A 127,545-nucleotide genomic window follows, 5' to 3' on the forward strand; every position below is an offset into this window, starting at 1 on the left:
AGGCGGTATACGTCGGTAAAGAATACTGGAGTTTTTCTCAAGGTTAGCGTCTATGTTATTTTTCTCTGAGCCACCTGGCGCACGCGGCTGCCTGCTGTGCGAGTCATTGTCTGTCTCTTTGTTGGCGCGCGTCGTTATTGGGATTAGGAGACCTAACTTCTACAAATTCGCCTTGCCGAGAGGGCCCTGCTCTGTTTGAATCCCGCCAGTTCTGATGCAATTGACGTCTGTCGTTATGATCATATCGTCTGTCGTCATTTCGGTAGAATCCGTAGTTTCTTCCTCGTCGGTCACGTGGTGGAGAATTTCTCCCTGAATCGTAACTCCGCGCTGAACTGTTGCGTCTGAAGTTATTCTGTCTCCCCTGGTAATAATTGTTTTGGTTCCCATATTGTCTGTTTCTGTGGTTATCTCTGTCATATTCATTACTACGGAAATGCGATCTTTCTCTGTAACTATTATTACTCTGCCAGTGGTTGTCATATGGGTGGTGTCTGTTTTGGTCACGATTTGCGTTGTAAGAATAGCCTTGTCGTGTACAGTTATTGTTTCTGTCGTCACGGAATTGTGACAGATGTGACCTGTACTTGTTGTGTTCCTGTTTTCGCGTTCCGCGATTGTCAGTGTCACTTTCCAGTTCTTGTAACAGTCCCTGAAAAGCTTCAATGTCGTCTTTGCAACGTCCTGCTAAAATAATATGCCGTAAATGTTCAGGCAATTTGAGTAAGCAAATGCGGATGAGTTCTGAGGGGCTGTATGGGTTTGAAAGATACTGATTCTTATGCAACATGTCTTCAAAATATTTGGCAAGACTGGAAAATTCAGATTGTTCAAAGTGTTTCATCATCATGATGCTATGTTTTACGCGGTCTTGTGTGGCTTGAGACCAATATGCTGAGAGGAAGGCATGGTAAAATTCTCCTTCACTGTGGCAATCGTGAATTACCGATCGCATTCTTACAGCTGGTTCATTCTCCAAGTAGCCACACATAAATTCTAATCTGTGCTCCAATGACCAGTTGGGAGGAAAACAATGAGAGAATTGATGGAGCCATGCTTATGGATGAATGTCGTTGCCAGAATTCTTAAATGTTTTGAATTTACGTGTAGTAATGAACAGCTTATAGTCAAAATCATCATGTCGTCGAGTCGCATATCGGTCATTGTTAGGTCGTGTCGGCCGTTCCATCTCAAAATTCGGTGCACATTGCCAATTTCTTTCATAACTTCCGAAATGCCCTGTGTTATTATTTTGTGGCTGTTCCGTATTTCTGTGTCCCTCTTCCCGTATTGGGGCGCGAGTATCCTCTGAAATACGTAATTCTTGTATTAGCTGTGTCAGCTGATCTTGTACTTCCCGGATTTCTCTTTGGTGTTGCGTATTAATCTGATTCTGATTTTGTTTGAATTTCCTAGTTTGTTCGCACTCTTCAGTGTCAGTGAAGGCTACAGGTCTTGTGTCATTCAGATCATCATCTACCTTTGTAGATAAGTTAGTGACCTGATCCGAAAGTTCGGCTACTTTCTCCGATAGTGAACACATTTCCTCAGTGTGTTTTTCTGAACCAAGTTTCAGAATGTCCATTTGTGTTGAAATCGAATCTACTGTGTCCTTTAAGTTTTCCTGAGTTATTGCAAGTTGCGTAACCGAATCGGTAGATGCAACTGAGTCAATTTTAGCTTGCAAGGTGTTGTGATTTTCATGAAAAATAGTTTGCAGTTCTTTTATGGCTGCTTCATGATTCTGTAATGCATTTTCATGCCGCGAAAAAATAGGTTGGAAATGCTCACAAATTTGTGATTTTACGTCATTACAGACTTTTTGACATTTCGATTCAATGTTATGTAACTCACTAGTTAAATCTTCACGTGTTTGTTCAAGTGTGGTGTCTAACTTTTGAAGATTTTGTTCCATTGTGTCTAACTTTTTGAGATTTTGTTCCACTGTGTCTAACTGTTGCTGTGTTTGTCTCTGGTGTTGTTCCATTGTGTCTAACTTTTCAAGCTTTTGCTGTGTTTGTCTCTGATTTTGTTCAAGTGTTGTGTCTAACTTTTGTAGCTTTTGTCCCATTTGTTGCATTAACTGTAATAACAATGCACTGGTGTCTGAAACATGTTCCTCAGTGCTTTTCGGCAGTGAATTTGCACCGGCAACATTGACATTTTGACATGCAGAAAATGTGTCTTGACTTATTTGAGAAAACGGCGAGAACCCAAAACCTGAGTCTACAGTATTCGCAAAATTGTGTCCTGTCATTCCCGATTCCTGAGGCAAGCTGTTGCCGACCGATCGATCGATAATGCGTCCCTCTTCACTAATTGTTTCACTGTCCACGCCATTGTTTGCCGCCTGCTCCATTTCCCTATGAACAGTTACCAAATTACTACTTTGAACATCAGTTACTTCATTACTCGGTGGCGCTAACACACTGCTTTCATTTTCACTGTCATTTCTCAGTTTACTTTGGAGCCTAGTATTACGTTTTTCACACGCCATAATTGTCACAGTATTTCACACGACAACACAGAAAAACACAATTTGAAGATCAAAAATAAGAGAACACATTAACATAGCACTGAAAATAATATTTAGTTAATTGCAAGCGCAGCTGCGAAAAACTTGCTGCAAATCTACATGCATGCCACAACTGTTTTACTGTACAACAATGAAAAACTACAACTACAAAGGAAATTCTCTCTATAATTACGCGCTAGCAATAAACAAAATCTACAGTAATTACACAAACTACAAGAAAAAATCAGAAGATTCCAGTGAGGTATCCTAGGCTAAGGGTCGACATATGAAACGTCCCCTTTGAACAATTACACATAACTGTGCTTAACCTGACACACAATACTTTGTTAGCGCAACGCAATCTGACTTTCAAAATTCCCTACAAAAGAATGGCCCTGACTAACATTAAACTATACCTTTCACAAATCACTTACCTCACAAAAATCTTCGCTACTCAAGCTACTGCAATACAGCGAGCGCCACTACTGCCAGCTAAATAAAAGATTCAAACTACTAAAGGCACTAACTACTGATAGGGATAGTTAGCAAATGAAAGATATTAATAGAGAACAAACAATGTATTTACCTTAATATCATCACAAGTCATAATATATATATCAGTTCATGACAAATTACAAAACTCCGCCATCTCTCTCCCCACATCCACCACTGCTGGCGGCTCACCTCCAACTGCGCAACGCTACGCACTGTTCACATCCAGCTGCCGCTGCCCAACACTACAATGGCGAGTATTACAACAATGCAAAGCAGCCACAGACTGCACACAGCACAGCCAGTGATTTTCATATTGAGGTGGCGTTACCAATAAAAAAAACCTAAACAGCCTACTTACATAGAGAAAACATAAACAGCCTACTTACATAGAGAAAACATAAACAGCCTACTTACAAATGTAACAACTGGGACCCGCACTCACGCAGAGTTTCCAGTGTTGTACGGGCTTTGAGCGCCGGTGGGTTGTCCTGATGCAAAAGAACTCGGCCCGTCACTTTTCCGCCCTTTTTTTTTTACCTATTCTCTCAAACTGCCAAGGAGGGAGCAATAGTATGATGCATTGATAGTTACGCCCTTTTTCAAGTAATATACCATAATTATCCCTTCTGCATCCCAGAAGACCGATGCGATCACCTTACCGGCAGATTGTTGCACCCGGGGTAGGGGATGAAGGATGTATCCATTGTTGTGATTGTTGTTTTGTCTCAGGATCAAAGTGGTGAACCCCGTTTCGTCCATTGTCACATACCTAGCAAGGCAGCCGTGTTCATCCGCTTCATATTGGCGGGCGCTTTCTTCACTACACTGCACGCGCTCCCGTCTCTGATCTGCATTCCAGTCTTTGGGGACCCACGGACATGGAACTCCCTGCACTCCCAAACTATCCACAACACTGTCATGAGCACGCCAGTGGGAGATACCAAATGCGGTTTAAACGTGCTGCAATTGTTGTTCGACGATCCTGCAAAATCGTATCGTGAACTGTAGTCGCTGTTTCATCAGTGGCAACGGTGGTCAACCTTCTGCTCCTTGGCGCATCTTCCACACCCGTTCTTCCACGTTTGAAGTCGGACACCCAGTTTTTCACTGTTTCATAAGACAGAGCACTGTCCTTAAATGTATTCCGCATGTCCTCTGCAATTTGCTTGGGCGTCATTCCCTTCAAATGAAGATATTAAGTCATAGCACGGTTCTTGATTCTCTCGAAATTCGCCATTTTGCTTACACTACGGTATACAACGCATCCCAGAGGCGAAAATAAGGAAGTAGGAGACGCGAAGTTTGACTTGCATACCCACAAAGTAGGTGGTGATTCAAATGGCTCTGAGCACTATGGGACTTAACATCTCAGGTCATCAGTCCCCTAGAACTACTTAAACCTAACTAACCTAAGGACATCACGCAGATCAATGTCCGAGGCAGGATTCGAACTTGCGACTGTAGCAGTCCCGCGGTTTCGGACTGAAGCGCCTAGAACCGCACGGCCACCGCGGCCGGCGTAGGTGGTGGTGTTTGTGCGAGACATTACGGTATCTATCTCGGGCTAGAATGTTTTCGATCGTCCTCGTAAGTCCCAAAATGCTCTTCAGATACATATATTCTCAAAACAACTGTCACCTGAAACCATCACATAATTTTTAGTCAGGTATATAACAATAATTTCAATCGACACCCAATCTGGGGTTTCAGACAACTACATCCAATGTGATACGTCATTCATATTTATTAAAAGAAATAGCCCCCCTCTCTAAATAATCAAATGCTATGGTATAGGAGCCCATTGTGTCTTGTCCGCAGCTCGTGGTCGTGCAGTAGCGTTCTCGCTTCCCACGCCCGGGTTCCCGGGTTCGATTCCCGGCGGGGTCAGGGATTTTCCCTACCTCGTGATGACTGGGTGTTGTGTGATGTCCTTAGGTTAGTTAGGTTTAAGTAGTTCTAAGTTGTAGGGGACTGATGACGATAGAAGTTAAGTCCCATAGTGCTCAGAGCCATTTGAACCCCTTGTGTCTTCGTCAAATTCCTTTCATTCAGACATCTTTCAGTGTCGATTAATATGCTTCTCATTATAGTTATCGAGACTATTGTCCATTTTTTTTCAAACAGAGCCAAATTTGATTGCAGGAACAGGAAGTAAATTTCGCTGATCAGGCTGCGGAAAATCTGAAATTATTTTAGGTTGCCTGTCCTCGGCGTCAAAAAATGTTTCAATGGAATCCAAAGCTTAAGAATTCTTCCAGCTGCGGATATTAACGGCATCCATCTTGTTTCTGAATGACAGAGTCTGATGATTGACATCGACGTATAAGTCTTTCAGCTTCCCTGTCCTTACCGTGTATATTGAGAAATAATTAAATATTTTCATGACGATTGTTTCAGTGTCGACAGTTAAGACTCCAGCAGCGCTGGATGTAGTGCTGTGCAGGATACGGGCGGGTCATCCAGTTTCTTCAACATTTTTCCCAGTTCTTCTTTAATTAGGCGAAACACATTCCGCTGGCAGCGCCGATGGAGCCCTATGAATTTGCGATTGGCATTGTCTCCACAAAAAGAGATCAGCTTATCTAAGAGAAGTCACAGTTGTCTTAAAGTGTCTGGACAAAGCTTTGCAATTGTCTCCGATGTTTCATTATTCAGCGCGTCACACTTCAACAGTTGCACTAAAATTAGGACTGACACAGTATTGAATAAACCATTTACAGAAGAGCCCTCGTGTAGGGCCTGCACAGGCTGTAAACGGTATAATGACAGCTGGTCCTCGTGTAACGCCCGCCAGGGTCAAGCGGTCATCATTCAGTGTTGCAGCTACACGACTTGTACTGATGCTAGGGTCGTCGTCAACTGCGTGAAGAACAGCCGCCTCGCGTTGCGGTGTCCTCGTCCTCCTAGGCCTCCCAGTGCCCTGAGTATCAGGCTTAAATGCCCCATGATCCCTAAGATGAGGATCAGTGTGGCTTCAAACGTTTATCCGTCGGGGCACCTTTGTCCTGGAAGTCTGTCCTGGTATATACCTTGGGAACGAGCGCCATTGCTGTCAGATAACCCATACATCAAACGGGTATCTGCCATCTCTTACTCTGTGTACACTGTCATTGCACTAGCCAAGTCTGGTTAACTCAACGTAGTAACCCATCTGCTTACAATGGTCGTACTGATCCCTCGAACAGTTGATGTTACCTGTAAGCAAGCAATGACGTACGTCGCATGGCAACATGGGACACGCCGGTTCTAGGCGCTACAGTCTGGAACCGCGCGACCGCTACGGTCGCAGGTTCGAATCCTGCCTCAGGCATGGATGTGTGTGATGTCCTTAGGTTAGTTAGGTTTAAGTAGTTCTAGGGAACTGATGACCTTAGATGTTAAGTCCAATAGTGCTCAGAGCCATTTGAACCATTTGTAAAACACTGCTAAATAGATTACAGAAGCAAACGGCCCACCTGATTGGCGAATTCCAGGGTGGGTTTAGTAAGCACAGGTCGGCAATGAACAGATATGGAACCTTAAGATGACACTGTAACAGAAACAGAACATAACCATCACCTTCGTCGAATTCAAGAAGGCGTATGACTCAATACACAGAGAATCCCTCTTTAAAATCCTGAAAGAATACAGAGTAGATAGGAAGACACTAACCATAATTTGGCAAACACTAATAAACCCGACATCTAAAGTGAAGTTCTGTGGAGAGCTCTCAGAATAATTCGAAATCAGGAGTCAGGCAGGGCGAGGGCCTCTCGCCATTGCTGTTCAGCGTAGTACTGACCAAAATAGTGAAGGAATGGGAAAAGACACAGAAAGGAGTCCTGTTGGGAAAAGTAAGAGTCGAGTGCCTAGCATTCGCAGACCATTTAGCCATCGTAACAGTACGACGAACAGTAACAATAAGAGCCATATAGGAACTACATGACATCGCAGCCAAGACCGTACTACAGATATCATACGAGAAAACACAGTTCCTGAGCACCCAAAAACACACATCACTACACAGAAAATATGGGACAATACACAGAACACAACATTTCAAGTACCTGGGAGAAACAATACAGATTACAGGAAGAAATAAAGTATCTAATGAAGGTAGAAGAGCGAAACTAGAGAAATCCTAGAAACTGACTTGGAATCACTACAAAAAGAAAGGTATCTCAAGTAAGGCCAAGCTACGACACTATGAGATGGTGGTGCTACCAGAAGCATAAGATGTAACCGAGACGACAGCGGTACAAGGACAGACATGAATCAAACAGATAGAGAAGATGGAATAAAAGATACTCAGGAAAATATTCAGTGCGATGCAAGAAGATGGAGTATGGATAAAGAGGCCAGCTGATGATCTATACGAACAGACCATATCAAGAAACGAATACTATAGTTTTATGGACACCTCACCAGAATGGCACCACATAGGATAACGAGGCAGATCTTGGACCGGGTTAGCACAAGGGAAAACAACAAATGGAAGAATGGAATAAGAAATGACTTACAAGAGACACCAGACAACAAACAAATGCAATGGACTGATCAGAGGCGACAAGAACACGGCCAGCGGATGGAGGAACACTGGGCGAACATGGAAAAAGAGAAGCTGAAGAGAACACAGGACCTAAAGTGGAACGAAAACAGCAAGCAGAAACACAGCTCACGAATGCGGGATGTTTGGTCAGAATGTAAAGAGAAAACAATAGGGAAATGGACATGAAGATTAGTCTAAATGCCCTCTTCAAGGGCATAACACAAATAATAACAATATATATATATATATATATATATATATATATATATATATATATATATATATCATGTGGCAGATAACGTGAGCAGTTGAATGAGGCTTTACTCGGATGATGCTGTGGTACACAGAGAAATCCCGACGTTGGAAAATTCTAATGCAGTGCAGTCTGAGAGTGGATGCTTGGTGCAGGGAGCGGCATGCTGTGGAGGAGCTCGCCCAGACTTACTCTCCTTTCTACGGGATCGCTCAGTGGTCCGGACTTCTTGGCAGATTCTGAGATGGACTTGTAGAAAGCATTCACCAATGCTGATGAATCAGTGATTCTGAATCGCTCATCTGGGTTTATCATGCCCACGTTTGACTCCGTAACAGTGCTCAGTCGCCGAAGATAAATGGTGTTATCTCACAGTGTCAAGTAACACGACACTTTGAGTATCAATTTTCATACTGAAACATAGTACAGATGAAACACAATTCGTGACACTTATTTAAGCAAAAGCAAACAAATTTACCCAAATATTTTATGTGTAGCCATTGATGTGAATTAACTGGAGACTTTCACTTTTAGTATTATTAGGAAACTTTCATGAAGCAGGAACCTAACAAAGGCAGTGATGTAGGTAAATGATGTATGGTTAACATACATTATTTAACTTCTACTGATTCGTACACTGGTACTGTTCCAACAAGTCATCACTTTGCCTGGAGGCGTTGCAGAGACGGACTGGTTTGGCGACGGCACTGGAGAATGTTACAGAACCCTGGCTGTTCTCGCCATTGCTCCATAAATTCTCTTTGTGGCGACTTGAAGCATTTTAGAGCATTCCATAAGATGAGACATTGCAGCATATGTACATGATTTCAATCCGATACTGACTTGACATAAGTAGCAAGTAATTTAACTTCTCTGCCCACTGCAGGTTGTATGCAGATACTCCAGTGCTCGGACGCAGACGAGTCGCTGTCCTGCTGTTGACGTGTTCTCTCCATGCACCGTTCCCACCCCCCCCCCCCCCTTTCCTTTGCTTTTCACACGTTTTCACCACCCATGCGGTGGGGCACTTGCCTCCACATTCCCTACCTACTACAATCGTAAGATCCCCTATGCTTGAACCACTGAGGTAATATAAACTATTTGCGATGTTTGAGATATAAAAGGAAGTAATTCCCGTACCAGCATTCAGTAAAAAGTTAAGGTTGACCCATAAGCCACGGTATTTTCTCAAAGTGGAAACTGGTGCAGTAGGAGTGGTGAAGGAGTGGTGAGGTGCTGGGATAACATGAATTCAGATATCCTTTAAAACAAATTTATTAACAACAATTCTTACTCGACAGTTATTAAAAATGTCTGTCTTTGAGTCCAAGGCAATTACAGCACCACTTAAAAGTTTCAACTCAAGCTCGACAACTATTTCTGATAAAAACTTTAAAATGTCCAAGTCTATTTCTAAATGCATGTAGTAACCTTTAAACAAATTTACAATAACAAACTGACAGCAATTCAAACCTAAAACCACTGTTCAGATAACTCCAATTTAACCAAAGCACTTGAAATAGACAACAAATTATAGCGGGACCTCCTGATAACAAATTGTATACACGACTCCACAGTTTGTTCATTTATTGTACAGAAGTACCACACAATTTCAAACAAGTTTAGGTGCAAACTTCTTCACACGACTGCCCAATTAAGATGCATCAATTATTCACTTACAAAGGTAATTAACTCAAGAACAAATCTGCATCATTAGAATTCATTCGCTGCTACATCAGTGGGTTTACAGAGCCGTAAACTTGCCATCTTATTTTATTTTACAAGCCAGCCTTGCGCACACTTCCAGCCGATATATTACACACGACGTTAAATTGGCGTGATAAGAATTGAAAGATAAATCGGTTACCACCGGTGCCACACATGCATACGAATAGAGCCACTTCAGGGCAAACTCGATGACAACCTTGCAACACGAACAGTTAAAACAAACAAAAGACAAGTCACTAAATAGTCGAACTAATGGCGCCCCACACGAGCAGACTCAACCACAGTTCTGCAAGACGAACAACTGAAGCACACAGGTGGGCAACTACTCAAACACGACGTCACTCAGTTTCACGTGGAGCCTTCCAGCACTCGTGTGTCAGAGCAACCAGGCTGCAGCGACAGTACAGTGGCGGCTGTGTGGACTTCACGCCGCTGCTTCAAACGCAGATCTCCTTTGAGCAACGCCAATATTGGGCATGCACAAGGGAAGTTCCTTTCCAAATTACAGTTTCCCCGACAACGGCTCTCAGCTACAACCAGGCCGCGCTATCACGCGGCCAAGCCATTTTCCAACACTTACTCGGACCCCTCCCGGCACAGCTCGCTGCACGGCTCGTGCCGCTGCTACCTCGAGACTCCTCCGCTGTTGCAGCCACGCCACCTCGCCGACCACATTGCCACCACAAAGATCTCTGGCGAAGATATTATACACAACCAGTGATTCCACCAGAGAGGCACAAAGTCGAAAAATACCAAATTTTACGGCCTCGCTGACTGCATTCGCACTGCAAACCTCTCTGGCAAAGAGATTCAACAGAATCAACGATTCCTCCAGAGAGGTACAAATTCGAAAAATACCAGAGTTTGCGGCCTCGTGGACTGCATTCACAGCACAAAGCCCTCCTGTGGAGAGATTCTACACGACCCGTGATTCCACCAGAGAGGCACAAAGTCAAAAAATACCAAACTTAGCAGAAGGTTTGGAGGCATGGCACAAAAATTTTGCATGGAATTATTCGAAAGAGGATTATGTGTTGTGCAAAACTGTGTTCAGTTGTTTTATGCTGGTACAATTTTTGTTCTTTTGAGGTCATCTAAATGGGTAACAAACAAGATAAACAAATAAGAGGATTCTCGACACCATGTGCTCCTTATGTTTAATGGAGGTACCAAGTCCATGCAAGCAACTTTTATGAAGAGAGAGAGAGAGAGAGAGAGAGAGAGAGAGAGAGAGAGAGAGAGAGAGAGAGAGAGTGTGTGTGTGTGTGTGTGTGTGTGTGTGTGTGTGTGTGCGTCGTGAGGAAGCGATACGTCTTAAGTCAGCTCATAATTGGTTTAAGAATTTCAGAGAAGGCAATTTCGATCTCAAAGACACGAATCGCAGTGGACATCCCAATCTTTCCAATGAGAAGCAGTTGAACTCATTCACGAAGATGCACGTCAAACGACGACAGAACTGGCAGAGATAATGGCGTGCTCTTATAGTAGCGCAAAGCGGCACCTTCACTTGACGAGAAACATTCAGAAGTTGGGTTCCGTATGCTTTGACTGACAACGACAAAAATCGACTGTTTGTAAGACAGTCGCAGTCACTTCGGGAAAATGCCGGGAGCGGTCAATTTTTCTTCCTAATCTTCCCTAATCTGAGCTTGCGCTCCGTCTGTAATGATCTCGTTGTCGACGGGACGCCCACCTGTAATCTCCCCCTCCTCAACGACAGTTTTCATGCCCCTCATTCGTCAACTCGTGGACACAAGGAGCGATACAACTACCTAATTGTTACTGGCGACGAAAGATGGTGCCTTGACATCAGTATGACAGAGCACAAAGAATGGTTCAGCCCTGGCAAAGGGGCGAAACCGTAAGCAAACAAGGTCCTCACCTATGTAAAATGATTTTATGCATGTGGTGACGGTGGGAAGGCACGACCCACTACAAATCTCTTGATCTGAACCAAACAGTGAATGCGGAACTTTATGTCCAAGGAACGGAACTACTATCCAGCGAAAACGATTTCATCGGTGACTTGGGGTTCATCTTCCATACGACAACGCTCGCCCTCAAATCACCGACATGACCAGGGATGCATTTCGGACGCTCGGCTGGGAAGCGCAGCTACATATTCCATATTCTCCTGACTTGACGCCTTCGTATTCCGTATATTCCGATCCCTCTCGAATACAATGCGAGGTGTTTCGTTGAATAATGTCGTTGAAGTAAAGTTTTGGCTGGACCATTCCTTCAACTGGAGCCCCAATGATTTCTGCCATCAAAGGACTGAACGGCTTGTTGAAAGTATGACAACAAAGGAGAATATATATCTGATTGATGTGTAGTTATCATATTGTTATTGTAGTTATGATATTGTTTATATTTATGGAACCCATTACTTAAAAAAAACCGCCAGTACTTATGGGGCAAGAAAATTAATACACAAATTTGCAAGAATATAAAATTCATAATATAGTAACGTAAAAGCGCAACAACAACAATAATTAATGCAGAGTAATGAAATTTCGGGAATAGATTTCTCTAGGGAACATATTTAAGTGATTAACATTCCAGGATCACAGGTTAGTATAAGTAAAAGATAAGCCATTCGAAATGTGAAATGCTGGTACCTTAATAATCGGTGTAGCTGCCGAAATGTTGAATGCCAGCATGCAGATGTGCATGCATTGTGTTGTGCAGGTGCCGGATGTCAATTCGTGGAATGGAGTTCCGTGCCTATTACATTTGGTCAGTCAGTGTAAAAAAGGTTAATGGTGGTTGTGGATGACGCTGGAGTCGTGGTCCCATGGTGTCACATATGTGCTCGACTGGAGACGCATCTGATGGTCGAGAAGGCCAAGGCAACTCGTCAGCACACTGTAGAACATGTTGGGGCATGACAGCGGTATGTGGGCGAGCGTTATTCTGCTGGAAAACACCACATGGGACGCTGTCCGTCCACGGCAGCACAACAGAACAGATCACCAGACTCAAGTACAAATTTGCAGCCAGGGAGCGTGGGATGGCCACGAGAGTGCTCCAGCTGTCACACCGAGTCTCGCCCCGGACCGTAACTCCAGGTGTAGCTCCAGTGTGTCCAGCACGCAGACAGGTTGGTTGCAGGTCCTCAACTGGCCTCCCTCTAGTCACACACGCAGCTGTCGTCTCAAAACAAGACAGACCTCCACCCTTCACTCCAATGAGCTCTCGCTTCACACCGGTGAAGTCGCAAACGGCGGTGGTTTCTTGTTCAGTGGGATGCACGCCAGAGGGTGTCTGGCTCGGAGCTGTCCTCGAAGCCGCCGCTTTGTAACAGTTGCTTGTGTCACAGTGGTGCCAACTGCTGCTCAGACTGCTGCTGCAGATGCAGTACGGTGCGCCTCAGCCACACGCTGACCACGTCGGCCTCCCCTCTCAGCAGTGACACGTGGCCATCTGGAGTCCTGCCTCCTTGCAGCCGTACATTCTCGTGAGCACCGCTGCCAGCAGTCATGTACAGAGCCTAAAGTGCTGCCGAGTCTTCGTGCCATATTGCCGAAGGAACATCCAGGTTCTCATAGTCCTGTTACAGGTTCACATGGCTCTGAGCACTATGGGACTTAACTGCTAATGTCATCAGTCCCCTAGAACTTAGAACTACTTAAACCTAACTAACCTAAGGGCATCACACACACCCACGCCCGAGGCAGGATTCGAACCTGCGACCGTAGCGGTCGCGCGGTTCCACACTGTAGCGCCTAGAACCGCCCGGCCACCCCGGCCGGCCCTATTACAGTACCTCGTTCAAATTCAGTGATCTGTCGATAATGCCTCGGCGATGTCTTAAAGACATTCTTCACTGACATCAACTCACCGCTTCCAGTTCCAAAGGTAATTATTACTCATGAACGTTATAGCGCGTATTTATAAAGTCTACATTATTTACATCCTCATAGTGGCGCCACTAGCGGGGCCAAATTTCAACAGACGTCGTCTTTAGGATGTAGAAACATGCCTACCACCTTCGGTGTATCATGCACAACTCCTTCTTGTTGCTGCAATTTTTTTTTCTGTCAGTGTACATTGATATTTACGTGAATAGTATAAAATGTTACTCTGGTCACAGCTGTGTTCTGACGTATTGGTGATACAGGGGGAGGTGTATATCGTTTTGTCGCTATGGTTGGCACCACAGCTCGCGTTACTGAGTGATTAATTTATAATCTTGTCCGATGGTTATGTCTTTCATCTGGGTCTTGCCGCAGGTTGCCGTAATGCGTGAAACAGGGGAAACGTAGAGATGTCAGCTGCAAGGCTGTCTTTGGGCTATCTTCCTGCGCTTTACAGCATGTCACGGAATCTAAATTCTTAGGTAAATAAAATTCATTTTAGGCGACCACATCAATTCAGCAGGCTAGACATTGTCTACAGCAGCGAAGCCAGAGAATTATTATATAGCCGCTGTCCTATGAAATTATCGTCGCGAAAATCCCTTCTGTCGTCACTCCATAAAACACTACAGATGAGTGCTGGGTGTGCGTAGTAGAGATGGGCAAACTCGTTAATCCCTGGCAACTAGTTCACTGGTGAGCGCTCTTGTTTGGGAACCGTTCATTTTTACTCGTTCACTGTTCATTTGTGCATGGTCTATGGTTCTTATGAAAAGCGGAAAATTAGTAGCATAAGTGACTGAAGGATGGATGGCGCCAGGAGGGGAGGGGGGGGGGGCGAGCACTGGCCTTCCCCTTGGGGTACAGACTTGTGGAAGCAGCATCTCTCCTTTAGCAAACTGTTGGGTTATGTGCCTGATCGCAGTGAAATAAAGTAAGGAGGAGCACGAAAAACCGGCTGCGAATATAGACTGCTCGTTAATTATGCACGATTTGTTGACCGCCACGAACAGAACAGATAAACATAAAATAATGAGGCAGTAAAGAAAAACGAAATAAGCTAATGCAAACAACAACTTCGAAGCAATAGATGACGGTTGGTGAACGACAATGAGCAGTCTAGTACTCGGGACCGATGTTTCGTGCACCACGCTGTACCACTGAAATAATATTGTAGAAGTTATGATATTCTCTTTACCAAATGTGAGACCAGACACTCGATTATGGAGCTCGGGCTTCATTCGGTTTATAAGTCGATCTGCCTCCCATATCAATGAAAATGCTGTTTTATCTTGGATCAAAAGGGACGGAAAGTGGCCACTCGCGTGTACCGGTATTCTGCTGTATATCGCAAGAATGAAGTAAGCTGGTATGCTCTTTTGTCACCTGAATAGATGTATGTGTAACATACTACTTAATTTTTATGTAATTTACGTAATTATGAAATACATTTTAATTACTGTTCGTGCATGCTGAATAGAATACGAAAATAACCAGGCGTCCAGATTTCAATGAAGCTTTGAAACAGATCTAGAATGGGCGTGCACAGCGAACTATGTGAACAACTCGACACTGAACTAAGTAGGAGCAGTCGGTAGTGTAAATGCGACGAGCGGCCACGCGAAGAAGGACGAGTCCTGCCGAGCAGCCGAGCGAGAACGAGACCGAACGACACTGGCCGACGTGCCGTTGGGGGAACGAGATCGACCGTGTCCCGTTCCCGGAGACTATAAGTAGGAAGCCGCTACCGAAGTGAACTACGAAAGACCGTTCCTTACAATTCCTTCCTCGCTCCTTCCGTTCATGTTGGTGAACCGTTCCTTTCTGCCTGTTAGTTCGTCAACGGCCCAGCTCCAGTGCATAGTGTGGAGCGAAAGGATCAGCTGTGCTCCCCTTTACGGATAGACAGTGGGGGTGTAATCGCCACCTCCATCAGCATTCGATACAGCTACTTGTCCACATTGCGACATTCAGCATCCTTGGACATTGAGATACGTGTATTCGTGAGACTGCCAACGAAAATTTCCCACACGTGTTTTTACGAATGGACAACTCGATTTACATATTTCTCTTATTTTTGCGATTCTAAACATGGTTTAACCCCCCTAGTACCAATGCGATGAATATGACCCTTTAATATATATATATATATATATATATATAGGGTGAGTCACCAAACGTTACCGCTGGACGTATTTCGTAAACCACATCAAATACTGACGAATCGAGTCCACGGACCGAACGTGAGGAGAGGGGCTAGTGTAATTGGTCAATACAAACCACAAAAAAATGCACGGAAGTATGTTTTTTAACACAAACCTACGTTTTTTTTAAATGGAACCCCGTTAGTTTTGTTAGCAGTTCTGAACATATAAACAAATGCGTAATCAGTGCCGTTTGTTGCATTGTAAAATGGTAATTACATCCGGTGATATTGTAACCTAAAGTTGACGGTTGAGTACCACTCCTCCGCTGTTCGATTGTGTGAATCGGAGAGCACCGAATTACGTAGGGATCCAAAGGGAACGGTGGTGGACCTTAGGTACAGAAGAGACTGGAACAACACATTACGCCCACATGCTAACACCTTTTTATTGGTCTTTTTCACTGACGCACATGTACATTACCATGAGGGGTGAGGTACACGTACACACGTGGTTTCCGTTGTCAATTACGGAGTGGAATAGAGTGTGTCCCGACATGTCAGGCCAATAGATGTTCAATGTGGTGGCCATCATTTGCTGCACACAATTGCAATCTCTGGCGTAATGAATGTCGTCCACGCCGCAGTACATCTGGTGTAATGTCGCTGCAGGCTGCCACAATACGTTGTTTCATATCCTCTGAAGTTGTAGGCACATCACGGTACACATTCTCCTTTAACGTACCCCACAGAAATAAGTCCAGAGGTGTAAGATCAGGAGAACGGGCTGGCCAATTTATGCGTCCTCCACGTCCTATGAAACGCCCGTCGTTATATATATATATATATATATATATATATATATATATATATATATATATATATATACTTTTCCTTCCAAAATGTATGACTTTTTCCCTCGGACTCAATTTTATCCAGTGATGTTTCGTTCTCTTCATATTTACAACACATTATAATTTATTCATGCTTTTGCGTTGGGTACCGCTGGTGACAGTATTACCCCAAACTGAATTCTCTGTTTATGTGTTCAACGTAACACTTATGAAAATGGAATGATCTTACAAAGATGGCGGCCACTGAGTGATGCGCGTTTCTTTGGCTCGCGAGTTTTTCCGCTCATTGAAGGTGTTACAGAGAAGTGCGGCAGTCCACTACGTGTGCATCCGACTAAACAAGTGTTACTTGCCGTGGTGTGTTGTTCTCCGTTGATTACCACAAGTGATAAGTGATAAATGAGTGAAAAACGGGAAGAGCACGAGTAAGCGGCAGCAGGCGAGGCTACAGGGGCGCAGGCAGCGCGGGCGCCCGGTCTCCGGCGGCAGGGGAGGCCCCGCTTCACGACATCTGGGAGCTCGTCCGGTCCCAGGTGAGTGCGGCGCTGCACAGTAAAGACACGCTGGACGTAATAGTGCAATCCATCACGGACTCTGTGACGGCCGCGGTCATGGACAAACTGCAAGAGTCTGTCGGGCGAAACAGCACCGAAATCCAGTTTCTTAAAAAGTCCCTGGCCGCACAAGAGAAAAAAGCCGCCGACCTAGAAGCTAAACTGTCTGCGGCCACCGATGAAATTGAGCAGTATCAGCGAAGGAACAGCTTGCGCTTGTTCGGGGTAGCTGAAAACGATCGTGAAAACACCGACGACCTGTCCATTAGCCTCGTGCGTGAGAAACTTGGCGTGCAGATCGACGTGGCCGATATTGACAGAAGCCACCGTGTTGGGCACAGGATACCAGGTGCGATGAAACTCAGGCCCATAATAATTAAATTTGTGTCATACCGGAAAAGAGCTGAAGTGTTTGCTCAGAAAAGAAAACTCGCCAAGAGTGGGGTTACCCTGAGGGAAGATCTGACGCGCGAAAGGATAAAAGTTTTGAACACTGCGATCACACAGTTCGGCCTTCAAAACGTATGGACCCAGGATGGCAGGATCGTAGTCAAGACGGAAGGAGGGAGGAAAACGGTGACGAACATGTGCGAACTGAAAGACTGAGCGATATCTCGCGAGACACAAAGTCTCATATTGTACTCTGTCTAATATAAGTTAATTTTTATTCTTTCTTTTCATTTTTTTACGTAAATATTGCTTCGTTATTTCTATATGTACCATAAGTACTCTATTTAAAATCAGTCAATTGTTTCACATAAATATTGCTTCTTTAGTTGCCTATCATAAGTGCTCATTTATATTCATATTGTCAGTCAAACGGGAATTAACATTCTCCATTAACAGGAATCTCCTTAAAACCGCCTTTCTATATCTGTTATTTTCATCCTCGTCACTACCACTACTACTACTATTATCTTTTTCGTAACAACTACTGCCACTTTCCATCTTTCTTCTCGCTCCCTTCTCCGATACCTCCAGATTGTCTTTCACCTTTAGCCCACAGACGCTTGAGTCGGTCACGACCTTGGACACACCTGTAAATATGTCTTCCCCCGCGAAATCCAGCATATGTCCCTCTTCCGGCCAGCAGGTAGACGGAGCGCGCTCGGTCCTACAGGCGGCCACAATGGGACGGACCGGTTCCGGTGGCGGTCTCTTTGCGGCCCACGCGAACGCTTAGTCGCTAACGGCTCACTTCGACGAGTTCTGTGACCTGTTCTGCCAATCGCTGTTCCATATTATCCTCGTCTCTGAAACTTGGTCGAAACCAAACATTTCTTCCGACGCTATCCGAATCACTGGTTATTCTCTCCTAAGGGCAGATCGTGAAACACGACGCGGGGGTGGTGTGGGTGCCTATGTTCGCTCTGATCTGACACCTACTATCCTATGCACATCGAATGCAAAGGGCGAAGGAGAAGCAGAGTTCTTGTTTTTCGAAATAAATACATCAAATCAGAAACTGCTAATTGGAGTAATCTATAAACCTCCAAACGTCGGTGCTATGTCCTCCTTTCAGTCTGCCCTGTCCTCGCTCGTGACACTGTATGAACACATAATCATTATGGGCGACACAAACATCGACTTACAGTTAAAATCTCCCTCTGCAGAAAAACTAAGGAGACTGTTCCACTCCAATGATATGAGTTTAACACCGCTGGACCCAACTCATCACACGCCACACAGCCATACACTCATAGATATAATAGCAACAAAGCGACCAGATAGATTAATTCGCGCCAATCAGACATCCGCTTCGGGACTCTCTGCTCATGACGTGATATTCTTAAATTACTCAGTGCATACTACCAAAGAAAAATCTCACCTGATAATCTACAGAAACCTAAAAAATGTTAACCATGACGCTCTTCAAAAGGATTGCTCGGACATCCCTTGGCATGATATGAGCAATGAACCGACTTTAGACGAAAAAATTCGGGAATTATGTCACAAAATTATTGCACTGTATGATAAACATGCTCCTCAACGCACTGTCAAGGTAAAGAGAGCTCCCGCTCCGTGGCTCACCACTGCATTACGCCAGTTAATGAAGAAACGTGATGCTGCACATAGGGCCTTCAAGCGTAAGCCACTCCCGAGGCGTATGAAGCTTATAGGAAACTCCGAAATAGAACCAAGCAAAGCGTGAGCAATGCCAAAATCAGACATGCCGGCTCTGTCGTATGCGGCATATCAAAACCTGCTGCACTGTGGAAGAAGCTGCGCAGTTTCGGTATAGGGAAGCGAAGATCTGACGCTGTTTATCAAGCGTCTGCAGAAGAATTAAACGATTTCTTGTCAACAGCTGTAATCTGCCACGCAGCGACAAATTACCAGCCCCCAAGATGTCAATCTCTCGAGAGACAAGTTTTTCCTAAAACATGTCACTACCGGCACAGTACACAAGGCAATTATGAGAATCTCTTCCGAGGCAGTAGGAAATGATGGAGTGAGCATTGGCATGATTAAGAACGTCGTAAACACTATCACTCCAGTTATCACAGACATCTTCAACCTGTCTCTTGTCAGTAGTACATATCCAACTGAGTGGAAGCAAGTTTAATTCAACCTATACCCAAGACTGACAACCCAAAGTCGCCAGGTGACTACAGGCCGATCAGCATACTACCTGCAATGTCTAAAGCCCTAGAATACATCGTCCATGAACAGCTGACGGATTACCTCAAAACTCATAACATCCACGACAAATATCAGTCAGGCTTTCGAAAGCACCATAGTACAGCAACTGCATTAATCAAAGTAACTGATGACATTAAACATGCTATGGACAGACGTGAAGCTACCATCCTAACACTGCTTGACTTTAGCAAGGCTTTTGATACAGTTGATTTTGATATATTACTAATTAAAATGAAGCAGCTGAATATCTCAAACAGCGCAATACACTGGTTCGACAGCTACCTCAAAAACAGAAGTCAACAAGTCATTTGTGGGTCGGAAAAGTCATCATGGAAAAACGTGCGCTCTGGAGTTCCCCAAGGCTCCGTCCTTGGTCCATTATTCTTCTCACTGTACATTAATGATATTTCTTCAGTGATTCACTCCTGCAACTACCCTCTATATGCCGACGACATCCTACTGTACGTAAGTGCAAGCCCCAAGAACATTGCTGACGCAGTAGCGAGTATGAACGCAGATCTTTGCTCTGTTTCTCAATGGGCACAGAACCTAGGTCTGAAACTAAACCCCAAGAAATCCCAGGTCATACTTATATCTCATCCAAAGTTATAAGTCGGTACTTTCGCGAAACAGTCCCTCAAATACTCCTGAATGGTACCCAACTACCATACCAAAAAACAGTAAAAGACCTTGGAATAATCTTGGATGAACACCTAAACTGGATGGAACAAACAGTCACACCTTGCCGGAAATCGCTCTCCTCCCTACATGCAATTCAAAAATTTAGAAAAATATTTCCAACCCAAGCTTAACAAAATTAGTCTAAACACTAGTCTTGCCTAATGTTTACTACTGTGATGTAGTTCAACACGGCACAAATAGTGAAAATTCGAGATGCCTCGAGCTAGTGATGAATGCTTGCGTTAGATACGTATGCAATACACGGTTGTATGATCATATCAGTCCTTCGTACTCCCAGCTAGGTTGGATACACTCACATAAGATACGTGATCTCCACATGACGTGCTTACTTCATCGATTTCTTAGCCACTGGTGCCCCCAATACCTATCTTCTCACATTAAACACCTATCATCAATCCACAACCGCAATACCATATCGGATACGTCTACCATCTTGGCTGTACCTTTACATAACACAAAATCTTTCTCCGTGTCATTCTCCATCTCAGCCATACGACTATGGAACGCGCTCCCCTGTGATCTGCGTCTTATCCAGAACCACTCAACATTCAAGAGGGAGGAACTTACATATTACATATTAGGGACGGTATAGCCACCATCGTTGTGCCCCTCTCATCTTTTTCTTTCTCCTCTCCATCATAGCTTCGAATTTTACCATTCTATTTCTCTTCCTCTAACCTATCTACCTCTTCTATATCTCTTTCACCCCATTCTATCGTCTTATGTCTCTGCTCGATGAGAATAACTCACAAGCTGCAAGAATATAACGAGAAAATTCCCAACTAGTAATAGGACTGACATTCATAAAAGAAAAATATGTTTACTTTCATATACATAGTCATTATTATTATTACTATTATTATTATTATTCTTGATTGTTATAATTATTGTTTGATTGTTATAATTATCATTGTACTACTTTTATAATCTCTATTTTTTTCTTTAACATTAATACTGTATAACATGTTATATGTCCTTAATGTTCTGTAGAAACTGAAATTTGTTGAATCTGAGTATGCCTGGTCAGGTGTAAGAGAGGGCCTGAAGGCCCTAATCTTGCCAGGTAAAATAAATGCATAAATAAATAAATAAATAATGTTATGTTGAACAGCTGTTATACGAAACTCGAGCAGCCCAATGTGGCCGAGCGGTTCTAGGCGCTTCGCTTCAGTCTGGAATCGCGCGATTCGAATCCTGCCTCGGGCATGGGTGTGTAAGATGTCCTTAGGTTTTTTTTTTTTAAGTTAATCCGTCTACTGACTGGTTTGATGCGGCCCGCCACGAATTCCTTTCCTGTGCTAACCTCTTCATCTCAGAGTAGCACGTGCAACCTATGTCCTCAATTATTTGCTTGACGTATTCCAATCTCTGTCTTCCTCTACAGTTTTTGCCCTCTACAGCTCCCTCTAGTACCATGGAAGTCATTCCCTCATGTCTTAGCAGATGTCCTATCATCCTGTCCCTTCTCCTTATCAGTGTTTTCCACATATTCCTTTCCTCTCCGATTCTGCGTAGGACCTCCTCATTCCTTACCTCATCAGTCCACCTAATTTTCAACATTCGTCTATAGCACCACATCTCAAATGCTTCGATTCTCTTCTGTTCCGGTTTTCCCACAGTCCATGTTTCACTACCATACAATGCTGTACTGCAGACGTACATACTCAGAAATTTCTTCCTCAAATTAAGGCCGGATTTTTGATATTAGTAGACTTCTCTTGGCCAGAAATGCCTTTTTTGCCATAGCGAATCTGCTTTTGATGTCCTCCTTGCTCTGTCCATCATTGGTTATTTTACTGCCTAGGTAGCAGAATTCCTTAACTTCATTGACTTCGTGACCATCAATACTGATGTTAAGTTTCTCGCTGTTCTCATTTCTACTACTTCTCATTACCTTCGTCTTTCTCCGATTTACTCTCAAACCATACTGTGTACTCATTAGACTGTTCATTCCGTTCAGCAGATCATTTAATTCTTCTTCACTTTCACTCAGGATAGCAATGTCATCAGCGAATCGTATCATTGATATCCTTTCACCTTGTATTTTAATTCCACTCCTGAACCTTTCTTTTATTTCCATCATTGCTTCCTCGATGTACAGATTGAAGAGTAGGGGCGAAAGGCTACAGCCTTGTCTTACACCCTTCTTAATACGATCACTTCGTTCTTGATCGTCCACTCTTATTATTCCCTCTTCGTTGTTGTACATATTGTATACGACCCGTCTCTCCCTATAGCTTACCCCTACTTTTTTCAGAATCTCGAACAGCTTGCACCATTTTATATTGTCGAACGCTTTTTCCAGGTCGACAAATCCTATGAAAGTGTCTTGATTTTTCTTTAGCCTTGCTTCCATTATTAGCCATAACGTCAGAATTGCCTCTCTCGTCCCCTTTACCTTTCCTAAAGCCAAACTGATGGTCACCTAGCGCATTCTCAATTTTCTTTTCCATTCTTCTGTATATTATTCTTGTAAGCAGCTTCGATGCATGAGCTGTTAAGCTGATTGTGCGATAATTCTAGCACTTGTCAGCTCTTGCCGTATTCGGAAATGTGTGGATGATGCTTTTCCGAAAGTCAGATGGTATGTCGCCAGACTCATATATTCTACACACCAACGTGAATAGTCGTTTTGTTGCCACTTCCCACAATGATTTTAGAAATTCTGATGGAATGTTATCTATACCTTCTGCCTTATTTGACTGTAAGTCCTCCAAAGCTCTTTTAAATTCCGATTCTAATACTGGATCCCCTATCTCTTCTAAATCGACTCCTGTTTCTCCTTCTATCACATCAGACAAATCTTCACCCTCATAGAGGCTTTCAATGTATTCTTTCCACCTATCTGCTCTCTCCTCTGCATTTAACAGTGGAAGTCCCGTTGCACTCTCAATGGTACCACCGTTGCTTTTAAAGTCACCAAAGGTTGTTTTGACTTTCCTGTATGCTGAGTCCGTCCTTCCGACAATCATATCTTTTTCGATGTCTTCACATTTTTCCTGCAGCCATTTCGTCTTAGCTTCCCTGCACTTCCTATTTATTTCATTCCTCAGCGACTTGTATTTCTGTATTCCTGATTTTCCCGGAACATTTTTGTACTTCCTCCTTTCATCAACCAACTGAAGTATTTCTTCTGTTACCCATGGTTTCTTCGCAACTACCTCCTTTGTACCTATGTTTTACTTCCCAGCTTCTGTGATGGCCCTTTTTAGAGATGTCCATTTCTCTTCAACTGTACTGCCTACTGCGCTATTCCTTATTGCTGTATCTATAGCGTTAGAGAACTTCAAACGTATCTCGTCATTCCTTAGTACTTCCGTATCCCACTTCTTTGCGTATCGATTCTTCCTGACTAATGTCTTGAACTTCAGCCTACTCTTCACCACTACTATATTGTGATATGAGTCTATACCTGCTCCTGGGTACGCCTTACAGTCCAGTATCTGATTTCGAAATCTCTGTCTGACCATGATGTAATCTAATTGAAATCTTCCCGTATCTCCCGGCCTTTTCCAAGTATACCTCCTCCTCTTGTGATTCTTGAACAGGGTATTCGCTATTACTAGCTGAAACTTGTTACAGAACTCAATTAGTCTTTCTCCTCTTTCATTCCTTGTCCCAAGCCCATATTCTCCTGTAACCTTTTCTTCTACTCCTTCACCTACAACTGCATTCCAGTCGCCCATGACTATTAGATTTTCGTCCCCCTTTACATACTGCATTACCCTTACAATCTCCTCATACACTTTCTCTATCTGTTCATCTTCAGCTTGCGACGTCGGCATGTATACCTGAACTATCGTTGTCGGTGTTGGTCTGCTGTCGATTCTGATTAGAACAACCCGGTCAATGAACTGTTCACAGTAACACACCCTCTGCCCTACCTTCCTATTCATAACGAATCCTACACCTGTTATACCATGTTCTGCTGCTGTTGATATTACCCGATACTCATCTGACCAGAAATCCTTATCTTCCTTCCTCTTCACTTCACTGACCCTTACTATATCTAGATTGAGCCTTTGCATTTCCCTTTTCAGATTTTCTAGTTTCCCTACCTCGTTCAAGCTTCTGACATTCCACGCCCCGACTCGTAGAACGTTATCCTATCGTTGATTATTCAATCTTTTTCTCATGGTAACCTCCCCCTTGGCAGTCCTCTCCCGGAGATCCGAATGGGGGACTATTCCGGAATCTTTTGCCAATGGAGAAATCATCATGACACTTCTTCAATTACAGGCCACATGTTCTGTGGATACACGTTACGTGTCTTTAATGCAGTGGTTTCCATTGCCTTCCTCAGGTTACTTACGTTTAAATAGTTCTAAGTTCTATGGGACTGATGACCTCAGATGTTAAGCCCCATAGTGCTCAGAGCCATTTGAACCATTTGAACGAAACTCTTGCAGCAATGAAAACATTATTTCGCATTCGTTTGTGTACGCATTGTTAGGGTTTATTCCATCAAATACCCTTCCTAGTAGCGCTGGGGTCAAAATGATACCATAAGAATATTGGAAAATCATTTGTCCCAATCTTACAAAGCTACTTTTTTCACAAAATAAGTGACGTTCTCTCTCCAAGTCAATTACATTTTGTGATGTTTTGTTGAATATAACATTCTCAATACATTAAAATTTATTCATGGCGTTTTGCGCCGAGTACCACTGGGATCAATGTGAATCAAATAAAATTTCTTCTATTTTCTTGAACTTAATGTTTATGAAAATAGAACCATTGCCGCTATCCTGGAGAAGTATAATGTATGGGTTTATATTAGTTCATTAAAATACTGTCAATATATCAGGTAAAAAAGTTAAATGATAGAATGGCATTATTGGCCAGGATGTCCCATGCGGGTTGCTGCCGATGATGAGGATGAAATGATGTTGAGAGAAACACAACACAACAGCCAGCCCCCATGCGGAGAAAATCTCCGACCCAGCCGGGAATCGAACCCGGGCCCAGTGCGTGGGAGGCAAGCACGTTACTACCCAGCTACCCAGCAAATTACTTGATGTCTGTATGACTGCAGTGGGACTGAGTGAGACAAAAATATCCTCTTAGTACTAGCGTTAAGAGAAAATATGCTAACGGAAAACAATTCGCAACACTAAACAATAATTAATGAAGTGTAATGAAATTTCGAAAAGATATTTATCTAGGTAACATAGTTAAGTGATTAACATAGTGAGATCACAGATTAATGTAGAAGCGAGATAAGCTACTGTAAATGTGAGAGACTGGTACATTAATAACTGGTGCAACCGTCAAAATGTTGACGGCAAGTATGCAGACGTGCATGCGTTGTATTGTACAGGTGGCAGATGTCTGTTTGTGGGATGGAGTTCCATATCTGTTGCACTTGGTTGGTCAACTGAGGGACGGGTAATGCTGTTTGTAGATGACGCTAGAGTTGTCGTCCGATAATGTCCCTCCTGTGCTCGATCAGAGACACATCTGGTGATCAGGAGGCCAAAGTAACATGTCGACACTCTGTAGACCGAGTTAGGTTACAACAGTGGTATGTAGGTGGGTGTTATCATGTTGGAAAATGTAATGATCTTCATGAATGGCAGCACAACAGATCGAATCACCAGACTTGACTTACAATTTTGCAGTCAGGGTGCGTGGGATAACCACGGGAGTGCTCCTGCTGTTGTACAAAATCGGACTCCAGGCCACAGTTGCAGGTGTAGGTCCAGCCTGTCTAGCACACAGACAGGTTTGTTGCTGGCCCTCAACTGGGCTCCAACTACCCAACGCATGGCTATTACTCGCACCGAGGCAGAACCAGCTTCCATCAGAAATTGCGACAGATCTCGACCCTGGCCTTGACTGAGCTCTCGCTTGACACCACTGAAGTCGCAAATGGCGGCGGTTTGGGGTCGCTGTAATGAACACCTCGGGGCGTCTGGATCGGAGCTGTCCTGGAAGTAACCGCTTTGTACCAGTTCGCTGTGACGCTGTGGTGGCGGCTGCTGCTGCAGATGCAGCGCGACGCACCAGACCCGTACGCCCATCACAGTGGTGTCCCCTCTGGGTAGATCCACGTGGCAGCCCGTATCCCGGTCTTCCTGTGCTGTAGGGTCTCGTGACCACCGCAGACAGCAGCCGTGCACAGTGGCCACATCCCTGCAAAGTCTTTCTGCAGTATCATACGAGGGACATCCAGCTTCTGGTAGCCCTGTTAAACGACTCGTTCAAACTCAGTGAGATGCTGATAATGGTCTCTTTGTCTCCTTATAGTTACTGATTTGACTCGAGCGCTCTGCTAGCTTTCTGTAACATCCGAGAGTAAGCGATCACGTCGTAAATGAGGTTTTCCTTTGTTTAGTCATTGTTTCGCAGTGTTCCAGAAAGTGCGCTGCTCTGTCAGAACCAGCCCGACCGCTTGCATTACTAATTTCTGGCAGTGCGATCCCATTTTTATTATGGTGTAGGCCTAACATTGAGTTACTTTGCCAGCTATTTGTCATGTCCTAAAACCGAATTATTATTTTCAATAGTTTACAATAAAAATTGTGAGAGCAAATCTTTTGTGTAGTGCAATTTACAGAATTTTATATGATGATGATAGTGAAGTAGGCGATTTTGATGGGGACCCAGACTTCGGAATAAACATCATGACAGTAATAGTGAAATGAGTGGTGTGAAGAGGAATATGTTCAGGTATCTGCCAAAACCGATGCACCTATTGTTGTTGACCCGTCGGACCTGACTAGGGTACCTCACCTATGCGCTGTTATAAAGTAAGGAACGGAGCAACTAAATGGAGAAAAACTTGTTTCCCACAAAGCTTTCGAAGTCACAACATAGTCACGATGAGTTTGTCTAGAAGTATTCGAGCTGCGATGGATGTACATACACCGTTAAAATCGTGGCAGTTATTGTTTAACACCCATTGACTGATTAAGTTCTTAAATCAACCAATATCTATATTCGTTCAATTGGAAACAAACATGCAAGTCAACCAAATATTACTAGGCCTACATGTTTAAATCAACTAAAGGCGTATTTTGGGCTACTTTACTTAGCTGGCATATTCCATGGCGGTAATAAGAATACTGAAAACTTTTGGAGTACATACGGGACCGAAATAGAAATCTTTCGAGCAAGTCTGTCATTGAAAAGGTTCAGATTTTTGACTCGTTGTATCAGGTGTGACAACATCCAGACGAGGGAAGAAAGAAAAGCGCGATATAATCTTGCTGCCATAAGATCCACTCTAGTTAAGTTTGTCTCCCACTGAATATTTTGCTCTGTCAGAAAACGTTACTTTGGACGAAACGCTCGTTCCATACATAGGTAGGATCATTTTCAGGATGTATATACCAAACAAAGCTGCCAAGTGTGGGATCAAGGTTTTCGTTGTGGGTTGTTTTAAAACGTACTATGCAAGACATGCAGGTGCGCAACCACAAGGACAGCAAAAAGTGAGTAATAAGGCAGACGATGTTGTTTTGCTGCTTGTAGACTCGATAAAAGCGCTTGGAAGATATCTGACAATAGATAATTGCTTTATTCCTTACTCAGTCTTCAAAAAAGTGCTACAAGAAGTTCTACGTCAAATAAAAAAGCCTGAAATTCCAGTTGAGTTTTTGCCCAAAGAGTTTAAAAAAGTCAAGCATGTTTCGATGTGAGAAAGACGTCACACTATATTTATAAGTACCAAAACGAAACACGTCAGTATTGCTTATTTCGTCAATGCATGTGATGACAGTGACAGCGACGAAAAGAAAAAAATCTAAGCATAGTAACGACTACAACAAAACAAAGGGCGGTGTAGATGTCGTTGATGCTATGTGTGGTGAATATACTGTTGCTAGGGGGACAAGACGGTGACCTCTCTGTTTGTTTTTTTCAGTTGTTGAACACTGCAACGCTCAACGGCTACAAACAAAAGCGTTGCAGTTAGAAGAGAACACCTCAGAACATTAGGAAAACCTCTCATAATAGCATAATTGACAGTGCGTGCAACCCAGCCACGAGAAATTTGCATGCTTGCGTCCAACCACTCCGGCACACAGGAATAGTCCAAGATCAAAATGGTTCAAATGGCTCTGAGCACTATGCGACTTAACTTCTGAGGTCATCAGTCGCGTAGAACTTAGAACTAATTAAACCTAACTAACCTAAGGACATCACACACAGCCATGCCCGAGGCAGGATTCGAACCTGCGACCGTAACGGTCGCTCCGTTCCAGACTGCAGCGCCTAGAACCGCACGGCCACTCCGGTCGGCTCCAAGATCCACAACGAGGGAAAAGAGAAAGATGCTTCAAATGCAAGGACGGCAGTATTAAATACTTTTGCAAGGTGTTTTTATGCATGACGCATACTGAAGTGGTTTGCGGCGACTGTTTTGAAAACTGATGATTGTAGAGAACGATATCTCACAAACTATTCATTATATTTACAATTTCTGTTTATACAATATGACAATTGTTGAACAATATGAAAAAAATAAGTGTCGGAATATCGATGACGTCGATGACCTTCTGAATGGCTGTTTTCAGCTCAGCAGTGATTTTGGGGATATTGCTGTACGCCTTGTCTTTAATATAGCCCCACAAAAAGGAGTCTCATGTGTTCATATGCGGAGAATATGGAGGCCAATCTAGACCCATGCCAGTGGCCCCTGGGTACCCCAGAGCCAGAATGCGGTCCCCAAAGTGCTCCTCCAGGACATCAAACACTCTCCAGCTTCGATGGGGTCGAGCTACAACTTGCACAAACCACATCTTGTCGAGATCAGGGTCACTTTGGATAACAGGGATGAAATCGTCTTCCAAAACCTTCACGCGCCGCTCGCTAGTCACTGTGCCATCAAGGAATATCGTATCGACTATTCTGTAACTGGACACTGCACACCACACAATAACCCGTTGAGGGCGTAATGTCTCTTGCAGCGGTCTCTCCGAGATATTTTCAGAAATTTTATAAATTATATAACTCAGTACATATCTCGAAATATCTCTTCTTATCGTACCGATTCCTAAACTTTAATATACGATGATTATCAATGCAAAGTAGTTTCAAGCCCTATTATTCCTTGGAGCGTCCATTTACTCCATGGAATAGCTTCTCTGCTATCTAAGTTTTCTCTTATGAAAAGAGTGAAGGGGTGCTTGCCGATTAGCCGTGAAAGAACGAAGATGTATATGTAGGTATTGTTGAGCTAGTCGCCATTGTAACCTCCCCGTGAAAATATGAAAGTGAAAAGAATTGAATTGAATTGCAAATAGTGCCAAATGTTAACTTCCCACAGTAATAAAACTCAATGATGATAAAAATGTGCAAAAATGTTAAGTCCCCACAACATTAACGTTAAGGTGAACATGATAAATTTTATAAGGGCAGCTGCGCTGACCTTAGGCCCTGTGCAATAATTAATCTGTTAAATTGATTCTGGGAGGAAAAGCATAGGAAATATTGTTTCAATTGGAATGATTCTTTTCTTAAAAACGATTGCTTTGAAAACAAAATTATTATTGGGGCATTTCTTGAACAAATTAATTACAATTAACATACATTACATTATCAAATGTGCGCAATGCTGCTTCATTACCTTATTTAACAATATACATCTTCCCGAACCTTGACCAGAGACCCATGTCGACGCCCGCCGACTCCTCACACACAACTCCGACCGAGTCCAACTCGCAACTGAACAGCTCCTGCCGACTCGCTACACGCAACTGAACTCTCGCGCAGTCAAGCGCAGACTAGCAACGATAAACAACTCTCTGGTCAGAGATTCTGTCATGCCTCTCCATCGCTGGCAATGAATACAAACGTGTTTCACCATCTTGATGAGATTCTGTATAAGAAGGAATTTAATACATGAACTAAACTAAAGTAAGTGTGTTCACGTATTATTTAACTGATTGTTATTGACAGTGTCTGCTTACTACGCTGTGTTGCACGGGATCAGTGGGGAACTTCTGATTTACACTGGACGAACCTGCCGTTTTGTACGCTCAAGATATCCAGTTTATTACTTCCAATAAATAGGCTAACACGGTCTTACCAGCAGATCTCCGGTCTGCCCCATGTGATCACCGAAAGTTAATAATTATTACAAATGTTTTTATGAGATCGACTGACAATTTTCATCGCACCGAGACTTCGAAATTGCTTCACTGCCTTATGGAATTTAAGTTAAGCTCAATTTAATCAGGATAGAGCAATATTGAACTGTGTGAATGTGATAAGCCTGCTTTGTGAATGAAAATTCCCTTAATATACGCATGTTTTTTACTATCCTCGTCAGTGAAGCTAAATCAGGCCGGTGTGAGAGGTTTTCAAATTTTAGATGCCACAAAAATATTGAAAGGGTGAAGAGACTTCTCGATGGCGAAATGCGGCTTCTCAGCCCCCCAGATGCGACAGTTTCGCCTGCTGACGAAGCCATCCAAATGAGAGTAGGCTTCATAACCAAACGAAACCATTCAGCATGCCCCGCGGCCATCGGTGCAGTTTGACTGTCCTGACGCAAAACCGTTCAGAAGTTATGACGATTTCATTTCACGTCGTTCAATAATTGTGACCCTGTATAATGAAAATTCAACATTTTTACCCCTTAGTTCTACAACTTATTCTCATTTATATTCGTACTTCAAACAAATTTTATTACTTATATTTCCACTTTACTTACATTTAGTACTGCCAAGGAGTATGTTTTTCAGGATTTTTACAATTATTGTATGATTAAAAAGTTAAAGTAATATCACTATAGCATTTAGTACTACCTGAACAAAATAAAAATTCGTCATTTGATGTAAATATATTCTTTGTCAGTTGCTATAAGCGTTTCATTTATTGCGTCGTACAGATCCAGCCTGACCGTTCTTGAAGTTATTTTTCGCCCGACCGTTCTAGGGTTAAAGGCAGTCTTGAGTAACGTCAACTCACTACATGGCTGCCGTTCACGACCGTTGCAGCGTGTATTTGAACCAAATCCGACCTGCATCCTCAGACTAGCGCCATCTCATGCGACTGGCGCGAAATTCGGATAGACGTTATCTTCTAGATGTAGAAACACGCCTACTGTGTTTCGTTGGTGTCGCACAACTCCTTGTTAGTGGTGTGATTTATTTCCATCAGTGTACGAACAGCGAACGACGAAGATAAGCGTGAAGAGGTAGGTTACTTGCCGACTGGTGGAAGAGTAGGACTGGAGAACCTTCAGCAGAGGGTGCTACTTCCGAGACGGAAGACGTAACTCGCTTCAGATGTAGTGCGGGTAGAGGCAATATGTAGCAGCAGTGACGTAATTGGCTGTTTCTGACACGACTGTGATGATTTCACTGAGCTTTTGGACAGGCACGAAGGAGCCACCGCATACGCGGTGAGGCGGCCGACACAGCTCGTGTGCTCTGGAGCGCTGCAGGCACATTGTTGGCTACTGGTTTAGCGAAGCAATGAAAGCCACGCGTGTGTAGATAACGCTACCGGCTTATTGTGCACCGCGCAAGGACGCCTACCGGACTGAATTAACACGCGAACGCGATGTACGTCGCGTCAGGATGTGTTTTCGTTTCCAGGAATGCGTCCTACAGAATGTGAATGTGTTATGTGGCATGTAATGTAGATTACTTGCTCCTGATTAGCCTAAACGACAAAAGCACGTACGTAGGTAGGGCTACCGGCCTATTTAGCCCTACGGAAGGTCGTCGGTGGCGCTAAATTGAGGCGCGAACGCGACTCTTGTGAGGTCGAGGCGTGGGGTCAGCGACCTCTCTCTATCGCCCTCGGAATGACCGCTTCCCACCCGAGTGGTTCCTCATCTGGCATCACGAGGCTGAATGCGTCCCATTCCAGTTCTCCTACCGAGGAGAAAAATATAGAACTGAACGCGAGGCCTCCGCATAGCAGTTAGAGAAGCCGACCACCTGGCTACGAAGGCAGTCTTACTTCCGACATTGGCACCTGAGGACTGCAAAGAATTGCAAGCACTTCAATGCGCCATTTGTGTACCTGTGCGTAATAGCGCTGTCTGCTTGGAACACACCTTCAGTTAAAGCTGTCCCCACATGGAACACGTTTCCCATCTCGAAGTTTCCCCCTTCGGCTTACTGGTGTGAAATTACTTTAGGTGTTCCACAGGGTTCGATCATGGGTCCCTTTCTGTTCTTGATATATGTAAATGACCTTCCCTCTTATCTGAAAAAAGAAGTTAAACTGACACTTTCAATCGCTTCAGTTGTATTTTGGTCCTTTATTACTATACCTCTACCGGTGTCGCGTCGTTAAAGCCACATCTGCAGGTGACATGATTAAAACATTAGAGCGGAAAACCTCGGAATCTTTTTCTTCACAACACTCATTATTCCCTCTAGTACCATGGAACTCATTCCCTCATGTCTTAGCAGATGTCCTATCTACCTGTCCCTTCTCCTTATCAGTGTTTTCCACATATTTCCTTCCTCTCCGATTCTGGGCAGAACCTCCTCATTCCTTACTTTGTCAGCACACCAAATTTTCAAAATTCGGCTACAGCGCCACATCTCAAATGCTTCGATTCTCTTCTGTTCCGGTTTTCCCACAGTTCATGTTTCACGACCATACAATGCTGTACTCCAGACGTACATCCTCAGAAATTTCTTCCTCAAATGAAGGCCGGTATTTGATATTAGTAGACTTCTCTTGGCCAGATATGCCTTTTTTGCCATAGCTAGGCTGCTTTTGATGTCCTCCTTGCTCCGTCCGTCATTGGTTAGTTTACTGTCTTGGTAGCAGAAGTCCTTAACTTCATCCACTTCGTGACCATCAATCACGATGTTAAGTTTCTCGCTGTTCTCATTTCTACTACTTCTCATTGCCTTCGTCTTCCTTCGATTTACTCTCAGTCCATACTCTGTATTCATTAGACTGTTCATTCCGTTCAGCAGATCATTTAATTCTTCTTCACATTCACTCAACGAATCGTATCATTGATATCCCTTCAGCTTGAATTTTAATTCCACTCCTGAAGCTTTCTTTTATTTCCATAATTGCTTCCACTATGTACAGATTGAACAGTGTACTACATCCTTGTCTTACGCCCTCCTTAATTCGAGCACTACGTTCTTGGTCGTCCATTCTTATAATTCCTTCTTGGCTGTTGTACACATTGTGTATGACCCGTCTCTCTCAATAGCCTGCCCCTACTTTTTTCAGAATTTCCAACACCTTACGCCATTTTACATTGTCAAACGCTTTTCCCAGGTCGACAAATCCTATGAAAGTGTCTTGATTTTTCTTTAGCCTGCTTCCATTATTAACCACAGCGTCAGAATTGCTTCTCCCGTGCCTTTAACTTTCCTAAAGCCAAACTGATCGTCATCTAGCGCATCCTCAATTTTCTTTTCCATTCTTCTGTTTATTATTCTTGGATGCATGCGCTCTTAAGCTGATTGTGCGATAATTCTCGCAGTTATCAGCTCTCGCCGTCTTCGGAATTGTGTAGATGATGCTTTTCCGAAAGTCAGATGGTATGTTGCCAGACTCATACATTCTACACACCAGCGTCAATAGTCGTTTTGTGGCCACTTCCCCAATGATTTTACAAATTCTGATGGAATGTTATCTTTCCCTTTTGCCTCATTTGATCTTAAGTCCTCCAAAGCTCTTTTAAATTCTGATTATACACTGGATCCCCTATCTCTTCTAAATGGACTCCTGTTTCTTCTTCTATCACATCAGACAAATCTTCCTCCTCGTAGAGGCTTTCAATGTCTTCTTTCCACCTATTCACTCTCTCGTCTGCATTTAACGGTGAAATTCCCGTTCCACTCCTAATGTTATCGCCCTTGCCTTTAATGTCACCGAAGGTTGTTTTGACTTTCCTGTATGCTGAGTCTGTCCCTCTGACAATCATTTCTATTTCGATGTCTTCACATTTTTCCTGCAGCCATTCCGTCTTAGCTTCCCAGCACTTCCTATTCATTTCATTCCTCAGCGACTTGTATTTCTATATTCCTGAGTTTCTCGGAACATTTTTGTACTTCCTCGTTTCATCGATCAGTTGAAGTATTTCTTCTGTTACCAATGGTTTCTTCGCAGTCACCTTCTTTGTACCTATGTTTTCCTTCCCAGCTTCTGTGATGGCCCTTTTAGAGATGTCCATTGCTCTTCAACTGTGCTGCCTACTGAGCTGTTCGCATATTGTGATCTGAGTCTATGTCTGCTCCTGAGTACGCCTTACAATCCAGTATCTGATTTCGGAATCTCTGTCTGACAATGAACTAATCTACCTGAAATCTTCCCGTATCAGCAGGCCTTTTCCAAGTATACTTCTTCCTCTTGCGATTCGTGAACAGAGTATTCGCCATTCCTTGCCCCAAGCCCATATTTCCTGTAACCTTTCCTTCTATTCCGTCCCCTACAACTGCATTCCAGTCCACCATGACTATTAGATTTTCATCCTCATTTACATACTGTGTTATTCTTTCAATATCTTCATACACTTTCTCTATCTCTTCATCTTCAGCCTGCGACGTCGGCATGTACACCTGGACTATCGTTGTCGGTGTTTGTTTGCAGTCGATTCCGATAAGAACAACACTGTCACTGAACTGTTCACAGTAACAGTCTCCCTGCTCTGCCTTCCTATTCATGACGAATTCTACTCCCGTTATACCATTTTCTGCTGCTGTTGATATTATCCTATATTCATCTGACCAGAAATCCTAGTCTTCTTTTCACTTCACTGACGCCTACTACAGCTAGATTGAGCCTTTGCATTTCCCTTTTCAGATGTTATAGTTTCCCTACAACGTTCAAGCTTCTGACATTCCACGCCCCGACTCGTAGAACGTTACCCTTTCGTTGATTATTCAATATTTTTCTCACGGTAACCTCCCTATTCGCAGTCTGCTGGAAATGCGACTGGGGGAATATTCCGGATTCTTTTGCTGAAGGAGAGATCATCACGACACTTTTTCAATTACAGGTCACATGTCCTGTGGATACATGTTCCGTTTCTTTAATGCAGTGTTTTCCATTGCCTTCTGCATCCTTATGCCGTTGATCTTTGTTGACTCTTCCGCCTTTAGGGACAGTTTCCCACTCCTAGGACGACAGAGAGCCCTGAACCTTTGTCTCCTCCTCCGCCCTCTTTGACAAGGCCGTTGGCGGAATGATGGTGGTGACCTATACCGGAAGTCTTCGGCCGCTAATGCTGATTATTAGTCCAAGTTTAAGCAGCGGCTGGATTCGAACCCGGGACCGAAGGAGTTTTAAACATCAATCAACGACGCTAACCCTAGACCACAGCTCCTGTATCTCTTTCTTATACGCAGTGGTTAAAATTTTCATTTGTGTTTTGGGAATAACCATGAAGACATTTCGTCAAAGAAAGTATCAATACCAATAGTCATTTGTTTCACGTATAGCAGTCTATGGCACGGATATAAACATTCGAAGTTTACAGAGCGAAATACACTTACGTATGAAGGACGAATGCTGGCGCTGCATCTTGGTACACTTAAGACCAAATAATGTGCCTTATAATGTCTCAAATATCTATGTTTCATACATCAAACTATTTAGGAAGATATTCGCTACAAAAGAAGCATACCTTTGAAAAATCGAATTTTATTTAAATTTTTGACGTCCTACCTCCCTTAAAGCGCCTATGCCTGGGTTTCAAACAGAAATTCCATTTTGTCCAGTACTGAGGTGCTATGGCAATTCAGTTGGAGATCCCCTACAATGCTGCTGGTAGATGAGAGCCGCTGAGAACCAAACTGGTCTAAGCCATAAAAATTTAGTCTCTGAGCTATAACACTCAGTTTACTCACAATGCATGGAAATTTGTTGTGGGGAAAAGCGCAACGATAACTCCCAACGGAGCGACTTGATAGCTCTAAATACACTATGTGATCAAAAGTATCCGGACACCGCCAAAAACATACGTCTTTCATATAAGGTGCATTGTGCTGCCACCTACTGCCACGTACTCCATATCAGCGACCTCAGTAGTCATTAGACATCGCGAGAGAGCAGGATCGAGTGCTCCGCGGAACTCACAGGCTTTGAACGTCGTCAGGTGATCGGGTGTCACTTGTGTCATACGTCTGTACGAGAGATTTCCACAGTCCTAAACATCCGTAGGTCCACTGTTTCCGATATGATAGTGAAGTGGGAACGTGAAGGGACGCGTACAGCACAAAAGCGTACAGGCCGACCTCGTCTGTTGACTGACAGAGACCGCCGACAGTTGAAGAGGGTCGTAATGTGTAATAGGCAGACATCTATCCAGACAATCACACAGGAATCCCAGACTGCATCAGGATCCACGGCAAGTACTGTGACAGTTAGGCGGGAGGTGAGGAAACTTGAATTTCATGGTCGACCAGCTGCTCATAAGCCACACATCACGCCGGTAAATGCCAAATGACTCCTCGCTTGGTCTAAGGAGCGTAAACATCGTACGATTGAACACTGGAGAAACGCTGTTTAGAGTGACGAATCACGGTACACAATGTGGCGGTCCGATGGCCGGGTGTTGGTATGGCGAATGCCCAGTGAACATCATCTGCCGGCGTGTGTAGTGCCAACAGTAACATTCGGAGGCATTGGTTTTATGGTGAGGTAGTGTTTTTAATGGAGGGGCTTGCAGCCTTTGTTGTTTTGCGTGGCACTATCACAGCACAGGCCTACACTCTTAATTCCCACTGTTGAAGGGCAATTCGGGGATGGCGATTCGATCTTTCAACACGATCGAGCACCTGTTCCTTATGTACGGCCTGTGGGGGAGTGGTTACATGGCAATAACATCTCTGTAATGGACTGGCCTGTACAGAGTCCTGACCTGAATCCGACAGAACACCTTTGGGAAGTTGTGGAGCGCCGACTTCGTCCAGGCCTCACCGACTGACATCGATAGCTCTCCTCAGCGCGGCACTCCATGAAGAATGGACTGCCATTCCCCAAGAAACCTTCCGGCACGTGATTGAACGATTGCCTGCCAGAGTGGAAGCTGCCATCAAGGCTAAGGGTGGGCCAACACCATATTGAATTCCAGCATTACTGATGGAGGGCGCCACGAACTTATAAGTCGTTTTCAGCCAGGTGTCCGGATACTTTTGATCACATATTGTACATTCTCCCTTCACGCCGAATGAAGTGCGTTCGCGGGAATAGTGGTATAAGTCAAGTGGCAAGGCCCCATGGTCCTCTTGTTCTGTGTTGTTTTGCGTGTTTATTTCCGCCCTAAAGTAAGGCAGAAATTGTCTGTATAAGGTAAGTTTGCACTCCGTGTCGAAGGAGAGATGTGACGACACTTCTCCCGTACACCGCGTCGGTGCACCAAGCTTTCGTCAACCAACTGACAAGTGCAAGTTCGGCTCAGGAATCTGCACCTGAACACGGTGAGCCTTTGGCAGAGGAAGGTGATGCGGATGGTGAAACTGAGTAAACAGACATGCTGCACTGTGAAGTCTCCTCAAGTATCTGCATGAGAAGAATTACATTTTTAGAAATTTCGACATTTCGAATCAACAATTTGTTTATAACCCATAGATCAACGCACTAATGAACTATTAGACACTCTTTGTAGGTAGCATTCTAATAATTAACAACAATAATGGCCGGCCGAAGTGGCCGTGCGGTTAAAGGCGCTGCAGTCTGGAACCGCAAGACCGCTACGGTCGCAGGTTCGACTCCTGCCTTGGGCATGGATGTTTGTGATGTCCTTAGGTTAGTTAAGTTTAACTAGTTCTAAGTTCTAGGGGACTAATGACCTCAGCAGTTGAGTCCCATAGTGCTCAGAGCCATTTTGAACAACAATAATGCAATTATTTTAAATCAATTTGTGAGAGAAAAGTGCATAATATGAGCAACAAGTGCAGACTCGCATTAACTGTATCACTATGTATTTACGTTTAAGAAATAAATTGAAATTATGGAGATTAAAAGACAGCGTATTGCTTGTCAGGTATTCAACTTCACCAAAACTTTGAAAGAAGGGTGCTAAAATTCTTGTGTTATACCACTTTACCTTGCACTATGAGTGAATTTCTGGCAGGGAAAGTGGTTCTCCAACTCTTAGTGACTACAAAATTTAAGGACAATAAATAAGTAAAACGTCCGTTGCGAACGTAATTATAACACTTCATTTATATATATATCATCAGATGAATTACTATAAAGAGTGAATTTACATTAAACGAAACGCAAAACCTTTCATTTCTCAGAAGTGCGAAAATTGAGTTGTACAACTTTGACTTCCAGCAGCTCGTATACACTGAAGTGCCGAAAGAACCGGTATAGGCATGCGCATTCAAGCATACAAGAGTGCAGCGCTTCGGTCGGCAACGCCTATATAAACGGCAAGTGCCTGGCACAGATGTTAAATCGGTTACTGCTGCTACAATGGTAGGTTATCAAGATTTGGATCAAATGGCTCTGAGCACTATGGGACTTAACTTCTGAGGCCATCAGTCCCCTAGAACTTAGAACTACCTAAACCGAACTAAGCTAAGGACATCACACACAACCATGCCCGAGGCAGGATTCGAACCTGCGACCGTAGCGGTAGCGCGGTTCCAGATTGTAGCGCCTAGAGCCGCTCGGCCACACCGGCCGGCCTATCAATATTTCAGTGAGTCTGAAGGTGGTGTTATAGTCGGCTCACGAGCGATTTGACACAGCACTTCCGAGGTAGCGATGAAGTGGGGATTTTCCCATACGACCATTTCACGAATATTAGGAATCGGGTAAAACATCAAATCTCCGACATCGCTGCTGCCGGAAAAAGATCGTGCAAGAACGAGACCAACGACAACTGAAGAGAATCGTTCAACGTGACAGAAGTGCAGCCCTACCACAATCAGCTGCAGATTTCAGTGCTGGGTCATCAACAAGCGTCAGCGCGGGAATCATTCAACGAAACATCATCGATATGGGCTTTCGCAGCCGAAGACTAACTCGTGTACCCTTGATGACTGCACGACACAAAGCTTTACGCCTCAGCACCGACATTGGACCGTTGATGACTTGAAACATGTTGCTGGTCGGACGAGTCTTGTTTCAAATTGTATTGAGCAGATGAACTTGACTGGGTATGGAGACAACCTCATGAATCCATGGACCCAGCGGACTGTACGAGCTGGGGGTAGCTCTCTAATGGTGTGGGTAGTGTGCAGTTTGAGTGATACGGGACCCCTCGAAACGTCTAGATACGACTCTGACAGGTGACACGTACGTAAGCATCTTGTCTGATCACGTGTATCCATTCATGTTCATTGTGCATTCCGACGGACTTGGGCAATTCCAACAGGATAATGCGACACCCTACATCTCCAGAATTGCGACACAGTGTCTCCAGGAGCACTCTTCTGAATTTAAACACTTCTGCTGGCCACCAGACTCCCCAGACGTGAACATTATTGAGCATATCTGGGATGCCTTGCAACGTGCTGTTCAGAAGAGATCTCCATCCCCTCGTACTCTTACGGATTTATGGACAGCCGTGCAGGTTTCATGGAGTCAATTCCCAACACTACTTGAGACATCAGTCGAGTCCCTGCCTCGTCATGTTGCAGCACTTCTGCGTGCTCGCGGGGGCCTTACAAGATATTTGGCAGGTGTACCAGTCTCTTTGGCGCTTCAGTGTATTACTCGCTGCTTCACAGAAGTATGTGAGAGAAACGCCGAACTAAACGTAGATGCTATGATGGTGACGCGTCTTTCTCGGCGCTGTGAGATCCGAATCTAAAATCGGAATAGTAATCTGTACGTGCAAGTTGTTGTTGGAGGTGTTTCGTACTCGGTACTGGATCGGCCACTGGAGATCGCATGATTGCCTTTCGCCGCTGGCGCTAACCTCCCACTGCGGGCTTCGTCGAGAGCGCCCTGCACTTGACCGCAGACTCTCGGTATTCTGAGAAGAAGGGTCCGAGCGAGGCGCAGCGTTTACCGAGCAACCTGCCGGCGGTCTCGGCATAACCAAACAAACCCGAGACGATTCGCAAACTTCTTCTTCGAACCGTTTCTACTTGTTCCGCTAGCCGACTCGGCAAGCGCCGCAGAGGAAAGAGCAGTGTACAGTAACGGATCCAACGAGTGTTCTGTATGAGCAACCTGCTCCGTGGGAGAATGGCACTACCTTAAGTTTCTTTCGGCAAATGTCGGCTCGAAATTTTTATTCCAACAGTCGGATTTACGTAAGATGGAGCTTAACAGCATCGCCTGTGATCAGCGGCAGCGTAGGCACCCCGGACAGTTTATAGTTTCACTGTATACAGTACAAGTATTATCCTTTCATACTTCGTACAGGGTTTAAAATTACAAAGAATTGCCGCAGACCGCGGTTTCTGGGAGGTTTCCCCTGCCGAAAGGCAAATGGTGCTGCTGGAGCTTTCCTGCCGACGCTGTCCCCGCTGGGGTCCCCCCTCGGCGCCATCACCTCAGCTCGCCTGGTGTTCGGCTGAGAGGTCCCTCAACTACGAGTCATTTATTGATTTGTTTATTTACCGCAATCCCCTTTCGTAATAACAACGACGGACCGTTACATACAAACCTAAATTTATGTGGATTTCCGTGATGATTAATTTATTTTACTTTCTTTCTTCTATCTATTCTGAGTACTGAAATAAGTTTACAATGTCTCTCACAGGTTTTTTTTGTTATCTTTAGTTCTCTCCGCAATTGACACTAACGTTTGAGTGACTACCTATATGAAACTCTACACTTAGTTTACCTATTGCATCCTTTTAGAGTGTGCGGCGCTTAAATCCGGACAAATGTCTATTTGGATTTCCCGCCGTATCGCAGTTCCGCCGGAGATCAGGATTGGCATTCGTGAAAACCGTGACTGTCTAATAAACGGTCAGGACCTCAAAATGGCAGAGATGTTACGCACAAGCACAGGGTACGCCCTGGGAACTTCATTTAAAAAAATTACAAATCAGAAAGTAATAGAGACGTCAATTTAATTCTTTTTCTTTACAAAGAGTAACATCTAAAGTTTTGTTCCAATAAGTTTTGAAAATGGTTTCTTGATGGTGGGCTCCGTTCTGCCCAATGCATGTGGAGAGTAAAACTCGGATGTTCCGGTCCACTTTTTCCAACATGTCTCTCTCGATGTTGGTGATAGCAACACGAATAATGTCCCGCAGCTCATCCAGCATTTGAGGACGATTGGATTTGAGACAGCCCCATAAGAAAGAGTCGCAATGGCGATAAATCTGGCGAACGTGCTGGCCACTGGAGATCGCCCCCGAAAGAGGTGAGGAGAAGGCGGAAGTGTTCCCTCAACACGGTCATCGACGTTCGCGCCGTGTCAGCTGTGGCGCCACCTTGTTGGAACCAGACATCACCCACATCCGTTTCTTCAAGTTCTGTAAGAATAAAGTGTTCGAATATCTGAACACATAGCTCATATGTGACCTTCATTGCCTTATCGTTCTCTTCGAAAAACCGTGGGCCAGTAATGCCAACTTTAGATAGTGCACACGAAACAGTCACACGTTCTGTACGCAGGGGCCGCTCGTGAAGTTCTCGGGGCTCGTGCCACTCCAATACCGCATATTTTGTTTATTCACGCAGCCGGACAAATTGAAATGTGCCTCGTGGCTGGAGAACACTAAGGCGTCATGAGGCAGCTCGTCGATCGAGACTTCACACTCATCACGTGGATGAAGTGTGTGCACCACTGACAGTTTATACGGATGAAATTTTCAACTCTTCGTGAAGAATTCGTCTGTGCGTTCAGAAATTGCGAGGGCGGCAGCGTCTCTGCGTGCAGATCGCTTGGTGGAATTCAAAATCGATATCCTCGCCCTCTCGATGTTTTCAGGCGTTCTGGTGGTTCTTGAGGTCCTGGTTTCTTTATCTGCACACTTCCAGTATCCGTGAAGGTGTCTACCAACATAACAACTGATTTACCATCACGCGCTTGCAGGCGCGATGCGGAACTGTTTCCTGAATGCACGCTGAGTCCTGATGACCGAACGTCCATTCGACAAGTAGGCCGCAACGGCCTGCATGATCGCCGCTGCGTTGCCCACTGCGTGGTCGCTACTAAACTAACCTTTAAAAAACCCAAAGTCCCGCACTTCTGACTGCACTGAAACCCACGCAACAGTGAGTGACAGGCGCTGCGTGCTGCGCGTTTCAAATAAGGGAGTTCCCGCGCCGCAACCGCGTCCTGTACAACCAAACAGCCGCCATTATGCAAACTCTTCGCACTCGGCGTTCGCCCTCCGAAATAGTTCGATTCTTCGGCTACGCGAGACCAACTGCCGTGGCCAAGAATGATGCTTCGGAGAAGTCTGGGGGGAGGTTCCGCTAAACCGGCGAGGAAACCCCTTCCGAGCAAACGCGTGTCACAAATAGCGGCAGTCATCGAAAAGGCTGAAGCGCCGATTTCGGAGGAAAGTGGCTGTCGCTGGGGAAACTGGCGTCACTACTGAATGTAAACGAGCGAACAGAGCGTCGGACGGCAGAGGAGAACGTCATACGAGCCATTTAGTCCAGAAACGGCTCTCGGATACTGTTGACGTGTTCCGATCAAAGGAGTTCTGGCCCCTGAGTAGTTCGAATTGCAACCCCCTCGGCTAACACGTCTGGAGCGTATTCGAAAGAGTGGCCAGTAAGACGAGGCACCCGAATGTCGCACCTTTTCGCAACGCTATCCAAGCAGCATTCGCTCATATGTCGCTGTTTCAAGATTGCGTGCGATCGCTTCAGGATAAGATTGGAGGCTGTCACTGTGGATGAAGGGCTAACGTCGAGCAACGTTACTCTTGAAACATACCACTACTTATACGTAAAGGACCTTCATTTTCATTTGTAATTTGTTTTGATCAATTTGCTTTTTTTAAAAAAAAGTTTGATTTGTTCGGATCTAAGCGCCTAACCTCCTCACTCTCAGTCGGGTCTTCCTTGATTCTGACAGAATTAGAGCAACAGGTTTTCGCTTTTCAACTTACATTCACTAATTTGACTGCTATCAGTACTGTTACCACAGAAAACAACAGTTACAATGAGCACAAGTATCACAAATATCAAAATTCCCTGTTACATCTACCACTGCAGCCACATTTCTTCTTCTTACTCCTCGTTTCACACAGTGGACCTGTCGGCCTGTTCTGTCCTCTTTTGCATCTTTTAACTGGCCTTCCTACGTCCGCCTTTCCTCTGGCTTTGCACTGTAAGGCCATATTTTCATCCCTTGTTTCTCTCAGTCGTTCAGTTATTCGTCCCAGTTTTGAGCGTACTTTTATGCTTTGCTTTTTATTGTAAAATATTTGGGCAACGGCCTCTCCACTGTGGATACACCGGTTGCCGTGAGATCACCGAAGGTAAGCGCTGTTGGACGTGGCCGGTACTTGGATGGGTGACCTTCCATCCGCCATGCGCTGTTGCCATTTTTCGGGGCGTACTCAGCCTCGTGACGCCAATTGAGGAGCTACTCGACCGAATAGTAGCTGCTTCGGTCAAGAATACCATCGTAACGACTGGGTGAGCGGTCTGCTGACCCCATGCCCATCCTATCCGCATCCTCCGCTGAGGATGACACGGCAGTCGGATGGTCCCGGTAGGCCACTCGTGGCCTGAAGACGGAGCGCTTTTTATTATAAAATATTTAGGAACCATGGCCAACTTAATGCATTCTTTGACTGCTCGTAAGAAATTCACTTCGGCCACTTGAACGTGGTTAGAATCTTTTCTCTGCAGAGCCCAGGATCCGCTGCCATACCGTGGAAGAGATGCACCTGTCCCATTATAGAATTTCATTTTCGAGCTTCCACGCGTGGTTTCCAATTTTCTGCTTACAGTGCCACTTACAACCTGATACCTCTGAAGTTTGCTGCATACATCCTTATCTTTGTTGCAGGTATAGATCCCTAGAAAACTAAACTGCTGCACTTCCTAAGATTTTCTTGGTATTTACCATTCAATGGGATTTTTGTTATATGTATATATATTGCTATCTTAAAATTATAATTCATTAAAACTAAGTTTAAAAGATAGATTGCTTCTTGTACGCATTTTATTAAGGTTAGAAGCTCCTCTTGAAAGTGAGCAGCGGCAATAACATAATACCTCTCATTAAGAATGGAGTCAGAAATTTCTGCTCAGAACACATTTCGCCAATTTTTCTGTAAGTGCAGGTGGAGTGAATTAGTGAACGAAAATTGAAAAACAGTGCACTGAGTAGCTGCCGATCGAGACACCAACCAGACACGCAACAGGACGAAAATATGTAAGTACAGAAACGCACATTACCTTTACCCACGAAATACGCATTAAATATCCTTCGTGCCTAGATTGCAGATGATATGCTGTCCAAAAATGATGGAAAAGATCACGAAAACCGGTGTATAACAACGCAGTTGATTTACCGATGTAATTTTAAGGTGAGCGCGTCAACAAAACAAAGCAAATTGCACATACCGCAATTCTTAGGTCTACAACAGTTAAATTATTATAAATTTCACATTGTACTTTACAGAAATAAAACATTTGACCCACAGAAGATGACACATAGGTGTCGAAACATGTCTGGTTAAATACGAAAATAAACTAATTGTGTTTGCATAAGGCTGATTTTGAAATCAACCCAATTTGCTTCTCGCAGTTTGTCTTCAGACTTTAACATTAGTGCCCTGCCGACAGCACGTGCACTGATAACGCAAAAAATTATGACCACCGACCACCGTGACGTGGCATCCAGCCAGGTGGCGTTGTGGGCACCTGAGGCGGTAACAAAAGTTCGTAAGCGGAGCAGATTCGGACGGGGGATCACCCCAGCAAAGATGCGGACTTCGAATGGGGAAATCCATTAACATAACAGATTACGAGTACCTTGAAAATGGCGAAGCTGGTCGAATGTTCACGTGCTACTGCCGTGAGCACGTACAGAGAGAAGCGGAACGACAGTCAAACTGCTACTAGGCGCTAAGTGGTTGAACGTCCACGACTCTTCACAGAATGTGGGGTTCGGAGGCGTGTCTGCTGTGTGAAGTGGGACAAGTGATGATCAGTGGCACCTCTGCCGAAACAACACAATGCTGGTGTTTCGGAGCACACCGTTCATCGTCCACTGTGGAACATGGAGGTCTGCAGCAGACCACCCCTACGTGTGCGCGTGTCAGCGACATCGTCATTTACAACTGCAGTGGGCACCAGACCATCGCTATTCGACCGTCGATCGATGGAAAAGTGTCGGCTCTTGGGGTGAGTCACATTTCTGCTACACTAGGTCGACGGCCGTCTCCACAAACGCCGCCAGGGAGGTGAACGGCGCCTCGAGACGTGCAGCGCTCCACAGACGCAGGCTGGTGGCAGCAGTGTTATGCAGTGGCAGGCGTTGTCCTGCGCTCGCATGGGACCTGTGGTAGCAATGGAAGACACGCTGGCAGCTGCTAACCACCTGCATCCCTCCAAGCTCGATGTCTCCCCTGACGGCGATGTCATCTTTCAGCAGTACAACTGTCAATGCCTCGGAGTCAGACCCGTCCTACAGTGGTTTGATGAGCATTTCAGTGAACTCACGTTGACGTCTCGGCTACCAGATTCTCCTGACGTAAAAGCTGTGGAACCCATGTGGATAGCTGTCGGGCACATTCACCGCGTACTCAATTCAGCGACCCCATATTTACGCGAATTACGCGGCCTGTGCGTAGATATCTAATGCCGTACCTCCGAAAACTTCCCGACAAACTATCGGGTTCCTGATACGCAGAATCAGTGACGTATCTCGTTCCAAAGACGGACAAACAAGCTGTTAAGCAGGCAGTCATAATGTTTTAGCTCATCAGTGTACAGTACGACAACATTAAATCCTGTTTATTTGGATACCTTTCGGTGCTCTTTCTTTTCATTTTCGAATGGCATCGTCTGTATAAACATTAAAAAGAGTAGGAAACGAAATGAATTCTTGTCTTGAACCTTGTTTTATTAAAATATTTTACCCTCTTTAATTCGCGGCGTCAAGAACAATGTAAGTTCCACTATGCAGACACTTGATGCAGTTTATTAAATGATTTGGGTATCTACGTTCTGCAATAATATTCCACTTACTCTACATATCAATCTGTCAAATGATTTTTCAAAATCTATGAAATCTGGGTAAGTTCGTAAATTAAATGACCTTCTTTGTATTATATCTTGCACTGTAAATAAATTATTGCTACATTACCTTACACTTATGAAGGCTCTATAAACAACAGATCTCTCATATTCTTTAAGCAGTTATTTAATACAGCTAAATATATTTTGTAGGCAGTGTTTAACAATAAGAAACTTTCGTAATTTGAAGTTTTCCTGAGATCCCCCTTTTCTTTTTTAACACTGGAGACATTTTTTGCTGTATAACTATGTTCTGGAATTCTAGCTTTCAGTTAGCGGGTATTGATCGGATGTATAAATAAAACAAAATCAGTAATCAAACACGTATGATCTGTTCTATATTTATCCCATCAAGTCCTGGACATTTTTTGCATTTTTGTCTTCTTCTTCTTCTTCTTCTTCTTGTGGATTATCTACGGCTGGCGCCGCATCTTCGCCCTTCTGTCTTGAGTTTCCTCAACGTTCATATTCCGTGTTTCCATTGCCTCCTCCACATCATTTTGCCATTTGCGTTGTGAGCGACCTCTTTCCTTCCACTGGGATTATTTCCACCGCGGTATGCTATTCGGTACAACTACCAAGTTCCACTAAGTTCATCCTATCCTCACGGCCAAACAACATAAGCTGTTTCTGTTCGACGTCGTCACAGATATCCCCATCCATTTTCACCATTTGTCGGATAGCGTCATTTCTTATTCTATACATCCTAGTACAGCTTGAGCTTCGCCTTAAGCAATCCACCTCAAGGCTGCTACATTCTGCACTGCAGGTTTATACATTCTCTTCTGATCTTTTTCTTTCTCAGAACAGAGTTAATTGCTCTTCTTACAGTTCCTTCTTTATTAAACCTACTTGTGATTTCATCATTACTTGCGCTCTGTTCATTAAATAATACCACATTTTGCCTTTTCCATACCGCCAATCACTTTTTCATCTACCTACAAATTATTTACTTTTCCGTTCCAACGGGCAACTACTCACACTTCTTCATGTTCACCTTCAGGCACTGAGCGAGGTGGTGCAGTGTTTAGCACCCTGGACTCGCATTCGGGAGGATGACGGTTCAATCCCGTGTCCAGCCATCCCGATTTAGGTTATCCTAGATCTCCCTAAATCACTTTAGGTAAATGCTGGGATGGTTCCTGTGAAAGGGCACGGCCGACTTCCTTCTCCATCCTTCCCTAATCTGATGGGACCGATGACTTTGCTGTATGGTCCCCTCCACTGAATCAACCAACTAACCGTAATCTTCAGGCCAGCCTTATTGTATTCCTCTTCAAGCTTGCATATCATATACCTCATACCCTATTCTGCTAGTACAATCCTACTCTATTTCTTTTACTTTTCCAACAATTTTCTTTTTCAGTAAAATATTCTGTATCTTCTAGGGTTATTAAATCAGTGTTAACATAATCAGTGATATTTTCATACTGATTACTTGCCCATGGATTATACTACAGATTCTTGTAATTTTCTATCCGTTATTCCTGACATATTACATTTATTTGTTCTACATCGTATCTGTTTTAGTCTCATAACATTGTTAAAGCAAAGTGCTATCTGTCATAAACATCACATTCTGTCTCTGCTAAAAATGTAACAACGATGATGGGCCTTTCTTGTTAGTGATTCTGCTTTCTTCTCATCGGTCTGTATCTTTCGCTTGCTTGATCACTGCAGCAGACACTCATATAGTCTTTGTTTCTCTTAAACGATTTCTTTAATTTTTTATTCCTAATTACAATTCTTTTCTCCTTTCGCCATTTAGTTTGCTTACTTACTGCTTCAACTGCTGTCTTATTTATGCAGTATTTGATGTTCCCGATTCCATCATTTTGTGTAGGTGAATTTACTAAATAATAATGCAATCTTTGGCGGTAGAGATCTGAAGCTGTAATGTAAAATTGATTGATTTTTCTTTATCTGTAGGGGATGAGCCCACAAGTCTGCTTCAGTATATCAGAAATCCTGTTTTGGCCATAGCAAAAAATGGTCTCTGAAAATATTACACTGCGTGAATATTTTAATGTGTTACACTAAGGAAAGAAACAACTCACTTACTAAAATATATAACTCATTTAGCTCATGTGTTGGGCCAAGAGTTTTATGAATAGTTTTCTTTTGGAAGAACGTTTTAGTTACTATGAAGTTAGTGTATGTAAAAAAACTTCTTCTCTCACTACCATTTGAATTTACAGGATATCCTCCGTATCTCCCCACCACACCTTTAATCCTGTTATTACCCACTCAGACATTCCAACCCTTACATACATAAATCAAGTATGGTTCGTTTATTTCCGCACACACAAGCAGGAGCTTTTCATAACAATATCTGAGCCCTATACTCATCTCTTCTCAGAACAATAATCTCCAGTCACAGGTAGGAGACCTCGCTCTGTTTTCGACCTTAGAAGAGTTAATCACTCATTATAAAAAGTGCAGGGTGTAATTCTCTCCTTTCACTCTGAATCTGTTACCATGGCTATGCCCATCTGCCCATGAATTTGTTTCTCAACGCCTCTGTATAAAAACGTATATTGATGTAAATCTGTTGTTTCTCTTAATTTACTTGTTATAAACTGCAGATTGAAACTAAAGAAATTGAAAAAGGTAGGAAATTAAGGAGATGAGACTTTGATAAGTGAAAGAACTAGAAGTTATTCAGAATTTTAGTGAGAGCAATAGGCATCGATTGACTGAAACAAGGGAAAGGAGTACAGTAGACGACGATTGGGTAGCTCTGAGAGATGAAATAGTGAAGGCTGCAGAGGATCATATAGATAAACAGAAAATGGTTAGAAGAAATCCTTAGATATTACGGGATATAATGAATTTAATTGACGAAATGAGAAAATATAACAATGCAGCAAATGAGGCATGTGAAAAGGAGTACAAACATCTAAAAAATGAGACTGACTGTAAGTGCAAAATGGCTAACCATGGATGGCTAAAGGACAAATGTAAGTATATAGACCAATATATAACTAGGGGTTAGATAGAGACCGCCTACAGGAAAACTGTAGAGATATTTGGAGAAAAGAAGAGGGGCGGTATTGATATCAAAAGCTCAGATGGAAAACCAGTAACAAGCAAAGAAGAGAAAGCTGAAATTTGGAAGGAGTATAGAGGGTCTTTGCAGGGAAATTAGCTTGAAAGTTGTAAATGAAGGTCAGATAGAGGATACGATACCGCGATAAGAATTTGACAATGATCCGTACGGAATTTCCTCAGAGCTACTGATACTTCTGGGAAAGCCAGCCATGAAAAAAACCAAACTCTTCCATCTGATGTGCAAGATGCATGAGATAGGCGAAATACCCCCCGACATGAAGAAGACCACAAACAACATTAATGGCTGCAAATTTTCAAGTCAGTGATCGGTTCAGCTGGACTAAAAGGCCCAGTCTACTCTATGTAAACACAGACCGCACGATTGTGGAGCCGCCGCCAGCTAGCACAGTGTCTTTTTGACAAGTTGGTCTATGACTTTATGGGATCTGCGCCACACTCAGGACTTACCATCAGCTCTTGCCAATAGAAATCCGTACTCATGTGGCCAGGATATGGTTTTCCAGTCGTCTAGACTTCAGCCGGTCTGGTCAGGAGCCCAGGAGAGGCGCTGCAGGCGACGTCGTGCTGTTATCAAAAGCAGTCTGGCCGGCCGTCTGCTGCCACAGCCCATCAACACCAAATTTCGCCTCGCCGTCCTAACAGATGCGTTCGCCGTACGTGACACACTGATTTCTGTGGTTATTTCATGCACTGCTGCTTGTCTGTCAGCACTGACTACACAAACGCGGATGCTCTCGGTCGTTAAGTGAAGGCTTCGGCCACTGCATCCTCCGTGCTGAGAGGTAGTGCCCGAAATTTGGTATTCTCGGGACACTTTTGACGCTGTGGGTGTTGGGATATTGAATTCCCTAATGATTTAGCTACGTGGATTGTCACATGCGTCTAGCTGCAACTACCATCTGTGGTCAGGGTCCGTTAATTTCCCGCGTGCGGTTTTAATCACGTCGGAATCCTTTTCACACGAATGAGTACAAATGACAGCTACGGCAGCTGTACCTTGTGTATGCGGTCCTATCGACATCTGTTTATGTGCATGCCGCTATACCATCACTTCTGTCACCTCTTAATCAGTAGATTATGACAAAATTTTAAATTTCTATATACGGCGAATAATTGTGCGAAATATTGAAAATGAAATTTTTGTTGCCACTGGAGTCCGCTATGTAGAGAACCTGGAAGTGGTACAGTGTTCTGGGATAGCGGTATAATAATGTATGCAATTGTAATCGTAATCAGAAAAATAAAAATTTTTCCTAAAGTAAATGTCTGATACCACAGTACCAGTTTTACAGGCTTGTGTGTCGATAGTAATGCTTATGGAGTCAAAGCATTCATCTGACCGGACAAGGAAGAGTAGTAGACAATTCAAACTTCCCAAATTAGAAAAAAAAGAGAGAAGGTCGTTGGGAAATGAAATGAGGAATTCCATTTCACTAGCAAACCACACTAACGTGGCAGCGGCGAATTATACTCCAACAGCTGACACAAGCTGCAAAACAGGAAGCGCAGAAGGACAGGGTCGCACAGATACGATGGACGAGGAGTGGGGGAGAGATGGTATCGGCGGTGGACAAGCGCGCAGTTCACAGGGACCGCTTTGTGGCATCTGGCGGCGCAATTACAAAAGAGCAGGACAGCCGAGGGCGACAGACAGTGCAGGGTCGCAGCACTGCGACCGGGACAGCGCAGAACGGAGGTGGAGGCGGAGGCAGAGGCGGGCGTAGAGAGGTAGAGAGACGCGCCGGCTCCAAGCATGGGGCCCGGAGCGCTGCTGATGTTGGCGGCGGCGGCGGCGGTGGCGGGCATCACCAGCGCCAACATCGCCCTCGCCGTGAGTACCCGCCCTGCTTCTTCTCTGCGTCAGCCGCTCAAACGACGGCATTTTCCCCCGTGGAATTTCACACGACCTCCCCCTCTTACGGCTCATCACTGCGGTTCTACGTGACTACCACTACTGGAGCTTTTCCAAACTGTGATCAGTCCCACATGCAGGGCCGGCCGAAGTGGCCGTGCGGTTAAAGGCGCTGCAGTGTGGAACCGCAAGACCGCTACGGTCGCAGGTTCGAATCCTGCCTCGGGCATGGATGTTTGTGATGTCCTCAGGTTAGTTAGGTTTAACTAGTTCTAAGTTCTAGGGGACTAATGACCTCAGCAGTTGAGTCCCATAGTGCTCAGAGCCATTTGAACCATTTGAACCACATGCAGGTGGGAGAAGGTTATGGAAGCACCCTCCCCCTCCATCCCCCCCCCCCCCTCCGAAAAAGTTTGGGCTTATACTGAGTACAATGGAAAGCCGAAGAAACTGAGACACCTGCCTAACATCGTGCACGGCTCCTACCAGCACGCAGAAGTGTTGCAACACGACGTGGCATGGACTCTATTAGCGTCTGAAGTAGTGCTGGAGGGAATTGAAACCACGAATCCTGCAGGGCTGCCCATAAATCCGTAACAGTACGAGGGGGTGGAGATCTCTTCCGAACAGCACATTGCAAGATATCCCAGATAAGCTCGATAATGATCATGTCTAGGGAGGAGTTTGGTGGCCAGCAGAAGTGTTTAAATTCAAAAGAGTGTTCCTGGAGATACTCTGTAGCAATTCTGGACGTATGGGGTGTCGCATTGTCCTGCTGGAATTGCTCAAGTCGGTCGGAATGCACAATGGACGTGAATGGATGCAGGTGATCAGATAGGATACTTACCTACTTGTCACGTGTCAGGGGTCCAATATCACTCCAATTGCACACAGCCCACACAATTACAGAGCCTCCACCAGCTTGAACAGTCCCCTGCTGACATGCAGGGCCCACAGGTTCTTGAGGTTGTCTCCATACCTGTGCACGTCCATCCACTCGATACAATTTGAAACGAGACACTTCCAACCTCTCAGCATGTTTCCACTCATCAACAGTCCAGTCTCGGTGATGATGGCCCCAGGCAAGGCGTAAAGCTTTGTGCCGTGCAGCCATCGAGGGTACGCTATGTTTCGTTCAATGGTTCGCACGCTGACGTTGACGGCCCAGCACTGAAATCTGCAGCATTTTGCGGAAGGGTTATACTTCTGTCACGTTGAACGATTCTCTTCAGTCATCTTTGGTCCCATTCCTACAGCATCTTTTCCTGGCCACAACAATGGCGGAGTTTAGATGTTTTACTGCAATTCCGATATTCACTGTACACTCGTGAAATGGTCATACGGGAAAATCCCTACTTCATCGTTATCTCTGAGGCGCTGTGTCCCATCGCTCGTGCGCCGACTACAACGTCACGTTCAAACTCACTTAAATCTTCATAGCCTGCCACTGTAGCAGCAGTAACCCATCTAACAACCGCGCCAGACACTTGTTTTCGAAGCGACCGCAGCGCCGTATTCTGCCTGTTTACAGATCTCTGTATTCGAATACGGATGCCTACACCAGTTTCTTTGGTGCTCCAGTGTACTTTCTTAATATTATTCAATCTCGATTATGACTGAAAGTGAAAAGACTTTCAGGGGTACAGAAGTTGATGAATAACAGCAGAGGCAGATTCACCAACCTATATGAGGCTAAAACTCTTGTGAAGCAGATGGTGGACAGTTTCATCACTAAATCTGTATTCACGCAAGGTTTTCCGTGTAGTTGGAAATAAATAAATCATCTGAGGATACGTTTCAGATAACTATCTTCCTGTCTCGAGTCTCAGTGCCATACTTAGACATATAAGGCTGCATCTGGGCCATTTCCGAGCAGGAAATAATAGACTCAAGGTCTTTCGATCCTTTGTTCGAAAACTTGTATAAATTAAATAGATGCCTTTCGTGTAGAAAACAAAATAGTGACTGAATTCAGCAGGAACTGTCAGGTGGAGTGGAGTATACCTATACAAGCGAGCATGATCTCAAAGCCCCTGTCCAATCATGTCAAAGTAAGCATCTCCAACCACATAAAAAGTTAAGACATTCTCTCGGAGTCACTTATCTAGCTATTATTCATCGGCCAACTTCTAAGACAACTTTCGATTCAATTTGTTTATTATAGTGTGGGTGTGTTATCAGTGAAGAAGGAAGTGCGGTAAACCAGCGCTTCACTATCTTGTATCCTTACTTCAACTGTACTGCAGATACAAAGAAGGTCACCATAGCATCTCCAATCACTGGAATTAATGCGAGTGATGCGAATCATTTAGTTCGTAATTTCAATTTTTAAAAACAGAAATGTCATTAAGCATCTCATCCACGCCATAATAATTTCTAAGCAAGACAAATTTATTTAACGAGTTGTAAAGATGGCTCTCTTCCATAGCCGGCAAAAAAGTCGTTGTCAAGTAAATATATCTGAAATTCTAAGTCACAGCGATCGGCGTTTGATCACTCGTTATTCCTAAGCACAACATTGGACAGAATTCGTGTCTATCAATTCGATATAAAAACAAATAAACAAGACTACCCCCCCCCCCCCATGAGCTTATTTCGTGTTTCTGCTGTCTAGATAGGCTACATCAAATAATTAAATGAGAGTCTTACTAGGGAAAGGTAATACCTAAATAAGGGATAAGGCTAGATAAACTAATAGTAAACGTCGAAGGTGCCGACTCATGTAAGTGGTAACGCGCACTAACCAGCCAGTCCCGGAAAAATTGTATAAAAAGGCACAGCGAAGAGAGTACTAAACACTGCTGTAAATTAAATAAATATTCATCTAGTTTGTGCTATTAACACGTTCACAGATCATTTAATGCGAATGAAAACAGAGAGTCGATTCTTGTCGACCTGACCGATCTATTGAAAGATTTAATCAAGACTGTATTTATATTATAACGTAAAAAGTCACCGTAGGTAAAATTAGCTTTCCAATTTGGGTACCTCCCCGGAAAAATGGTTTTGCGTGGAGACCTCCCTGTGGCCTGCAAAAATGGCGCTTAGCACTATGGGACTTAACATCTGAGTTTATCAGTCCCCTAGACTTAGAACTACGTAAACCTAACCAACCTAAGGACATCACACACATCGATGTCCGAGTCAGGATTTGAACCTCTGACCGTAGCAGCCGCGTGGTTCTGTGTTTTGCACTTCAAAAAATGATTGAGGTATCATACAGCTCATGGAATCGCTTGTTCACGCGTGTAGGGTGGTCAAAAACAGGTAACCCATAATTGCTGGAATCGGAAGTGTGACCTTTACCCGACACGGCATTAAATAGGAGAAGAAGGGGTGAGATCGATTGAGAACTATACTATGGACGCGAGTCGTTGTCGGTCTGAGGGTGTCCCACATCGTGTCTGGCTCCTTAGGGAAGCACCTCTTCTTGTAATAAAGATTTTCATCAGCATTTCGTAACTCCCGAATGTTCCACTGCCATAATGCACGCAACATTTCCAAATCCGAAAGGGAGTCGTTTCGTCAGTGCCTCTCATCGAAACAGCAACGGAATTCCGTAGTAAAGCTAGAATGAATTATCCGTAAAGACGGCAAATGGTATTCAAGTGTAGTCGAACTGGACGGAGTATAATGGGTCGTATGTTTCCGTTCGTTCCTCAGATAGGTTCGTTTACTAAAAATTAAGGAGACCGAGCCATATTAGTTGAAGCTGAACATTTGTCTTTCCTTCAGTTGCTCGAACCTATGTCAAAGAGTCACACAGTAAACAATTACTAAAAAAACTAAACTCCGTCAGAACAGGCCGTGGAATGCCCAACGATGCCGACCGGCCGCCGTGTCATCCTCAGTCCACAGGCGTCACTGGATGCGGATATGGAGGGGCATGTGGTCAGCACACCGCTCTCCCGGCCGTTCGTCAGTTTACGAGACCAGAGCCGCTACTTCTCAATCAAGCAGCTCCCCAGTTTGCCGCACAAGGGCTGAATGCACTGCGCTTGCCAATAACGTTCGGCAGACCGGATGGTCACCCATCCTAGTGCTATTCCAGCTCGACAGCGCTTAACTTCGATGATTTGACGGGAACAGGTGTTACCACTGCGGCAATGCGGTTGGCTACAAAATTTCTAGGGCGTAATGAAAAGTATTTCTTCCGAATTTTGTGTTCTGTTCTGAATATCGGTTGTGGTATTACACGTCACGCATTTTACTCGGTCGACTTCGCCTATTCGCCGGCGTAAGTTGCAATCCTCTCTCTGGTGCGAGAGGGCTCCAGACTGCAGCGTACAAGATGGCGGTGTGTAACATAACTATTTCAGTGCGTGAGGAACAGCATTGTCCAGATTGTTCTTCACGTGAATCGCAAATAACTGTGGCCTGGTGACATGGGGTATTGCCATCCATAAAAGTCCCCTTATTGTCAGAGAATAGGAAGTCAAGGAATGCCTGAAAATGGTCTCCAAGTAGCTGTAATCGAGTTTCGGAGTCGAACAGTTTGTCCACACACGTAGCACCCTCCCCTCCAGCATGACGAAGACAGACCACACACGAGGGAGCAGCGACGTCTGCAACAGCCGGCGCCTAGGGCTCTCTGTCACCCACCACCCTCCACACAGCCCGAAACGGCCCCATCCGGCTCTCATGCGTTTCCCAAAGTTACGCCGATCTGACGAAAGCCGTGGGACTCCCAACAACGCCGACTCGGACCTCTTTTTGCTCGGCGGAATGCAGAAACCCGGCCTGGCGTGGACTCAACAAGTCGTTGCAGGTCCCCTGCAGAAATATTGAGCGACGCTGCCTCTATAGCCGTCCATAAACGCGAAAATGTTCCAGTGCCAGAATCCGTGCACAAACTGTAGACTATGTCTCACAAATGTTTGATGTGGGAGGATCTGGGTGGCCAAATAATTCGCTCGCATTGTCCAGATTGTTCTTCACGTGAATCGCAAATAACTGTGGCCTGATGACATGGGGTATTGCCATCCATAAAAGTCCCCTTATTGTCAGAGAATAGGAAGTCAAGGAATGGCTGAAAATGGTCTCCAAGTAGCAGAACGCAGCCATTCCCAGTTAATGCCATCCCACACCATTATGGAGCCACTATCAGCCCTGTATGTGTTCTAACAGGTACAGATCACGCATATTTACTGCCCAAGACGTCAATATGAGTTCACTGTAATGCCCTTCAAACTACTGTACCACAACTCTGACTCTTGAAACACGGACAGTTGTCCTGCTGAAAGATGCCATCGCCGTAGGAGGAGACTTCAAGCATGAAGCGATGCAGGTGGTCCGCAACAGTGTTCACGTGGTTGACTGCCACCATGACGCCTTCGGTTACCACCACGGAGCCGGCCGGAGTGGCCATGCGGTTCTAGGCGCTGCAGTCTGGAACCGAGCGACCGCTACGGTCGCAGGTTCGAATCCTGCCTCGGACATGGATGTGTGTGATATCCTTAGGTTAGTTAGGTTTAAGTAGTTCTAAGTTCTAGGGGACTGATGACCACAGATGTTAAGTCCCAAAGTGCTCAGAGCCATTTGAACCATTTGACAACTGTTTATCTACCAGGAACTATTGGTACAACAGTTGTAAACAGTAGTGGATGTGTTGGGAAAGTATCAGAGCTCGAGGTGTTAACAGAAAGCACTGATGCTCAAACGGTAATAGGCACTGAAGTCGGAGATAAGTTCAGTCGAAATCATTGAGCAGGACCTAATCCTGTTCCGAAAAGACAGGATAAATATATTTGGCGACAGCGTATTTTTTGCTGTTAAGAGAGCACTGAAGAGCCAAATAATTTGGTTAACTTGCCAAATGTGGTGTAGGGTCCCCGCAAGGACGCAGAAGTGCTGCAACACGACGTGGCACCGACTCGACTGATGTCTGAAGTAGTGGTCGAGGGAACTGAAACCATGGAACCTGCAGGTCTGTCCGTAAATCCTTAAGAGTACGAGCGGGGTGGAGATCTCTTCTAAACATCACGCTGCCAGCCATCCCAGACATGATAAATAATGTTCTTGTCTGGGGAGTTTGGTGGCCAGCGGAAGTGTTTAAACTCGGAAGAGTGTTCCTGGAGACACTCTGTAGCAACTCTGGACGTGTGGGGTGTCGCATTGTCCTGCTTGAATTGCCCAAGTCCGTCGGAAAGCCCAATGGACGCGAATGGATCCAGGTGATCAGACACGATGCTTACGTACGTGTCACCTGTCAGCGTCGTATCTAGACGTATCAGGGGTCCCATATCACTCCAGCTACACACACCCCACACCATTACAGAGCATCCACCAGCTTGAACAGTCCCCTGCTGACATGCAGTATCCATGGATTCATGAAGTTGTCTACATACCCGTACAAGTCAGCAGCTCGATACAATTTGAAACGAGACTCGTCCAACCAGGCAACATGTTTCCTGTCATCAACAGTCCAATGTCGGTGTTAATGGGCCGAGGCTAGTCGTAAAGCTTGGTGTTGTGCAGTAATCAATGGAACACAAGGGGGGACTTCTGCTCCGAAAGCCCATATCGATGATGTTTCGTTCAATGGTTCACACGCAGACACTTTTTGATTGCCCAGCATTGAAATCTGCAGCAATCTGCGAAAGAGCTATACATCTGGCACGTTCAACACTTCTTCAGTAGTGTTCAGTCCCGTTCTAGCAGGATCTTTTACCGGTCGCATCCATGTCGGAGATTTGATATTGTGTGCATTATAATTATCCGTGCTGTTATGCCGTGGTCGGTTGATGAATTCTGTGTCGATTCCCAACGTTTCGTCTCCGACTGCGGGAGACATCTTCAAGGGGGTCCGTAGCTCGATGGAAGGTCCAACACACCCACTGGTTGAGTCAGTAGCGAACCAGTGGGTGTGTTGGACCTTCCATCGAGCTACGGACCCCCTTGAAGATATCTCCCGCAGTCGGAGACGTAACGTTGGGAATCGACACAGAATTCATCAATCGACCACGGAATAACAGCCCGGATAATTATAATGGACATGATATTTCCGGCCGTGAAAGTCTACATTTTAGTATTTGATATTGTACCGAATTCCTGATATTCACGGTACACTCGTGAAGTGGTCGTACGGAGAAATTCCCACTTCGTCGCTACCTCGAGATGCTGTGTCCCATGGCTCGCGCGCCGACTATAACACCACGTTCAGACTCACTTAAACCTTGATAACCTACCGTTGTAGCAGCAGAAACCGACCCAACAACTGCGCCAGACACTTGTCTAACGTAGGAGTTGCCGACCGCAGTGCATATTCTGCTTGTTTACATATCTCTATATTCGAATACACATATCTATACCAGTTTCTTTGACGCTTAAGTGTAGTATACGTATCAATAAACGTTTGATGTAGAATAACTGCGTCTTGCTGATACCTGGATATCTACCAGGAACCATCGCTATAACAGTTGTAAATTGACGTGGATGTGTTGGGAAAGTAGCAGAGATGAAGGCGCTAATAGGAAACACTGATGCTCAAATCGTTATAGGCACTGACAGTTGACTAAAGGCGGAGATAAGTTCATCCGAAATGTTTGAGCAGGACCTAACGGTGTTCAGAAACGATAGGATAAATACCTTTGGTGACGGCGTGTTCGTTACTGTTAGAAGTAGTTTATCTTGTGTAGAAACTGAAATAGATACTTCCTGTGAGTTAGTATGGGTAGAGGTCAATCCTGACAAGCGGAATAAAATAACAGTTGGATCCTTTTACCGACCTCTCAGTTCAGATGATACGATTGCTGAAAGGTTCAAAGAAAACTTGAGTTTAATTTCTAACACGTACCCGGCTCGTACAATTGTAGTTGGTGGTGGCTGCAATTTACCCTCGATATGTCGGCGAAAATACATATTTAAATACGGAGGTGTGCGTAAAACATCATCCGAAATTGTGCTGCACGCATTCTCTGAAAATTATTTCGTGTAATTAGTTCATGTGCCCACTCGAATAGTAAACTGTTGTAAAGACGCACTTGACCTCTTGGCAACAAATAATCCTGAGTTAATGACGAGCAGCAGAACGGATACAGGGATCAGCGAACGCGGGGTGGTCGTAGTGAAACTGAATACTGTAACGCCCGAATCCTCCAAAAATAAAGGAAATATATATTTATTCAAAAAAGCAGATAAAAATTCACTTATGCCTTGCTGAGAGACAATCTCCTCTCCTTCCAAAATAACAACGTAAGTGTAGACCAGATGTGGCTTGCACTCAAAGAAATAATATCGACAGCAATTGAGAGAATTATACCAAATTAATTAACAAACGACTTTATACGCAAAACAGTGCACAACATTGTTGCAAAAACAACGAGAAAAGTGTGTCAAATTTAAACGAACGCAAAATCCACAAGACTGACAATCTATTACAGAAACTCGAAATTTAGCGCGCACTTCAATGCGAGATGCTTACAGTAGTTTCCACAATAAAACTTTGTATCGAAAACTGGCAGAAAACCCAAAGAGATTCTGTTAGTACGTAAAGTATGCAAGCGGAAAAACGCAATAACTGCCTTCTCTGCGCGATAGTAACAGAAATACTGCCAAGGACAGTGCTGCTAAAGTAGAGTTACTACACACTACTTTCCGAAATTCCCTCACCAAAGAAGACGAGGTAAATATGTCAGAATTAGAAACTAAAACAGCTGCCAACATGAGCAACTTAGAAGTACATATCCTCGGAGGTAGTGCAGTGACGTAAATTACTTAATGAAAGCAAGTCCCCCGGTCCAGACTCTACACCAACCACATTCGTTTCAGAGTATGCTGATGCAATAGCTCCATACTGCACAGTCATATACAAGCGCTCACTCGACGAAAGATCCCTACCCAAAGACTGGAAAGTTGCACAGATGACACCAATATTCAAGAAAGAAAATAGGAATAATCCATTAAGTTACAGGCCCGTATCATTAACATCGATATGCAGCAGGATTTTGGAACATATTTGTAGTCGAACATTACGAATTACCTCGAAGAAAACTGTCCATTGACACACTATGAACATGGATTTAGGAAACAACGCTTTTGTGAAACACAACTAGCTGTTTACACACACCAAGTGTTGAGTGCTACTGACAAGGGATTTGGAATTCATTCCGTATTTCTAAGATTTCCATAAGGCTTTTGACACCGTACCTCACAGGCGGCTTGTAGTCATTTTGCGTGCTTATGGAATACCGCCTCAGTTTCGCGAGTGGATTGGTGATTTTGTGCCACAGAGGCCACAGTTCGTGGTAATTGACGGAAAGTCATCAAATAAAACAGAAGCGATGTATGGCGTTCACCAAGGTAGTGTTATAGGCCCTCTGCTGTTCTTTATCTATATAAACGATTTGACAGACAATCTGAGCAGCCCTCGTAGCTTGTTTGCATATGACGCTGCCATCCATAGTCTAGTAAAGTTATCAGATGATCAAAAACAATTGCAAAAAGACTTAGAGAAGATGTCTGTATGGTGCGAAAATTGGCATTTGACTCTAAATAATGAAAAGCGTGAGGTCATCCACGTGAGTGCTAAAAGGAATGCGTTAAACTCGGGTTACACATGTTACATAGTTAGCAAATGAAAGATTTTGATAAAGAACAAACAATGTATTTACCTTAATAGTGTTCAAAAGTCATAATACATATATCAGTTCATGACATCCAGTCTTACAAAACTCCGCCATTTCTCTCCCCACATCCACCACTGCTGGCGGCTCACGTCCAACTGCGTAACTAGTGATGGGGAGCTCGTGAATGAGTCGTTCAAATGAACGCTTCACTCCAGTGAAGTGTGAACTAACCACTCAATTTCAATGAACTGGCTCTTCAAACTCTTCACGGATAACACACTCCACACTTCCTTCAAGTTCACTCACTCTCTTCCCCTCTCCCTCATCCCATTACATCGGCGTTACGTCACTCATTCTCCCTTCACTTCAGTCCCCCCTCTACTGCCTGTCGACGAATCGCGCCGCGTTTGTGGGAAACTATAGGTTTGCGATGGGTTGGGGTGGTGAGGGGCGATGGGAAGGCAGCGTCAACTGCTTCCTGCAGTCCTGACATCATTACCCGTGACTATTTGTGCAGTTCAGCTATACTTCGCGTCTACCGGTAGGCTACCGCTGGCAGCGCTTTCGGGCAATTAATGGGCTCTGAGCACTATGGGACTTAACATCTATGGTCATCAGTCCCCTAGAACTTAGAACTACTTAAACCTAACCTAACCTAAGGACAGCACACAACACCCAGCCATCACGAGGCAGAGAAAATCCCTGACCCCGCCGGGAATCGAACCCGGGAACCCGGGCGTGGGAAGCGAGAACGCTACCGCACGACCACGAGATGCGGGCCCGGGCAATTAATATTACAGATACAAACGAAGAGGCTGGCTGTGTGAGCACGCACAGCCAACATGAAAATAAAAGATTTGTTAATAACACTGAAAGAGGGATTTTACCTGAAATCGTATCAATTACTACAGGTGACAGTTTACGTTTTGAATTTGGAGGGTTATATTAGTCTCAACAAAATAAAATCTACGGGAAAACTTCTGAATAATTACTTAACGCAGATATATAGACTTTGTGACAGTAGTAAACATACTGTATTTTGAATTAAATTTTAAAAGGAACATGAAATTGGACTGCATTTTGTTGGTAGCCCTAGTTTTTCAGTACATGAATACAACAAATAATGTTTAATTTGGCAGATAAAGATTTTTTTGGGCGCTTCATGAGAAAGTGCCGAGCAAGATTAAATGTAATACCTTCTTTATATGTGACAGGCTCCTCTGTTTATCTTTCCTTTGTCCCCTTCGACCATGCTCTATTTAAGTTAACTCAGACGCTGTAAGAGCGTAAAACGTTGCGTGCACGTTACTGCATAGTGCGGCCATCTGTTGGTAAAATTATGAAGTATTACGAAGCTTTATTGTACGAGCGAGGCGAAGCGAGCGTAGCCGCGGCTGAGCGGCGAACTGGGCAACCTCGACAGGCTTCCGTACTTTATGAATGAACTACTTCATTTGAACGCTTCACGGCAAAGAGTGAAATGAATGAAGTAGTTCACGGGAATCAACGAGTTCGACCCATCTCTATGCGCAACGCTACGCGCTGTTAACAGCCAACTGCCCAACACTACAATAGCAAATTCCAACAATGCCACCCAGCCACAGACTGCACACAGCACAGCCAGTGATTTTCATACAGAGCGCTACGTGGCGTTACCAACATAAAAACGTAAACAGCTCACTTACACGTTCTGTCGATGTGGACCACCATCTGCTGGCACGCTTATGTTGACGGCATTCCCGCAGGTGAATCGGTGCTCGAGGCTGTCAGTCGTGGCACATACGTCGCACTTGTCACTTGCGACGAGTTTTATATCCGCCAGTCTTTGGCTGGTTGGTACCGTTCTGTTGACTATTTTGTACCATGTCTCCTTCGCATGTTTAGGCAACACGTTTTCCCAGACGTTTCCCCATATTTGTTTCCAATTGTATTGCGGCAGTTTGTGTTCAATTTTGTTTTTTGCCGGCTTCCCCCTGAGGGCCCAGCATATTCTCTTGGCTGTTCTGTGGCTGGGGTTCGCCACGGTGTCCAGAACGTAACTTTTGTTGGCGTAGTGCAGCCTGGCGTGTCGCATTCTGCCTCGTGTCGACTGGTGCTTCTTCTGATGCGGGCTTGTATCCTGCAATGATGTTGGCTGTGACGCTGTCAGGGTTATTGTCCTGGATGGCGAGCGTTCGTTTTAGTAAACGGGCTGCACATTTGGTCTTTATATCAACTAGACCTAGCCCCGTTCTTTCGTTAGCAGCGAGCACGTTGCTTGCGCCACTTTGAATATATTTCGACGCCACAACAGGTAGTACACTGCGCCCGTTAGTGCTCGCGCAATTTCGGCCGGGATGCTCAAGATTTGCGCCAGGTACCATGCTATTTTGTACCACTGCCTGTCTGGTTTGAGTCGTTGATACCCTATCGGCAGTAGCACTGTTTGTTGGTTTGGGCGCCTGACGCTTTTTGGAATGTGTTCATGATGGTTTCTACTCTGCCAATATCTTCCTGATCTTCAATAAAGATCCCTAGGTCGTCAGCGTAGGCTATACATGCTATTGCTTTGTCTTCTACGGAGAATCCTCTGATGTCATTTGCGAGTTACCGTAGCAGCGGGTGCAGTGCTGTAGCGAATAGAGCCATTGACAATGGACAGTCTTGCCTCACGGATCTGTCCAGTTTTATCTGTTTTGTTTTCCAAATATTGATTATTACTGTCGATCTCCCAGTACTTAGTATCTTCTGGGTGATTATGATGAATTTTTGCCCAAACCCGAGTCTCTTTAGTGTCTCTACGAGGTATTTGTGATCGATCCTGTCGAAGGCCTTGTTGAAGGCCACCGAAATTATGGCACCTGCGCCTCTGGTGGTGGCTGCCTGTGCTCTTATGTCCCTGTAGGTGCATGTGGCGTCAAATATATATTTTCCCTGGTACAGCACATGTTTGCCACGGACTTATGACTTTCCTCATCGCCGATTTCAGGTTGTTTGCGATGCATTTCGCTATTATTTTATAGTGGGCGTTGAGGAGCGCAATCGGGCGAAACTCTTCAATGCGGCGGGCGGCTCTCCTCTTAGGGGTGGGGGTTACGGTCCCTTCGGCCAGCCCAGGTGGAATTTGCGCCCCATCGAGCATCTCGTTCACCATCTCCGTGAACTGCACTCCCGGTACGTCCCAGTACGAGGGGCAGAACTGGAGCGGGATGCCGTCGGCGGCCGGTGCTCTTGCTCTCGCGCTGGTCTCCATCGTCTCTGTGACGTCGTCCTCGTCGACATTCTCTGTCAGCAGCGGCCTGTCCGCGCCTGTCAGCACGCTCCTCGTCTGGTGCAGAATTCCAGCAGTCGCCCCGTCGTCTGTCGCTTCTCGACGGAACACGTCTCGGAAATAGCCTTCGATGTGTTTTGTTAATTCCGTTTCCTTCGTGAGCGTCTGCCCCTGCTTGTCCTGCAGCTCACTTACGCACTTTCCTGCGGCTCTCTCCCTTTCCCTATTTACAGGGTGTCCAGAAAACGACTCCCTGATTTCAAAATTAAATATCTCGAAAACAAAGATCGATAGAGGAATGCAGTAAACGGTATGTTTATTGTGAAAGCTGTAAAAAGTTTATACAGCAGTTTGAAATAATAGTTACAAAAGCTGCTAACAGATGGCGCTGTAATCGCCATACGTAATGCCTAGTATAAATAGTGATCCGAAGCCCAGAGCGATGTTCCACTGTTGAAACGTGAAAGGAGGTTAGCGTACCGAAGGAAGAGATTAAAACCATCTACTCCATTGAACAACGCGTTTATGTGGTGCTAGAGTACCACAGGTTAGAAGAGAGTCCTACGGCAACAAGGCGAAGTTCTCAAGCACGATTTAATGTTCCAAAAGGATCCGATGCGAAAACCATTCGTGCGCTCTTCGCAAAATTTCAACGAACAGGCAGCGTAACTGATGATCTAGTGGGGCATGTTGGCCGCAAGCAAACCGCAGTTACGCCTGAAAATATCGTCACAGTTTCTGGAATTATTCAGCGAAATCCAATGTCATCCGTCCGTAGAATTGCATCTGAGACTGGTTTGAAGCGTCCCAGCACACAGAAAATACTGAGAAAGAGCCTACAAATGTTTCCATCCAAAATTCGAACGCACCAGGCCATAACCATACGAGCTGTGCAACAAAGGGTTGCCTTTGCTAATCAGATGCTCACAATGATTGATAGTGAAGGATTTGGTGTTGGGCTGCATCTGGTTTACAGATGAATGGATACGTGAATAAGCAGAACTGGCGATTTTGGGATTCCGAAAAGCCATATTGGTGTGAAACGAAACCCCTGTATTCTCCTAAAGTTACTGTGTGGGCTGCAGTATGCAGCAGAGGCATTACTGGCCCTTTTTTCATTCGAGAAACGGTCACTGGTGCACGTTACGTTGCAATTTTGGAACAATTTGTCGGCACACAGCAAGCCTTAGAGGATCGACCAGGTACTGAATGGTTTATGCGAGATGGAGCCCGACCACATCGGACTGAACAAGTGTTTCGCTTTCTCGAGGAATACTTCGGGAATAGAGTCATTGCTTTGGAATATCCCAAATTTACTGCTGCAGGCATGGATTGGCCTCCATATTCGCCGAATTTGACTCCCTGTGACTTTTTTTGTGGGGCACAGTGAAAGACATCGTCTACCCGAAGCATCCCGCCACGCTGGACGAGCTTGAATCGGCGATCTCTGTGGCATGTGAATCCATTTCGGTTGAGACACTACGAAATGTGATGGCGAATTTCATTCTTCGTTTGCGTCACCTCTGTAGTGCCAATGGTGAACATTTTGAAAACATTGTGATGTGATTGTTTGCAAAGATTGTTTTCATACGATTATTTCACTAACGTATGCTGATACGAGCTGTACAGCGTACAGCGCCATCTGTTAGCAGGTTTTGTAACTATTATTTCAAACTGCTGTATAAACTTCTTACAGCTTTCACAATAAACATACTGTTTACTGTATTCCTCTATCGATCTTTGTTTTCGAGATATTTAATTCTGAAATCAGGGAGTCCTCTTCTGGACACCCTGTAGGTGGTGCACGGCGAGCGGCTCTTGATCCACCTCGCCATACGTCTTGCTTCTGGTGAGGACGCCTCTCATTTGTTGTTTCTTTATTTGAAGGAGTTTCGCCTCGGTTCTCCTTAGTCGCGGCAGGTACTGCTGGTCGTCTGCCGGTGCGTCGAGTGCGCCTTTCAGGCACCGCAGGTAGAATTCGGCCGTGGTTCGCCTCCAGAAGCACCAACTGTACAGCGCTGGATGTGTGTGTTGACAGAGGTAGTTACTGTACATGTGGTGGGCCGCGAAGCCCGAGTGCGCGAATTTCGCTTCACCCTGTACACTTATGTACTGTTGTTTGTACAATAGTTGTTGTAGCCTATGTCCTGATACTACAGAGTACAATTTTAGTTTCTGTGCTACTGTGTGCCAAGTGTCAGTGAAACGGTACATACAGTTCACGACGGTACAAACACTCTGATCGTAAATCCGTTCCAACGTACTTGTATGCCAGACCGTGAGCATTCTCTGTTATTGCAAAATAAATGTTGATTGACTTAAAATGAATGGATAGATCGGTTACGATGATTGGTATCTGGCGTACAAGAGAGACCTCTGCAGCTGCTTGATATGTGAGGGAAGCATCTTCAGTGACATTACATCGCAGTCTTAATCCACGGACAAATAGCATTACAAAGTTTAGGATGATTCACACTGCATAACCGTATTCTAATCACAAGCCTATAAGGTAGAAATACAAATTTCTGAACATACAAGTTTATGTGAAATCCGACTTCGAGGAAGAAAACAAAACAGCACTTTGTTCGGTAGACATATATTGCTTAAAATTATATTCCCTGAGAAACAATATATGAGGGATAAAAATTTTGTATAATGGTTTAAACATTCTGCTACCGTAACAGAAGCCATCTGTGAGAAAGGAGTCGAAGCCACACTTTTCCTAATACAGAACAGCACTTTCTTTCTCGGACTCGGTTTTAACAGAAAAATATCTGCATTGTTGTTTAAGAAAATCTGTAGCCTACGTTCTTTCATGTTCTAAAGGTGACAGGGGTAAAATACAGGGAGCGAAAGGCTATTTACAATTTGTACAGAAACCAGATGGCAGTTATAAGAGTCGAGGGACATGAAAGGGAAGCAGTGGTTGGGAAGGGACTGATACCGGGTTGTAGCCTCTCCTGATGTAATTCAATCTGTATATTGAGCAAGCAGTAAAGGAAACAAAAGAAAAATTCGGGTATTAAAATCCATGGAGAAGAAATAAAAACTTTGAGGTTCGCCGATGACATTGTAATTCTGTCAGAGACAGCAAAGGACTTGCAAGAGCAGTTGAACGGAATGGACAGTGTCTTGAAAGGAGGATATAATATGAACATCAACAAAAGCAAAACGAGGATAATGGAATGCAGTCGAATTAAGTCGGGTCATGCTGAGGTAATTAGATTAGGAAATGAGACACTTAAAGTAGTAAAGAAGTTTTGCTATTTGGGGAGCAAAATAACTGATGATGGTCGGAGTAGAGAGGATATAAAATGTAGACTGGCAATGGCAAGGAAAGCGTTTCTGAAGAAGAGAAATTTGTTAACATCGAGTATAGATTTAAGTGTCAGGAAGTCATTTCTGAAAGTATTTGTATGGAGTGTAGCCATGTATGGAAGTGAAACATGGACGATAAATAGTTTGGACAAGAAGAGAATAGAAGCTTTCGAAATGTGGTGCTGCAGAAGAATGCTGAAGATTAGATGGGTAGATCACATAACTTATGAGGAAGTATTAGATTGGGGAGAAGAGAAGTTTGTGGCACAACTTGACCAGAAGAAGGAATCGGTTGGTAGGACATGTTTTGAGGCATCAAGGGATCACCAATTTAGTATTGGAGGGCAGCGTGGAGGGTAAAAATCGTAGAGGGAGACCAAGAGATGATTAGACTAAGGAGATTCAGAAGGATGTAGGTTGCAGTAGGTACTGGGAGATGAAAAAGCTTGCACTGGATAGAGTAGCATGGAGAGCTGCATCAAACCAGTCTCAGGACTGAAGATCACAACAACAACAACAACAACATGTTCTTTCAATCGGTTATAAGAGCCTTGTGTAAAAATTTGAGGTAAACTATTAGAGGTTTTTGGGAACAATATTAAATAACGTTTCTGCTTTATATAGGGTGATTTTTACCGCCATGTGAAAACTCCAGGGATTGATCGATGAGAGGATATGGAACAAAAATAGTCTAACGGACTTATGTACCGAAAGGCATGGTTTCCATGCTAGAGGTCACTTATTTTGTTACAGAGAATGCGGTCCAATACGCACTGTACCATGCAGCCACAGTACGCGTGGTTTCCTCCTAGAGGGTGGTACTGTTGCTCGTATGTCATGCCCTAGCGCCCTCTCAAGCCACAGTAATTGGTAACGTTGTGTCCGACTCACTTATCTTGCTGATTCACCGTGTAGTGGACGTGACGGAGCGTCATTCACAATGCTCCTATATTCGAATCGAGAGCTTGCCGACATGGTGTCTACTTATGGAAAAGCAAATAGCAACGGGCTACTGGAAGTAACGTTGTATCAGATCTGTTCCCGCCAACAACCACAGCTCTCAATGAAACTGGCAGAAGTAAAGCTGTGAGGACGGGGCGTGAGTCGTGCTTGGCTAGCTCTGTTGGTAGAGCACTTTCCCGCGAAAGGCAAAGGTCCCGAGTTCGAGTCTCGGTCCGGCACACAGTTTTAATCTGCCAGGAAGTTTCATATCAGAAAGTTGCCCTTGCCCCCCCTCCCCCCCCCCCCCCAGTACAGGGTGCGTGAGACGACCGTGTGGCACATTCTCGATGACAACTGTTGCTACCCTTATCACTTACAGCGTGTGCAGGGCTTACTAGCGACAGCCTTTCCACATCGGGATCAGCTTTGTCACTGGTTTCTCCTACTGGCAACCACGATTCCGGGATTTGTGTCATCCACCCTATCCACAGATGAGGCCACCGTTACGCGGAGTGGCATCATTAACTTTCGGGACAGTCATCTGTGGCATATTATGCAGAACCCGCAGGGTATGGTGACAGCGAATGACCAGCGTCGGTGCTGCCGGAATGTGTGGGCCGGAATAACTGGCGACCGTATTTTGGGATCGATCTTCCTTCCAAGACACATAACAGGCCGGAACTTCTTGTGGCTGACTTTATCCCCCTTGTCGGAAGAAGTGCCGTTGATGATTCGAAGGATTATACGGCTACTACGTGCAGATGCTCCAGCTAACATCGCCGCCAACGCCCGGACATGTCTCAGTCTTGTCCTCCCTTGTCGGTGGGTCACACCGAGGTGGGGTGGTTCCAGTCGCATGGCCTGCTCGTTCACCGGACCTCAACCCGTGCGGTTTCTGGTTAGGGGGTCATCTCAGTAGCATCACGCAGGCAGAGCCCACTCCAGATGTGGAGACGCTGGAGCAGTGTATCCGTGCTGCCTGTGACACTGTCCGGGTGCAGCCTGGCCAGTGCGGACGTGTCACACAGAGCACGCTGCAGCGCGTGCACGGATGAGATGAGACACATGGGAAACGTTTCCAACACATATTGTAACCGTAGCTACATGCGACAGCGCGTATTATACCGCAGCCTCTGCAACAATGTACGAGTGTAGTTCAGTAACTAACGTCCCACATTTTTTTAAAAAAGCCATTAATATACACAGACAAACGTCCTTATGGGTGCTTCACATTTGATGTTTGTTCGGTGCGCCGGGGAAGTTTCGAACCGTTCTGGCAGATCCCAGAGCCGTAGTAGAGCGTCAAAATGGCTTCTGCATACAACCCACGCTACAAGCAGCGTGCTGTTGTTGAATTCTTGTGTGCAGAAACGGAAACCGTGGTGAACATCCATAAACATTTATTTGCAGTGTTTGGCGATGCTGCAGTTCATAGGAGTACAGCTGGGTGATGAGTTACAGCCTCAGGAAATGCAGAAACACAGCTCCACGATCAGCCTCGCTCGGGACGTCCTGTCGCAGCCACTGCTCCAGACGTGCTGAATCGTGCGGATGGCATTATTCGTGCCGACCGACGCATCACAAATCGACAACTGGCTCTACAGTTGTCGGTCAGCATTTGAAGTGCGTCTGCAATGATGGAGACTCTCAGATAGTCAAAGAGGTGCCCACGAAGGGTTCCACGAATGCTCACAGCGGGCCACAAGATTCAAAGAAAGACCATTTCATCTGAATTGTTGGAGCGTTCAGAAACCGACGGAGACACACTTCTGTCATGGATCGTTACAGGGGACGAAAGCTGGATGCACCACTTTTCGCCGGAAACAAAAAGGCAGTCCATGGAGTGACATCATCCCCATTCACCACAAAAGAGAAAAATCAAGACAACCATCATTGCTGGAAGAGTCATGGTGACAGTCTTCTTAGATTTTGATGATGTTATTCTCGTGGATGTGATTCCAAGACGGTTAACCATCAATTCAGAGGCGTACGTGAAGACTTCGAATAAATTCCAGAACCGTTTCGGATGTGTTCGATCGGACAAGAATCCAGTATAAACCTTGCTCCAACACGACAATGCACACCCACACACAAGTGTGAGAACCCAGGAACACATCGCCCCATTGGGTTGGAAATCATTGCGTCATCCGCCCTACAGTCCAGACCTTGCACCCTCGGACTTGCATCTCTTTGGGCCGCCTAAAGACTCTGTATGGGGAACACACTTTGAAGATGACGAGAGTGTCAGTCATGCAGTGGAAACATGGCTACGCCTACAGGACAAGGGCTTTTAATAGCAGGGAATAGATGCTCTTCCACAACGATGGCGTGCAGCCATAGAACGTGATGGAGACTATGTAGAAAAGTTGGACTTGGACAAGACAAGTTCATGTACAGGGTGACTATAATTAAAGTTAAACTTTCAAACCGCTGTAGAAATAACGCCACTGGTCAGAATAAAATCAAATTGCAACGGAATATTAACGGAGAAGGGGGAAAATCTATCGTAGAAGAAAAATAAATAGTTACAGAATGTAGCAATAGATGGCGCTGTAGGAGTCATTGTTTAACAGAGGTTGACTACAACAAAGCCTAAGGAGTGGGTTTGACGTCAAACAAACTGTACTGCTCAATGTGCATGGGTGTATAGGTGTCATACTGTTAATTACGTAAGCCCATCCACCAAGGCAAGGTCATATCACATGGATTGGGAAAAATCAGTTTTTAATTGTCCTGAGGACAATAACCGCATAAACAGCACCAATCATAATGAAATCGCATTATTAATTTCCTTGTGACTGGTGCAAAACGTGTTCAATATGCTGTCCACCGTTTCAGTTGAAATTGAGAAACAGCATGTTCCACAACTCTTCAAAGTGTTTCCGGGGTCACGTTCAGAATGTGTTGGGCAATGCGTGCCTTCAGTGCAGCTAAGTTTGCAGTCGGAATACTGAACGCAACATCTTTCAGACAGCCGCACAGCCAGAAATCACACGGATCAAGATCAGGTGATAGAGACGGCCAGGCTGTAAGGAAATGGCGGCTGATAATTCTAGAATTTCCGAAATGGCGCTTCAGCAGCTGCTTAATTGGATTTTCAGTGTGCAGAGGTGCGCCATCTTGCATAAAAATGATTTCATCCACAGATCCACGCTGTTGGAGAGCTGGAATTTAAAGTCACTGATAGCGCTTACCAGTGACGGTACAGGTAACGGGACCGGAAGCACCTGTCTCTTACAAAAAATATGGCCCTATGAAAAACGATGCCGTAAACCCGCACCACACAGAAACCTTTTCAGCATGAAGTGGTACTGGTTGGTTTGCGTGTGGATTTTCCGTTGCCGTTATTCGACAATTCTGTGTACTGACATATCCTGTCTGATGAAAGTGGGCTTCGTCTGTCCACAAAATCTTCCACGGTCAATCATTGACCACTTCCGTGCGAGCAAGAAATTCTAAAGCAAAGGTCACTCTTGCTGGCAGGTCAACAGGAAGCAACTCGGGCACATGGGAAATTCTGAATGGATACCAAGGAAGAATGTTTCGTAGGATTTTACGCGCCGTGCTCACGCGTACGCCCAACGTTCGGGCAGTTCTCCGTGCACCACACGTTTGCACTCCACCACTCGTCTCCTCCTGCACTGATGTGGCTTCTGCAGAGCGACGCGTGCACAGCCATCGTTCTTGTAATGCAGCTTTACAAGCAGGCCGCGATCCTGCACTGAGACAGTCACGGCGAACGTCGCAGAGGTGGAAAAGCCGTGTACCCGGCGTGTTTATACCAACTTCACTGGGTCGTGCGCATGGCAGGTGTTTTCATTTACGTATTCTGACACATACAGCGCCATCTACTGATCAATCTTCACACAATTTTTTTTTCTTCTGCCGTACGTTTTCCTCCTTCTCCGATAATATTCCGTTGCAAATTGACGTAATTGTGACCAGAGGTGTTATTTCTACAGCGTTTTGAAAGTTTAATTATAATCACTCTGTTAGTGTCACCAAATTCTGACTCTTAACAGCAAATATGTTGTGAGAAAAGAAATGTAGGGCATTACTTATTGAACGAGCCTCGTACGGTTGAATAAATGTCCTCTAGCATAGAAACCATACACTTCCGGGCATAAGTTAATTAGACCTTTTCTGATCTGTATCCTCTCCTCAGTCAATCCCTAGAGCTTGTACATGGTGCAGAAATCATCCTATATATTAGTGTAGATGAAGCACCAACGTATTGTTTTGTCAGCACTTGGTTTCAGGACAGCATTCGTTATGTCGACACGAGTGCTGGAAGACCCCTTGCAATGTATTGTTTGTGCCCGGCAGGGCCCGTACGCTCTGAAGGCCGTGGACTTTGGCGCCTGCGACGACGGGGAATACCCGGGGATGCTGGTGAACGTGTCGCTGATCTTGGACGAGGCTGCCAACGAGACGGCCTACACGGGGGAGTTCACCACCAGCTACGACTACCTGGCGGACGACTGCGAGGTCAGCGCTCGGCGGCAGCGTCGCTCAGCTCTGGAGCACACGCGTGTTGTCCGATGTAAGGGGCGATTAGGCTAAGCTCTGCACCTCACCTGCTTCCGAAGCCGTTCATGTCGTAATATCGTTTCCACTGGGTGAATTGTGAGGAAGCACTCACTAAGCGGCGCTTAGCGTATTTTCATTGCTAATTACTTACAGAGAAGGCAGTGGTAGCACCGCTTCCCCTCACATCACCGAAGTTAACCGCTGTCGAGCTGGGCTAGCACTTGGATGGGTGACCATCCGGTCTACCGAACGCTGTTGGCAAGCGGAGTCCACTCAGCCCTTTCGAGGCCAATTGAGGGGGTACTTGAATGAGAAGTAGCTGTTCGCGTCTCTTAATCTGGAGAACTGCGTGCTGACCACATGGTCCTGCATATCCGCATGCAGTGAGGCCTGTTGGCCGAGGATGACACGGCGACCGGTCGGTACCGTTGGGGCTTTATGACCAGTTCGGGCAGAGTTTAGTTTAATTACAGAGAAACAGATATCGACGTTTTTTTCCTTTTATTTTTAATGCAACTGTAGCAATTTATCCAGGTAGAATCGCAGTTACACGGCGATGTTGCACTATTTTCGGAGTAGTTACAACACCTGTCTGGTTTGATCTTGAAGTGGTTTGCCGTCTTAACGCGGAACTAGTAAATTCTTAGCCAAATAAGAAATACGTCACGTCTGATAAAGAGGAAACGTTTATAGAAAGACGTCTTCAATACACCATGATGTGCATTAGAACTATTTTATTTGCCAAAATCGGTTTTCTGGGTTAATGCTCTTACATAGCAGTGACACATTTCTCATTTAATATGACAGGATCTGAAATATTTCCCATAACATACACTGAAGCGCCAAAGAAACTGATATAGGCTTCCATATTCAAATGCAGAGATATGTAAAAAGGCAGAATAGGCGCTGCGGTCGGCAACGCCTGTATAAGACAACAAGTGTCTGGCGCAGTTACTAGGTCGGTTACTGGTTGGTGCTACGGTCATTGGTCCCTAGGTCGGTTACTGTTGCTTTGGCAGGATATCAAGATTTAAGTGAGTTTGAAGGTCGCGTTATAGTTGGGGCATGAGCGATGGTACACAGCATCTCCGAGGTAGCGATGAAGTGGGGATTTTCCCGGATGACCATTTCACGAGTGTACCGTGTATATCAGGAATCCGGTAAAACATCAAATCTCCGACATTGCTGCCGCCGGAAAAAGATCCCGCAAGAACAGTACCAACGCCGACTGAAGAGAATCGTTCAACGTGACAGAAGTGCAACCCTTCCGTATCTTGCTGCAGATTTTAATGCTGGCCCATCAACAAGTGTCAGCATGCGAACCATTCAACGGAACATCATCGATATGGGCTTCCGGAGCCGAAGACCCACTCGTGTACCCTTGATCACACGACACAAACCTTTACGCCTCGCCTGGCCCGTCAACACCGACAGTGGATCGTTGATGACTGGAAACATGAGGCCTGTACGGACGAGTACCGTTTGGAATTGCATCGAGCGGATGGACGTGTATGGCTATGGAGACAACCTCGTAAATCCATGGACCCTGTATGTCAGCAGGGGACTGTTGAAGCTGGTGGAGGCTGTGTAATGCTCTGGGGCGTGTGCAGTTAAAGTCATGTGGGACTCCTCATACGACTAGATACGACTCTGACAGCTGAAGCGCACGTAAGCATCCTGTCTGACCATCTGCATCCATTCATGTCAATTGTGTATTCCTACGAACATGGGCAATTCCAGCAGGACAATGCGACACCCCACACGTCCAGAATTGCTGCAGAGTGGTCCCAGGAACAACCTTCTGAGTTTAAACACTTGCGTTGGCCACCAAACTCCCTAAATATCTGGACTGCCTTGCAACGTGCTGTTCAGAAGAGATTTCCACCCCCTAGTAATTTTACGGATTTATGCACAGCCCTTAAGGATTCATGCTGTCAGTTTCGTCCAGCGTCTTCCGCCAGCGTGTGGTTCAAATGGCTCTGAGCACTATGGGACTTAACTTCTGAGGTCATCAGTCCCCTAGAACTTAGAACTACTTAAACCTAACTATCGTAAGGACATCACACACATCTATGTCCGAGGTAGGGTTCGAACCTGCTACCGAAGCGGTCGCGCGGTTCCAGACTGAAGCGCCTAGAACCACTCGGCCACAGCGGCCGGTCGTGTGTAGTGCCAACATTAATATTTGGAGGCGGTGGTGTTACGGTGTGGTCGTGTTGATAATGGAGGGGGCTGGCACCCCTTGTTGTTTTCCGTGGCAGTATCACAGCACAGGCCTGCATTGATGTTTTAAGCAGCTTCTTGCTTCCCACTGATGAAGAGAGATTCGGGAATGACGATTGCGTCTTTCAACACGATCGAGCACCTATTTATAAAGCACGGCCTATGGCGGAGTGGTTACATGACAGTAAATTTCTTGTAATAGACTGGCCTACATTGAGTCCTAACCACAATCCTATAGAACACCTTTGGGATGTTTTGGAACGCCGTCTTCGTGCCAGGCCTCATCGACCGACATCGATACCTTGAAATGGTCCTGTAGCCACCTTTCATTAGTCCGGTAGCCCATTTTCTCTAGCATTTCTCTTTCTGTTCCTTGTTTATAACTCTCATAGTGGTGTGACTGAATGACTGTGTTTATGTGTCGTTGCTAGAGGGTGGCGTAGTCTGCTACAGAAAGTCTGCGATAGTCATACAGATTCAGCAGCAGTTGCACAGAATAGCCAACTCTCGTAGTGGTCAAGTAGGCAAAGAGGTTTGCGCTACTTGTGAGAAATCCACCTGCGATAGGTTGGTAGCGGAAATGGCGTCTTTGGGTTTTCCGAGCCACGCGGAGGGTGGAAGAGGCTGGAGAAGAAAAAGCGAGGCAGTCTGCCGCCAGTACGGGAAGCGTCCACAGCTGTGCTCCAGTCGAAGAAGGGTGAGTTAGACTGACCGCGTGGCGCGTTGTTACTTGGCGAAAGGATAGCTGTTAGCTTTTGGTCTCGCTTTTCAACTCTGAAAGATTGCTTTGCCTTGTCGCAGCAAGGAATGCAAAACTAGGGCGGATTTCTCTTTTAGTAAATGGATCCGCCGGAAGAGCGCCACACAAAGGTGTCGATGAGAAGTGAGCACTCGCTTCTGTATGAATGTCTGTTTGCCTTCAGCTGTGCCTGTATGAGCTTTCATTTTCCTAAATATTAATAGCTTCGCCTTCTCTTAAAATTTCCTTGCTTTATGTATCTTTCGTCCGTGGGGGGCCAACCACGTGGTTGAGTTTGTCGGGCTATCGTCATCACTAACTGTCCGATCTCATGTTTGTTTTAAAGAATGTTAACTGTTCATAATTGTGTGATGTGATATTGTTACAACTTGGCCACGATACCTAGAAATTGCGTCTCCACAAACCACGTGGGCACACGGGTGTACTGCGAAACGTGTACCGCTTCACGAATTATTGCGATCAGTTATCAGGCAACAGCAGTTGTATGAATGATTCACACCAATGATTTTAGGTGTAGATTATAACGGAGAATGCTTTTCTTTAATGTTTTAGGAATTAATGTTATCACGAATTGTGTACATGCCTCACATCCATTATTAGGAATAAATGATTTTATCTACAATTTCCTCTTGTGCTCCGAGGTTACATTTTTGCACCTAAGCACAGGTCCAGTGGTTAGTTTATCCCTTTATTTTAAAACAAATGCCTTAGATTAAGTCATATTTTCAGGTGTGTTGCTGGGAGCTGATCTATTGCACAGTGTTCTTGCATGTGCTATTTTATTTTAAATGGTTGATTCTCGTGAACAGTGCACGGGCAATGCTATTAATTACATCGCATCCCCTATGAGCGATATCACGACGTATGCATTTTTATGAGTTTTTGCTCTGTGATCGAATTAATTTATTTTCCTACTCAGTTAAACCTTTGATTACTTGTATGGTTGGACTCGGTGGCGACCCTAATCATAACGTTATAACCCGTAGAAATAGGTTAATTACAACCTCTCCTCAGTTCTGCGTGAAGAATGGGCTGCCATTCCCCAACAAATATTCCAGCATCTGAACGTATGCCTGCGAGAGTGGAAGCTGTCATCAAAAGGGTGGACCAACACCATACTGAATTCCAGCATTGCCGATGGAGGGCGCCACGAACTTGTAAGTCATTTTCTGCCAGGTGCGAAGTGGAAAGACCAAATCATAAGAAGCAGTTCTTATAAACGAGAATGGATACATGCAATAATTAATTGGAAGGAAGAGAATGAAGGATAGTCAGTGTAAGAATAAAAACTCAAGGAACAAAAACTGGAATTAATTTGTGTATGATCCTAACAAAGCAGCAACTGACGAGATGAAGACGAGTTTATTCGACGGCTTGCAAGAAGTGGTTCACGAATTTACAGAGGGATGCAAATTATTAATAATGACGGACTTAAATGGGTGAAGTGGGAAAAGATTAAACGATTAAGCTGTAGAGAACGGTAACGGAATGAGGCTGATTAGCTTGTGTAAGGTTCAGAAGAGTACTCGTATGAATGCCCCACCCCAGCACAAAGGTATACATAAATACACTTGGGTCAATCGGTCACATAACCTAAAATCCATTACAGAATGTGTAAGAGTGCTGAGGCACCGGGTAATTCGGGTGCAAGATGTAAGGTTAAAAACAGGGATAGACTGTGGCCCTGATCATTTTATTGCTTTTCTGATTAAGACCATGATAAAACAGGAGCAGAAGGAGGAGGACTCTGGAAGTGCAGGGCGGGTCAAAAGTCGCAGTACACCCCTCTATGTGGAAAACCCTGCAGGAATGGGGAGACCCGAACATTGCGCTAACCTTTGCTGTATATACACAACATGGGCGCCATCTTGCAATCTGCTATTTTGAATCGAAGTCGGTATTTTTAAGTGGAAAGACGGTTACGTGATATATCAAATATCATCAGCATTTTCCGACAGGCACATTCCTACAAACAAATTCGAAGTAGCAGTTATGGTTCTAAAGTTATAACACATTTTTCTTGGCATTACGAGGGGGACTGTTCTCCATAAAAAAACAGTCACTGAATGTCTTCTGCACGATGTCCCTTTCGGTCAACGCTCATTTCAAGGCGCTGAATCATATCGTCATGCACTCGCAGAAGGATTTCTGCAGAAATGTTGGCACACATTTCTTCAGTGCGTTCTTCGAGATGATAATCAGTTTATTATTTTCGCTGCATATACGAGCTGCTTTAAATGACCCCACAGGTAAAAGGCAAGCAATGGGAGATCAGACTGTGTGGACGATGTGGCCTATTTTACACCATATTTGAATTCTACGTGACGATGCTTTGCTGAGTGTATTTACATGTTTTGATGATGCCATTACGGTTTTAACACATTAGGACACGGTGTAGAACAGGTACGCTTTACCTTATTTTATCTGTACATTCCCAGTTTGTATCAGAGTATATCGTGATAGGAAGCACTGTATTGTTTTGAAAGATAGACTGCCCACTAGTCATTACTGATTGAAATCGGTCACTGTCGAAAGACTTTATATCGTGGTCAAAGAATGGAATAAAAAAACATTAGACAGTACTTGGATCACTGTTTACATTAGTGACTATGCAGCAGCTTGTGAAACTTCCTTCTGTTACCTATATAAACCCGACCCCAATTACAAGGAATTTGATATACACAGGGTGTTGTCAAAGGATGTCGTATATCTTTTGTCGATCTTAAACATCCTTTTATTTTACTGGTGGGTCTGAAGGCAGTTTCCATCAGGATTGTTGGTATTTTTAAAAATATCAGAAGTCTGATATATCAATATTTAAGAAAGTAACAATACGGCTCTCAATACACCGAGAAAAAGTATTGATTTATATACACGACTAAAAATACTGACGTACCGGCTTCACATAGCATATATGCTGCCGCTCTTAGAGCTCTAATTATAAGTATTGATTTATTACTAGATACAAACTATCAGCCTTCCTATCCCCCTTCAACCAAGAATTGGTCACGCCTGGTGATAACCCTTTGCTAACAATGGTAACTGCAAGTCAGTGGAACAATATGAGGCGTCAGATGGATCCTTCGTTCCGTTTCGTCACGCATCGGATTTGTCCGGAACACTTCATGTCGACTTCCATGCTTTTCTTTTTTCATTTCTGCCAACGCCAGCGACGTAGCACTTGTGTCAAAACCACGTGGTGGAGCTGAAAGCTACAGTTTCTGTTGGTAGCGCCAAGCGCCGGTTCCGTCAACATTTCCCCTCACACGTATCTGCCCACCGTAGAGACCAATCTAGTCATTTATATTTTTCCAATGTGCAAATATGTGTGAAATTTTACGGGACTTAAGTGCTAAGGTCATCAGTCCCTAAGCTTACACACTAGTTAACCTAAATTATCCTGAGGACAAACACCCATGCCCGAGGAAGGACTCGAACCTCCGCCGGGACCAGCCGCTCAGTCCACGACTGCTGCGAAATAGACCGCTCGGCTAATCCCGCACGGCTTTTATATTTTTGTTCATCCTTTTCAGCAACTGTTTTAGAATGCCGATGTGAAGAAACAACACACTAGTTGTGTTAAAAATTGTTTTTTAATGCAACTAGTGTGCTGTTTCTTCACATTGGAAATCTTGTTATTCCATTTCCCCCACACTGCAAACATCCCCCCCCCCCCCGGACATACTTCTTCTCGTGTATCACATATGCTTGCTTCACACCGTCAAAGAGAGAGACTGGATGTCAGGATAGCTCAAAAGCAGTGAGAGTCCTTCACACATCGGCACTTGATATCGCCATTTTGATGTCTATATATCGTGGAATAAATATCGCCTATATTTATCGACATTTTTGGAAGAAATATCGTTATTTTATCAACAGACCCAATTTGCAAACTATACTTGCTCAGCACTTTCCCAATGCGATCTGTAATCATACTGATGAACGGAAGGAAATCTTTCCCTTTGGGTGACCGTTGGTCCTCGTCCATCCTGATTCTCTCCCTATTGCGAAGTGTTCGATCAATCTCCATGTTCCAATAACCATCTTTCTTGAATGTCGACCGTAGATTTCAAGCACATCTTTTAAATAAGTCGGTTCACAAGTTTTGTCCACCCTGACCACCAAGGTTTTAATCATACCTCTTTTTGGTTGGGGTGGTGGTCAGAATCTTTGTGCAGGTAATGGTCAGTGTGCGTGGCTTTTTCGTGCACCCTATAGCGCAACGTCCCGTATCCTCACTTGATAAGAGACACACGCGAGCAAGTCAGTTGGCCATTATTCTCCGTCTCCGTACTAAATTGTAGTTTCGGGTTGATACTCTTGAGATGTCTCAGGAAGGCATACAATTCCTCTGCACCGTGCGTTCACACTACGAAAGTATCGTCGAGTCGACGTAACGGTACCACGGTGCTGGTCTTTTACTGGCAGTGTGCAACGCCCGTTGCTCAAAATTCCCTGTAAACAAATCGGCCACAGCCGGACTAAGAGCCACCCCGCCAAGGGAGTCGGAGAGGAAATGTTAGGAGAAAGTTTTATATATCTAGCACGGCGTATTAGGCCAGAAGTTTTAAGTGACGAAAACCATTGAAACTTAATTTGACAGTCCACGGTCGTGAAAAGACATTAAGGTGTGAGACTTGTCCTTCCTGTAAAGCAATTTTACAGCTTCTTGCGATTCCTCCTTTTTTTTGCCCCATTTCTCTAAGAACAGCACCTCTCCTTTTGGACGACGACCTGTAGGCTAATTAATCAAATTTACAAACTGCCTGTGGTCTTCTGTCTCGGGTTCTTTGGCCGACGTTTGTCTGATGATTTTTCCCGACATCGCTGCAGCACGAGAGTCCAGAATCCGCCTACCTTGATGCTTTCATCTTTCTTGCTGAAGCTATTCTCGTGTTTGTGTATTTCCACAGCTTCTGTGAACAAGCGGGTGTGATAGTTCTTCTCTACAGCCAGAACTTCCGTGTTGGCTAACTGTACTACGTGGTCGGTCTCATACAGCGCGAGATCTGCCACGGCCGATTTCTTTCCGAGCCTGCAATGTCGCTTATGTCGTGTGCTCCTGGTGTTGACTGATCGTCCACTCATTCCGACATAAACTTTTCTGCATGTGCACCGTATGCGGTATATTCCCGACATTGCAAGTGGGTCCTTTCTCCTTTGCCGATTTCAGACACTCTGTGATCTTCTTTGTCGGTACGTAAATAGTCTCTACGCCGTGTTTGCGCAATATACGGCCGATACTGTCCCTCACTCTAGGAATGTGTATTAATCGTGCCTCTTTTCTGGCTAGGGTGGTGGTTAGACAGTTTGTGCAGGTAGCGGTCCGTGAGCGTCAATTTTCGATACACCTCGTCTCCCACGTTTCCACCGTCGCTTGTGCCCAGCACGTCTAGATATGGTAGGTTTTTGTCCTTTTCTGCTTCCCTGGTAAATTTTATGCTGGCGTGGAGGCTGTTAAAGTGTCTTAGGAAGCTGTTTGTAACCATGGTTCCGCGCATCAAAGGTATGATCTACGTGTCTGTACCGCACTTTACAGGGCGCCAATCTAGTGCCTGTGCTTCGAAATGTTCCATGAAGAAGCTGGCCACCACTGAACTAAGATGGGTACCCACGGCGACTCGTTGCTGCTGTTCATAGAGGTTGCCATTCCACGTGAAATAGCTCGCGGTGAGACATGCATGAAAGAGCTTGGCGATGTCTTGCGTGAAAATGGGACTGATGTGCTCCAGAGAGTAAACAAAGAAACAACATGGTATCTGACCAGGATGTCGTTCGGTGCATGTTTTAGTTTCTTCAGCTTCTTAATGAAATGTCCTGAGTCGCCGGCCGGTGTGACCGAGCGGTTCTAGGCGCTACGGTCGCAGGTTCGAATCCTGCCTCGGGCATGGATGTGTGTGATGTTCTTAGGTTAGTTAGGTTTAACTAGTTCTAAGTTCTAGAGGACTGATGACCTCAGATGTTAAGTCCCATAGTGCTCAGAGCCATTTTTTTGTCCTGAGTCCTTTATGTATGTGTCAGTCTTCACCACTTGCGGCTGGAGCAGAGATGCCAAGTTTTTCGCCAGTTTATACGTCGGTCACCCAGGACCGCTAACAATAGGTCTCAGTTGAAAGTTAAATGGTTCAAATGGCTCTGAGCACTATGAGACTTAACTTCTTCTAAGGTCATCAGTCCCCTAGAACTTAGAACTACTTAAACCTAACTAACCTAAGGACATCACACACATCCATTCCCGAGGCAGGATTCGAGCCTGCGAGCGTAGCGGTCGCGCGGTTCCTGACTGTAGCGCCTAGAACCACTCGGCAACTCTGGCCGGCAGTGGAAAGTTATCCATACAGACGAGGCAGTAGAACTTCTATGTTTCGCAGCTTCCTCTGTATGTACGCCGGCAGAGAAGATGCCTTGATTAACCAATCCATGTTCCATGTGGTACGCTGCGTCGGATATGCGCTTAGTTTTCGGTACGTCATGGGACCTAAGAGGTCCCGGATCTTCAGCTCATAATCTTCGGTGTTCATTACGACAGTTGCATTTCCCTTATCGGCAGGCAGTAACAATATACTACTGTCGGCCTTAAGCCTCTTCATAGCTTGTACCTCTTCTTTCTTCAGGTTGCATGCTGATTGTTTGATAATCGTTCGATAAAATTGTGAAAGCACAGCACACTAGCACGTAAATTTTTTTTTTTATTCATCCCCTTTCAGAATAATGAACTCGTGCTGCAATATTCTAATAACACTTAGGGTTCTGAAACGGTTCAGTCTGTGATGACGTTTCCAACACTAGCGTCGACATTAAGCATTATTCACGTACGCAGCCTGAGCACTTACTGCGGCGCCTCTGTAATGTAGCACGGCGTCTTTAACGGCTCCGGCCAACTCCAAATGACAGCCCACTACTGCCCCGCGCTGCACTCTCCAAACAAGCAGCGTTGTGGATACCAGAGAGCATGGCGAGTAGAAGAGAAAGTGTGTTGACTCCTCTAGTTGACCGGTTCTGCCGCGAGAGGGCATAGGAAGAAGAAGAGAAAGTGTGTTGATTCCTCTAGTTGATCGGTTCTGCTGCGAGAGAGCATAGGGAGAAGAAGAGAAAGTGTGTTGACTCCTCTAGTTGACCGGTTCCGCCGCGAGAGAGCATAGGAAGAAGAAGAGAAAGTGTGTTGACTCCTCTAGTTGACCGCTTCTGCCACGAGAGGGCACAGGGAGAAGAAGAGAAAGTGTGTTGACTCGTCTAATTGACCGATTCTGCCCCGAGATGTTAGCTGCTCCGCTTGTAACCCATGGCAATTTCAATGCACGAACACGGTTAACGAACCGGATCTTATATAATTGAATGCAAAATATGTTGGTTTAATTAACGTACCTCAGCGGACATCAGTTGCCAGGTGGTTTTGATTAGTTTCCAGGAAGAGTTCGACATTTTTGATTTTTGGAGGCCTTTATGTAACGATTAATCAGTTTAGATTTGTTGATTCGATGCCATCTAATCTCGTGGCTTATTTTACCCTCGACAATATTTTGCCATTGGCTACTGAGTTACTGAGCAATGCAAAGCTAATCTTAAAGTTGCTTCGTAGAAATGGCGTCAGATGCAACTGAATTCAAGTTAATTTGTGGCAAATTCTCAATTTCATGAATTCAGGACAATTATCCTTGCGATCAGTTCCTTGACAAAGTTATGAGTGATGCACTCGTCATTAAGGAGTATATTTCTTTTATCACAAAAATTATTTCTTACGCATTTTATTACATAAATGGTGTGTGAAAATTACCACGTTCTGATTTCGTCAAATGGATTTGGTATAAAACACGTTATTTTTTATGCCATCAGTTCCAAGACACCACCAGACCTTTTTATTCGGATGACTGTCATCAGAAGACAATACACTAATTCTTGTTCCACGTTGCTCGAGAAGTTGTGTTACGGCTTACATACACTGCGAAAAGTTGATTCGAGCTACGGAGCAGAAAGGCGTGATTTGAAAGTTTACCCTTACAATCGTCTGGATTATATTTCCCTAAATTAACGGAATAGTGCATTTTCAGCCAAGTTCAACTGAATGGCAGTTTTTCTTGGAACTTATTTTCGTGAAAAAGCAGCATACCTATGCGTTTATTTTTATCTTGTAATAATTCCCAGTTGCTTCCAACGAATATGTATTAATTACGTTTGCCTATTTGAGACTGTTTAGTAAATTTCTGAGTTATTTCGTAAGGAAGTGGCAACAATCCGTGCTAAAAGCAATATATGTATCCTTTGGACGACTTAGTTTTCAAAAGTAGGACGTCAATAACAAATACATTATCATACTAAAGTGAGCTATTATTTATCACTTACCATGTGTCAGCTATGCTTCTTACTGAGTTTAGAATGATATAAATTGTACAAGGTCTCATTCACTCCTCTTATGCTTTTAAGAAGTGAGCAGCTTTTGCAGTAGAGTTATTTTGGAATTCTCTGTTCCCATATTCTCACGTAATCACACAATTTCCAGTTTCTTACACGTGAGTGTTCTTTTTACTGAAATTATTGTTGCGTCCGGCATTGAATTGTTCTGTATATTTTCCTCGACTGAAGAAACACTGGCGCACATCACAACTTTCTCTCCTTTACAACATTCTGGCCTTTTTGTGAGTGCTTTACTGGCAATTTTCTTTTCAGTAATATCTTAAAAAGATATTACGGTAAACTAGGAAATAACCGGGGAACAACCCCGGCTTTTAGAGACTATATTTTTTGTCACGTAATTTCAACTTGTTTACCGCCGACGATAAACATTTTCGTTCTTGTAAGAAGTTCCCCTGCGAATCATGAGCCGCACACTAATCAGTTTCGACTCATATCTCTGTCATTTGGAGGAACTGTTGTCACTGATTTTAAAAATTCAGCTCCGTTGTTCAAATATCTGAAACATATTTCCTTTATTTTCTCTGTAACTGGGTCTGTACGCTGCAACTAACATGTAGATTTTTTCTTTCTTCTCCTTATTTCAATACGGATAGAGAGAAGTCATAACAGGAGAGTGGATCTCTTCAACGTTTCCGACACAACACCGTTAGCAAGACCACACAGTGAGCACACAGAGTACACGGTCCTATACAGAGACGCACCACGACGGTTCTCATTCCTCAAGCGACAGTGCTGCTCGTAGTCTGCGGGCGCGCCACCTGTCCTGTGCTGCCCGTGTTAACGACCACTTCCCCTTCTACTCGCTATGTAGAGAGGTTTAACCACACGTTGCCACAGCTCACAGATACCATATTCGTTCTAACGAAAAAAGGCGCTGCAATTGTATCCTCACATCCAAGGAATTCTTAAGTTTTCGACGTGGAATGCCTCATGTGCAATGCGAATTTCAAGAAAAAAAAATTCAAATGTAATACCGAACGGCCAGCCGGAGTGGCCGTGCGGTTCTAGGCGCTGCAGTCTGGAACCGAGCGACCGCTACGGTCGCAGGTTCGAATCCAGCCTCGGGCATGAATGTGTGTGATGTCCGTAGGTTAGTTAGGTTTAAGTAGTTCAAAGTTCTAGGCGACTGATGACCTCAGAAGTTAAGTCGCATAGTGCTCAGAGCCTTTTGAACCATAATACCGAAATGTTCAAGTCGTCCTAGCCGGATTACAAATAGCAAGAAATATCAGTCGATTATTAACATGTTGGCGTTCCAAAAACTAATGTCTATATTGTGTACCTAACATAAATGTAACCAGTGGAAATTGATAACGTCAACAAAATCATAGAATAACGAAGGTACTAGCCAAGTACACAACATACAAATACATAGAGAACTTGTCAGTGGAACATTGGCATCAAGCAAAAAGGGAGGAATTTTGTCTGACTTCGAAGCTGTGGAGATAATTTACTTCTAAAGACAGAAGTTAATGAACAAAAGACACTTCCACGTAGACACAGGCAATTACTGTGTAAGCACTCTGTCTGATATGCAGTTAATCAGGATGAAAGCAATGTCGGATCCCTAAAGGCCTTAAAAGTCCTGTTAGGTTGGATGGCGCACGACAGATCAGTCGGTGCAGTGACCCGACATAACAGCAGAGCTGCGAATAATTACCAAGGAAGATATTTTTTCATACAAGTTATGCGACAAACAGAGATTAAACACGTAGAAAACATCTTGTAGTGTTATAAAAATCACAGAAGACCTAGATGAATGTAGAACTAATCAAAGAATATTGTAACACCATTATGATTTACTGTCGTATTATGAAGTTAGGCCTGTGATCTTTGCATAGTGTCTTTGATTAGTAATCCACACGTCACGGGTCCTAGGTTCGAACACAACCACAGTTTAAATTCTAAATAAAAATCATTAGCATTGGTGGGCGAAGACATCCAATATACGAAGCTATCCTCGCCCTGCCAGCGCCTTTATCAACAAGGGGTGGGGTGCTGCCCCAAAGTGGCAGAGGAATCAGTGATGATCAACGGCTTGAGGCTGCAGAGGGGAATGGAAATTACTGCATTAAAAACGCATAAAGTGTATCCACAAGATATGTGACCTGTAACTGAAAAAAGTGCAATGATGATCTCTCCGTTGCCAAATACCGGATTAGTCCCCCATTCCGCCGAGCGGTTCTAGGCGCTACAGTCTGGTACCGCGCGACCGCTACGGTCGCAGGTTCGAATCCTGCCTCGGGGATGGATGTGTGTGATGTCCTTAGGTTCCTTAGTGTTAAATAGTTCTAAGTTCTAGGGGACTGATGACTTCAGAAGTTAAGTCCCATAGTGCTCAGAGCCATTTGAAGTCCCCCATTCAGGACTCCAGGAGGGTATGTCAAGGGATAGATGATTATGAGAAAAATATGGAATAATCAACGAAAGGAAAACGTTCTACGTGTTAGGGCGTCGAATGCCGGAAGTTTGAACATGGTAGAGGGTAGCTAGAAAATCTGAATAGGGAAATGCATCTTGTGCATACAACCTGATGGTATGAACAACATACAAAAGAATGGAAAAGAACATTGACGATCTAGTAGATGACGATCAGTTTTGGTTTGGGAAACGTAGATCACCAGAGAGGCAGTTCTGCTTTTGGGCTTGATAGTGGAAGCAAGACTGAAGTATAATCAAGATAACACTCATAGGATTTGTCAATCTAAAAAACCGATTATGTGAAATGATGCAAGATGTTCGAAGTTTAGAGAAAAGTAACAGGAAGCTACAGGGAAAGACGAGTGACATACAATATGTACATAAACCACGAGGGTACAATAGGATAAGAAAGGAATTAAGATAGGGGTGCAGTCTTTCAGCCCTATTGTTCAAACTATACATCGAAGAAGCAATGAAGGAAATAAAAGGAAGGTTAAAGAGTAAGATTAAAGTTCATGGTGAAATTATACCAATGATAAAATTCGCTGATGGTATTGCTATCTGGATGAAAGTGAGAAAAAACTACAGGATGTGTTGAATAAAATGAACAATCTGACATGATAATCATGCTGTTTGGTTGTGGGGTGCTCAATGGTGCGGTTATCAGCGCCTGTACGAAGTCCCAATCTTTCCACAGTCCAATCTCGCCACTTTGACAGATGATGATGAAATGCTGAGGACAACACAAACATCCATTCCCCAGGCAAAGAAAATCCCACAACCCAGCCAGGAATCGAACCTGGGACTCCTTGATCCAGAGGCAGCAATGCTAGCCAGAAGACCACGAGTTGCAGACTAATGAGTACAGAATATGGACTGAGACTAAACAGGAAAAAGACAAATGTAATGATGAATAGCAGAAATAAGAATAGCGAGAAACTTAAAGTGTATACTAAGTTAAGGAAAATAAGCAAAATAGACCAGTGACAAATGGAGCAAGGAGAATATGAAAAGCAGACTGGCACAGGCGAAGAGGGTATTCCTGGCCAGGAGAAGTATACTGGTGTCAAACACAGGCCTTAATTTCTGGAAAAAATGTCCGAAAACTTAATTTTGGAGCATAAAAGTGTATGACAGTGAACCTTTGACAGTGGGAAAACTGGAACAGAAGATAAACGTTCAAATGTGTGGAAATTCCTATGGGACCAAACTGCTGAGGTCATCAGTCCCTAGCCGTCCGGGGTGGCCGAACGGTTCTACGCGCTACAGTCTGGAACCGCGCGACCGCTCTGGTCGCAGGTTCGAATCCTGCCTCGGGCATGGATGTGTGTGATGTCCTTAGGTTAGTTAGGTTTAAGTAGTTCTAAGTTCTAGGGGACTGATGACCTTAGCAGTTAAGTCCCATTGTGCTCAGAGCCATTTCATCAGTCCCTAGACTTACACACTACTTAAACTACCTTACGCTAGAGACTCCACACACACACACACACGCACACACACACACACACACACACACACACACACAGTCCCGAGAGAGGACTCGAAAAGAAGATAACTGAAACATTTGCGATGTGGTACTAAAGAAGAATCTTAAAAATTAGGTGGACATAAGATAAGGTTTGTGGAGGTTCTCTGCAGAATGGAAGAAGAAAGAGACATCTGGGAAACACTGATTAAAAAAAGGACAGGATGATAAGTAATTTGTTAAGGCTTCAGGGATAAACTCCATGGTACTAGAGCGATCTTTAGAGAGTTAGGTAATTTGTTAAGGCATCAGGGAATAACTCTGTGGTGATATGGAGAGGGTAGAAGCTTTAGAGAAGACAGAGATTGGAATAATCCAGCAAAAAGTTGCGATGAATTTAGAATATGGCTCGACAGTACCTTCAGCAACAATAAATTCCGGCCGCGCGAGATAGCGACGCGGTTTAAGGCGTGTTGTCACGGTCTGTGCGGCTCTCCCGTCGGAGATCTCCCCCGGGCATGGGTGTGTGTGTCGTCCATAGCGTAAGTTAATTTAAGCTAGATTAAGTAGTGTGTAGGCTTAGGAACCGATGACCTCAGCAGTTTGGTCCCGTAAGACCTCACCACAAATTTCCAAAATTGTGAATTCCCTTTTTATATCAATACATGTCCATGACGCTCTATAATTCAATATTTCACTGCGCTGGTATCTTCAGAATATAGTGGGATGGGACACAAGCTTATTAAGGGGTCCAGGAATCGGTGGATGATGTGGTGGATTACTCGTGTCCTCCATCAAAGGGGTGAATGCATCATGGCCGTTGCTGCTCACTCGACGTCTTTGACCAAGATGTCTTAGTGGTTGCGCTGGCTGGCATCAGGTGGCAGGCTTGTAGATCTCCTCCCACACCCGTTACATGGCATGCGCACTGGTGACAAATAGATGGGTGGGATCGAAGTGCACCATCATACCAAATCAAACACAGACATTCTGACAACATTAGTTACGCAGCAACAAAACAATCGCATAAGGCACATGCACAGAGGTTACTGCACTCACATCGCCGAGTGGTTACTACACTACTGGTCATTAAAACTGCTACAGCAAGAAGAAATGCAGATGATAAACGGGTGTTAATTGGACAAATAGATTATACTAGAACTTACATGTGATTACATTTTCACGCAATTTGGGTGCATAGATCATGAGAAATCAGTACCCAGAACAACCACCTCTGGCCGTAATAACGGCCTTGATACGCCTGGGCATTGAATCAAACAGAGCTTGGATGGCTTGTACAGGTACAGCTGCCCATGCAGCTTCAATACGATACCACAGTTCATCAAGAGTAGTGACTGGCGTATTGTGACGAGCCACTTCCTTGGCCACCATTGACCAGATGTTTTCAATTGGTGAGAGATCTGGAGAATGTGCTGGCCAGGGCAGTAGTCGAACATTTTCTGTATCCAGAAAGGCCCGTAGAGGACCTGCAACGTGCGGTCGTGCATTATCCTGCTGAAATGTAGGGTATCGCTGGGATCGAACAAAGGGTAGAGCCACGGGTCGTAACACACCTGAAATGTAACGTCCACTGTTCAAAGTGCCGTCAATGCGAACAAGAGGTGATCGAGACGTGTAACCAATGGCACCCCATACCATCACGCCGGGTGATATTCCAGTATGGCGATGACAAATAGACTCTTCCAATGTGCGTTCACCGCGATGTCGCCAAACACGGGTGCGACCATCATGATGCTGTAAACAGAACCTGGATTCATCCGAAAAAATGACGTTTTGCCATTCGTGCACCCAGGTTCGTCGTCGAGTACACCATCGCAGGCGCTCCTGTCTGTGATGCAGCGTCAAGGGTAACCGCAGCCACGGACTCCGAGCTGATAGTCCGTGCTGTTGCAAACGTCGTCGAACTGTTCGTGCAGATGGTTGTTGTCTTGCAAATGTCCCCATCAGTAGACTCGGGGATCGATACGAGGCTGCACGATCCGTTACAGCCGTGCGGATAAGATGCCTGTCATCTCGACTGCTAGTGATACGAGGCCGTTGGGATCCAGCACGGCGTTCCGTATTACCCTCCTCAATCCACCGATTGCATATTCTGCTAACAGTCATTGGATCTCGACCAACGCGAGCAGCTATGTCGCGATACGATAAATGGTAATCGCGATAGGCTACAATCCGACCTTTATAAAAGTCGGAAACGTAAAGGTACGCATTTATCCTCCTTACACGAGGCATCACAACAACGTTTCACCAGGCAACGCCAGTCAACTGCTGTTTGAGTATCAGAAATCGGTTGGAAACTTTCCTCATGTCAGCACCCGCGCCAACCTTGTGTAAATGCTTTGAAAAGCTAATCATTTGCCTATCACAGCATCTTCTTCCTGTCGGTTAAATTTCGCGTCTGTAGCACGTCATCTTCGTGGTGTAGCAATTTTAATGGCCAGTAGTGTACTTAACAATGCAATCTCTAACCAGTGAAGTGTATGTATTTCCAAGACGATATAAAAGTCCTGTAATATTAAAATCCGAAGTATTTCGTAGAAAACGAAAAATAACATATCAAGGAAAGGAGAAAACGTATTTAAAATTAAAAGAGACATATTAGAAATGTTACATGAGCACCATAATTTACATCCATGTTCAGAAATAAAACAGAATACCTTAAACGACTGGAGATACAACGTTTCATATTCACAGCACATGTACATTAGTACGTTCTGCAGAAGTGAGCTGGTCTGTGTGGCTGAGCGGTTCTAGGCGCTACAGTCTGGAACCGCGCGACCGCTACGGTCGCAGGTTCGAATCCTGCCTCGGGTATAGATGTGTGTTATGTCCTTAGGTTAGTTAGGTCTAAGTAGTTCTAAGTTGTAGGGGACTGATGACCTAAGATGTTAAGTCCCATAGTGCTCAGAGCCATTTCAACCATTTTTTTTGCAGAAGTGGTAAGCATTTGAACAATGTCGGCCCGGGGGTTCGAGGTCAACATCGACATCACGGCGCAACACCACCTACCGGTAACATGCGCCTGTGGCTCTCGTTGTCGCTGCAAACCGAAGATAATGGGCCAGTGTGACTCGAGCAGACGTGCAGGATGGCTGAGAGGCTTATGCGTGCAGTGTACCGTCAAATGAGCGAGTTTGAAAGAGGGTGTATTATTGGCACGAGAGAATGTGATGCGTCCATCGGGGAAATTGCTGCTCTTGTGGGACCAAGCGTGTCGGCAGTGCAACGGGTGTGTGCAGAACTCGACGAGATGGGCCAGGTCACACAATCCAGCCAACTCCCTGAGAAGATAGACGCGTCATCCAAATGGCATTCCAGGACAGATCTGTGTGCTCTTCGGCTGTGCCGCAACAGTGGAACAGTGTAACACGCCGCACACTGCCAGGGGTGACAGTCCGCCGCCGTTTGTTTTGTTACGGCACGGGTTACACTTGCGCGCCGTCCACTTCTCCACCTGCCATTGACGAACGTGTATAAACATGCTAGACAGCAATGGTGTATGGAAAGACGTCACTGGGGACAGTAATAGCATCATATAGTGTTTTCCGCCGAATGCAGGTTCTGTTTGCTTCCATACGATGCCCTCATTTTGGTTCACCATACACAGGGGGAGCGGCGTCACAGTGACTGCATCCGCACGAGGCATACAGCCCCAGTTCGAGGCCTTATGGTGTGGCGTGCTGTTGGTTACAACCACAAACCACATTTGGTGCATGTACAGGGTATAACACCACAACTCTCTGTGTGGTCATACGTTTTCTACGTGTTTTCCCATGTATCATTAGCTGTGCTGCATATTATTCTTGTAAATATGTTGTCAAGTTGCAAATGTTCTTTGTTATTTTAGAAACATAATACGCATGGAATGTTAACATTTTGTAAATAGACACGCTGGCCTAGTCAGGGAAAAGCTACTGTCAAAGAGCGTAATAAGCTGTAAATGCATTATCGCTGGGCGTCTGAGCGCGCCAAAAAGAAGCAGAAGTTGGGAGTTGCGAGGAGACGATTGGTGTCGTCGGCTGTGTGTATTCGCCGGTGTGGCTATGCAAAAGTGCGGAGGCAAAAAATCTGTTTCCCAAGTGCGGAGCAGTGAAAACTGAAATGGTTGTTTTGGCGGATGTTTAATATGGGCAAGCTACGTGTATGGCATTTATTGGGCACAGCACAAATGCAGCAAGAGTAATTCCCATAACATCAAGAGAACTGTGGGCCCTTGTTATTGGCTATGGTGTGGCAAGAAGATCAACCTGTGCCCTATTTTACCGCTGAATGAAGCCGCTCGACAAACCAACGGCATCATAAAGTGAAGTACACCTAGACTTTTTATAACTAGAAGTGTAACAGGCTGACCAGCGTACTTGGAATTTTATTGCTTAAATAACACTGTTTTCGTGCATATTGTCACATAAATAATTTTCATACGTCGTTATCCAAGTATCACAGTACCCATCGTATCCCTTTGTACGAACCGAGATAGTCAGAAAATGAACTGAAAACGAACTGAAAACGAAGTTAACACAATTTATTAGATAATCAAAACTTTTGGACAATTATGTAATAATGAAATCTTTGGCTGTAGTATGACTAATGTCAGAAATAGAATGATGCAAAAGCCATTATTAATTCATTTGCTGAAAATAGAGTAACTTTCATAATCAAAAATTTCTAGTAAAACTTTACTTAATGTGGACACTGAATTTCACTGTCAAAGCGTAGTTTCTAATTTATACCTTGTGGCACAATTTACAACAGTCCTTACCAAGGAGCAAATTCACACAATCTTCCTGCTTGCTACAATTACAACAGTCAGTATTACGGTGGGTAACGTAACAAAAGTTTCTATCCACAGCCAATAGACAATCGTACTGTAATTGATTCTTACCCAAGACTGATCACGTGTATAAAGTTCAGTTTCTATTTAATTATTCGTGTTGTGGTGAGGAATTGACGACCGTTGCTTATTTTCATTAATGACATACTTTGAAAACCTTTTTTCCAAATTTCCCACTAACTACTGTTTATTAAAAATTAGTTTACGTGACAAAAACATGTAAAATTAACCGAACTTTGTGTCTAATCGTCATTGCTAAAGTACTGAGCAGTGGCGATTCGGTTATAACTTCATCTACTTTATATTATTCTGTGGAGTAAATACCTTTTCGCCACAGATTAGGGTCATATAGAGAAGTCTGATTAGACGTAGAGACAGGAGTGTGTCAAGGGCACTGTGACCCGTGTGACCTACGTGAATGACATCCCGCGGCCTGCAGCCATACCCTTTGTGCACAACACCCCAGATGCTGCTTTCCAGCATGACAATGCATGACCGCACGCTGCTGCACGAACACGTGCCTTTTTGGTGGCAGTGCTGTGATCCAATGCCAATCACCACAGATGAACTTTGGAACCAGGTGAATACAGCATGATGCCTACACCACAGGACGCCATTCGCGGGTTAAGCGTGTCGATGTCATCACACATGGAAGAAGGAATCAGGCCCCATCGTAGTCCCTGTGGCTACTAGGCAACAGGATGCATGCTGCCGGCCGAAGTGGCCGTGCGGTTAAAGGCGCTGCAGTCTGGAACCGCAGGACCGCTACGGTCGCAGGTTCGAATCCTGCCTCGGGCATGGATGTTTGTGATGTCCTTAGGTTTAACTAGTTCTAAGTTCTAGGGGACTAATGACCTCAGAAGTTGAGTCCCATAGTGCTCAGAGCCATTTGAACATTTGATGCATGCTGAACTGAGGTGACTGGAGTGTTTATCATCTATGGAGGTCATATTAATTAATGTAGATGTCCTGTGAATGTGAATGTACTTTCTCTAGTCGTTCAAGGTGTTCTGCTTATTCTGGTCATGAGAATGTTTTAACGGCAACTTAAATATTTTGTTTGGAGAACACTTTCTATCCCAAAGCAAACTTTTTCACACAGGGATTCTCAAAATTGATACATTTGTCTGTAATGCAGATCATGCTGGTATCGTTATTGCACACTATTGCTCAATTTCGTATTACTATACTGCAGTCCGCCCCCGGTAACTGAGTGGTCAGCGTGACAGAATGTCAATCCTAAAGGCCTGCGTTCGATCCCCAGCTGGGTCGGAGATTTTCTCAGCTCAGGGACTGGTTCTTGTGTTGTGCTGACCATCATCATTTCATCCCCATCGATGCGCAAGTCGCCGAAGTGCCATCAGATCGGAAGAGTTGTACCCGGCGAACGGTCTACCCGATGGGAGGCCCTATTCACACAACATTTATTTTACTATAGTACAATATTGCTTAACTTTAGTTCATCTATTTTATTTCACTTCAATAAAGTGTCTGTCTTAGCTTCGTTCTGTATACCAGTTGACATATCTGTTGGACCCAATGAATACCGTTTGTGGGTCTTAATATAACACGAGGAAGCAGTCTGTTACCCTTTCTCGTAGGTATTTACCACGGTGAAGCAACCCTATCAGTAATCTTCTAATGTAGTTCGATGTTAATAGATTTTTCTCTTCAGCAGCTAACAAATATTCAAGTCAGCTAACGAAAGGCTTAGAATGATTGAAAAGTATTCCTTTACAGAGTGAAATACGTTTTCCTTCCAACTTAGTTTGGATATCTGAGAATTATCTATTACATATCTCCTTTCTGATGAATGTCTGCGGACAACTGAAACTGCACAATAGTAGACACCTTTCCGTGTCTTGGTTTAAGAAAGTATAATCGAAATGGAAATCTTTTCTCTTCGCTTAGAGATTGATACAACAATTTCTTTAAACCTACCATTTGCTTTCTCCCTGTACGCAATCTGGCGTGCCTTTGAAAGAGCTGAAAATGTTTGCACTTGATCCCATTTAATTTCCTCTAAAATTGTCTGCAAGTGAGCTGCACTGAGAAAGTTTTCGTGAACAGTTCTCTGATGATTTTCTGTGATGTCGTTGCAGATGGAGATCACCGTTTACAAGTGGGGCAGTACTGGTGGATGGCTTAAGTTTTATGACCTGACCTTCACCAAGCCATTCGACTACTTGCTGACTAACTTCCCGGCCGTCTTTGAGTACATCTGGTACCCCATGGGCATCAACAAGAAGCCTGTGCCTCCGGCAAGTATCCAATCACTACTCTGGACGGAGCGTATCTTCAGAAGCGTGGATGACAAACTGCATGCAAAATATCCATTAAAGTGATACTTAGAGGGCTGCTGTTCATACTGGAACATCTAGAACAGCTCCATATAGTTTTATTTAATGTCATGCTTTGTGAAACTCGTTTACGATGACTTTGAGGAACGGCAATAAGAAAAGGAATATGTTCGAAATTAATCAGTTTGACGCCTTTCTGGCGTTAAGCACCGCTCCTGCAAATTATCAGATCCTGAAACTGAAACTGGAGGCAGACGCTAATGTGTAAGGAAAACGATGTCAGTTTGAACTAGAGATATGAACAGAGAAAAACACATTACTCGTACCAGCTGAAGTTTATGGATACTTTCTTGCATGGAATGTAACAAAACTCCTTTCGTGAGAGTTTAGTTTAATTACTTTCATGGTCTGTGCACTGTAATTTCGACCTCTCGCTACGATGTGGAGAGAGTCACTTTTGCAGCTGTAATGCATGTTCTCGCCGAGAAACAAGACAACTTGCTGACCATTTGTGCGGTTGTCTTCTTAACTGTCTCAATACACTTTTTTTGTATTGTCCATCTCGCACCCATCTCTCTAAAACAACACGCACGTGCCCACGCACACACACACACACACACACACACACACACACACACACACACACACACACACACACACAAGGATTATTAACAACTCAAGCAGATACGATTTCAGACAGCGTTTGATGTTAATTTTATTTAGTATAAAATTCTTTACATTACTGGCTATGACGTCAAAGACCTAATTCCTTTCTGTAGTACAGTATGGATTAGTGGTGGGTAGTGTAAGTCATTTCTCCTTCTATAACTGACTTTTTGAAGGGTGCTGTTGTTTCTGAACGTGATTTATTACGGAAAAAAACTTGATAAAGTAATAAATGTGCTCTGAGTCTTGTGTTGGTGTGCCGAAATCAACCGTAGAAAGACCTGCCTCCGAGACGGCCGCTTTTCCTGAGAATACGTATCACGTATGTCTGGGAAACGCCTTTCTACAACACCACTGGTCGTGTTTTTCTTGACAATTGTGCAAAATCTTGTTCAGCAAGTCTGAAGACTTCTTTTCTTCACCCATACGAAGATTTTAAGGACTTTTTTACTAGAATGTCAACAGTTTGTTACCTGAAGACAACACTGTAATGTCATGAAACTAGTTGCGATTAGTAAACCATTTTCACTCATCTCCTGCCGTTTTCATCGTTCGAAATGCATGATTACAGCTGTTGCTGCCCCTCGTACCAAGTGATTTGTAACGTGTTATACTACCTACAGAAAACGGCCCTCATTAAATTGTCCACTTACAATGTATGAACATTTATCCACAAAAGATTTAATTTAACGTTACCTGAAACAATGTCAAGAAGACGCTAATACAGGTCAGACTTACCTTCAGCCCCGGATCTACGATATTTTGGGACCAGAGCAAAGACGTGATATAGGCGACTTCCCGCTCCCCACCCTCCCCCTCGAGAGTTTGAGATAGACCGCCACAAATTGAAACAAATCGAATTTTCAAAAATAGCGCACATCTTTCTGAAGAGTATGATATATAAAAATATATATTCGGTGAAATGTAAAACACCTTATTTGGTCTGAAGTGTGCCACAGTGCAGTGCCAGAACTTCATCGCAATAAAGACGAGAGAGAAGCAAGACACTACACATTTCATCAATCCTTAGGTCCAAGCATTTCTCTCTCTTATCTCGCTACAGCTTTCACGGCGTGCTTTCCTTTCTGAGAAAGAATCTACACATATATAAAAAAAAAAATTGCATCACCTCGGTTCGCAGATTTCCGGAACCTGTAAAGAAAATTGGAATACAGATCAACGTTAACATCATTCCCGTCGTTTTTATTGCTCATGGAAACCACACATTGCATCACCATACAGCGAGACCTTAAGAGGTGGTGGTCCCGATTGCTGTACACACCGATACCTCTAATATCCAGCAGCGCGTCCTCTTGCATTGATGCATGCTGTGGAAGCGTGCTGGGCGCATAAGCCAGAGGTTCGTGGATCGTAAACACGCTCTGCTACCAGCAATGAACCGTAAAATTTAACTTTCAAAATATTTTCTTATAGAATTTACTTTATTTATTAGCGATTCATCAAGAACATTGACACATTTAGTCACACTAGGTGAGCGTGGAAGTAGTCGCCAGGAAGTAACTGATGAAAAATGAAAATACTTTTAACAAATGTGAATTTTATTCCTAAAAGCTTTTTTCAAAACAGATTTAAAATTATAATCAGAAAGCACCTTCGCAATATCAAGTTACAATTTTATTTAGAGGCAGAGAGAGCAATATTAACAGTGTGAGCCTTCGGGCTGAGAAGCTTGCCTGCTCACTCTCAACACGGCCGTAGTCATGACCGCTCACAACAACCTCTGAAAGAGTACACTGGTGCAAATCTGCAACACACCAGATTACTTTAAACAAAATTTTTTTAACAACTCACACAAACACGTAAACTATGCCCTCCGTAAGGGGGATGGAAATGGTATAACCTAAAATGACTATTTAAATAAAACCCATAAAATGCAGAACTACATAAAATGTACAACATGCTCCACATTACACTTACACCACCTCGCAAGATGATAGGCAAGATAAAAACATATTTCAAGAATTCGGCCTTTAAGCAATAAATTCGTTAACACCGAATCCGACAAACATTACACAGGCAGCTATTAACGTACGGCAGACCGACAGTCAGACAGACAGACTCCAACTGCCTAACAAATGCGGACGAGAGACAGACGAGCGAGCTGGGGACGAGAGACTGACCAAGAACACAAGTAGAATTTAACAAGTAACTGAAACAACACACCACCAATCACTTAACTTCTAATAACTGCGATTTCTGGCCAAGACCTGGCACAGCACCCCCAAAACGCTCTCCCGAACCGTCCGCTGCCAGCCGCTTCAACGGACGCAGGAAGGCGCGCCGATCTCCCGTCTCACGGCGTCGCAGCTCGCCACGGCCAGGCCGATGTCGTGGGTTGACTGCTGTTGCTCTCATGTGAACCGCGAAGCCACTACCCCTCGCTATACGCCGCGGACCACTCGACTCACGTGGCGACCTCACATGCGACGACGCTCAAGACGGACCAGTAGTCACCTCGTGTCTCAGTGCGCGACCGACCAACCGATCGATCCAACCGCCAATGCCCATTACCTGAACAAACTCGAGCAGGCTGGCGGCCTGACACATACTAGCACTCCGGACGACAGACAGACACTGACCCCCTCACCAATGCGGACGAGAGACAGGCCCAGACTCACTTGCCTGACCAACTGACCAGACTCGCCCAGACTGACAGACTGCCCTGGCTGACCAACTGCCTCAGACTGACTGACTGACTCCCTTCCGAGCTCATAGCGCCCCTTAAATGCACGTGAACAGGCAACCTTTCCCCTTTCCCACCAGAGGGAGACACCAAAGCTGCGATTGTCACAGCGGCGCCACCGCCAGCAATGGAGGGCGACTGCTTTACACTTCGCGCTGTGGCGCTTTTCCAAACAGCAATTTTTACTATGGCGCACATATCCTCTTGCATTGATGCATTCCTGTCTTCTTCGTGGCACACTATCCACAAGTTTATGAAGGCAATGGTGGTCCAGATTGTCCCACTCCTCAACGGTGATTCGGCGTAAATCCCTCAGAGTGGTTGGTGTGTCTCTTCGTTCATAAACAGCACTTTTCACTCTATCCCAGGCATGTTCGATAGTGTTCATGTCTGGCCACTCTAGTCGCGCGATGTCGTTATCGTGAAGAAAGTCATTCACAAGATGTGCACAACGGGGTCTCGCGTCCGTCGGCCGTCGTAATTTAATATATTATTATTATTGTTATTATTATTTTTTGATAGTTGCCGAGTTACGTGGTGGGCCTTAATAAAAATGATATTTAAGTTGAACAATGTAATAAACTTTTCATATTAATTTCCTCGGCTAGTCAGTTTACTTTAAAGCAAGAAATCTTTAGTTATAAATTAAAATTGCGGCCCACACACGCGCGAGAGTGTTTTTCTTACCTCCGTTAACCAATGTATTGTAGTCAGAGTCCTGACTCTGGGTCTCGGCTATGGTACTGAAAATAAGAATCTTAAAGCTAAGTATTTCTGCAACGTCGGGCGGCTGTGGAGAAAATTTAATATTATGCTAATAGCGGCGAGTTTTCCGCTTCCGCTAATTTTTCATAAGTTAATATCGCCACGTAATGGCGTCGTTGGCTGCATCGGCCGCTGCGATTGTTGAGCTGTAAATTACTTGAATGCAGGTTAATTCAAGGAAGGCGGACATGAAATCGGGATCACCTCTTACAAATTAAAAGTGCACAATAATATTAAATCAGTACATTATATGCTTAACTCATACAAATATGCTTACATTTGCCAGCACTCGCAAGATGTCCGTCTGTACACCATAAAGACAAGAGAAGAAGTAATGAAGACGACAAAAAAATTAACAAAAGAGTGTATCTTGTCACCTCTGTAAATCATTTTGTCATAAATTATTTCTTTGCATTTGAAACTTGGACAGAGAAATTATTATTTTACGGCTATATGAAAAAAAAATCTCTTACAAATGATGAATGTCTTCTTTATAAATATTGTTTTTAAGTCTTTTCGTAATGTGGCACTGGGGACGCTATATTGCCCCCCGAAATGTTTATGTCATAAAAAATGTTCTTGTTTTTTGACATAAATATTTCCTCTTTCATGTCCACAGTGTCCACACGCAGATTTTTCTTTCACAGTTTGCATATGTCACATCGCATATTTAAATCGTTAAATTACTGAGGTGTGTTGCCCACCAAGTGTAATACAGATGAGGTTCAAGGTATACAGCCACGAGTTAGTCCGGAATATTTGAAGTCCCAGGAGTGTCAACTGTTTGCTCCCCATTTGGCGCGGCCGTAGGGAAACCTGGGGAAAACCTCGGCGGAGCGACAGACTAACTACTTGGGTCACTTTCACTTAAATGTTTTTGGGATGTCATTGGAGTACAGGATGTGCAAGTAATGTTTTGTTGCACTACGCAAAGAAATGAGGTCATTATAACAATTGATTGCGGTGTCGTTGATGATCTACGCCGCGGCGTTTAGCTCGCGACGGCGTCGGTTGGTGTGTTCGGTGCTCGGCGGTCGCGGCGGCTGCGGAGAGGTCAACGCACGCTCGACGCCAGCGTGTCTCTCGCCGTCGCGGAACGTCAGAATCAGCTGATCGGCTGCACCGTTGGCGATGCGCTTCTGTCTCGCCCGAGCGTGGCGGAGTGGGATGATATTCGCCCCCCGCTCTTGTTGGCAGGAGTTAGCTCTGCTACGCATCTCCGACGTAGTACATGAAACATACACACAACCAACGTAATATTTGTTTCCCGCTGCAGATGGTTACGCTAGTGGGAAAGGAGCATTTGTTAGTGCGGCAGATGTTGTTAAGTTTTCGCCAGTTTCCAAGTGTCAAGTTAGCACTGTCTTGCAGAATACATGACATGGACCTTCTCCCGTGAATGCAGTTTTGATGCAACACTGTTTCCATTACACGTCAGTTTTTGTCTTGACAAAATTATTTGTTTTCGCCGCACTCGCAGGCACTGGTGAGTGTCCCAATACGAGCTTAGCACAAACATTCGCCGTTTCTGCGGTCGCTGTTTTGCAACAGTTCACGCATCGCATTCCAATCTTGCATTGTTGTACTCACTGAAATTACAATCTGTCCCAAAAATATTGACTGTGGGTTCACTTCACGTTAACAGTTCACATTTATAAGCAAATTCACAGTTTTTCGTGCGTAATATTGGCGTTTGGCGTCTTTACCGCTGTTGAACGTTCAATACTAGCACTTCACTGTCCGTATCACAGTTTCACCTTCACAGTTTTTCACACTGTTTAAAGTAACTGTTCCGATTAGTTCACAAACACTAATGTATTTCATTCAGTCTGAACTGGATTTTGGCTCGTGCTGGATTTTACCAGTCTCTCGCACTAATTGTCTCTTTTCATTTTCCACTTAGAGTCGTACTTGCCTTCAGATTTTTTGACTATACAATTGTATTTCCGTCTCATCCGAGGTAAGTCCCCATGTCATGTCTGCCCACTCATTGCGTACTTGCCCTCCAGAGCCAGGCTCGACTTTACAAAACTTTGCCTCTCGCATTATTGTAGACATTTTATAATCTAGGCCTAGCGTGCAAGTTCCTAGATTAGTGTTTGATTTGTGACTTTTGTTTACACGATAAATTAGTGCAAATCTCTGCCTTAGCAGATGGCAATATATTTTAACAGTGCTTAGCGGTAGTCGCATTTACTGATTTGCTTTGTACCTTGTCCACAACACATGAGGTACCTTGGGTGATGTACATCCTGCACTGATATTGTTTAGTAAATTATGATTGAGCATATTTCAAGATCGATATAGACATAAATACATGGAACAACATATACACTATAATATTGAGTTTCATAAGTTGCGTTACTACTACAGTTCAAAAATATTCATGACGAACTAATGAAAAAGTCTTTCATCATTACATGCTGTTCAATTTTTTTTTAACATTTTTCAACATGAAATTTTTAAAATATTCTTAAACCTACGTTCATTTTTTTTCTTCAAAATGCAATTGCTTAAAAATACTATTAATCCTTAACATCTACAAAACTGAATCGCACTAATCTTGTGTACCTCATTGTCTTTAAATGTTACACTAAAATCTGAACATTTACTCACACAAAAAATACACTATAAACTTAATCTATTATTCACATATGTAACAGTTGCTCTACTAAGCTAACTTCTTTAAGTCTTTGTAAGTATTTTTTTCTTATTTCCTTGGTAACTGCCTCCTTATTTGACCACGGGATGATGTAGTTTGCGTGACATAAAGTATCGTGAGGTACCACTTCGATGTTATAAGTGTAGCCCTCGTTAACACCGGGTTTTTCCGAAAACACATTCTCGTAATCTGTAAGTAGCTGAGTCAATTCGTTTTGTTGTGCTTCAGTCAAATGTTCTGACTCCCTGACTTTCATGGCTATCAGTTTCCTTTTTTCCTCTTTATCTTCAGTAATAAATTCTTTATAATAAGCTTGTCTTGTACTTAAGTCAGAATATAAATTCATTATCTGTATTCCTTCGAATCTCAACTGAAAGTTCCGGCAATATTTACCGTGCACTTCCCGTGTCCTCAACAATGGCAAAATTACACGTCTATCCTCATTCATAAGGCTTACTTCCCCGCACAAGAGGTCGATTTTTGCGTCCCTCTGGCGTAAAAATTCCATCCCCAGGATGCAAGCAACACCTAATCCCTTAACTACTAGGAACGAGCTTTTCATTGCTTCATTTCCTACCGTAAACTCGACTTGCACCTGGTGCTTTATGCTATGAGATTGTGCACCTATTGCACCTGTAACACGACAATTCTTCACCGGCAATACTGGTATCCTATTATTTTGGCTCAAGTACTCGTAAAAATTTGCGCTCATGAGATTGGTTGACGCACCGGTATCGACTATTATGTGTATTGGTGCTCCATACATATCTGCTTGCAATATACCCTGCACAACAGTTTTGTCGGTTCGGTTACATTTCTGCGGTATGTCTGCAAGTTCCTTTTCTATTTTTGTTCCTTCATTGTATCTCAGCATACAAAGTTTATGGCTGTCATCCGTGAATGTGCCCTCACTACACCATCCTGCAGCCAACAACGGAGAGCGTATTGTGGCTGTCTTTAGTTTAACGGATGAGCATTAGTGGGTTGACAGTTGTCTGTCGCTTCCACTAACCTCACGTTGTGGTTCTGGTTGTTGTTGTTGCTACTGTTAGGTTGGCCGCCCTGCCTCCCCGATGGTGTATTTTGATATTGTGTATGGCTCTGGTTTTGCGGTGGTCGGTTGTAACTCCCTGACATGTTCTGTGACGGACCTGGGTTGGCGTTCCATTGTGGCGCTGTGTTTTGTTGCCACTGTGGTGTCGGTTCGTTACGACCACGCCACTGGTTTCGGTTGTTCCGCCATTGCGGATTGCCGTTACCATTATATCCATTACTCATGCGTCCATCATGATGTCTCTTTCGGTTTTCACGATTATAACCGTTGCCGTTATAACCATTGCCATTGTTTGTGCCTTGATTTGTTGCCGGTGCTCTTGCCTATTCCCGTTACCATTTGGTACTAAGTTACTACCGTTACTGTGGCTGCTATTGTAATCGGCTTTGTGTTGATTATAGCCTGCATGGTTCCACTTGTTTTCGGTTTTCATATCTTCGATCATTAGGTCAACAGAATCCACTATTTCCATGAATTGTTCTATATCGTATTCCGGCACATTGATGAAATATCTTTTAATTTCACTGGGCAACTTCATTTTTATTAATCTGATTATGTCACGATCGGACATTGGCTCGTCCCAGTACCTGGTTTTGTTTATATACTTTTCGAAATATTTGCGTAACGTTCCCATCTTAGGATTGTACATTTCTGGACTGTACAACTCCTTTCGTAGTCTTTCTTGGACGCTATCGGACCAGAATTTTTGCAAGAATGCACCTTCAAACTGTTGCATCGTTAGACATTTTTCGGACACGTCGGTGGCCCACAGTGCCGCGTCACCTTGAATAAAGGAGACCACGAACTGTATTCCTTGTCTTTCCGTCCATGTCCTGGGAAACACATTCCTGAAGCTCTTAATAAATACAACAGGGTCGACATTTCGTTTTTCGCTATTGAAGGGTTGGAATGTCCTGTGTTTTATTACATTGTCCTCTGTTTTGCACGTCTGATTGCTACATTCTGGGACATTCATCACTTCGTGATGTACGCTGCACGGTATCGCATGTTGTTCGTGCTCATAATTCGCATTAGGTTGCGGTTGCGCACTCGCACCCTGGCTACCGTCAGCGTTATTACAGTAATCAGTACGCGGAGTCTGATTCATGATCTGTCCGCCACTGTTTACATTGCTTTCCAACGCAGACAGTCTCCGCGCGACCTCCTGTTGCCAATTTGGCAACTCCGCTATCACACGGGATTTGATTTGTGTTAATTCGGCATGTAGTGCGGCAGCGCTGGCGTCAATATTTACACTCGCGGCCGCAGTCGCTTGTTCTACAGCTGTTTTTACGTCGCTTTCAATCTTTGCAGATATCTCGCGATCCTTTACTTCTAGCCATTCATTTAATTCTTTTTCTACTTTTTGAGCTTGCACTTCCAAATATGCGTCAATACTTTTCCGTGCATCTATCTCCACATTATCTACGCGGTTGGTTAAAGTCTGGACATTATCTTCAAGCCTAGCCTGCGATATCTGTAATTTTTGCATTTCGCCGGCTAAGCTTTGCGCAAGATCGGGTATTTCTTTGCACGCATCCCGCATCTCGGCTAGTTCGCTTTGGATACTGTCGAGTTTTGCTTCACTGCGCTGCTCTTGCTCAATGAGCTTTTGCGTTAATTTTTTCTCCTGCTCATGCAACATCTGAGCCAGTTTTTCGTCTCTTTGTTTTTCCCCCTGTTCTGACATTCTTTCCTTTTCCCTTTCTTTCAGTTCTCTTTGTTGCTCTTGCTCATGGAGCATCTGAGCCAGTTTCTGATCTCTTTCCCTATCTCTTTCTTCTAACCTGCGCAGAAATTCTGCAAATGGGTCTGCAATCGGTGAGCATACTGGTGCCCCGCTTAATCTAGCACTCGATTGGCCCCCCTGCCCAGGCAGTGGAGTTGTTACTCTATTCCCATTCTGCTGTGGAGCGTCATTCACCGTCCACAGATCCTCGCCCCCCGCTCCGGAAATTATGTTATCCGAGGCGGTGGCTTGGGATTCGTTTACGTATTGCAAATGATCCTCACTTTCCATATTAACAGAATTTTGTTCTTTTGGTACGGATGCTTTAGGTTGTCCTATCTTACCCATACTAAATTCACTTTAAGCCACTGACAAATCTTTAACACTGATACACACACGATCAATTATCCCCTCCAAAAATAAACACATAAATACACAAAACGAATAATTATCCCCTCCAAAAATAAACACATAATAATACACAAAACACGGAAGGTATCTCATGTGCACATGGGTTCCATATTCCGCACAGAGCTACACAGGATGCTTGCACAATAGGCCTTACCTTACTTATTTTTCTTTCTCGCAATCCTCTTTCTTTTCTACAGTTTTTCCTCTCCAGATCTCCTCAGGGTGTGGTTTTGTTGTTGTACATGTAAAAGAATTCATACAAGCATTAATATTTTACAACAATTAGACACATACATAATTACATTCATTACAATAGAATCATATTAATCGGGCCCCAAAGTTGCGGCGCCAATCTCGCGTCCGTCGGTCGTCGTAATTTAATGTATATATTATTATTGTTATTATTATTTTTTGATTGTTGCCGACTTACGTGGTGGGCCTTCATAAAAATGATATTTAAGTTGAACAATGTAATAAACTTTTCATTTAAATTTCCTCGGCTAGTCAGTTGACGTTAAAGCAAAAGATCTTTAGTTATTAATTACAATTGCGGCCCACACACGCGCGAGAGTATTTTCTTACCTCCGTTAACCATTGTATTGTAGTCAGAGTCCTGGCTCTGGCTCTCAGCTATGGTACTGAAAATAAGAATCTTAAAGCTAAGTATTTCTGCAACTTCGTGCGGCTGTGGAGAAAAATTAATATTATGTTAATAGCTGGCGAGTTTTCCGCTTCCGCTAATTTTTCGTAAGTTAATATCGCCACGTAATGGCGTCGTTGGCTGCATCGGCCGCTGCGATTGTTGAGCTGTAAATTACTTGAATGCAGGTTTATTCAAGGAAGGCGGACATGAAATCGGGATCACCACTTACAAATTAAAAGTGCACAATAATATTAAATCGTTATATTATATGTTTAACTCATACAAATATGCTTACATTTGTCAGCACACGCAAGATGTCCCTCTAGACACATTCAAGACAAAAGAAGAAGTGAAGTCGACTAAAAAATTAACAAAAGAGCGTATCTTGTCGTCTCTTTAGATCATTCTGTCATAAATTATTTCTTTGCAATCTAAACCTACACAGAGAAATTATTATTTTACGGCTACATGATAAAAAATTTGGCACTGGGGACGCTATAATAGCCAGAAAGCAGTGCCCATCTATTCTGCTACAGACTAAATACCTTGGCGAACAAGGTTCTCTCTTTTCCATACTCCTTTGTTCCTCCCATGGTGTAACTATGGAGGGGAACAATTCAGGATCATATCTGTCAACATTGTAGTTCACCCGGCCCTTCTTAGAGATTGCTGGCGCCAGTCACCAACATGAGATTACTTGGTGCACTTTATTGCAGGTCGTGCGCCCTGATGCCACGCACTCTGATCAGAGGCTCTCTCCACAGGTGCCACCCAGCCACAGCAAAGGCCAAAGAATCAGATTCAGTATAACTATCACCCTTATTTAGCCTTCCTGTGCATAATTCTGAATAAATTTATGTGTGTGTTATCTCTACATTTACACATCACTGTGCTCTCGAAAATTATGGACTACTGCTTTGTAGGCGTGGAGGTGCCGTCTGATAGCGAGGTAGATGTGTTCCATCAGGTTCACACGATGCAAATTATGTGGACTAGACAAGACGAGTTCAGTATCATTCTGCTCCAGTCACTGTACCACAATCCTGTCTTCGTGACAGGGTCATCGTCGTTGAGGAAGACATAAAGCATGAAAATGTATAGGTTATCTGCATTAGTGTATAGGTAATCCTCAGCTGTCATGGTGGCATCGGTGACAGACGTCATGTAAGCCCAGATGATTGCACCCACCACATAGTCCGGCTTTTGCTGTGCAGCATATACGGACCTGTGCATCTTTTGGGTAACTGTCCACCTGGACGATGGCATGTCTGGACATGGCCATCAGCATAATGTAACCAAAAGAGCATGATTTATTCTACTAGAACATACGTTTCCAGTGATCCACTGTCCAGTCTCAATGAGCCTGCTCCCACTACAGTGGTAGTGACGGTTCTGGCGTAACCACGAGCGCCAGAACGAAGACGAAGAACGCAATACCAGAGAAGGCAGTGAAACGACATGGACCAATGGTGCACTGATTAGGGCCGCGCCATACCTGCAAGAAGTGAATATAAGCACCGCTCCTGACAGCCTCGCCTGGACATTTGTCGACAGAATTAGCATGGATTAGCAGAGAGTGCTACGAGAACTGATAGGTGTGATCCACAAACTTTGTGACAGACTTGCCTGAACACTGCATGTTGCACAAGACTCTAATTTATATTGCATGTCGCTCATCGTTTGCGACACCTTTGTACATTAAAATTATGCATTGTAAATCTGCTTTAAGGAAGTGAAACTATTAAAGTTATTAACTTAAATTGTTGTATAGAATTCCGAGAAGGCAGCATCCCTTAGGCAACCTATACGAGGCGAGTGGGCAAGACCCAACAGTTGGCGACAAGGATGGGATGGTCCGTCGACTTGGCGCTTGCATGTATCTTCTTTAAGTTCCAGATGCTTTGCAGTGCCGCCATCAAAATCAACTTCGCCACTGTCCTGTACACAATGATTTTTGAGTGTCTCTTCCCCCTGATTCACGGGTCCAGAGAGCAAAGCGGCCACAGCACATCAAGACACCGCAGGACGACCCCATTGAGGTGGAACCTTCGCCTCCTCCGCCTCCTCTCGTCCTACCGATAGAGCTGGATCCGCCCACAACACAGCAGTCGCTGCCTTCTACATCTTCTACACAAGGAGGTGGACGCATACCCTTCTGGTGGTATCCAGGAGGGCCATTTTTGCCAGAGCACAGGCCGGATGGTGGGGTACGGCTGGAAGCTTGATGTCCCCTGCAGCCACAGCTTTCGGCCCATCGTTGCGCCTACACTCATTCATCCCCCGCCATGGTCGCACTCAATACAAGACCCCTTTAACGAAGACGAAGAACGCAAGACCAGAGAAGGCAGTGAAAAGACATGGGCCAATGGTGCACTGATTAGGACCGCACCATGAATGGATTGACACCTGCAAGAAATGAATATAGGCGCCGCTCCTGCCAGCCTCGGCCCGACATTTGTGGACATCATTAGCATGGCCTAGCAGAGAGTGCTACGAGAACTGATAGTTGTGATCCACAACCTGAGAGACAGACTTGCCTGAACATTGCATATTGCACTAGACTAGTTTATATTGCACGTCGCCCATCGCTTGTGACACCTTTTTACATTAAAGTTAAGTATTGTCAATCTGCTTTATAGAAATAAAACTACTAACGTTTTAAGCTTAAGTTATTGTGTAGAATTCTGAGAATGCAGCATCCATTAGGCACCCTATACAAGACGAGTGGGCAAGATCCAACAATGATGATTTAATCTGTCCACATGCAAACTTGTATCAGATCATGCAGTATGCATATTCACATTCAACAACGTGTGCCAGGTTCTTGCTGTTAACCACTTGTGCCGGCACCAGAATTCTACTGTGCCGCCGGACCACCACCTGCCCTGCTGTACAAAACTCTGACCTCAGTGTTCTGAGATGGGATGTGGGCGCTCAACACATCACTGTCTGCTCGTGGTTTTACTGGTCTCCAGCCACTTTCTCTAGATGCCGACGACACTGGCACGTTCGAAGCCTCTCCGTTTCTGAGGTTATCATTCGTAGGCACTTAGTCTTTCATAACTTGTGAACTTTTATGTAAGGTGTTTTACGCGTTCGCACAGCCGTCAGCGAGGAAGGTCTTAACTTTCTTCTACCTGTACATCGATGTGCTTATTGGAACCATGCATAACAAAACTCTTTCTCGACACACGTTCTGCTCTCTTCTTGTTATCCTTACTAACACAATTCTCGACCAGTCTTTTAAATACTGTCGTAGTTTGTTTTGAGTTCTGTTCCAACATTCATTTCCTTCTCCAGTGGTTCCCTCATCGCTTTCTTAGAAATTTTATTAGGATTGCGTCCCTCAGGTTTTTGTAACTCTATAAACTGATATAATTCCTTTCCCGTCACATACTTTACTGAGATTCCACTAATTTTGAATATACTGCATACAATATATTTTAAACTTTTTCCTCGACAGTATGTACACTGAGCTTAACGATATCGTATGTTTCGCGGTGTGCATGTTTGCTTGTCACCTCAAGCAGAGAGGTACCTGGCATTTCTACAGATTCTCGCTGTGGTCTGTCTCTTTAGTAATTTTTTTGTATAGTTTCTTCTCGTTGGCTGTTAGCATGCACTTCTTCTTGTGTTACATCACCTGCATTACTTTTATGCACGACATTTGGCAAATGCTTGTCAGTTTCCAGTTCGTGATGTAACTTCAGAATAAGTGTTCTGTCTTCCATGATTTTTGTATTACTGTCACACAATACCTTGACGGGAGGCCCTAGCCACACGACATTTCCATTTTACTACCTTATTTTATTACGCCTTAATTATATTAAGAAAGCATGTTGAATACTGTCATTGTTGCTAATTGAGAGCATGTATACGCATAGTTCACGTGCAAAATACATAGTCTTTGACTTTAACAGTAAGTGCATTAGCAATGAAATCACTATATGGTCCTGTGCATTCACTACAAACACATAATACACCTCTCTTGGAAGTCTTACTATGCCTCGCAGCAGGTGCATAAATACATTGCCTGTGTCCAGTGGCCTATGGAAAGACAGTGAGGCTAGGACAGAGGAGCATGCTGCTCAGAATGCTGCGTGCTTTTGGCACCACGTCAGTAGAAGCCTTGTGTGTGGTTCTGGGGTCTTGCCGCATTGACATCATTATCCACCACAGAGCGGAGGTGTGCTGGGTCATGAGGGGTACACATGACTAGATTCCAGTAATAACAGGGGAAAACTTTGTAGACATAAGTCAATTAAATAACAGCCACCTTGAGACCTGAAAAATGGACTGGACCGACAAAGGCCATCGTGTTTTCTCCTTCTTCCACAATTTACAGGTACAGCTTCATCACAAGCATACGGATACAAGCCGTGCCGTTGTTCACATTGCGACTGGGCTTGAACAGAGTGGGCCTTAGCTAGAGTACTACACGCACATGTGGGGCACATGGGTCTCCTGAACATGTGACATTACATTCAACACCCTCACACATATAAGGTCTGTAACAGAGTATAAGGACATCGAAGAAATGCTACGAGACCCAGACAAAATAGTGTGCTCTAAGCAACGCAACTGTTAAGGTTTCAAGAACACTGCACGAGATCTACAGACGAGGAAACTCATATGGCAGATCTCAGACAGGCACATAACAACCACAACAACACGATCCATGGGACGACACAAACTCAGGCACACCACAGACATTGACGTAGATGTGGGCACAGAAAATGACACAAGCACAGCAACAACATCAGACAAAGACTCATATTATAAGAGGTTCAATACCTAAAACAGACAAAAAAAGATAACTATAAGAAAGGAGGCATCGCATGTGATTTTTTCATTTACTTGATATGCATTTTCAATACAACAGTTAAAAATGGGAAGGAAAACGACTAACTGAAGAACTGAGACACTCATTACATCTATGGAATATGCTATATGGTGAGGCAAATCTCTAGGTTCTGTGGTTCCACTCCAGCCTATGACATTGCTTAAAGATAAAAACATCATGCTCAGAGATATACAAGATAACAGCACACATACGACATGTATATGGGTAACTACATCTAGCCATGGCAACACAAATAGTGCAATAGTATGCCCTAGATAAGATCTAATTAGTGTCACTACTCCATAGACAGTATAAATAAATACACTCGCAAGCGTAGGCTTCCGCGGCCGTTGTCTTCTTCAATAAAATTCTTCAGGGTATCAGACCGCATCGTCATAATTTAAAATGCGCCAACGTTTCGGCCAGCGTTGCAGCTAGCCTTCATCAGGGCCTTACGTTAACTGCTAAATGAACACACTTGATTCCTTAAATAGCTGCACGAGAAAACCGTGTCGTTACTTGATTGGCTGTAAAAGGAGAAGGAGGAGGGGTGAAAGGTATGCTTTATTGGTGTTTCCTTTATTATCTGTCATTGGCTGAAATAGCTGATTTCTATTGGTCTTTATATTAATCCACCCCATTGGAGGAGACGGACGAATAGCGAACAGGTGATGGCTGTGACGTCACATTGTTTCCATGCTGTCCAGAAGCCAGCTGCGGCGTGCCATTGCTTTGTGTGCTCTCCGCCATCACCTGTTCGCTATTCGTCCGTCTCCTCCAATGGGGTGGATTAATATAAAGACCAATAGAAATCAGCTATTTCAGCCAATGACAGATAATAAAGGAAACACCAATAAAGCATACCTTTCACCCCTCCTCCTCCTCCTTTTACAGCCAATCAAGTAACGACACGGTTTTCTCGTGCAGCTATTTAAGGAATCAAGTGTGTTCATTTAGCAGTTAACGTAAGGCCCTGATGAAGGCTAGCTGCAACGCTGGCCGAAACGTTGGCGCATTTTAAATTATGACGATGCGGTCTGATACCCTGAAGAATTTTATTGAAGAAATACACTCGCAGTCACTCGTGATGTGTTTCATTTCGTAAGGTTTCTGCCAAGGCCCTCCCACATGGAATGGCAACCACACAAATCATAATTTATATGTTATATTTTGTTTTAACAGTAAAATAATATTTGGAGATCATTCCTTTCCTATGTTTCTATTTTCTGTTCTAAATTACTATGATTTATTAACAATCTATTTCCTACAACTAATTTAATTTACGTTGTAATTAATTGTTATTACCCTCCTTTTATAGCTCAAAACTAATTTTACTAGTGATGTAGAACAATGCAGTATTATATGTAAAATTGCATAATGCACAAGATGCTTTTTAAAATGTCAGGTAGCAGGTCTTTAAATATGCAACAAATGTAATGCAATGCTCCTTCACAGTTTTTCGTGAAGTCAACTACCATTATCTGCTACCATCGACAATCGATTTGCATTAATATAACTCGATATCAGGATCCATTTACGCAGAAATTTCCCCATGCTGAGTCAAGATCTGCTTACAGAAGACCTAGTATGCCACTACACACGACTCCACCCGACCTCACGCGCAGTAGGATTGCAGATTAGCACGAGTAGCCATCTTGACCATTATGTAGTGACCACCGAAAATTTGTCCCATACTGGCTGTCGAATACGGACTTCTTGCTCGTCACAAGCAGTCGCCTTTACTACTAGGCTACCTCACCACACGACTGCACGTGTGACATCCAGTTTCATTGAGGCTGATGTTCCAACAAATGAATTACAAGAACTACTGCCAGACGACCTCATATTCAGCTCTCATGGCAGACTGAACCTCCGTCTCTTACAGACGCCATTCATCCAATGGTGCTGTTCCGGCTCATTCTGTGAAACGCAATTATAGTGTCTGCAAAACAAACATGGAAATAAAACTGACAGCTGAAAGTTTGAGCCAAGTGAGGTCGTTTGATAGGATGACCTACTAGTAGTATTTTACACCCAGTATGGCGCAAATTTTCAGTTGTTGCTAAATACTGAAACGACAAAAACTAATTTGAAGAAAAAATGCAGGAAATCACATAAAAATTAAACTTCACTCTACAACATTCCATAACCTTATTCTGCTGATGGATATTATTTTTACGTCTTTTCCTTCATAATGACCATCATCATTTCCTTTTGACGACCATAACGAACTTTTACATAATTATTTATTCGCATTAAAGTAATATTTTTAGTTACAATGCATAAATGTAGCTGTAACACCAATTTTATACAAATTTACTTTAGGAGATGGGAAACCACCACTCACACGATAACTTTCACCTGACACACCTATTCATTCACTAAATTTGGAGAGAAAATGTTGTTTATCGTACCTTTGTCAAATAACTGCATGAGTGGACCAATTGTGGTCTGAACAGGTTGTAATTCACACTCTGTTCCCACAAAAATATCTCGAGAAACACTATGATAAATGCTTACACAAACATCAAAAATTAACAAATAAAATGCCGTTTCTTGACAATTATAACTTCTATTTTATCGAAAAATACAATTAAGTGAAATTCTGTTTCTGGATAATATCACTTGGCTAACTCCCTCATAAGTGGTATGGTGAATGTGGAAATCGTGCATGTATAGCGACAGTACTCACCGCAGGAAAGAGACGGAAGCATCGTGAAATGTGGGAGTGGGGCAGGTAGCTGTGTGCTTTGCAGCTGGAACAGGACCCTGCTGCAGTTTTTGTGGCCCATGTGCAGCTGACTGGTCCGGGTGACCTCGCTGTCTCCAGTGGCTGGAGTGCTGTGCAGAGACACAGGGTGTGGTCACTCTGTACACACGGAGGACAGAGGGTAGCCCACTGCAGACAATGCTGCTGAGAATTTGTCCAGACACAGCTAATAGAACACACACTTTCAACATCAGTAGTGGGTCCTCTGAGACGAAGGACTTACCCTTTGCTAATCGGTTTAGCCCCCACACTAGTAGCATCGCTTAGCAAACAACAGGCTGAATGAATTAAAGTACAAATAAAAGATACATGCTAAGGTCAACATTTAGGTTGAACTGACATGACAACTAGTCATCAGCGTAGTTTAAATACATAAAAACAACATTCCTACAGAAATAAAAATGGAAATAATCTATACATGTACAACTTGTACCTTTATCATCAGATAGTATCGGTAGCTGTTAGGGACTTGGCTGTAGGATGCACAGCTGGTAAACTACAGAAGAGTAGATTCTGAACTGTGCACCAAAAGAAATTTAGAGAAGCAGGGGATACAGAATGTGTGATACTGTGCAGCTATTCCCTTAATACGTTTAACTGTCACCAAAATAGGCAAGTAAATATATTTGTTTCACGTTGGCCAACGAGCACTGTCAATAAACTAGCGAACATTGAGCATTGAGTAAGATAAAAAAGGCAAACAGAAGCATTGTATACATACACTTATGGGTGATATGTAGTCGGAAGTTATTATTTGAATGAAAATAGAAATTCTGTTTAATTCTTATGTTCTATATATACAGTTCCATCACACTGTGATAAGAAGATTTCCTGTAGAACGAAGGAAAGAGTTGGATTTAAATTGAGGAGACATGGGTTATGTAACACAGGAGACAATGTAATGTTGTGTAAAGACGCATTAAATCATTATTAGTCATTAAATGTGACTAAAGTAAGCTGTGGTTGCTACAAGTGAGGAGAAGATACAGGTTGATGAGTGGAAACTGTATCAGTGATGGAAGCATACATAGGGTGTTTGGAAATTCTCTTTACAAACTGCTAGGACATGTAGAGGGGGGAGAGTACTTAATATTTTGAACAGGAATCCCGTCTGGAAATGTACTGTATGCATTCTACGACAGTCTGAGTTCACATGTTTAAATCATGTACTTCTGCTTCAGGAAGTGAATTAGGCATGATGTAGTACAGTTATTAGGTAACAGACCGAAAGTAAACATAACAAAGCATCCATTTATCAGTTCCGCACATTTGTTTGCAATAACACTTAAACATTACCTTCTGCATGTACAGTATTCTAGGTTGATTTTATGTGTTGGAGTAACGTGAACACGTAATATTTAAGTGATAATACAAACAAGGAGGCTTAGCTGATAATGGAATCTTTCGTTGTGTTTCTTTCGAATTGTTATCTAATGACTGTACTGCATCACACCTAACTCAGCTGCTCAAGCAGAAGTGGATGAGTTAAACATCTGAACTGAGACCGTCGTAGGAGGGAAACGGTATGTTTTTGGACATAGATTCCAGTTCTCACTCCCCTCTACAAATCATATAAGTCTCTAAAGGAAATTTCTGAACACACTGTACACACACACACACACACACACACACACACATATATATATATATATATATATATATATATATATATATATATATATACTTGGCCACCGCAAAATGCGAATATGTGTGAACTATTGGGCATTAGGATTTAATGGTGCTTTTGTTAAGTGATATAGCATATAAAAAATGATAATGAGACAAAAAGTCTTATGAATACTCATATTGTGGGAGATCTATCAGTAACTGCAATGTATGGGCTAGGGAAGCTCCTAACACTGTGAATTTCTTTGGGCAGCCTTTAGAAACAGCATAGAGAAGTACAAACATGGCCGGCAGGTTACTAGACAACTGACAGATGTTCCACCAAGAAGCACATACAGTGTTTTGACTAATAAAACCACCTCTCCTAATGTGCTAGAAAATGGGGATGTCCAAATTACAGCGTATATCCTTTGGAACAACTGAACAAAATGCGAAGGGAAATGGGAAGCGTTGTGTGAATCTGCGCATTTTGTGGATCTTTCTGAGTTGTAGAGACTGGCCTGTTGTCTCCTGAAGTGGCCACCGGCTGTTTGAGGAGTAAGTACCTACAGCTTCCTGGAGACGTACTTGTGTCACGTCCTGCAACGGAAGTCTTCCTCATGATTTTATTCAGGACCGCAACCTTCTTCTTGGAACCTAGCACACATCTTAAGACGTGTATCTAATAACACTGTACTATTTGTGGAGAATAAACGAAGTTTGTTCTCTGAACCGTAGGTATATTTCAGAAATAAACATAGAAAGTGAAGGAGAAACATAGAAATCAAACTGCAGTAGTTATGTGGAAATAGCGATCAGTCTGACCGTCTTCTGTAGAGCACCAATTTTTTCCAAGGTTTGATATTTATGTCATGACAACATCAGAGATGAAAAGTTTTAAATTCTTTTCTGATCTCTTTGAACTGCGCTGTAGAGTTCCTGGTGTTAATGTCGGACTACACGCTTGTTGATCAACGCCATCTTTCCATTATGCAGCATATGTCGCTTGAAAGTATCTCATTGCGAACACCAGCAGAGACAGCAGACAACAATATATGTAATACTGAGTAAAGAGAAATATGGCGAATTGCACAGCACACAGAATAAAGCCTGTAGGCTCGCTGCCCTGGCTACATATCGTTGTGTCCGGTGTACATCTGCTGTGAGCAGCACATCACTGTGTTCACCACTGATATGGCTCCTGCTGTCTTCACAGCAATATACCACTTATTCAGATACTTTACACCACAACCTATAAGGCTGTTGCACGTATGCAGTTCAGCACAAATAATGACCGCAAATAATGATAAAACCATTTATAAATCATTGAATAATTTAGTTCTCCAATGACTTTTTTAACCTAACCTATCTGCTAATAAACCCAGTGGGACCTAGTACTTCTTTAAATCTAACAGGTGTGAATATTACAGTTTAACAAGTCAAGGCTGCATAATACTAAACACGAATTCTTTACAGACGAATGGAAATGGTAGAAAGCGAGCACGGGAAGACCAGTTTGGATTCAATAAAAATGTTGCAAGACGTGAGGCAATACTGACCCTACGACTTGTAAGATAGATTAACAGTACGTAAACCCACGTTTGTAAGATTTGGGGACATAGAGAAATCTTTTGATAATGTTGACTGGAATACTCTTTTTCAAATTTTGAAGGTGGCAGAGGTCAAATACAGGGAGCGAAAGGCTATTTACAATTAGTACAGAAACCAGATGGCAGCTATAACAATTGACAGGCATGACAGGGAAGCAGAGTTTGGGAAGGGACTGAGAAAGGGCTGTAGCCTATCTCTGATGTTATTCAATCTACATATTGAGCAAGCAGTAAAGGGGAAAAAAAGAAAAATTAGGAGTAGGAATTAAAATCGATGGAGATGAAATAAAGACCCTGAGGTTTGGCGACAACATTGCAATTCTGTCACAGACAGCGAAAGACCAGGAAGAACAGTTGAAAGAAATAGGCAGTGTCTTGATAGGAGGATATAAGATGGACATCAACAAAAGCAAAAGGCAGATAATGGAACGTAGTTGAATTAAATCAGGTGATGCTGAGGGAATTAGACTAGGAAATGGCAAACTTAAAGTAGTACATGAGTTTTGCTATTTGGGGGGCAAAGTAGCTGATGATAGTTGAAGTAGAGGGCATATAAAATGTAGACCAGCAGTAGTAAGGAAAGCGTTTCTGAAGAAGAGATATTTGTTAACATCGAGTATAGGTTCAAGCGTCAGGAAGCCTTTTCTGAAAGTATTTGTATGGAGTGTAGCAATGTATGGAAGTGAAAGATGGATGATAAATAGTTTAGACAAGAAAAGAATAGAAGCTTTCCAAATGTGGTGTTACAGAAAAATGCTGGAGATTAGATTGGTAGATCACATAACTAATGAGGATGCATTGAATAGAATTGGGGAGAAGAGGAACTTGTAGCACTTGAATAAAGGAAGGGATCCGTTGCTTGGACATATTCTGAGGCATCAAGGGATCACTGATTTAGTATTTCAGGGCAGCGTGGGGGGTTAAAACTGTGGAGGGAGACCCAGACATGAATATATTAAGCTGGTTCAGAAGGATGTTGGTTGCAGTAGGTACTGGGAGATGAAAAAGCTTTCAGAGGATACAGTAGCATGGAGAGCTCCTTCGAACCAGTCTCTGGATTGAAGACCACAACAACAACATTAATCTAACATGAGAAATCAATGAAAGCATCGCCACATATCAGAAAATGTTTGTTAGTGATGATTTATTTTGCTGCACAGATACATGTAAGGAAACTCGGGAGCTGGAAATACACGCACATACACAGAACTACACAGGACTGGACAACGGAGACATGTAGCTTGTCTTGTGTTTACCTGGTTTCTGCTGGTGGCTCAGACAGCAGCTTGAGCACTTCAATCAGATCTTCAGGCTGACAATGCAGTGTATCTGCCCAGCCCTTTGTCGCCATCACGTGTAAAATATGAGTCTCTATGAAGGCGGCGGCGGCCTTCTTAAGGCTGCTACAGGAGTTCCGAATAGCGAGCACAGCTGTGGTCACCGCAGTCTCAACAGACAGCTGTGAGGCCAACTGCTGCTCGCACTGTGCCTTCAGGCCTGACATGCCGTACTTATCAGCCACGACCAGCAGCTGGGGGGCCATTCTGGCCAGTTGCGGGGCCTGCAGGGTATACATGTAGGCCACGAGGTGGCGCAGCAGCGGGCCCCCCACGTCTGGGACTGTGGCCTCCAGCGTGCCGTGGCTGGAAATAGAGGCGAACATGGGACTCCTGGCGGCAAGGACGGCCCTGTGCGCTGCCAGACGCGTGTCGCCCGCCACCAGAGTCACCACGGCGCTGTCTCCAGCGTCCAGCAGGGTGCCCAGGTCCACAGCTGCAGCGTCTTTCCCCTCTTGGACCTGTCCTGCTGTGGGCGATTCTGAAACACAGCGTCACTGAGTAGACCTTCCCCCTTGCACAGCACCCTCCATGTGAGAACATGCTTGAGCCACAAGTCGATCTGCGTCAACCATCACTTCCTAACACTAAAAGAAGTAGACTTCGCCTTACCGCTGGTAGTATCATGTGGGTCATTTTTTACCTGCAGTAGAAAACCACCATTTTGTTCGTATTTGGGTGGTATTTTGAGTGTCTTTATGTTGACAGTACGTCTCTAAAATGAATAGTACACGGTAAAATATAAATTTACTCTAAGTAAACATTATTTTATTTTAAATGTCACAGAAGATATTCCACAATCTTTCGTAAATTTGGTAAAGCAATGTTGCAATGTTTTTCTTTATAAAAAGATTGAAACAGAATCAAAACATATTGTTTATGTATTAATAGTATTTTTCCTTTTATATAATAATAAGATAAGTACCAAATATTTGTGAAAGATTCTAAAAAGCCGTAGGAGACTAAAATGCTCTGCATTTTTTGTAGTTATTGCTATGAAGGAAATAAAACATAAGAACAAATAACTTCAGCCTATAATTATAAATATTTAAGTATATTTAAGAACAAGGACGTGACAGAATTGCCTAATCTGGGGTTCTGGGATTGGCCACTGGCAGTATCGAGTGCCTGTAAGGGGAGACTGACTTTTGTCTGCAGTGTGTAAGAGGCAGCGAGGTCATCTGCTACTCAAATCTTCTTAGACGTAGGTAACTTAAAAATTGTGCGAGCGTTAATCATGGCGGGGTCAAGGAAAAGACACATACAGGGTATCGTTGGGTAACAACTTAGAGACTGTAGTATCTAGCGATTTGGTCAAAAACATTATAAAACTTCACAGTTTATGGAAGTTACCTGTCAGTATTCTCACTCATCTGACATCCAGCAGGCATGTTATTTTTTTTTCTTTATTGTTACTTAAACACCTTTACAAGAAAGGTAGGCCGGCAGCGGCCTATCTATGCCGCTCTTTGGTCACAGATAACACACATGTAGCATGATGAGAGACGAAAACACAAAACGAACATGGTGGATAAAAAACGGTAGTCAGACATATTAAACTACATGTAGTCATTCACAGGCGCAATGTCCGAATAAAAAACGTTCAGCACTTGTTCACAAACAAAGAAGACAGATATTACACATGTGAAACGCTGGAGCACTAACATAGACACACTTAAGCACTAACACGAAGACACACACAAACACTAGCGACAATCTCCGGCGCATGACAATTCACTGTTCATGCACAAAGCCAGGGACCAGCCAAATGGGAAAGGTGTGGGTAGGACGGAGAGGGGAAGGGTGTAGATGCCAGTGACAGAGGAGAAGTGAGGGGGGGAAGAAGGAAGGGGGTACGGGAAGCCCAGGGGAGAGGAGGGAGGGAGGAAGAGATGAGGAAGAGAAGGAAGAGAGGGTGCCCTGGGGAAAAACCACAGGTGGAGGAAGGGGAGGATTAAAATTGGTGGGAGGGGTAGATGGAAGGGGTGAGGGCATCATCAGGGAGGGGGAGTTGGCAGAAGCCACCTTGGGGAACGGTATGGAGTGTGGAGAGATGGAGAGTGGGTGGGATGTGGGAGTACAGGTGCAGAAGTGGACGGGGGTGGGAAAGCATGGAAGAGACAAGTGGGTGAAGGGAATCAAGTCTCAGGAGGTGTAGAGGATCTGTATCAATTCAAGGAAATAAAGGAGATGTGGGAATGGAATGAGGTCCACGTGGGGGAGGGTAGGCAGATGCAATAGGCGAGGCAGAGCACATGGTGTTCCACGATTTGAAGGGATTTGTAGAAGATGGAAGAGTCAGAGATCCAGGTGGGATGGGCATAGCAGAGGATAGGGTGGATGAGGGATTTATAGATGTAAAGGATGGTGGAGGGATCCAGACTCCATGTGCGGCCAGAAAGGAGCTTGAGGAGGCGGAGTTGGGAGTGTGCCTTGGCTTGGATTGTCTGGAGATGAGGGATCCAGGAGAGGTGACGGTCAAGGGTGACGCCAAGGTACTTGAGGGTGGGGGTGAGGTTGATAGGATGGCCGTAGATGGAGAGATAGAAATCCACAGAAGGAAGGGGTGGTTTTGCCTACAGTGATCGCCTGGGTCTTTGAAGGATTGACCTTGAGCAACCACTGGTTACACCATGTGATGAATCGGTCAAGATGGGATTGGAGAAGGTGTTGGCAGCATTGCAGGGTGGCGAGAGGAAGGAAGGGGGGTGTCATCGGCGTAGTGGAGAAGGTGAATGGGGGCTGAAAGTAGTGGCATGTCCGCCGTACATAGAAGGTAGAGAAGAGGGGAGAGGACAGAACCTTGCGGCACACTGGCGGAGGGGTATAAGGTGTAGGAATCCGTATTATGGATGGTGACATAGGAAGGACGTTGCAAAAGATAGGACCCGATCAGACGGACGTAGTTAATAGGAAGGGCGAAGGTTTGGAGCTTGAAGAGGAGACCGGAATACGATACACAGTCGTAAGCACGTTCAAGGTCGAGCGAGAGGGAGATGGCGGAGAGACGGGAGTTGAGTTGTTCAGAGGGGAAGTGAGTGAGGTGAGGGAGAAGGTCATCAGCAGTGAAGGAAAGCCACGTTGGGTAGTGAGAAGGAGGTGGTGTTGCCTGAGATGCTGGTGGATGCGTCAGGTAAGGATGGAATGCATGCTACTCAGGATACAGATATCTTTTACTTTTTCCTGTGGTAAGCTGCGAGAAGATGGTCGCCTGACTTGTGTGTTGCATACCATGTGTCCTCTCTACTTCGTGCTGCAGGAAGAACCTCATTGAGTGATCTCCGAAGACCACAAACTAAACTTGTTCCTTTTTGTTTCAGCTCATCTGCCTGTTTCATGGAGGTGAAGAAGCTGTCAGTCGTAACGTTCCATAAGGGCGACGCGACTAACATCTGCTGTAGGGTAAGAGAACTGTTAGCAGTGCTCCAGACAGTAGTGTAGGAGGGGGCGAAGGATTCTGCACTGTATAATATGTTGTCTCGAAAACAGCCCGCAGTTGCACTACATTTTGTTTATTTTAAATATGGACCATGGTTTCTGCTGTAATAATATAGACTTGTTCAGAACTCATAAACAGAAATAAATGAAAAATGTCTTAGACCAGCAGCTGCGTCAAGACCAATAAAATAGCTTCAAGAGACGTAAGCCTGTTCCGAACATAAATAAAATTACATGTGGTAACGTATGTCCTCCGGCACTACCTCTTTTATACTGTCGCTGCCACGATGAAAATAATGAAGTGTAATATGTCACATATTATTCTGTAGTTTTGCAATGTTACTCCGTGTAGGTCTGCACGTCGCCAGTTCATAGAAAACGGAAAGCCTCTCTGATATAAAGTATCATTCGACAACCGAATGATTTGTATTGAACATTCTTTTTGGCCCAAAGTATAATATACTCTAACAGCTCGTGAATAACGTCGAGGCGTGCCAGAAAACCGGTATTACCTGATATCCAACTGTGCGGGTACGGGTCAAAAATGACCCACATCGTACTACTGGTATAATAGATAAATTTTTCGTAGTTATAGGTGAGTGAGCTAGGGGGATGAAATTTGGGTAAGTTGTACACGGGAGCATTTGGTCGTGCGATGATTATAGAGGCGGGTAAGCTGGGTCAAAAATGACCCACATAGTACTCCTAGTAGAAATATTGTTCTTCACAAGTCAGTACAACAATACGACATTCTTCCTGTGTCAAAAAAATGAGTCACGTGAATACCCACATATCCTTAACGACACCATTTAATCCAGCACATCTTAGATTCCACCTTAAATGAAGTGGACGAAGTCATGACGAAACTGTATTTTTAATGGTTTGTGACAAAACGACAACAAATCAGCGTCCAAGTACTTGTCGTGGATGGCCACGTACTCTAACACCTTGTTGCTTATTTAGGAAATAAAATAGCTGGAGGTGTAAGAAGCGAGGAAAAAGTAAGAATCAGAACAAAACCTAGAAAAAAGATGTTAGCCTCTAAAACTGACTGCTAACACACCAGAAAAATGCTTCCAAAAGCGTGTTTGTAGTGTTGCATCTTGTAAATGTGAGACCTGGACTCCTTGATATAAGGAACTGAAAAACGTAATACTTTTGAAATGTGTTGTTAAAGGCACACTGTGAAAAGTCAAAGGGACTAATAAGATAACAAACAACGAAATCAATAAAATAATGCTGGCTAGAAGGGGTTTGTTGATTATCTGTTTAGGTGCAATAGACATATATATATATATATATATATATATATATATATATATATATATATATATATATATATATATATCAGAAAAATACCAGAGGAAGTCCACGGTTGAAGTTCGAGAATCAAACTACGAGAGATGCCTGCTGCTACATCCACACAGAGGTGGCAAAATCATGGGATAGCGGTATGCACTTTCACATATGGCGGTAGTCCAGCATACACGAGGTATGAAGCGGCAGTTTATTGGCCAAGCTGTCGATTGTATTCAGGTGATTCACATGAAAAGGTTTCCAGCTTGATTATACTCGCACGACGGGGATTAATAAACTTTGAACGCTTATTAGAAGGAGGAGGTAGACAAATGGGACATTCCATTTCGGAAATCGTTAGACAATTCAACATTTGGAGATCCACACCCTCAAGAGTATGCTGGGAGAACCTCTCATCACAAACAGGGCAGTGGCCGACGGCGTTCATTTAGGGGCCGAGAGCAGCGGCGTTTGTCAGTGCTAAGAAACGAGGAACACTTGGCGAAACAACCGCAAAAATCAATGTGAGACATACGATAAACGCATCTCTTAGGACAGTGCAGCGAACTTACGTTAATGGGCTGTGACAGCAGGTGACCAATGTGAGTGCATTTGCATAACAGCACGACTTTCCCTGTAGCCCCTCTCCTGTGCTCGTGATCACACTGGTTGGACCCTAGACGACTGGAAGACGATGGTCTGATTGGATGAGTCCCGATTAAAGTTGGTAAGATCTGATTGTAGAGTTCGAGGATGGTGCAGATCCCGACGAAGTCATGGCCCAAGTTGTCAACAAGACACAGTGCAAGCTGGTGCTAGCTTCATACTGGTGTGGACTGTGTTTACATGGAGTGGACTGGTCCCATTGAGCCAATCATTGATTGTAAATAGTAATGTTTGGCTGCGTGGAGACAATACACGATCGGGCTGTAACTATGAGATAAGTATTTGTTCGCTAAGTATCAAAAAATTTTATTACCACATGAAGCTACAACAATTCCAAAACTTTTCTGTTCCTAATGCAATTTATATATTTCCCCTCACTTTGCAAATTTGCCAATATCGTACATTCAACTTTATTTAGTTTACTTTGCCAAAGAGGACGGTGTCTTCCGTAAGTACTGTCTGTTTTTCGCTATGACAAGTCTGGTAAAGGTAGTAATCGAAATGTTACAGCCCTGGAAAACTCCAAGTTTCTGGTGTAGAAGTAATGATCTTCAATATTTCAACATCCAGGCCTGCAGCACTTACTATATAGCTACTCCAATTCATAGTCAAAATTTTGTTCACATGATGATGAACAAGGCAAGAGATATGAAACGTCGCCAGGACCAAGGCTTGGTGGAACAGGTGGGAAGGAAACAGAAAAGGGCTAAACCCTCTCATCGATGTGGTGATTATCTGTGGATGTCAGGAGATTGCATTAAGGCCCCCTTAACGACTTAGATCCTACTGAAGTTGACAAACAAGATGACAAATACATGGGTAACTTCCGTGCAATTATAAAGCATGTTTCTGAGGACAGGCCTATGACTGTGCTGCATCTATGTGAGGGAATTCCTGTGGGGTTCATGCATTCATACTTCAAAACTACCCTTTAGCTGTTTATTCCCACTGTGGAGCTTATAATTTCTGCAAAATCCATCTGTTTTTCATTATTGAGTATCCCAGTTGAAGCAAAATATATTGTCTTAGTTTCATTATTGTTCGTTCGAAAGGCAAATTAACTGTTTGTCACAATTTATAATTACAATCTGACTATACCTCCTCTGCGTTTCCGAACAAAATACTATTCTGTGGATTTGGCTCCACCTAAATCCCTGGAGCCGGAACTAAACATTGAAATGACCAACACTCGGTGAGAGCTGTTTTCCTAATCAGAAGCCTACTTCTCGCCGCTACATTGTCGTCATCGATGGCGTATAGACAATAGCATGAATCGGCCAACTCTGGTCGATGTAAACTGTCCACAGTGATCCCTGGGTTTCCTTAAATAGTTATTCTCCAGGAAGAACCGTGCTGTCCCGTTCTAACTCGTGACCGGATACAGGCACGGTCTTGCGATAAGGCCAGCGACCTCTTACTTTTGCCTCTCGAGATATTTATTGGTCTGTAGTTCTTGGTGCGCCTTCTGAAAATCTTGCGTGGCTGCTATGGACTGCATGAGTGTCACATTCTGTGGCATACATGGTACAACCGAAATTCATGTTGCCACTGCCTGCCCTTCTCCCCCAAAAGTGCATCTAGGCCACAGCAGGCCCTGGAGGCCTCGACCGTGTTGGAGCATTCACCATTCTGCGGGGGGGGTCTGGATCCACTTCTATTCATATGGGATGAGAGTGTGACGAATTGTGGCTGGCCACAGGAGGTCTTGGGTGGGGGAAATGGTAGATGGCGCAAAGAGAGTCGCATTACAGGCGTCTGGAGTGCAAGAAGGAGTTATGGCACCCATTAGTGGTTTGGATCCATGATGGACCCATACTTCATGGATATGCCAGCAGCAACAGCCTCTTCACAGCAACTGGAATTCAAACATTGCCTGCCCAATCAAATAAAGAATAAAGGGAGGGTGTCCACAGCTGCACTGGATCCTGCAAAGAAAACCTACACCATCTATTGATCCAAGAAGGTATGGGGCTGTTCTGATTCTAGGGAAAATGGTGATTTGTGAGGTTGACCATGTGGACTGATGAAATTAAACTGAACAGCAAGAATCAGAATTCTGCTGATGATAATTGGGGCCATTGTCAGTGACCAAGGCTTTTGGGACGCCTTTAAGGGAGAACAACCATGAAACAATCTGTATCGTCTTCACTGAGGTTGTGAATGGCATGAAAAACACAAAGCAGAACCCACTGCTCACATTCAAAATCGGACGCCACACAGATCCAAGGAATGGGCCAGCAAAGTCCAAATGAAGACAGGACCAATGAGTCCCCATAGGAGGCCATGGAAAATACTGACAGAGGCTAAGCTTGCTTGTTTTGACATGTGAGGCACTCTTTCACCATTCTCGCATTAAGTGTCTCCACACCCTTCCAGTGGATGTATTGCTAGGAGAGTCAAAATGACTTCCCAATGCCATAGGGTTCTGGGAATGAGGACCCGAGCGCGGCCCATCACGACCTTTATCAGCACAATGTGATGCAAGGATAAAGACTTTTGCTGCGTACTACAGAAGGCTTGGAGGTCTGGGTACATGAGACATTACTTTGTCAGCAGGCCTTTGTACACGAGACATTACTTTGTCAGCAGGCCATCTTTCTGTTGTATAATGCAAAACCTCCTGGAGGACATGGCCTGTCACTGTGTGTTATGCCACAAGGCGTGCATCAATTTTGGAAGATAGGTCTTTGATGATGGCAGTCTCACTGTCCTCATGAAAATGAACTTCTGGATCCTCGTGAAATTCTGGGTTCTGGCTGACATGAAATCGCGATAGGATATTGGCATTGGCAGGGGCGGCATTAGGGTGATATTGGATACCATACGATGGATAAACTGAAACAACCAGAGGTTGTACAGAGTTTCAGGGAGAGCATAAGGGAACAATTGACAGGAATGGGGGAAACAAATACAGTAGAAGAAGAATGGGTAGCTCTGAGGGATGAAGTAGTGAAGGCCATAGAGGATCAAGTAGGTAAAAAGACGAGGGCTGATAGAAATCCTTGGGTAACAGAAGAAATATTGAATTTAATTGATGAAAGGAGAAAATATAAAAATGCAGTAAATGAAGCAGGCAAAAAGGAATACAAACGTCTCAAAAATGAGATCGACAGGAAGAGCAAAATGGCTAAGCAGGGATAGCTAGAGGACAAATGTAAGGATGTAGAGGCTTGTCTCACTAGGGGTAAGATACATACTGCCTACAGGAAAATTAAAGAGACCTTTGGAGAGAAGAGAACCACTTGTATGAATATCAACAGCTCAGATGGAAACCCAGTTCTAAGCAAAGAAGGGAAGGCAGAAAGGTGGAAGGAGTATATAGAGGGTTTATACAAGGGCGATGTACTTGAGGACAATATTATGGAAATGGAAGAGGATGTAGATGAAGATGAAATGGGAGATAAGATACTGCGTGAACAGTTTGACAGAGCACTGAAAGACCTGAGTCGAAACAAGGCCCCAGGAGTAGACAACATTCGATTAGAACTACTGATGACCTTGGGAGAGTCAGTCATGACAAAACTCTACCATCTGGTGAGCAAGATGTATGAGACAGGCGAAATACCCACTGACTTCAAGAAGAATATAATAATTCAAATCCCAAAGAAAGCAGGTGTTGACAGATGTGAAAATTACCGAACTATCAGTTTAATAAGTCACAGCTGCAAAATACTAACGCGAATTCTTTACAGACGAATGGAAAAACTGGTAGAAGCGGACCTCGGGGAAGATCAGTTTGGATTCTGTAGAAATGTTGGAACACGTGAGGCAATACTAACCTTACGACTTATCTTAGAAGAAAGATTAAGAAAAGGCAAACCTACGTTTCTAGCATTTGTAGACTTACAGAAAGCTTTTGACAATGTTAACTGGAATACTCTCTTTCAAATTCTGAAGGTGGCAGGGGTAACATACAGGGAGCGAAAGGCTATTTACAATTTGTACAGAAACCAGATGGCAGTTATAAGAGTCGAGGGACATGAAAGGGAAGCAGTGGTTGGGAAGGGAGTAAGACAGGGTTGTAGCCTCTCCCCGATG

At 44.1% G+C, this 127,545-nt stretch overlaps 1 protein-coding gene across 2 annotated transcripts; it reads left to right on the plus strand.

Moving 5' to 3' along the window:
• The first annotated feature begins 51,078 nt into the window (after nt 1-51,078).
• Nucleotides 51,079-121,636, plus strand: LOC126426782 (uncharacterized). 2 transcript variants are annotated; one of them, XM_050088778.1, is made up of 4 exons: nt 51,079-51,248; nt 72,672-72,833; nt 95,111-95,269; nt 121,428-121,636. In XM_050088778.1, the coding sequence occupies exons 1-4, from the start codon at nt 51,171-51,173 to the stop codon at nt 121,479-121,481; spliced, it is 453 nt and encodes a 150-aa protein (XP_049944735.1). In that variant the 5' UTR covers nt 51,079-51,170; the 3' UTR covers nt 121,482-121,636. The 2 variants fall into 2 exon arrangements, with proteins under 2 accessions (XP_049944735.1, XP_049944734.1); XM_050088777.1 differs by lacking the exon at nt 121,428-121,636 and adding an exon at nt 107,935-108,481 and having other exon boundaries at nt 95,111-95,273.
• The last annotated feature ends 5,909 nt before the right edge of the window (nt 121,637-127,545 follow it).

Source organism: Schistocerca serialis, chromosome 11 (assembly GCF_023864345.2).
Source record: "Schistocerca serialis cubense isolate TAMUIC-IGC-003099 chromosome 11, iqSchSeri2.2, whole genome shotgun sequence".
NCBI classification, from domain to species: Eukaryota; Metazoa; Arthropoda; class Insecta; order Orthoptera; family Acrididae; genus Schistocerca; species Schistocerca serialis.

Bases quoted from the DNA above. Each gene is read 5' to 3' on its own strand.
- LOC126426782 (XM_050088777.1), top strand. From the start codon at position 51,171: ATGGGGCCCGGAGCGCTGCTGATGTTGGCGGCGGCGGCGGCGGTGGCG. The intron at 51,249-72,671 runs GTGAGTACCCGC...TGTGCCCGGCAG, and splicing joins GCGCCAACATCGCCCTCGCC to GGCCCGTACGCTCTGAAGGC. The intron at 72,834-95,110 runs GTCAGCGCTCGG...ATGTCGTTGCAG, and splicing joins ACCTGGCGGACGACTGCGAG to ATGGAGATCACCGTTTACAA.